General features: G+C 41.0%; 4 protein-coding genes and 4 long non-coding RNA genes across 28 annotated transcripts in view; 3 read left to right on the top strand and 5 right to left on the bottom strand.

Annotated features, from left to right (window-relative positions):
• Window positions 1–2290, bottom strand: part of si:ch211-216l23.2 (uncharacterized protein LOC565061 homolog) — a 5875-nt gene extending 3585 nt beyond the window's left edge. For 2 of the 4 annotated variants that reach the window (XM_049723961.1, XM_049723962.1), the window contains exons 1-4: window positions 2064–2290; window positions 1793–1879; window positions 1104–1177; window positions 807–927 (exon numbers count right to left, since the gene is read on the bottom strand). In XM_049723961.1, the coding sequence (XP_049579918.1) occupies window positions 807–927; window positions 1104–1177; window positions 1793–1879; window positions 2064–2125 (344 nt within the window). In that variant the 5' untranslated portion in view covers window positions 2126–2290. The remainder of the gene's footprint in view (window positions 1–806; window positions 928–1103; window positions 1178–1792; window positions 1880–2063) is intronic. The other 2 variants (XM_049723959.1, XM_049723960.1) reach the window with 1 other exon arrangement.
• Window positions 2291–2791: 501 nt separating this feature from the next.
• Window positions 2792–49032, bottom strand: LOC125971063 (cGMP-inhibited 3',5'-cyclic phosphodiesterase 3A). 2 transcript variants are annotated; one of them, XM_049723937.2, is made up of 14 exons: window positions 47469–49032; window positions 20599–20649; window positions 15178–15438; window positions 13628–13785; window positions 9990–10063; window positions 9670–9818; window positions 9429–9566; window positions 8693–8804; window positions 8387–8500; window positions 7416–7615; window positions 7099–7302; window positions 6312–6473; window positions 5979–6234; window positions 2792–5899 (listed from the first exon to the last, which is right to left on the bottom strand). In XM_049723937.2, the coding sequence occupies exons 1-14, from the start codon at window positions 48330–48332 to the stop codon at window positions 5610–5612; spliced, it is 3033 nt and encodes a 1010-aa protein (XP_049579894.1). In that variant the 5' UTR covers window positions 48333–49032; the 3' UTR covers window positions 2792–5609. The 2 variants fall into 2 exon arrangements, with proteins under 2 accessions (XP_049579894.1, XP_049579893.1); XM_049723936.2 differs by having other exon boundaries at window positions 9670–9821; window positions 47469–49031.
• On the top strand, window positions 37221–38902 carry LOC137840381 (uncharacterized). Its single transcript, XR_011086999.1, has 2 exons — window positions 37221–37458; window positions 37540–38902. It is a non-coding gene; the product is annotated as an uncharacterized lncRNA (long non-coding RNA).
• A 17461-nt stretch (window positions 49033–66493) lies between the features above and the next one.
• Window positions 66494–73207, bottom strand: LOC125970889 (uncharacterized). Its single transcript, XR_007482286.1, has 3 exons — window positions 70220–73207; window positions 69572–69703; window positions 66494–67911 (listed from the first exon to the last, which is right to left on the bottom strand). It is a non-coding gene; the product is annotated as an uncharacterized lncRNA (long non-coding RNA).
• Window positions 69196–73331, top strand: LOC125970886 (uncharacterized). Its single transcript, XR_007482284.1, has 3 exons — window positions 69196–69449; window positions 69578–69757; window positions 73197–73331. It is a non-coding gene; the product is annotated as an uncharacterized lncRNA (long non-coding RNA).
• A 3022-nt stretch (window positions 73332–76353) lies between these two features.
• LOC125970875 (zinc finger protein aebp2) lies at window positions 76354–88626 on the bottom strand. Its single transcript, XM_049723604.2, has 9 exons — window positions 88022–88626; window positions 86852–87062; window positions 86562–86669; window positions 86272–86455; window positions 85986–86110; window positions 82103–82170; window positions 79494–79607; window positions 78642–78671; window positions 76354–77915 (listed from the first exon to the last, which is right to left on the bottom strand). The coding sequence occupies exons 1-9, from the start codon at window positions 88549–88551 to the stop codon at window positions 77903–77905; spliced, it is 1383 nt and encodes a 460-aa protein (XP_049579561.1). The 5' UTR covers window positions 88552–88626; the 3' UTR covers window positions 76354–77902.
• A 1119-nt stretch (window positions 88627–89745) lies between these two features.
• Window positions 89746–141414, bottom strand: LOC125970873 (pleckstrin homology domain-containing family A member 5). 17 transcript variants are annotated; one of them, XM_049723588.2, is made up of 30 exons: window positions 141271–141414; window positions 141088–141164; window positions 140366–140423; window positions 113170–113253; window positions 111292–111330; window positions 107717–107837; window positions 107515–107619; window positions 106200–106272; window positions 104624–104724; window positions 103706–103821; window positions 101711–102199; window positions 100326–100821; window positions 99264–99347; window positions 98618–98737; window positions 97948–98001; window positions 97334–97414; window positions 96598–96654; window positions 96425–96505; window positions 95800–95949; window positions 95611–95712; window positions 95133–95285; window positions 94559–94705; window positions 94001–94115; window positions 93708–93823; window positions 92458–92673; window positions 92210–92371; window positions 91983–92116; window positions 91726–91865; window positions 90537–90636; window positions 89746–90371 (listed from the first exon to the last, which is right to left on the bottom strand). In XM_049723588.2, the coding sequence occupies exons 1-29, from the start codon at window positions 141360–141362 to the stop codon at window positions 90545–90547; spliced, it is 3855 nt and encodes a 1284-aa protein (XP_049579545.1). In that variant the 5' UTR covers window positions 141363–141414; the 3' UTR covers window positions 89746–90371; window positions 90537–90544. The 17 variants fall into 17 exon arrangements, 16 of the variants coding, with proteins under 16 accessions (XP_049579545.1, XP_049579543.1, XP_049579549.1 ...); XM_049723586.2 differs by having other exon boundaries at window positions 90555–90636; XM_049723592.2 differs by lacking the exon at window positions 90537–90636.
• Window positions 141295–143803, top strand: LOC125970884 (uncharacterized). Its single transcript, XR_007482282.1, has 2 exons — window positions 141295–141443; window positions 141531–143803. It is a non-coding gene; the product is annotated as an uncharacterized lncRNA (long non-coding RNA).
• The last annotated feature ends 376 nt before the right edge of the window (window positions 143804–144179 follow it).

Raw genomic sequence — 144179 nt, 5'->3', positions numbered from 1 at the left:
TTTGAATATTAAATGTACACACGTCATACAGTAAATTAAGGATTGTGATACTTTAGGGAAATGTTTGCAGTTGAACACTTTCAATGTAACTTGAGTGGTAAACAAAAACATTTTTTATGTGTTACTATGGTAACTAAAGAAGCATGAAAGAGCAGTGTTTGTGTAGGGTTCTACCACCATACTTAACATATGCATGACTGTAGAAAGTTCACATTGTGAGAAAACATTTTAGACTAATATAGTGGTCAATTATAAAAGTAAAAATTGAAACATTTCTGCTCGGAGTGACGTCCGACTTATGATTTTGTGGTCATCAGCAATATGGAAGTGGACGATGACATGTTGCAAATGTTCTTTTTTTTTTGTACAAGCAATCAGACTTCTCGTCTGAAATGTGTGCTGTGATCAAAGTCTTTGTTTTTTTTTTCTGTCAGATTCTGTGTTTCAGACCTTATACTGTTGAACAACAACAATTAACGATTAAAGTTAAGCACACTACAAACAAAGCGTTAATGCTGCTTTGTTGTTTCAATTACATTGAGCCTATTCATGGGATTTACTTTAAGGTGTAAAAATACATAAAAGGATGCATGTGGTTGTTGAAACAAAAGAGCTCTTATTGTGTTAACTATAAAGAGATTATTTGCCAGGACAGATAGAGTATATTACATTTTAAATAAAATTAAGAAAAAACTTCTGAGGGAGGCTTGTGAAACCTTCCAGCTTTGTAACTATATAAGCCCTTGACCAAAAGTGCTGGGAAAAAAATTCTGCGGGATATTAGCATATTTGAAATTTGTACTTACAGACACTGGTTGGCCACTGATATGATCACACAGTCAGCAGCTGTGTGATCGTCTTGCACTTGCCTGTAGAATTTCTGATACAAGGTTTTCCGTCTGTCTGCGGAAGTGTTCTCGGGCTTAGCTGGAGCACCCAAAAAACAAGAGGGTTGATGAGCAATCGAGAGGGAACGTCCAAGTGGACAAAAACACAAATTTTGCTTGCGATAATGACAAATTACAAGTGAACACTCGGATAGTAGTTGGTCTACATTTGCAGATTTTTGGGGAACCTCCATTATAACTTTAGGGAATTCTCACCATTGGGTTGATGCTTTGCACCATCATACTTGACACTGCCAGTGTAGTGTTGCTTCTGTTCCAATTCTTTGTAACTGAAAGCGAGGCAGTAAACGTAAAAAAAAAAAAAAAAAAAGTAGTATTTGATTAGTATGTGCACAATATAACAAAAATCAAAATTGCAATATTGTTGTTTAGTTTTTGTTTTAAACAATACCAAATAAACAAGCAGTTCACAAACTGTAAGAGGGGGGGGGGGGGGGCAATACACTTTAAAGCAAAGTAATAATGTATTCGTGAGTGAGTGAGTGAGTGAGTGAGTGAGTGAGTGAGTGAGTGAGTGAGTGAGTGAGAGAAAGAGAAAGAGAAAGAGAAAGAGAAAGAGAAAGAGAAAGAGAAAAAGAGAAAGAGAGAGAGAGAGAGAGAGAGAGATTGTAGAACTGTTCCAGCAAAGAGCCAGGAACTTTCAGACTGAACTGGATGTGGCCCTGTGGTGTTTTTTTTATTTTTTTCTTCTTCTTCCCACTCCTTATTTGTTAACAAACATCGCACAATGAGCATATGGTAACATGAACAAAAGTATCCATTTTAGCACGGTGGCACCCATTGTTCAAAATGCAACCCTTAGTACTGTGTCCGCCGCCTCTGATTTTGTTGATTTTACACTACATTCCCGAAAATAAAATGTAGTTGAATTAAATTTTACACACCTTTCCAGGGCATCCTTGAGATCTTCGTTCCTCTCTTCCCTGCTTGGGTACGGCGCACTTCTCCGGAACAATCTCAAAGGCTGAACGCTGCACCACGAAACAAAAACGGATTAAACAAAAAAAAAAAAAAAAACGTTTAATGGATAACATTGTATGGGGAATACAGAGGCGCGAGCATGCATTATCGTTGCTATGTCTTTTATATGACTATTCTCCTGAATAGCATGCTAATGCTAGAATAAAGGCAAAGACGGCAATGTGAGTGACTGACCTCCCATTTGGGTTACCCTGCTGCCGCCGGGAAACATTGCAAGCAGTTGGCCAAGAAGACATTTTACCCGAGCCCCAAAAACCCAAAGCAAGGAGCTCAATTGCCGGTTGAGGTGACAAATGTGTCTATTTTGTGTCTTCACACGCTTAGCAAAAAACTAGCTCAGAGTAGGTGATGCTAACACGGCTGACAAACTAATCGTCAATTCTTCTTTTATGGTTAGATTCGTGGACGTTTGAGAGTTGTTAAAGAAGTGCGCCATGTTTCAACTTATTTATATACAGTGGCTAAACATTGGTACTGCAAGCAAGGTTTGCCTGCCAGTTGTGTGCAAAAAATACACTAAAAGTGTGCAATTTGTATTATTTCGCCACATTGTAAGTATGCATCATAGATGCACCATATGGATTTAGATTAAAGACAATAATATTTTCTCAGCCAACCATTACAAAGTTATGTTAATGAAAACAAACCTTCGGTGAGATAATAAAAATAATAATAACAATAAATTGAAGTGTTAATCTTTTTCTGTAAAAGTTTGTGTCACAAGCACAGCAAATAACATAGAATGTATGCATATTGTAGTTGATTCTTCCAAATTGACCATTTGTATGAAGCAATTTTAATTTGTATTTCTCCATACTTTCAAATGATAAAAACATGTTCTATCAAGAAATCATTTCATCATTTGTTTTCACTATTAGTAAAGAGAAACACAGGGATACCACAAATTTCTGTCTTATAACTGAATGTATTCACATTACAACAACAAATTAGGTCAGTTTGTGACAATTTCTAATAATCTTCAAATATATTCATGTATTATACATACCAATAGGCACTTCCAGTAAGTCTGGCAATTATGAAGCCACAGTATAGTGTCTAAATTACAAAATGGTGAAAATAAATAATGTGTTTCTAGAAGTTTTTGGTAGTTTTAAAATGTCTTTACTTTACAGCATATATTCATATTGTACAAAATGGAGCATTAACCTGCAAGGGAAATCTTTAATGTTCACAAATCCTGTGTATTTAGACAAAACACTGCATTTAAGTACACATGGTGAGTGCAGTCAACTGGTGAGAGGAAACAAATTTGTCATAATAATTTGCATGTTCTATAAAAATACTTAGCAATTTCGCTTATGTTATTTTAAAGCTGGTTTCGCTCTCATGATTACAATTACCCTACAAATGTGGGACAGTCAAATGACAGGAACAAAGACAAAACAACATAACATATTGACTGAAATGATATATGTTCTCCACCCCATAACAGTTTAATGGTCTTTGTGATGTGACAAATCGGTGATGAATGTTAAAAATGTCAATCGTTGCCATTGAACATGGCTACAAAGCAGTTTCTAGGTCAAAGTGGAAGCACAAGGAGAAATACTGTATGCACACAGGATCTTTGGAGAGCGACTATGGAATGCATCAAAATTTACTAAGTGTACTAGTTGCCATACAGCCGCGTTTGAAACAAGACAGCATTGGACCTAGAAACAGGGTTTCCAATTAGACGCTTACAAAATTGAACTCCTCTTAAGTTCAGAGTAATATACCGCACATTCACAAAGCGGTCACATCCCTTTCCTGACTCCTCTTGTACAGTGGGAGTATCCACTGTGGGAAACATTGAAATGGAAAAAAAGTCGATTAAATATCTGCCAATATAAATGTAAAGGAACAATCTTACATGAAATCCCCAGATTCACATCTTTCAAATTCCATGCAGCGACACATTCTTCACTCATATGACTTGGATTTAACTCAATTGTCATGTTTTTTTCTTCTTCTCATCCTAACAAAATGGGCTGTTCATTCACTTGGGAGTCTTCTGGGCTCAAAATAAGCATTATTGTCATTATAGTTCGGGATGAATAATTCTAATGTCATGTTTTGTTACACAATTTAAATTTTTATTTGAGTGTACTCATACACTGTCAGAAAAAAAAAAGGTACCTTGGGGATCTATTTTTTTTTTAAGGTGTGATTAACTGTGTCCACAATTGAATCCCTGTGTGCATGTGTGTGTGTGTGTGTGTGTGTGTGTGTGTGTGTCTATATATATATATATATATATATATATATATATATATATCTATCTATATATATATATATATATATATATATATATATATATATATATATATATATATATATATATACATACATATATATATACGTATATCTATATCTATATATCCCCTGTTTCAGTGGTATAATAGTTGTTCCAGCCATTGGACCCTGAAAGTGACAAATTCAGCACATTTTTTTCCTGACAGTGTTTGAAAGCAAAGTCATGAGAGCCTGTGATTACGACTCAAAAAGGGAATCGCACTGCTCAGACTTATTATGCATTTCGTCAGAAATCAAACAAAGATGTCAGAAAAGCACTACATGACTTGTGATGTGGCAAACATTTTTGAATTCAACTTTCTGAAGTGTCAACCTACAGTATACATCATTTCAGTCCGGTCTCCAGTTGATGCATATGGTTGTTCTTAAATTTGCTACCTGATTTCATACTTCCTGTGCTTCAATGTGTATTGTGGACATCATCTAAAAGTAGCTTGCAATAATATCCCTGCACATCTTTACTGTCCTAGTAGAGCTTTTGTTGAATCTCAACAGTTGAAGATTTCCTGAGGGTTTAAGGTTCACATATGGAGGAATGGACACACAGAAAATGCAGAATTGAAGAAATAAAAGTAGAGAAAAAGAAGGGCATGAATGTAATATTCCCTTTATAGTCTATCTCATCTCATGGATTTATGACTTCTGAGATTCCAAATGTCAAACTTGGTTTGGTTTATTCCCTTTTTTCTAATGATCATATGAATCAGTCCATAAAAACATCGCTGCTGCAAGTTCCCATTTTGGCGTAACCGCAACATGGAGAACCTTGTTTATATTTTAGGCAGGGGAATCTTTCACTTGGACACAAAGTTAAACTTGCGATGAGGATGAAACATCTGCATTTAAAACATACATGGCGATACGGTGCATAAAATTAGCTTTCATAAATATTTATTGTGTGAGAGACTCATGTTGGCCGAGGTTCAAGGAATGACATTTACACCAATGTTCTTCATTTGATGGCCCATTTGTGACCTCCACTCAAAAACTCCTGCTTAACTTAAAGCACAAGTACAAGTAATGGGGGATGTCCATGTCATTGCATTCAGAAAATTAGGTATAAATTGGCAGCAAATTTCATCAGTCCCATATTACCACATTGTGGTTAAGGTCTGTGTTGCCAGTCTGCCTTTTTCCCTTGACAGTAACAAAAGAGTCTGTATTCCAAAGAACATGCATAATCTCATATTGCAAGACAAAAAGCTCCTTTAAAATAGTTGGTGAACTCAAATATTTAGACAAAAACGTGTAAAGCACAAAATTTCCCACCCTGTTTTTATTCTTAGGCACACATTTCCCAATCTACAGTGTTGTGTCTAAAGTGATGTGCTGGCAAAAACAGGATTCAGTAAATAGTATAGAAGAAAAAAAAACACTAATCGTGAAAGAGGCCGGATGTTGCCTTCACTGCCGGTCTTCATCCACTTGCTGCGTTGACGCAGACCACTCGGGTTCCTCGACTCCTTCCTCGGGATCCTCCCCTTCAAGCGGCTCTTCTCTGCTGCCCGGCTCCTCTTCTTCTTGGTGAGTGGCCAAAACGGGCTCCGCTACACTGTTCACGTGAACCGACTCTGCTCCTTGGCCCTGCTTCTGGTCCTCCTCCTCCTCGATCACCTTTTTCCACATCTCGTGGTTCTCCATCAGGTGATGAGTGATCTCACAGAACACTTTCCGCCTCTTCTTGGCTGTTTTCTCTGGCATACCAAACATGTGATTATTACACTTCAAATGCAAGGACGATCACATGGATTGATAATATACACTTTGTCTTACGTGATGACTCTGAGCTGGTGGACGTGTCTTCCTCCGCCGTGTCCTCCTCATCCTCCTCGTTCTCTGTGCTTTCAGGCTCCTCAGCATCCATCTTGCGTTCCACCCAACGTCCCGGCATGAGGCAGGCCGAGTCGTAGGAATTGCACAAGGGTCCCACGATGTGTGTGATGAATGACTCCTGGAGTTTGGCCAACTGCGGTGCGGCTCGGTCCATGAAAGGGCTGACTGGGAGACCCAGATTGGACTCTTCATCACCCTACACGCGGCATGACCTTCATTAGCACAAGGTTACGGCCAGAAATGCGAAGCAGTGATGAAGGAGAGGTGGCCAACCTGTTCATAGAACTCATTGACAATCCCCTCTGTCCACTGTAGATGCAGGTCCTTACACTTTAGTGGCCCGTTGATGTCTGCCAACTTTATGCACATCTGGCAAACCAGCAACCTGTCATTCTCATTGGACCAATCAATGCCTGAAGATGGATCATCCCCTACCTAGAGAATCAATCGAACAATAGATCAAATTAAACATTGTTTTCACGTTTTAGCTTTTACCCCCAAAATACATAATTAATCCACAGGTGTCAAACTCAAGGCTCAGGGGCCAGATATGGCCTGCCACATCATTTTATGTGGCTGGCAAAGATAAATTGTACATCGACTTAATGTGTCAATATTAAAATTGCAAATTGTCTTCACTTTTAAAAGTAGAAATATTGTTAGCAAATTTTGTTACCAGTCTTCTTTTTAAAATATTTGAACAGCCTTTGATTTCAAAACTTCATCAATTTGTTGTGTGGCCTATACTGTATCTGATATGAGGCATTCAAATATTTTCTATGCAGGTCAATGTCAGTCATAATGGCCTCCTGAAGGAAACTATGACTAGTTTGACAACCCTGTCTTAAGCTCTTCCTCTATGGAACATAGTGATTTGCATGTTCCCCCCATGGTTTGTGCGACTTTTCTCTATTCCAGCTTCCTGCCACATTCCGAAAACATGCATATCAGCTTCTAAACTACCCATCAGTGTGAATAAATGTATGCCTGTAAGTGCCCTGTGATGTACTGGGTGGGTTATCCAAATCATTATATCTAAAAACATCCAAATCACAAATACCTTTGCATTAAATTCTGCGAGAAAATCAAAGTGCTTCTTCAAATCTGTAGCCAATATGGCCTCAATGACCAGGAAACGGAATCGCTTGAACTCCCTGTGGTCCAAGTTGAGGAGGAAGTTATACTCCGGTCGGGACAACAAGAGGTTCCAGGCCGAGGCAGCGTGGTGGTTTTCCAGAACCGAACGATCATTGTAGAGCACCGCCTGCACAGACCCAAAAGACATTTAGTACAGTTGCAAACATTTGTTTGTCTCTTAGCTCAGCTTCAGGAACTTTGTCCAACCATCCATGTTGATGATTTCAATTTGAACTTCACCTGTGGGGCGCTGGTAGCCACCAGGAAGGCGTTGGTCCGCCCGGGGTGGTCATAGTCGTGCATGGCGGCAGCCACGTAGAGAGCCATAAGCTCCAGAGCTGGTATGAGGCCGGACAAGCAGCCATAACCGTCCTCTGACACAGTGTACGTCTTTGACATCAGGAAGCCCATATGACTGTGAGTTATTCCACTATCGGAGTCTGGCCACAAGGGAAGCAGACAATGGGAGTAAGGTGAACAACAACAGGCTGCCACACAAACACACACATATTGTGCTTGAAGGGTGCAAAATTTTAAAAACACACATCTAAGCGTTCAAATGCACACAGAGACTTTTTGGAAGCCTCAAATCCTCTTGTGCATGGATCAAAGAGAAGCCTTTAGTCAGGCATACAAATGAGGGGATGAAAATATGCTTGTGAGGAAATTCTAATCTGCCTGTAATTTCATGCTCTTCAGAACTTCAAATAGTTTTGCAATGTGAATGGAAGCACTTTTTCTCAAAACCATTAATGAGTCAGACACTAGGTAGGAAAAAAAACACAAAATAACAATATACAGGACTGTCTCAGAAAATTAGAATATTGTGACAAAGTTCTTTATTTTCTGTAATGCATTTAAAAAAACAAAAATTAAATTAATAAAAGGCTTGCAATATTTCAGCTGATTTGTAATGGATCCAGAATGTATGACATTTTTGTTTTTTTAATTGCATTACAGAAAATAAAAGAACTTTATCACAATATTATTTTTTTCTGAGACAGTCCTGTATATTTAAGTGCTTCTTGAGCTAGTAGCAAATTCATCACATGAGTAATGTGAACAGACCCCTTTTAGAACATCAGTTTATCAGATTAATCAATGAACTTGATTTGAAAAAAATCAGAGGGAGGACATCTTGAGAACAAGAACTATAAATCGTGATTCCAAAGGACAACAAATGAACTTGACAACATGTGCGCTGGACCCACCTGAGTCACTAGCAGAGCTGTGGTCAGCCATGAGGCTGGGCAGACCCGGAACCGGCTGTGTGGTGAGGTACCAGACTGCATGGAGCACATCCGTGGCATGCACTCGATTGTGATCTGAATCAGGGAACAGCGGAGTCAGTTTATCACCACTAGAAGGCAGCGTTGAGCTAATTATCTCATTTTATAAAGCCTCAGTTAAACCCAATTAAATAAAACAAACAATAAAATTTTCCTCTCGTGGATGATTTGGTATTAAGTCTAGGCAAAGGTCCTGAATGTAAGCGGACAGGATTTGTACAAGCTTACATGGTATGTTTCTGTAACCATTCTCAAGGGCATGGAAGTAGTTCATGAATTCTTGGATGGGAATCTTGAAGGTCTGAAACAATCCAGTGTCCTCAAAAAGCCTGTATGAGACCTGAGAGGGGAAAAACAGAACATAATGGCACCACCATTCATCCAATTTCGTTACTGCTTGTCCTCATCGGGTCACTGGTGAGCTGGAGTTTATCCCAGCTGACTCAAGGCAAGAAGCAGGATACACTGCAGAGAGACAACCAAATATTCACACCTATTGACGGTTTTAGAAATGTAACAGTCTGGGTTTTAGAATGGGGGTGGGAGGGTGGTTCACACTTGCGGAGGGGGGCTAAAAAGTTTCCAAACGTTTCCCAAAGTCAAATTCAAGCACTTTCATTGGCAAAATAATCGAGTTTATCACAACATGAAAAAGTTCAATTACTGCCAGTTTAAATGACATGTAATGCAATTCTACATCTTAGATGAAAATTATCCAGCCAAATACAAGTTAAGATTACTCTTATCTGAAATCTAAAATAAGTATTTTGAAGCAGATTCTACTGACTGAATTGTGAATGGACTGATGGTTAGCGCCTCATGGTTGGAATTGTAGCGCCCTATATCCAGTGTCGAGTTAGCCCGTTCTCCCTCGTGCTTGCGTGGCTTTTCATCGGGTTCTCGTGCTTCCTTTCACATTTCTAAAACACGCGTCAGGTTTAGTGAAGACTACTGACTTCCTCACCTGACTGAGGATCCGTCCACATTTTCCATTTGTCTTCTCCATCAAGCTGAAGATGGGAAAGTTCCAATTGTTTAGCTGATTCATCATCGGCTCTAAATCTTCCATTAATAGCGGCTCCGGGGCCAGGATAGGTTTGTCCTGTATGATGAAAAGGGAGAGTTTTTTCATTATAGAAACATCATGCTGGCTCCTCATGTCCCTGAGGGCCATTTAAAGGGTCTTTATGGTCTTTGTGTCTTACCTCAGGAGGTATTAGCGGGTGGAGGATGACATTCTGGGAGGAGTTTTTTCCTTCTTCTGTGTCCTCCTCTGTGTGTGCTACATCACTGCTGTCACTATGGTTGGCTTCGTGGGTGCTGTCATAGTCTGACGATGCAACCACTTGATCCTCTGCTGTTGAAAGAGGCAATAATAAGTCAGTGAATGTTCATTGTTAGAATTTTTTCTTTTTTTCTTGGACCTTCTTGAAGTTATAGCGATTGTAAAATAAATACATTTTGTCTTACGCTGAGATTGCAAGCATTGTGCATCAGATTTGAATAAAAAGTGAAACCTGCGTACCTGAACGTGGTACTCGGTCTCCCCTGTCTATCGAGCCCTCTCCGTGGCTCAGCTTGATGTATGGTCTTCCACAACTGTAGACAAGAGGGATTTGATGTTGAACTATTTTTGGGGAAAAATATATATGCAGTGCATGTTGTCGACACAGTGCTTGGAGGAACCAATTAAAATCCAACTAAAGCCTCCGAACAAGCTGAGCACATTCCACTGAAATGCACTGGGGGGGAGGCAGACCGAGAATAGTACATAAATGTGTTTGCTTGTACTTTGTAAAAAAAAAAAAAAAAAAAATGCGTACAGGCCTTTCCTGTCAGCAGCTGCGCTGAAATATTGGGATGGATTCCATTCAATGTATCTGTCTTGGATGTCAAAGCACTTGGAAGATGTTGACAGTAAAAACTTAATGACGGATCCCTTTAAGTATTTTTTTTTCCCGCCATTGCTTGAACAAACACTGCAGCTGTTTCGACAGACAAAAAAAGATTAGTGAATATAATGGATGACCACACAAATAAATTAGAAATGACAGGCAGCATTCTCTCATCTTGGTGCTGCTCGGAATGACACAAATAATTATGAGGCTGTTCTTGATTCTGACGTAAATCACCACGGGGAGCCTCTCAATCAGTTCTCGTGTTTCCCCCATTGTAGTTATTGTCAGGATGCGGGGTGTTTCCAATTAAACTATATTTCCTCAAAAGTTGGAGAAATTACTTGAAGCACAAAAGAATGCGGTGGAGAAATTGTTTGGTGCCCATGGACCCTAGACTAACGGTTCCGAGGCCCCAACAAAGAGTCGTGTTGTGTCTGCGGGGCCAGTTCGGAGCGTTGCACGTAATGTCTCGCAGGTGTGGAATATAAAATAGTTTGATAGTTTGGCGGGCGAACAGCTAGTGCATTATTGTCAGGGGAAGGGTATGCGCAAGGCAGGCTTGGCTTGTAAAAGCTTTGACTTTTAATGAAAGTTGAAAAACTGGCAGCCATGCTTCCTATTCTGCTAATGCAGCAGAATAAACTCAGCGAGTGACATTGAGGCCTCGGCGCAGAATGAAAATAAGAAAGGTGGACGTGTTCGGTTTACATGCGGTCAGATATTAGGTGACTTTGCTTCCATCATAAGAACGTCCTGAGTCTGCACAGGATCCGTATAGTAGCTTGTGTCTATGAATCGACACACAGCTTCATGATTATAAAGTCACAAGGAGTCAATTAATTTTCTCAAACTGCTTTTCCACAGGTGCAGCTCAGAAAATCCAGAAAATCAATTCCAAAACCATTCACACCAACAAATCGATGTCAGTCTTCCATTAACTTAGGCATGTTTTTGGAATGTGGGAGGTGCCCAGAAAAAACTACAAGTGAAAAAAAAAAAAAAAAGTTACTAACTGGCAGGTAAAAGACAATTTTAATGATAAATTGTCTTTCAATGCTGTTTAATATTTTTGGAACATTTCAGCTGGCTTCTGCTCGCTCTCTTCACTCTTTGCTGGATATTTTTTTTGTCTAACCAATCACAACACACTGACAAACTGTTCCTTCTGCTTCCAGTAATCTATTCACTCGTTGAGCCAGATGACGCGAAGGAGCTTTGACGGTGATGCTATTGCTAATTCTAACTCTAAAGAGTGAATCTAAAACTATGGGAATATTGAGCGGGCAAGAAAATAGGCCTAAATGATTAAGATAGTAAAGATGAGATGATAAATCAGAGTAGCCATGTGTTTATTTTTCTTCCCACAATGGCTCAATTAATTTATAGTCCTGATCACCGGTGCCGAGCATCAAATGGTCCAGATTACTTCATCTCATTAACATAATCGAATTGAGAAAGTGAAATGAGTTGAAGAAAAAGAAAACATTAAAGTTCAATCTGAAGTTTAAAACTGCAAGTTTCTTTTTACAGCTGCTCAAATGAAATAAATAAGACGAGAGTAAAAGTAAACCCAGTCCAATCCTGTGTTTGTTTTCCACAAAATGCACTCGTGACGGTGTATCCAATGTGTGTAAATGTAATAATTGTAGGGTTCTGGTGACAGAGGAGAGGCCCTGGTGTTTGTTTATACTCACACCACCTTAAGTGGTCATAGCTGGAGCCTGCCTGCTACAGTTGAGCTGAGCAGAGCAGTTAAAGTGGGCCCCTGTGTACAAGAGCGGCTCAGTGTGCTTACATTTACACAATGTGCTCATGTAACGCACGGTTATTGTGTAAATACACGCGCCAAGCAAGCCGTCGACAGACTTATTAGCCCTTCCGCATGTCCTAAACTGACTCCATACATAAAGACATTAAAATGATCTAAGAAGAATACAAATCAATTTCTTAAATTTGAGTGGAAAATGTCATCGGAACTGTTGAAAATGAACTGTACTCCAATTTCCCCGACTGATGTCAACAAGCGACATAAGTCTCTAGCATGAAAGTACTTTTTCCGAAGAAGGACTATAAAAAGCACTGCTTTTCATCAGATTTATTTCAATCAGATTATGGCCAACTGTGAGAATCATTTAAGAGGCTATATTTATGTGCATGTGGAAATTCACTGCCCCCAGCAGTCTTCTTGAAATGTGATGTTGACATTACCATTTATTTCTTGTTTTGAATTGCGGAAATGTTGCGCTATGAAAATAACTACAATAATAATTTTTAATATTAACATTTCCAAAGTAAAGTTCACCAAGGCTTGAAGCAATTGCAAAATGATTGGCTGCTGGAGTATTGTTTGCATATTCAAAGAAGAATATTTTAAACTCTACACTATGTCCCGTAGATCACATTTAAAGCACATACACACACACCTACACAGCTGGGATACTTGGAAATGACTTTTGACTGTGCAATACTTGTAAAGTGATTCAAAACACGCTCAGCTGTCCTGGATTCATCCAAACATAATAGCACGATCACCACAAACACACTTTAAAGAATGCCATTTCTGGACTGATCACAACAAAGAAGATTTATATTTATGGCCGTAACTTGCAAGAAAAGTGGCAGACACAAGCAGGCCAGCCGTCTTGACTTGTTTTGCATTTCTTTCCAAACAAAATGAAGTAGTCAAAAAGTCTTTGAAGTGCAAACCACACCACATCGATTAATAGCCTCAACATGATTGCATCTAAGCTAGCTTCCAAAGCTTATACAAAGCCAGCACAGCAAACCACACATTATACACACGACAGTCGCTGGGGCCCATTCATGGACTCGGCTCTCGTGCTAGTATCTTCAGCGCTAATGTGCCGAGAGTTTATATGCGTGTCTTAGTTATTCGGGTTAATGCCTTTTGCCTGTGGGCCTTCTTTCCATTCTGGCTCCGGCTGCACACACACACACACACACACACACACACACACACACACACACACACACACACACACACACACACACAACTGTGCCATGACTGTGCAGTCACGCCGATGCGTTTGGCAAAACTACAGCCACACCACTGGGACTAAACCTAATAACTTTGACGTAATGTCAGAACGTAAAAACCATTATGAGAGGTCTTGCTTTGCAGTTTCGTACAACTATGTGGACAAGGTATGATCTAATGAAGCATGTGATTCTGGAACTAGAACGAGCAAAGGGATGGCTAAAAGCCGGGCTCGGTGGATACGTGAGACGTGTAGCGGTCAACTACCTGCACATAAGTGTTTCGTGGTAGGGTTTGATGCTGGCGCTGCGGTCCCTCCGCACAGGCCCTGGCTCAATTGTGGGCAGGCCTGTGGCGGAGGTGGTGGTGGTCCACGTGGAGGAGATCTTCCTCAGAAGACCCGGATGGAGACTCCGCCTCAGACGCTGCATGCAGAGAGGAAGGTAAACATGCTTAAAAGGTCAAGAAGAAATCAAACTGACATTGTTTTAAAAAGCGCTTGAATGCTTTCTTTGGTGAAATGTATGAACATTTTTTTACACTGTACTGTTTGCCCATGTGTGATGCTTCCATCTGCTCCATGCCACGCAGCAGCTTGGCAAAGAAGCACAAAACATGGCAACGTCTCTCCCTCGCTCGCTTGCGCAGTCTGATGACCCAATAAATATTGGCTTGCAATCATGAATGAGCCCATTCAAAGCAAAGTGTCTCAAACAAACACTTTTCTGCTGCCCCTTTGCTCAACGGCACTGTCATTAGCATTTACATTAAATCACTGACATCAAACTCAAGGCCCGGGGGCAAGATACGGCCCGCCACATTATTTTATGTGGCCCGCAACGTCAAATTGTGCGTTAAATTCATTACAATTACAAATTATCTTCACATTAAAAATAGAGACATTGCTAGCAATTTTTATTCCATATTTTTGTAAGATATTTGAACAGTGTGAACGCAAGTGGTCACACCAGCCAACTTTAACATCATCTGCAATTGGAAGTCTTCCAGTACATGCTGTAGGCTGCAGAGAAATCATGGACAAAGATGGATCCTGTGTTTGAAACAGAAATGTCAAAGCAGTACGTCTGCTTGGCTTTATTGTAAATTAAAAAGAAAGTGTTTGAAAAGCCAACATCCTGCTATTACTCAGAAGCAAATGATAACAGACTTTTTTTTTCCATTGCTAAATAACTTCCCTCCTGTGATTCTCCTCCAACACAGATCTGGATGGACATTGTCTTTCTGGGGAATCCTAATAAGTGCGGACCCATTGGTCACTCCTACAAGGCCAGACAATGTGATTAGTTTTATCGAAGGACCGCCAGGATGGGCGTTGCCTTCAAAAACATACCAAAAGATATCAACAACACACTTTTTAACCTTTTTGAGAGGTGCATACGTCACGTTGCCCTTCTTTCTTAAACACACACAACACACACACACAACACACACACACAGTATGACTTTTGCACATCTGTCATGTTGACACAGCTGTGGCTATGAAAGGGAGAAGCGAGCTCCAAGCAGTAGACGCGCTCTATTTTTCTTCACTCAACTCTATGAAAACATACTCCTTCATTTGATGCTAAAAGGTCTGAGAGGCAGCAGCAGCCATTAGCGGGAAGACGGGCTCAAAGATTAACATGTGTGTGGAGCGATTTGTGCCCTTTAAATCATTTGGGCCGTAATACGGCGGACCGCAGTTCCATCTAAGGGTAATTGCACATACTTCCCAAAGACAACTGTACATTTGAATGTTTGGACCCAAGTCTCTCAGTGTGATTTGCACCACATGTCGCCCCCACGAATTTCCTTACCTTATGGATGGACGTCTTCTCACCCTTCTCGGGTCCCTCCTCGGAGTCGGAGCAGACGTAGGCGTCCGAGGGGTTAAGAAGGGGGGCGGGGCGGGGCCGATGCAAGGGCTGGAAGGTGAGCTGGGTGGTGAGCAGGCTGCTGACAGCTCGCAGTGAGGTGCAGGTGTTGGAGGGCAGAGAGGGGTCAGCCAGGAGGTCTGTGATCAGCCCATGTGCTTCTCCCATCACTGCAATGTCCACCATGATGCTGGTACCTGATGACTAGAATGGAGAAATGAAGTGAAAAAATATTCAGACTGCTCGAATTGTGACAAAGGAGGTTTGGGCAGCACAGGAAATACGAACAGTAGTCTGGCTGGACTTTATACCAAACAGAATCCGTCTGAGGCGTGTCCAGCCAACCACATCTGTGCGATGTCGCTTAATGAATGAGCTCATTAGCAACATCCAAGCCAAACAACATGGCTTCATCTCTTTTCGAGTCATCTGGTAACTTTCACATCTTCCCGAGCCGGGTCCAGTCTTAATTAACCGTTGGTGAATAGCTCCACCAGACTTCTCATTTTGCATAGACAATGTTATCAGATTTTTCTCGCCCCCTTAATGTCCCATTCCCTTTTACACCAGCTGCTAGACAACCCTAAAAAAAAAAATACTGTATGTTTATGCTGGCTTCAATATCCTGGCGCTGGCTTGAACACAACACGCGTGTGTCTGAGTACTCACCATTCAGCCTCAACATGTGGGAACATTTCACGTTATTTTCCTTCCTCATATCTGATAGGTCGGAGTACATATGAATGTTCCCTCCTAGTCTGCAGTAGTTGCAGCTTTGGGTTTGTCCAGTACAAAAAGCCATGTTTGTCAATGAGGTTATTCTTAATCCGCAACTTCTGCATCACCTCTTCTGTATTAAATGCTGTCCACTCTAAATGTAAACAAGTGTCTCTTGGGCTGCATAACATCTGGTCGGGAAAAATAAAAACAATGACCCCCTAGCGGGTCTCATATCTTCACACACTCTTGCACGCACAGAGACCATCTGGATCATCAACAAATAAATAAAGCGGAACCTTCCCATTAAGCGGTACAATTTGCAGGTCAAGCAAAATGAAAAATATGCCTCAAATGACACAAATTCCACTATCGTATAAAATGTCAGCAAATTTTCCAAGATTCAACGTATCTATTTTTCGTCTATGGCTTGCGTACAAAATTTTCATTGTACTTAAATATTGTATGAGTGTACAGGTCCAAATAAGGATTGCGTGGCTGTACGCTACTGAGTTCCTTTCTATAATAAATAAAACATGACTTTATATACAGCATATTGCTTGGATGAACTCTCAAACTGGACCTCAGTTTCTATAAATGTGCTGTTGGGTTTGAATTTTTTTTAGTGCCAGTGCCATAAAAGATTTAAATCTGAGATTTTCTGAGCTTTGGGACGCTGTGTAGATAAACATATAGAATAAAATATGTATTTATAAACACGGCATCGCAAAACACAAGTAGAACTGTCTCGCTCTGACCATGGGTATAAAAATTAATCAGCTAAGTTAAAGTCACAATTTTTTTTTTAAACCCTCCTGCTCGTTTCTTCGATAAGAAATATACATAATAAAAGTAAGTAGACACAAAACTATACAAAACACAGCATAATAAATAGCATGTAGTAGCTGAAAGCTTCAAGCTGCCAGCCTGCTACAACCGCCATTTGTTTAGATAATTCTAACGTTCTCATACAGTTAGTGAAATCTGGGTCAAATTCTTTCAAAAAAAAAAAAAAGAAAACATTTGAAAGATGTGTCTTTTTTTTTATTTTCTGCCCAAACAACACTATTGTTTTATTTTTACTGGATATCCTGTATATCAACTTAATGTTTGTGTTTAACGTTTCTGAACAGGTTATGAACCGCATGTGACTGACTGCTGTTTTCTAGAAAAACACTTTCTCAATGCAAAATATTTGGATTGATATGATGAAGCAGTGGACAGAAAAATACTCTTCAAGTGTGATCGAGTCGAACGCTATGTAGTTCACAAATAGAGTGTGATGTATTTTAAATGAAGTTTTCAAAAGTAGAATAAACCATTATCATTTTAACTGCTTTGTGCTACATCAAGATTTGCAACTTTGACTGATGTTAGCTGCCAAAAAGCTTGTGATAATTCTCCTAACCTGGATGCCTGTGCCAGAACTGAAATAAATGATGAATGCGCAAGGTTTTGTTAACATGTAACATTTAAACCACGGACAAGTACCAATAAACACTTTTTTTATGATCAGCTAACAGCCAAGTCAAACATGAGCCGAGGCGTGAACATTCTGTTGTGACACGGATGAGCGATGACGGCCTGCGCAGTGAAGCATTTTTCACTGGCCGTGTGAACTCGCTGTGGAAAAGCGTGTAAGTAGGCGTACGGCGGAGCAACGCCCGGCCGACGGCCCGTCCGCGCACGAGAGCCAGGGCTGGTCAAAACAAATCAGCAGTCGCTTCTGAAGTCTTGTTTGTGTGCACTTGGCTTTTGCTCACTCGTGTCGGCACAGTCACATCTTGTGCACGCAACCGAAAAAAGTATTTTTTTCCCCTAATCTTTGATGTTAATTTTATCAAGTTTGTAAAAAAGAATAAAATAAAAATATCAGGGATTGAAGTAAACTTTCCTTGATGATTTTCTTAATGGAATCCACAAAAAGGTCACATATTTGCGATCTGGTGCTCATTTGGCTGCATCATCTATACAGGCCATCCATGCAGTTTGCAGTAAACGGAAAGCGACGTGTGAGATTTGTTGAAATTGTGCAATAGTGAGAAAATAATGCGTCCCGCGAGGGAACTAAACGCTGGGACAAATGGCCTCAAGGGCCTGCTGGAAAGAAAGTGAAGTGTTTGATCTTCTAAGTAAACACATTCAAATCCTATAAGAAAATATTAGTCCTCACAAGGACGAGGCTACGCACGCGACGTCAATGTCTGCTTTCTTGTAATCTTGCGGACAATGTCAAAATGCTGACGTGGTATGTTTATTTTTCGTTTTGTATTTCCCCTTTGACGGCCAATCCATATAATGGCCCTGAACGGATTATCTGAAGCGCTCACCACTTAGAATAACAAAGCAGTGATACACGTAGTGTGAATCATAGCACAAAGATCCCTCCGGATTCTCCTCGTTCCCAGCCAGGCTCGTCGAGCCAAAACTACACCCAGCACTCAGCTTCCAACTTCCCAAACAAGCCCCGAGCCCAAATCCCTTTACGAGCTCTTTAGAAGCAAGCAAATTGCTCAGACTGAACCCGGTTCCGCCGCCGCAGCCTAGCCGCAACATGTTGTTATTGCATGTTTTATTCAAACAAAGGACATGTAAGGGGTTGTGGGGCAATCAAATAAAAATCAATATCATATAAAGGAGGTCACAGTTGTTTTAATTGAGGCGTCTTTTTCATGTGGTACATTTTAGTGGCTGGGCACTATGATGTCCCCTACGAGTCTAAGTGTGGCCATTCTCATTAATATTGTGCTTGTTGAATATGAATTAATCAGAAAAATGCACCTGTTTGCATCCACTTGAGGGGGGGCTGCCATTTTGCCACTTAGCGTCGACTGAAAATGACATAATGAATAATCACAGCTCACCTGTTTTCTGATTTTGCTTGTGTGATTCTGCTCATTTGCAATTTTTTTTTTTCCTGCAAATCGCTACTATTGGTCCATTCCCACTTTTGTAGTTTTTGCTCAATATCAACTAATTCAAAATGGTTAAAATAGTTTAAAAAAAAAAGAAATTGATCACTTCATTTCTTTGTTGCAGAAAGACCTTTAAATATTAATAGCAGCTAAATACACAGAGTTAGTCGCCATATTGTTTTAGTTGTGGCACTGCTAATGTCTAAAGACCTTCAAAAAACTAATTTATTAAAATGATTTGGGACAGATGATTTTTTTTTTAAGCCTATAACATTTGTGATGTATGCGTTTCATTATGTGGTACAAGATGGTCTGTAGCTTGGCTATCAATGCAGCAGGCATTTCATAATATAAGTGGACTCTAAACGTTACAAGAGTCTTTCATTTTTGTTTTTTTTATAGAATGATTTAATAAGAAGGGACATGAAGTGATTTTTTGGGCTGTGTTTTGATTGCCTGCAATCTATTACAATATAGACCTTTTTCCATACGTACTGTAATTTTAATGTAAATTCCACAGCTAACATCCATGAAAGCGTTGGCTCGCGAGGGAAAATAATAGATGCGGTTTGGAAAGTGAGTCCGCTAATGTGCCGCGTGCTGGCGAATACGTCGCGATGCAAATCAATCAAGCTCGCGTGCGAGCAGCTCAAGAGGTGGCTGTGTGATGCAAGCATCTGACGAGGTGTCACGCTTGCACTGTGAAAGCCAAGCAGCCTCCGTTGGAAGAGAGCAGAGCCAAGGGACAACAGCCTGCACATGGAGATGCTTGCCAGAAAAAAAAAAACTCTCACACATCTTGTCACTCGATTGACAGACACCAGCTTTGCAAAATCACCAATCATTGAAGAGGACACATCACTCAAACATGGCCAGAGGGAGAGATCATACTGTCTCACAGTTAGAGTCTAAGCAGGAAATTAGACACACATTGATTGATTACAAGTCATGGCAGAGTTATGATCGCACATCATTAAAGAATAATTAATGCCCCCTTCCCACAACAACTTTGCAGGATTTATTGGCGCTATCTAATCTCACGCTGTCGTCACCTCTATTCATTTTAGCCTATCCTGCTGATAGCGGGTGCCACACGTGTACACACACGCGCGGCAAAGTGCCGTACCAACGTCCAACGGTGCCCTGTGGCTCAATGGCGGCTCGATACAATGATGATGCCCAAATATTAGGCATGTGTGTTTTTGTCCTCTAAAAGCATGTGTCTCATTGACCTTTAATGTCCCCAAAGTGACCAAATCATTCAACTCGGTCCTTCAAGCCAGCACAATACAAGAGGGAGTTCAAAAGGGCATCACCTTAAAAGTTTAAGGATGAGTACCAATAACAGGTATTGGGCCGATCAAGGTATCGAGTACCACAAAGGGTGCCGATACCAGTGGCTGGTGCCCCATTGTGTTCATTCCACTATCAGGGAGTAATGGGAGAAAAAAATAGGAAGTCATCAGCTCAAGTCTACGTTTATCCTGTTGAATGTTGTACTGACATGTGACCTATGACATTATGTTTCAAAATGAAACTTGGATTTGGGTGTATACTTGACTTATTTTCGGCGATGAAGATCATCTTCGGTGACTTCATTCAGTAATTTTACACATGACAAATGTTTGAAGCATTCGTGTGTGTGTGTGTGTGTCACTCGTGTGCGTGCGTGCGTGCGTGCGTGCGTGCGTGCGTGCGTGTGTGTGTGTGTGCGTGGCGTCGGCCAACACACCTGCGATCCTCGGGAGCCTCTTTTGTGTTCCCAGTCTGAGCGGGCGAGTATCTGCAAAACAACAAAGAAGTAAACGATTGAGAAAAATTAAAAAATTGTAAAGTACAAACAGCAGCGGCATTTATAAACATATTGCATTTTTTTTGGGGGGGGCGGTTCTCTGAGAATGTCAATTAAAATGGAGCTTCATCATCTGACAAGGTGTTGTTTGATAGCGATTACATCATAGTGCACATTTGTGAAAATTTTGAGAAACCGTGCAATTGATAATGAGTTTGCCTCCACCCCTTCCCCTCTTCCCACTGAGCACAGGCATCTAATGCAATTTCACAGTCAGGTTTGGTTTACTTTCGTTCGTACTGGCTGCCTGAAGGTCTGGTGGAGGCGGAGGATCTGATTACCAGCCAATGTGTCCCCCTCAGGCCTTACCCCCCTTTTTTTTTTTCACTTTCTCCAGAGTCATGCATGATAGCAATGACGCGTACTCTGGAAATTCGGGACAGCCAAGTCACGACTAAAGACTCGTTGAATGTATCTCAGCTCTCCAGTCCATAGAGGCCTTGACAAAGCTGACATGTCACTTTGACAAATCATTGTGCCACACTCACCAAAGGCAAGCGTCTCTGTGTTGGCGCCAAACAGATAATTCAGGTGTAATTGAATGTGTCACTCAGGCTTATTGAGTTGTGTCATGCTGTGGGCTAAAAGAGAGGCTTGTACTGACACCAGTGTGATTCGTGTGGTCCTGTAATGCTGCTTGACTCCAAGCAAGACACAAACAGGATTGTTGTTCTTATTGGCTTGGATAAAAAAAAAAAAAAAAATCCAAAAATAAAATTAAAAAAAAAACACAACCAACAAGAATTTTTAACAGCCAGGAATCACTAGGCTCTTTTGCCTGCTGGACAAAAAAGAAGGACCAACAAAAAATGTGACAAAATACTACTTTCTTGTAAATAATAGTGTTTGGTGAATAAACAATACAGGAATGGCTTTTTGGAATGAGCACCGAGTTAAATAAATGCATTTAATTAAAAATGCCTTATGAATCAAATCTGTAAAACAATTTCAATACCTCCCCAAAGAAACTAAAGTAAAATGCTGTAGTGGAAATAAAATTAATATTATAACCTAATGAGTAAAATGATTTTGTGTTTTCCCTAGATGATTTTCAATAAACACTATATTAAATAAAAAGCTTGATTCAATTAGAATGAGAATTTGTCACTTGGCTCATCAAGTTGGATACTGAAGTTGGAGGTAGCGCTTCATCCACACAGTAAAAGGTTCATTTATTAAATTCACTGTAAACGGCCTCCAATTAACCGCTTCATTAAAGCTTTGACAACAGTCGAGGTATCCGGGAATGGCGAACCTGAGCAAGGTCTTATGATCATCTCCAAGTGTACACAAACAGTCTTATGTAAGGCCGCTTTTCATGTGTGTGACCTGAAACACAGCCTCGTGACACGCAAGGCTACATGACGGGCCAAAACCTTACCTCGAATCAAATCAGAGCTGGCTAGTAAATAAGAAAAGTACAAGGTAGATAGATGTGTGACCCAGAGACCTTCCAAAGACTGTGGTTTGGGTCTGAACACTAATACATATGGATGAAGTACACATCATACACACAAATAATACAGTGACTAATGGTTTGCTTTCAGGGCCTGAAATGTGAGCTGTAATCTCGATACAACATATACAATGAGCGAGGCAGATTTTTAACATTTCAATTATGTGTCTTCATTAGTATGTCTGGTTTTACTGTCTTTGGGGTATTGCTCTGTCTTTCTTCTTGACTTAAGTCATGTCTCATCCATCCTGGACTGGCTAGTTGCAGTTTTTGGGACAGCCTGAGTATGAACGGAAAATGCAAGCATGGGAAAAATATGTAAAGTCCACAAGGAAAGGCTAGACATTTGAACCCGAAAGTTCAAAACCACAAGGGAGACGTGCTAATTGTCAGGTCACTTGTCCTTCCTATTGTCAATTTTTAATTAATTTTTAACAAAAATAGTAGTAGCAATGATAAAGTGGAATTGAATGCCGCAAGTACACCAGTTCACCGGAAAGGTTATGAAATTCCTACGCGTGACTTCCTACTGCTTTTCCACTCCAGTCCTGCAGGTGTCGATAATGCACATTACAAAGGGACAATCAGCCACACATTGACACGACACAACACGCGATAAAAACGGGTAACACCCAACTGCCAGTATTTTGTCTAAAGAGGTAAAAGTGCAGATGAATGCACTTGAACCTCCAGGCAACAAAACTCAGTCTGCCAGAGAAGTAAAACTTCCAAAGAGATGTGTTATCGCTCTGAAACTCCAGAGTGCCAACACAAGAACGTCATGCCCTTTATTTCACCGGATAACTTCAGTGAGCTGCCCTCTCAGCATAAAGCACAGCCCATCCATGGCTTTTCATCATACACTGATTTATAATAGACTGCAACCAATCCCTTGGAAGAATAAATGATTGAAAAGGGAAGAAGACCCTTCAATCAAGATGCGAACACCAATGATGATTTAATGTACATGACTTAGAGGGGCAACAAAGTATGTACTTTAGTTGTTTGATAAGACTTTAATGTGTGGGTATTATTATATAAAAACAAATCACAGACTAGGCAAAGGAAGGATTTATTGGACTCTTTGTGATCCAGTTTTATGGTTTATAGCTAGCCAAATGGCAGATGACTGCAAGCTAAATTATTTCTAGCCGGCCATTAAGAAATTAAACCCAAGAAGGTCACTGAAATAATTTGAATGTGAAAACACAAATTTCCTGCAAATTAACACATGAAAAGCAACTCAACTCAATTACTTTAAAAAACAAACATGATGTGAATAGAAACTAAAACTTTTCAGCACAACCTTTGGAATGACAATTTGACACTCAGGTTTGAGGGACCTCTAGGCAATATTGAATTCTCTCGAGAATAAGCTGTTGTTTTGTTTTCACTCATTGCTGGGTGTTAACACATTTTGCTTCAGAATGCCTTGACAATTCTCGTGGCTGGTGATCGCATGTCTGTCAGTATTGACACGGTTAAAGTACTCAGCAAACCTTTGTCTTAATGAAGACACAAAGTACTTGTAAAGGGCATCGAACAATCGCCCTGGATGTTAAAAGCCAACGACAATGCATCCACCCACTCTTTGTCCTCACTTGGTAGACCTTGCAGATGCTTAATGAATTATTCCTACAGGAGCTTGAGACTTATCCTTCACTGCTTGTTTCTTTATGCATAATTATTTTAACCAACAGTAAACGACTGCTCCTTACAATTTGATCATTCAAAATAAAAATTGAAATAATGACACTTCCATCCACTGCGTGGAATGAAGGTGAAAGCTGACATCTGAACGAGACCCAACGAGCCCCTCCTGACCAAGTCTACTGCAAACACAGGCGAGTAAATAAGAGGTGCACTTAGCCTTAAACATGTGGTAGGAAAGCAAACAGGTGCTTAGAGAGGTAGATGAGGCAGACCGACACTGCACTGACCAGATAGAAACTTTTGTTTTTTTTCCTCTTCCAATCGGAGCGAAGTAGTTCCAATGGCAGCCATACCTTGACCGAGAATTGAGTCGACGCCCCATTATTTATGGGCTCGACTGTTCATAAGAATGCAAAAGTCTGCATACATCGTACCTCCCGACAGTTTTCATATTGCTACGATAACATATTACCAGATTTATTTATAGGGGTCACAACAAGGATAGGCGCCTTCAAAAAAATGTTTGACAGATTGAAAATAGTAGCAGGGAGATAAACTTGCAGACCTCCTCCCTGTTAGAGTGTTGGGGGGGCAGCAGAGTGGGTGTCAGCCTCTCCACCACCATGGCCCCGAGCCACAGCCCACAGCAAGCCTCCATCTCTGAGGTACCTAGCACAAACAAACTAGACAAAAATGTCGCTGTTTTCCTTGCTCTGGCCAATACCAACCTAAGAGCCACTTCCTACTGGGTGTCAAGTGTTGTGCTTTGGAGCTCCAGCCTCCATCGCCAGGTCCCACCGAGAGGTCTTGGAATGAGCCGAAAAGACTGTCATCAACTCGCTGCGGAGTCATTTTTTAAAAAGTGTCTTGAAAATGAGCCGGAAACGACCTCATCCCAAATATAGCTTAGTGCCAGATACAGTAGGCGCACGTGTTTCCTAATCACTCATTCACGGTCAGCGCTTCATTAGCCCTCGCTGTTCATCTCATCGCGTCCTACTTTGTTCTACATTGCAGCCTTTACACATTGATGTGTGTCTAGTCTGTGGCCTGAATTGACTGAGACTCCACTTGAGTATTCAGTGAGGACAATTAAAGGGAAAGGGAGAGGGGAACAGAGTGCTGAGTTTACATTTGGGTTAAATAAAATCAGCAGGCAGGATTTAGTAGCTTTAACTAAGGGATAGTGCGGAAACCTCTGCACTGTCCAATTAAATTCGAAGCGTTCTTTCTCACCAAGTCTATGAACTCAAATCATTCAACATACATCTATTTACTTAAGACTACACCTTGCTGACCTTCTATTCAACCCTGCCAACCTCGAGTAGACAAAACCCCTTCATTTTCCGACATTGTTCTTCTATCAGCACGCCGCGTCGGAGATGAGCTGGCGTCTGCGGCGCTCTTTGACATCTCTTGCTCCGCTACCAAAAACTAGGTCACATCCTGCAAAGTCTCTGACAATGAGATGAGCTTTTTGGATATTACAGCAGTTTAGTCATAAGTCATCCGAGCAAGAACACAAGAGCCCACTTTTCATGGGTGTCAGGCCCAAAGTAAATACATGACAGGTGTACAGTATTTTGAAAAATCTTGACTTACTGCAATTTGTCATTTGACTGTGAATAATTAAAAATAAACAAAATAAAAATAAGTTAAAAACATTTAAAAATTAAATTATAATTATTAATATATCTAAAACATTAATGTATAACTGTAGAAAACATAATATAACACAATGATTACATCATTATTTTGATTTATTATTTCAATTGCCGAGGCACTTGTCCTCATTAGAGTCCCTGCTGAATTTGGCAAGTGGCAAGTGGACCAGCCAATTGCAGGGCACATAAAAGCCATTCGCACTCACTTTCACACTTATGGATGATTAAATCTTCAATAAACCTGAAGTCATAAAAATACATTTTTGACGGTAAAAAAAAAGCATAAAAAAGTAATTATTTAATTAATTAATATAATTAATTAGATGTTAAAAAAAAAAAAAATGAATACGTCACATGGTGTCTGCTTGTACCATGTTAATATTGTGTGTACACCCTCCCACATCCACTCGTAGTCATTCACCGGGGAGGAGACTTTATAAATCTCTTTTCGTCCACCCGCTGATGGGAGAGTATGGAGAGCGAGAGTCATTGCAATTCAAGCTGGCTAATGTTTTACAGGTTTTAGCGAGGGGGGGCTAGTCATCACGGGTCATTTGCGTCATCACTGGAGGGAACTATTAAGGTGGGCTGCCAAAGCAGAGGGGCCGTGTGCAGGAAACAAGGAACACACTTGTGTCTATGCAAAGTTTAACACGCCGCAACCTCTCTTGGCATGTGCTGTGCGCTCACCGTGAACTTAATGGCCATTAAAATGCTCACATGCGCTAATATTATTCATGATGCGTTTTAAACTTTATGTGGACCACCTAATCTCCCCTTCACGCTTTCTTACTTGGATTCTGCTTATTGTTGACTAATGTGTGACTAATGAGCTTGATCATCCTTAGCTTACCCAGGGATGGGCTTAGCTTCAGTCGAGAGCAATTCTCACCACATGAGTCACTAAAGGCCACAGTGATGCTACATGACCAACACGGATCTGACAGTAAATCGTTAACCTTATTCTAAATTCTTGGATTAAAGATCCCAAAGATGGACGACTATTTCTCTGCAATATTACTGGGGGCACATGCTCATTTGCCTTGCTCACAACCTCAGATTGGCTCAAGGAATGAGGTTCTCGGCTCTATGCGTTTAGGGGATCTGGTGGGCTAAGACAGCCCCCCCTCAAAGGAGCATGCCAAAGCCATTAGAGTATAATGCTCCAGTCAGGATTACTGCTGGGGCCTTGCGAGGCGAAGGAGGGAACACAGCGTTCACTTGTTTGTTTGTTTTACAAGCCTCCGCTCTGTTCCGTTTGCAAGGTGCCAGTTTGCTTTGGGTGTTTTAAATCGCAATCGATTCAATGCAGGGGACAGAGTGTTTATGGCTGCTGATGACCAGTTCATGCTAGAGTCACAGGAAGAGCGTACAAAACACATTATGACGCTCAAGTGGATGTTGGCTCTGGACGTACATGGGTCATGCTAGAGAAAACTTTCCCCGTACTAAAAATGCATATCCAAATTTGAAAGCAATGTATATGCTACCAGATTAGCTTTGTGAATTTCAGCCAATCAGTAGCTTGAAAAAAGTTATATCCAGAAAAAGGCATGAAAATGACTACAATGGCACACAGAATAACTCTAACGATGCTTGTTTGACTCCACTTAGCTCCTGTAGGCTGATTCACTGCTCTACTCGTCTCTAATGCAAAAAGCCAGACACCAGAACAAAAACTGTCAAGCAGGAAGCATAATGCTTGGCAGTATTAACAAGGACAAATCATGGAAAAATAATAAGCATGAAAAAAAGTTGCTTCCTCACATTTACAAGCAAATTGTTTGTACTGACTTGCTCATCACAAAATGACTGCAAGAGGCATCTGTTTGTGTTTTTTCACTTGCCTTGGATCACTAAAATTGGTGAGATAAAGCGAGCTTTAGAAGTACTTAAATAAATGTGTGAGACTTCATAAAAGATCCCCAACATTTGTCTCGCATACATATGTGAAGCATCACATGAATCTAAATGTTAGGCAGATCCAGTTTTCTCAGTTTTGATGACTATGGAGTGTATTAAAGCGATTAGATTTGTGCAAGCCGTGCAAAGGGTTGGGTGCAGTTCCACTGTAAAATGTTTTTATGAAGCCATAAGTCTGACTGCTTTAGGCGACAATATTTATCTTGGACAGCCGCATCTACGTCAAGAGCAACTTAATGACCAGTTGAACAGCATGACGATTTGACCTTGAAATGGGAGCTTTGGAGTACAAGCGGGTGGTAATTTCAATAACATAAAGCTTTTTTTCCTTGTTCAAGGGAGTATTAAAGCACCACTTGGCAACCAAAAACGACGGAGTTGAGACGATGGCGGCAGAATGTGATCGTGCGATGCGGCCTGCGTCGCATTTATTATTTCATCTTTTATTCACACGTTTGACTCAGCAAGGTCTGTGCGCTGTCTACGGTCATCAGAGAGGACGGGACAAACACTCCATGCTTGAAGAACATTTACAATTCCATCGAGTTTCCCACAGGACTGCAGCAAAGACACAAGCCAATGACAGCCCACTAAAGTATGCTCTTTTAAATGACACCCTTTATAACTCACTGATAAAGTACGAAAGAATAAAGTACGAGTACCAACTAATCCCTGGCCTCTAATAAACCTGTGTACATGTAGAAGGACATAAATCTTTACTTCCTCTTTTTATATGAAGGTGGAAAAAGTTCCATTGGAGCATTAAGAGAGAGGCTAACATAAGGCCCGTGGGTAGGTTTCCACCATTAGCTTGTAAAGCGAAAGAGTTGTCCGTGACATTCCCAGAGGGCCTCAGTAGCAGGAATGCACGAATCTGCAAGAACCGTGAAGGTACAAAGACAGATTTTCCTGACCGACTGCGCAGGGCTTCTCAAAGGACATGCTGGCGTGACAATAGAGCTTGAAGCTGCTACTATAGGGGGGGAAAAAAAGCCAAACGCATGAGAAGCTTGATGTCCTCTGGGAAAATAAATGAGACACAGCCATGTTTTTTGAGCGCCGCCTCACAATGCCCAAAAGATACATACGTCAGTCATTCTTCCACTGATGTGGTTGTCGCTGGACTTTAAAAATATCTTTCAGACACTGCAGAGATAACAGTGTTGGTAACAGTTTGAATGATAACTAAATATTAAAATTGCCCCAAAGAAATATTCTCTGCACTCTTGACACTGTGGTCAGTCTCCACTGGACTAATCTCCATTTTTGATGTTTGAGCCATATCTGCTTATAGCCTCCAGTGACTAGAAGATATCCCACGATTTACACACTGTGCCAGCAAAGGCCATGATAGCCTAAAGGCCACATGCTTACACTCAGACTAAAAAAATAAATAAAAATACATATCTATCTATATATATCTATATGTATATATAGATATATATAGCGAGAGAGAGAGAGAGAGAGAGAGAGAGAGAGAGAGAGAGAGAGATGTATTTTATTTTTTAGTCTGAGTGTAAGCATATATATATATAGAGATATAGATATATAGATATATACACATACACACACACACACACACACACACACACACACGCACACACACACGCACACGCACACACACACACACACACACACACACACACACACACACACACACACACACACACACACACACACACACATAACTAGCTAGCTAATTGCATGTTGCAAATGGGCCTCATAAGCATTGATGCAGATGGCGGCACTCAATTTCTCAAATACTGTGGGAGGTCTGGGATGGGGACTCATCATAGGTGAGGAGTTAGCCAGTCTCCATTAGCATATCACTTTATTTATATAGCACATTTAAAACAACAAAGTTAAAAAGTTACCAAAGTGTTCGGTCTGACCACAAGCTGGACAAACATTGGTGACAACTTTTAAATCTGACATTTAAACATGGAAGGAATCCTTACAAAAATATACAAAGCACTTGTTATTCTTTTAACAACAACACGGAAGGCTACATGATTTTGGTCACAGCCACGAGTGCTACCACATACATGCATGCACAAAACCACGCTAGCAGTGTTTACCAAGCCATGTGACTGGAGATGCGATGCATGCGGTGACGTCAGTGTGCATTCCACGCATTCATCGGGCTCGGTTCTCACCGATAGCGTGTCGAAAGCTGCGGCGAGGTTGGAGTGGAGATCACGCGTTTGCTGGGCCTGTGTTACACTTACTGAACTTCTCCCAATCAAATAAATAAACAAGCTGTTTTGTCTTGGCCATCTGCATGCTCACGAAACCAAGAGCACAACTGTGAACCGCTATGTGTATTAAAGTACACAACATGAATAAATAATAGCACAGCTGATGTCAAGATGAAGGCCAGCAACTGTAAAAAAACAAAACAAAAAAATACCACACTCACATTCAAGCCATCACTGAATGGGAACAGAATGCATCAGCATCAGCTCAATGCGTGAGTCAAATCACAACAATATAGCTCAAATGTGACAAAGTCTCCGATATCCAAACCGAATGAATTAAAGGCTGGAATATTCAGACGTCACAATGGCTTCAATTGTGAACACAACAGTGGCAACAGAAGCCTTTGACATCACAATCCCAAGACAGCAAACACGATGCTCATGATGCAACTATTTCAAATTTGTTGTTCTCATAATTAGCCACTTAGATATGATGGCAGGGCTAAATCAAATGGGGCTGTGAGCTCATGTCCAGCTGAGAATCACATGTCCAAAAAAGGAGGTCTGCCGCCTGAAGCTGCAGTGACTTATCACGTATAAATTAGAGCAACTTTGATTGCACTTTTCGTAAAGCAAGCAAAAACAAATAACATGTTGCAACTCTGGTTAAATGACGCTCATCAGCTTGGATTGTTTACACAATTGTGTGTAAAAAAAAAAAAACAGGCCCAGTGGAAGAGTTAACTGGCGTAATGGGAAGTACTTCCATTAATTAGAATAGGGCTACCATAAACAGGAGTCATAAACAGCTTGATGGGGCTAAGTTGTGTGTGACATACAAGCGAGGAATGCTAAGAGCCATTATGGCTTCATACAGAATAATGTATTTGCTCTGCATGTATGCAAATGGAGATCAACTTTTTATATCCTCCTGAGACCCAGAGATTTTTTTTAACACCACACATATGTTAGGGATGGAAAATATATTACTACAGTAAAAAAATGTCAAAATAATGGCTCCATACAGTCCAATGCATTTGCATTTGCACTGCATGCATGCAAATGGAGATCAACTTTTTATATCCTCCGGAAACCCAGAGGACAAAAAAAAAGTTTTTGGAATTACTTTTCTTTACACCACATGGTTCTTAGGGGTGGAAGAAAAACATTATAACAGTAAAAAAAAAAAGGCAAAAAATGTGTTCATTTATTTTATACAATATGACATTTTGAGAGGACATTGGGACTTGGTTATAGCATATGTGAAGAGCCTAGGATGTCCTCTGTAAGGGCCAACAGGAAATAACACATATGGCTTCAGCGATACAGATAAAAAAAATCCAAAAACTTACATCCTCTACACTGGACAAAAATGAATTGCTGGGTCTCAGGAGGCTATCGCTGATCTCAAAGTTGCCGACACACCAATAATAAATAGCCAATGTTACAGTGAACAGGTTGGGGTGTGTGGGGGAGCTAACAAAGCATTTTGCACATAACAGTTCATTTCATCCATAACAAACCGGTCTTAATGGACAGCAAACAAGCTAGCAGCATTGAGTGCATCGCAAATGACTGCAGAAAAAAAAAATAGTTGCATGTTGCGTATCCTCTGTGCAATTGTGGGGTCACAGCTGATGACTTTGCCCTTTGCCAGGTTCGATCCATCTGCTGAGATGGCACTTTGGCTCAAAACTCTGTGTCTGTGTGGGGGTGGTGGGGTGGAGGTGCATTCAGCAGTGCCTGTGTTGGCAGAGCAGTCTGCCTGTGGCAATAAAGTCCTCAAATGCACCTCATTAGATTAGAGCTCCATACAGCTGCCAGTGTCAAAACTCCAGTCACATGGACCAGCACACTAATGTACTTTAGTGCGTGTGTGCGCGTGCATGTGTGTGTTTATGAGTAACAAAGGAAAGCCATGCCAGCAAGATTTTTTTTTTTTTTTGTGCGGTGGGCTACTGGTTAGCATGTTTGACTAGGGTGCAGCTATCAGGAGGTGATTGTAATGAATTTTGATCTATAATTTGCAATAAAAAAATGGATTTGACATGGGAATGTCACATTGTCTGAAGGTGAGTGTTTGGCCTCTTGCCCAAAGCAAGCTGAGTTAGGCTCCAAATCAAAACGTATCATTTTAAATACAAATATTTTGGGAAGGCCTTGAACACACCACAACTAGTCAGACTCTAGTTGATTAGACTGTGTTTATTAGTTCATTTCGTTAGTCGAGCGTCATTGAGCCAGTATTAACTTTTGCCCTTTTTAACATTGACTTTTTCATGAAAGCAAGGAAATGGGTGTTTCCTCCCTAAGCAATGACAGCAGACATAACACAGACGGATTATGTCCGTTTTATGTTCGTCCGTCAGTGTGTCACTGTGTCAAAGGGATTTGTCCAGGCTAGCCTGATTAATTCCACCATCACCACTGAACAGAATTAGAATCAGCATAAATCGAGAGTTGATGTCATTAGTTTTTTTTTTTAAATCTTGTGGAAATGTGAGTAATGTTGCAGTGATGCTTCGTCAAGCATATGTGGTACGCTTATTCTTTGTATTTTTCGTAAGTTTAGATACACTTTGGTGTCATGCCGCCACTTGCAGGCAGGTCAGTCTTGGAACTGCAATAAACATTTAGTTTGGGGGAGGAGACTCGGAAGTGCTACGTTACACGTTAGTTATTTTTACTACATTGTTTTTGTCTCCATAGGTTTACCTTTCTTTTTAATTAATTCCCTGTTTTTTTCTGTGCAGCCTGAAAGTTAAAAAAAAAAAAAGCTGTCGTTCCATCTTTGAATTTGGCGATGCCTCCAATTTTCTGCATTCAATACATTCAATTTTGACACGGGACATTTCTGTCAAAGCAAGCAAATTAAAAAACATTGAAAGTGGAAAGTGAACTGGAGGCCTGGTGGTTAGTTGGAAGGCAACGGTGCATACGGTAAGCCAGGAGACATGTCTGGTGTGGAACACGAAGAGAGGGATCGGCAGGAATTGGAGAGTTAAGAGAGGAGAAGAAAGGCCCAGTAAGTGTCAAAATGTAGGTCTCGTCATAGAAAAAGCTGGAAGGCAGGAAGATGACTACAATAAGGAGAAGGGAGGAGTGGACCAAAGTGAGAGTGGAAGAGGTAGAAGAGGATGAGGAGGGAATAAAGACAAGATAGAAGACTACAAAGTGTGGGATTACATATTACAAGAGCGCATTGGGAAACTATGGATTGGAACTTGGAGGGCGGTGGGTTGTTAACTCAAGTCATCCTGTATCCATCCAGGACGCATACGACAAGATGTTCGGGGTGGGGGGGGGGGGGGAATGAACACACCTCCTCAGATTGGGAAGCACTGTGTTGCCATGGAAACGGCTCTGACGTCAGAACAGGCATTATGTGATTACTCATAGTCTGTTCAGGAGCAGACCAATAAAACAGGGGCCATTACTCACACACGGGGAGATGGCCAGATCTCAGGTTACACACATGCTGGAATATGCACGTGCACACACACACACACACACACACGCACACACACACACACACACACACACACACACACACACACACGCACACACACAAACACATACACACACGGAAAGGGTGTATGGACACACATGGGACGCCACACTCAAAGAATTCATTTTTAATGCATAAATGTAAACAGGATGGATTAGCGGCTTGAAAAAAAATCTCGTAGCCACAAATCCACACATTGTGAAATCTGAACGGAATTTATTTTGGCAATAAAATGCTGCCATTTGTTACAATCAACCGGCAAAAATTCTTACGACTTTTATAAAAAGAAAACAGCCTATATTAACACAGCAGAATTCATTCAAGAACCTTACAACTGAAACTATATTTAATATTTAAATAAATTAAAAGGTAATCAAGCCTTTTTTCACTGTTAAAATCAAATCCAAAAGCAATATACCCTCCCACCCAATTGTACACGGGCACCCATGTTTGCCAATGCACATCAAACATGTACATTGACACGTCCACTATTGTGTGGCACACATATACACATTCCGCTGACTTCCTCTTAGCGTCTCCCACACATTCTCCACTGGGAGTTAAAACACTGTTAGAGCTGATAAGGATCCTAGCAAACAGTGAAGATAAACAGTCCGTCTGGTAATTAAGAGCAAGCTGCCAATCAGAGAAGAGGACGTCCAGACAAGCATGCCATACAGACGCCGTTACCCATCCATTGTATGTTCCCACCCTAAAGATCATTAGTCTAGACATAGGGCAAGTGTCACCGGCTAAAAATTAGGAACACCCCACACCAGCTACACAATCACATACAGTATTTCTATCATTTAAATAAAAATTAAAAAAAGTATTTTATTTTTTAGTAAAATTCTAAAGAAAATCGTAAAAAGGGGAATTATAGTTGAACCTTGAAGTTTGACCACAATTCAATTTGAACTTTGTCCGCTTTCTAAATTTCCCATCTATCTGTCTGTGCCTGCCAAAGAGTATACCGTTTGTTTTGTTTTTTAAAAAAAAGGTCAGTCCAAGTTCACTCTAAACGGTATTTGTGGCTTTCAAAATTCATTTGAGATATTCAGTCAAATATTAAAATCAGTACCTAAATGATCACATCTTCATGCAGTCGATAAGATGTTTGAACATGAAATTCAAAATGGAATTTGTCCCAGATCTTCGACCTTTTCACAGGGAGGACAATGTACTCGAGTTCCACTTCTCTCCTGACATGTTATCTTAACAGGGAATCTGTCATCCTTAACCAAATAAACCTTTCCATAGTCAATGTTGGTAAAAATGCTATCTACTATTTTTAACTCAAGTCGACAATGACGGATGACGGTGACCCGAGGACACCGTGGTGCCGAGTGACTCCGAAATATCCACACACACAATAACTTTCACTGTGACCTCACTTTGTTTTTGTACGCTGCGTCACATCGCGCGAACGTCATCCAGCATCTATTCCACTGCGCTCAATGTGAACCAAGTCCAGTTATTACATTTGGGACAAGTGTTCGGTGTCACTTCTCTGCCACAAATGTGAGTGAGCGCCTGCCAAACCTAATCTAGCGCACACTGCATCACAGACTAATTTGGTTTCGATGATAGTGTATCTGAGCTGATCTCATTAAAGGCTTACGATCCCAACAGTACACCATCCGTCCATCTGTCCCCGTGAACAGCTTTCGTTGGAGCACCTCACACCGGGACAGCCAACTTAATGAGTGTGAATATATGAAAAAAACGAAATATGCACCTCATTCAAGAAAAATCATTGTCAGTTTAGTACCAAATATCTAATTAACTGGGACCAGTTTAAGCTAAGATGATGTCAGTTGATTCACACTCACTTTAATTGTAATTGACAGAGAAATGTATTGTGATTTGTTATTGGTTTGACCAACAGTGCTTAAACTGTGATGGAAAACTGCGAAGGTTCAATCAGCTTGCCCGCCAGATTTTCCATATAAAATTGCAGAAACAAGACCTGAACGCGAACGATATCCTCGTTGGGCCCTGTACAATCCAATTTTACTCAAAACATATTAAACCACGCAAACATTTTCAAATTCAATGACAGAAAAGAAAACTACCATTCACAATCAGAGATAATTCCAAATTAATGCCGACTGTACAAGTGAGGTTTCCTGCTCAGAAGACTTAAATAAACCATGTTGCAACATTAATGTGATGTTAATTAAGCCACAGATCAGTTTCTCAGTGTCAAATGCAGACAATACAGTTGAGCAGCCATTTTTTTTTCCTGCTTCTGGAAACTCCAACGCGATTATTTCGACCCACTAATACATTGTGAGGCAGTCATGTTCCACCCATTACACATGTGAGAGGAATGTTGTTCTGCGGTGGCCTTAAAAGTCAAATAAAATACAAGAGCTAAAGCGTGTTTGCCCAGTAGAACACATCCTGGTCTGGTCTGGCCTGACTCCATACTTGGTCCAGTCCACTCAGAGATACAAATACAAATACGCTAACAAATTGCAGCTGCGGGGCTCCAACTCACGGCCTTTTCTTTACTTTCCATCTTTAAAACGTGGGCACAACACCAACGCTGCTCCTTAAGTCTTCCCTCTCACTAACATACAGTAAGTGACAGCTGAACCATTCCTACAAATCTTACAGTTTTGCTCCCCGTAATGGAGTGGCTACTTCTCAAAGTTGCACTTTTGTATACTTCTTGTTTACTTTGTGCAAAAGTGGTCGGAGCTCATTCCCGGCTCCATCTTGCAATGTGAGTCTTGTCCAACATGCTCTCAAATGTAAACTCTTACTTTCACATCCTCTCTACAGCTCAGCACCATATGTCAGTGGCCCGCGCAGAGTCCCTGTCTGTCTAATGGACTGCACAGATGCCACTTTTCCTGGAAGGATTCTTCTTCTCCTCAGCCGAGCGTGTGTGCGCAAACAGTCCAACACGTCTCCCTCAATATGTTTCACTGCTGTCTGGAAACAATAAAAACGGTGCACGGCAAGGCGTGATGAGGGGTGTGGAGAGGAGGGGAAAAAAAAAAAGTGCAAATTGGCACAGGGAGAATGTGGAAACATAACGGGAAGGTTAGGCTGCTGTTTGGATGAGCCATGTTAAAAGAGGAAGAGGGAAAGGCAACAGAGGTCATTCGTACCAATGGCCAGACGAGTGTGGGCAGATTATTGACTTGATGACATAATCAAGCCTATCAGGGGCTAAAAGCTTTTGTTTCTGAATTCGGACCTGGCTAGCAGAGATGACTGAAACGAGCCTTTGGATGGTTCTTAATGTTCAGCCCTAGTGCAGACATGAATGAGTGCTCCTTGCAGCGTCGCAACAGAATCATTTCCTGTTGCCTTTGTCGGCGTGTCGGGTGACCTCCAAAAATGCACTACAGCGACCAGGGAGCTGAATGAGCATCCATCAAGCGTAACCTTTACAGGCATGTAATGTTGTCAAGCCACCAACCCTCAGTATCAGAAAGTATCACGCTGACCGGCCAGGGTGTGACCAAGTGTTAAGACTTTAGTTACAGTAAATTAAGTTGTTCCTTTGAAGGACACCGATCTTGATTACAGCTGACATTTCCAACTCATAATAAAAACAACAGTCTTGAAAGAAAAAAAAAAAAAAAAACACCTCCAGAACCTGTAACTTGACATTTGTCTCCCTTCATGAATAAATAGAAAAACAAACCAGAGTTCAGCAACAGTAGGATTTTATAACTGGCGGCAAAGACAAAGCGCTTTACGAGAACATAAAATAACAATTCAACACAAAATATCACATAAAACATTGGCAATATTACAAAGACAATGCCAGAACACAAACCAATCTGTTAATAGTAAAAATTCTAACCTCCCAGAGAGGACACAGCCTCCATATGCTGCCTGGATACAAAAAAAAAAGGATATTCTTACAAGTTATCAAGAAGTGTGCCTCAGACGAGGTGTTTACATGGGGAATTAGTCAAGCCAGTGACGCTTGTATGCAAACCACAGGAACTCTCAGATCGCTGGCTGAACTGCCAAGCTCCAATAAAATGACAACAAAGGGTCTGGGAGCTGAAGGGTGGTCCATTCATCTATTTTACGGAAAAATAAAATCAAATAAAAGGCAGAGGGGATGAAGCCTTGTCATGCGAGTCTTTGGGAAGGAGAACGAGGACAGTTTCCTATAAAAGACGATGTGTGTTGTTGCTTTCACACTTGTAGTTTGCTTTCTCTGGCTTGAATTAGCTGATGGGTTTGTAAACTGGATTTTTCTATCTGTTTTGGTTTCTTTTCACAAAGTAGAATACAACTGAACAACAAGAGGTCACTATGGGGTTGTAAGAGTCGAACCCGGGAGAATGGACATCCTCGTACTGGGTAACTTATCTTTTTTGGAACTAGATGGTCGTTCTGCCACTTCAGAGTTAAACGTGATTGTTGTCTTTATTTGTCTTTCAGAATGGATCATGGTTGTGTTGCGTGCAGTTTCTTTCCAACACTAACACTGAGGGGTTGCTTGACTTTGTCCGCTCTCACGCTCAATTACGTAGTTCATACCGAAGGAAACAAATCACAACAAAGGAGAAGATAAGCTCGCGTTTGATTAAAACAGACTCAAGGATCCGAGTGTGAACGCAGAATCGGAAACAAAGGGAAAGAAGAGCTCAGTGGGATGTCTGTGAAGTCAATGTTCTCCCGGGGTCAACCTCTCCAACCGTGTTCGCCTGATAGAACATGAGCATTGTCGCCGAGAGACGTTTTGTAGCTGCTGCTTCAACCTTGAACCGACCCTCGGGGGAACAGTTTCGAAAAAAAATCAAGACAGATTTTTTTTTCTTCTCTTCTGTCAGCGCTCAAGATGAAGACCACGTCACTTCACGCCTGTACGCGCGCAAAGAGATCCGGCGAACGTTCCAACATTCACTTTCTGTGTTTTTCGAAAAATGAAAAACGAAGGCTGTGTGTAAAGTTGGACGCACGCATGTGTGATGAGAGCGCGCTCATACATGTGGGCTCATCTGTGCGACATCTGCTCGAGCCGCCCAAGGCTCCTCGCTACTTGAGAAGCGCGTCACGTTTCCCGGTGATGTCAAAAGAGCCTCCTGCATTTCCACTCGGTGGACCGTGTACAAAAACCACCACGTCAATCCTCATTCTTACAATGGAGGAAGTGTCTGACCGATCAGCTGTCAAAGCACTCACTCCTCTTACTTCATTTCAATGCTCAAGTGCAGCAAGACAAATTGCTGAGGGCGATTATCTCCAAGACAATACGGTATAAAATGTCAATGGGATGAAAGGGAGGTAATGACAGAGTAATAAGACAACGCTGCAAGCAAAATAATTCAGGTCTTAGATCACATCTGTGATGTTCAGAATGTGTGAGCAGCTGACAATTTGACAAACTGTTCAAAAGTACAAAGAAGAGTTTGACCTATAAAAACCTTGCGCAATTCGGATTTGACCATGCATTGATGTTTATTGCGTTTCAGAAAGAAAGAAAAAAAGACACGACAAACTATTTTCTGAAAATACACTAATTCATGCCTGACATACAAAGTTTTGTGCTTTTGTCTGTAGCACTCCAAGATGCCACCCAAATAACTTGCTCTTCATGTTAGCCAAACATTAGCTAGCACAAGATGGTAGCCAGATGGCCTGACTGACTGACTACTTCAATCGTCTGTACTGCAGTGTATAAAATATGCAAGAAATCATCAGACTAATTTTTCATTTCCCACCTCACATGCTCCATTTTTTGGCAGTACTATTTTCAGATGAAATGATGGCTGATGACATAAACAAAGGCTACTATAATAAAGTTGTAGTCGTGTTTTTTTTTTTTTTTTTTTCATGTAAATAGTGTCCCCAAGCGATGAAACAAGCAAATTGACCGATGGGACATTTTTGACAAGTGAGTAAAACATGGCATTGAGCAGTGAGAGGAACAGCAGAAGCCTTGTTGGCTGCAGGGCCAGACAAGATGCATGGCCAGCCAGTGAGGCAGCGGCAGGCAGAGGTTACAATAACACATTAGCTTGCATCACGCCAGCAGGAGACGCAGACACACATGTCAAATATCTTACAAGTTTCACCACACTCAAGCGACAGTAAAGAATAATTGGTTTTACTTGCTATCAAGCACCCGCCCAGTAAAAACACTGTAAATCGCTAAAATGTAACATTAGCACAGATGCTACAGCTAACACAATTTAAGGCACTTTATTTTCTTGACCGGCAATTCCACTGATGTGTGCAGATTGGTGGATCTGCGAGAGGGTGGGCTCCGCCGCTGTGGGAGTAGTCACAGCCAAGTTCAATCGTGGCTAGTCAAAGTGGAAAATGATCTAATTTCACTTATTTGGTCTGAAAAAGATCACTTATTTACTACAAACAATGCATCTTGGTTTGTCTATAGTGAAAGGTGAAACAATCAAAAATGCTTCCACTCAATTTAGAGTGATCATGCTAATGAGAACGATGCTTCTTCACTTCTTACAAGCCTGCGTCAATTTTGAATCTTGTAACAATATCAAACGGGGGTCCAAAAAGAATTCTAAAATTCTAAAATATGAATTTTTGAATACATGTCAAAGGTGAACTAAATTAATTAGTCAAGTCAAGTCAAGTTTATTTGTATAGCCCTAAATCACAAACAGTCTCAAAGGGCTTCACATAGCCAAAAATTGACAATTATTCTCAAAGCATCCCCTGATCTTAAGCTCCCAAAAGGGCAAGGAAAAACTCAAAACCCCTGCCAGGGGAAAATGAGAAACCTTGGGAAGGGACCACAGATGGAAGGATCCCCCTTTCAGGATCACCAGGTTGTAATGGATGCAGAGAGGGCACAAGTAATACATATTATGAAAATCAATGAAAAAATGGATGTCGGAGGTGCCCTCGATTGTCCTGGCAGTGTCTTCAAGGAGGTTGAGCTGCAGTTTCTTCATCTTGAATTGGTCCCCGAGAATCCAGCTAGCTGCTATCAGCTTTTGCGCCACCTAACCCCCTCCCCAGCCTGGGAGGGGGTGGGCAGAGAGAACAAAACAAACTCCGGCCGAATCGGCCACTACAAGTTACTTAAAGGCCATCTCATAGAAATGTGTCTTCAAACGTGTTTTAAATGTTTCTACTGAGGTAGTACTTCTAATATCCATTGGTAGGGCATTCCAAAGCTCTGGAGCCCAAATGGAGAATGCTCTAGAACCTGCAGACATTTTCTTGGCCCTCGGTGTAACTAAAAGACTAGTGTTTTGCGAACAAAGGTTACGAGACGGAACATAAAGAACGACTAGATCGACGAGATATGAAGGCGCTAAGCCATGCAGTGATTTATAGGTTAGTAGAAGAACCTTGAAGTCACATCTTAAATGGACCGGGAGCCAATGTAAGTTGGCTAATATTGGGGTAATAATGTGATCAAATTTTCTTGACCGTGAGAGCAGCCTCGCAGCGGCATTTTGTACTAACTGTAGACTTTTGATACTGGACTCAGGAAGACCAGAGAATAATACATTACAGTAGTCCAGGCGCGACGTGACGAACGCATGTATAATAGTTTCCGCATCCCCGGTCGAGAGGATCGGACGAATCTTAGCAATATTACGAAGGTGAAAAAACGCAATCCTGGTTATATTCTTAATGTGTTTTTGAAAGGAGAGCGTTTGGTCAAATATCACCCCGAGATTAGTTACAGTATCACTCTGAGTGATAGTACGGTTATCTATAGTTATAGTGGTTTCCTTAAATAAGTGTTGATAACGAGCAGGACCAATTATCAACATCTCAGTTTTATCTGGGTTAAGACGAAGGAAGTTGAGAGACATCCATTGCTTGATCTCCGCAAGGCACGCCTCGAGATTACAACAGTCCCGCGGATCTGTCATCGATAACGGCATATATAATTGGGTGTCATCCGCGTAGCATTGAAAACTAATATTATATTTACGTATTATGTCCCCAAGCGGAATCATATAAATATTAAATAAAATCGGTCCGAGTACCGATCCCTGCGGGACACCACACGTAACATTATAGAGCTCAGAGGACGTATTGCCATGGACCACTCGGTGAGTCCTGTCTGATAGATAGGAATAGAACCAGCTTAGTGCTGACCCTGAGATACCAACACAACTTTTAAGACACCCTAATAAAATATCGAAGTTTACAGTGTCAAAGGCAGCTCTAATTAAAAAGGCTTCGTATAAAAATCAACAGCTTCATTCATCAAAATTCCCAAAAATGAATGCAGATTTTACAACTGATTACAGTGCAGGAACTGTTTCCCTCGAATCTTGAATATTAAATATTTATGGCTAAAAATATTTTTTCCTCAAAAATATGCATCTTTATCCATCACAGAACACAATACTGCCAACATACTACCAAAAAAAAATGAATAAGTAAATAAAAATTGCGTATGCTGCTGTAGCAACGATACCAACAAGAGCGCACATTTTATATTCACCATTACAACCGCAGTGCGATTTTTCTTTTTTTTTGACATTGCAGCCCCAGTTGTGCTATACGTCACACTAAGAGAGAGGGAATTTGCTTTGTGCGCACTCCAGCAACTGCAGCAGCAGTTACACAACTCCCTCCTCCCTCTTCCACATACAAATAGTGTTCACACACAGTGGAGCACCGGCTTCCTGCGGGCACATGAGTGTGTCCATTGATTGAGCACAATTAGCGACATCCTTGGATGCTGCTGTTGGCTGAGTGTGCAGGGGATGACTTTGCCGAACCGGCCCACAGGTGGACCTTCGGGGGGGGGGGCACTACAGCTTTGTATTGCAGTTTATTTAATGCCAGCTAAGAAATGTCCCTCATATAGAGGGTCAGTGTGTAAGAGGTGGCCTCCTTGTGTCCTTCGCTAGCATGCACACCAACAAAAAAATAAATAAATAATACTAATACTAATAAGTGATGTGCTGCTCTACCGGATTTCAACTGGCAACTGTGTTGAGAATCACTGTAATAGACAAATTCAGAGCAGAACTTGGAAAAGTATAACCTGCGGGCAACATCCGGCCCATCCTCAGTCGCTTACGAGACCACCGTAAAGCGGATTAAAGCAATTTTTGTGGTGGTGGGGGGGGGTCATAATACTCAAACAAAACTAATTTTTCAAAGAAGTCTATAAACAATAGATGCAGAGATGTCAATGATAAATTTGACGAAACACTGACAATCTTGAGCCATTATGTTTCCAAAACAAGGAAAATACATCCACATGAGTTCATGATCACTTTCAGGACAATTGTGTGAATGCCAGGAGAGCGAACAGCTGCTTGCCTCATATGCGTGCTGGAATTTTGAAATTCACTTAAGTCCAAATAATAATAATAATAATAATATAGAAGTATAATAAATCCACTTTTATTTGACGATTACTGTGTGGAATACTCGCATCTTCCCAGACTGCGTGCGTTTGCCTTTTAAAAAGCCCTGCCAACCTCGTGTCCCCGGATGACTCCTTTCAAGCAACTCTTACTGTTGTTTAAAAGGAGTAACATTGGTCAGGCCTGTTTGTGGTTAGCTATAATTGATGCCCCCAATTAACCCCCATGACAACACAAAGGAAAAAAAGCCTTCTGGACCATGGAGGATGGCAGCTTTGTTCCGTTCGATACATGAAACATTATTCTGTAATGGTCCAACATAACATAACAAACATATTTCCAACAATACAAATAGTTTTTAAGGCAAGCGCTTACAGGCACATATGTAAATGCATTCAGACACACACGCACACACACAAACACGCACAAAAGCACACATTGTTCGCATACACACTTTGCTTCCAGGAACATTCTGTTCACCTCAACTCGATTCTCTTATGCTAACTGATAATTGTTTTTGTCTTGAGCAGAAAGCAGAAGAAACCACCACATGTAACTGGATCTCTTTGAGAAAAATCCTGGATTACGTTCAGTTTTTTGATTGTGTTCTAACGCTCAGTATTTCATAAGCTCCCGAGGTGTTAATACGCCAGTCAAGACAGGAGGCCCGTCGAGCACTTCCAGCTGCGTTGGGGTTTAGTCTGTGGTTTGAGGCTCAGCGTGGTTGTTGGGGGCGAATTCAACCTTGCGGCCTGCAGCAGATGGCAGCCATCAAGCTGCTGGCAACACACACACTTGCTTACACACACTCACCCCTTCTGTAGTTTCCATAGTAAACGGTAGGAAGGCAGATGAGCTTCATTGTCATGAGTTGTGGAGAAAAGGCCACGACTCGCTTCTGGAGCTGTGATATGTTACGATTAAAACCAGCTACTGAAAGTGACGCAAATGAGAGTACCGCAGTCACAATTCAATATAAATAAATAATATATGTACCGTTAATATTCTTACGATATGCCGCTACGTTGACGTCAAAAGAGAATCAAAGATTAAACAATGCCCTACAACAAACGTTTAAGACGAAAGCAGAAGGCACACGATGATGAGTGGCTCGGAAAGGATGAAATGAGTGAAGTACTTGTGTTTTGTAGAGTTGCACGCAATTGTCCAAGTTGTTGCTGTTCCTCTAGAATCCGATCAATGTCCGATCAACAGGAAGGAGATGTTACCACCTTGAGAAAGCTGACAATTAAGCTTTTCCTTTGCTTAACCATGTGTGCCTTTGTATTATAACTCAAAAGCTTGCTTCACACCACAAAGAAACTCATATATGTAGACAATTAATTAACACGTCAAAGAAACTGGTATATGAGATTGAGGGGAAACTAGTTTCGACTGGGTAAGATCACGGTCGCTGTGCGACTTGGAGTTTGGGGGATTTGAGAGCAAACCAATTGTTCCTCGTATCCCTCTAATTCTTCCTCGTATCCCTCTGAGCATGCAACAATTTGAAATGTCAAAGTCCATCTTCAGTCACAAGTCTGTATTTTGTCATCTTGCAACATAAAGAAAGAAAGAAATCGACTTCTATAGAAACACAATTGCCAATGTCTACGTTAGGGGCTTTTACTTAATTTGGACCAATCAGCACCAGTGATTGTGCTCGTTATCTGAGGTTGTGCTTTCTTAAAACTAACAATGATCAACTTCATTCTTGTTCGATAAAATCAATTCAAGCAGAGCAGCCGTATATAAATTCCTGACCAGGTTTGCTAGTAGAGTGTCTATCAACTGTTTAAAACCAACCGACACGTCCTACCGTTGTAGGTGCTGCCGTATTGGACTTTGATGTCAAATTATATAGTCCCTCCATTGCAGTGACAGATGCGACACAATAAATGGTATGAAACATCTAAGGCGACTGAATGATCAAAGGAATAGCAAAGCGATGGCAAGAAGAGTTTTTTTTTTTCTAGAACCAGACAAAGTGTTGTGTGCCTTTATGCTGTGTGCAGCAAAACATGGAGAAGGTAACGAGCACAAATGAGAACAGAAGCAGAGGCATGATAAAAGTCAGGACAGACTATGGTGAACTTACTCTTCCACAATTTGGGGGAGTAAGAGCACGCTTGCTGTTTTGCCTGGCTACCAAACAAAACCTCCATTGACCTACTTTCATTCTCCTCCACCGCTCGCCTCCTCGCACATGCACAGCTAATAAACTGGGACTGCGTGTGCCCCGGGAGCGAGAATGACATCTTCCAATCATGAGACACACGACCCCGTGTTGGTTTCAGCTTCTGTTCACCTCACATCCATTGTGCAAGCACTTTAAAAATGAAACTGCTGAACAAAAAAGTCTAAACTGAGGCAGTTGAGTTCCCAACTAGGATGCTTTTTCATATGTGTTAAATCAGGCTTCCCCCCTCTGACCCAAAACAATTGACTGCTAGTGGGTGCATCAAAACCAGTGGAACAGGAAACATCTACTACAGCAGCAGTAATTGTGTTTGGATCTCATTCCACAGGAAGTCATTACCCACTACATAGATTTCAAGAATATCTTGATCATCCAAGTTATGAAAAAACGTCCTCCTCTGGCTATGAAAATATTTGTGTTGGTGTCAGAGGGAAGACTAAGAGCAGAGCCTGCCGTCAAAATGGGAAGTGTATTTTACAACAAGCGTTGTCAAGTCCCACGCCTGATCACTTTCTTTATGGCCTATTTTTTGGGGGGCAACATGACCCCCAGCCAACTTGACAACATACTTTAGACATCATTGTGGAGGAGTAAACTTGAATAGCTTGTACAAACCCTACCAGAAATGGTATACAGTAGTAAAGCGAGAACATAAACAACAAACTCAAGTATTCATAGCATCACATGTAGCAGAGGCCGCAATCCATGGAAAGCTTCAGAGGAAGACAACAATTACAAATTCCTCATTGCTTCATTTATTTTCTAAGTAAACTGTTTTAGATGGAAACCATCAATCTGTGAGCCCTTTTCAAAAGGTCTATGAAAGAAAGAAACAAAAAAGCCATCCGCATTATTCTTCAGCACTCGCCAACAAAGTGAACGATATCCTACTGCAAAAAGTCTCGACTTTATTAAACACCTCTGAGAGGAAACACACACACACACACACACGCACGCACACACACACACACACACACACGCACACACACGTTTGGTTTTGACACTTGACACACCTCTCGCCATGTGCTAGTCCCATTGTAACCTCACGTTGCGCTTCTGAGCCCCTGCGTGAGCAAGGCGATGACGGACTCGGGTCACTATGGGCTTGTTTACACATTACAGACCACACGGACAAGAGACGCTTACGACGGCATGTGTCGACCATGTGTGTCTCAATTACAGGCAGGTCGTGACTGGTCAACTGGCGAGGCCTGAGATGAGAGGCCCCCGGGTGCGCGGGGGACGGGACGCTTCATCCATCAGGGCTGCTGGGAGGGAAAACGGATTCATCATCTTAACTAGATTGTGAGACAAAATGCGGCGTGTGATTGCTGTGCAGATGATGCCGCTTGTTCCATCACGCTCTGGTTTAGCTTTGCAACGTCTCATCCGGGGTAAAATGCTTCATTTGTGTTCATTACATCAAGCAATATCTTTTTTTGTTTCAGGGTTATTTGGACTGGTATAGGAAAGTGACTTCTGCATTATGTGCTTTAAAAGCATTGACAGAACAAATTACTGTACATATTTTTTTGGTGGGGTTTAATTCATGTGGCTATGGGTAGAGACCACAGGTTTGTGCTCTGTCAATAAATGAGTATATTCCACAAGATATTTCTGGGAATTCCCCAGTTTAACCACGCTTAAAAACATGAGGATGTAGAATAATCAGCCATGTGTACACCTGCTTAGATATGTGACATTTTTTTGCAAGTGGATTGGAACCTTCTAACACGAAACTGCAGCTGAGATGTATGTACAGAAAATAATACTGTTAAAATTGAAATAATTTTAGTAAAAATACGAAAAGTGTGCGTGCGTGTTTGTATGTGTGACCACGAAGAAAACAAACAGGACCACTAAAGTGCGACTAGTACAGTTAGAGCACCTCTAAGTGGGCCGACTGACAGCCCAGCAGTACACACACATGCGCGCGCGCACACACACACACACACACACACACACACGTATACACACACGCAAAAACACGTACACACATGTACACACACACGCACACACCTACACAACTTTGATCACACTTAAAAAGTCCCCCATTCACACATTCAGCACAGTCATTGATGCTCCACACACAGGAGCTGAAAGGAGTGTGAACGGGGCCGCATGCGGCGCATGGTCATTCCTCTTCTTTGAGGACAGAATAACTTAAAATTGTGAGGAAGTTATAATTATGCCTCCTTTTAATGTTATTAATTAGCAAATGAGGGAAATCATCCATTTCCATCACTATCGGAAAAGCACTGCTTCAAAATGAGAATTTGAGACATTTGACACACAAGTTGTGCTACAGCTTAATACACATCTATTCATAAATATGAAATATATGGATGTACCTAAAGCATACACTGTTGAGAATATATATATATATATATATATATATATATATATATATATATATATATATATATATATATATATATATATATATATATATATATATATACATACATACATACATATACATATATATACATATATATATAATATATGTATATATATATTAAATTCAATACAATTCAATTATTTATAAGAATTTAATGTATCAATTTAATGGAGGGGCACATATTCAGGTGAAAAATGCAAACAAAACAAAGCCTACAAAGTGAACCTGACAGTAAAAAAAAAAAGAAAAAAGAAAAAAGTGAATTGCCTCTTGAAAACTCATGTTCAACAATGTCACAAACTGGTCCAAAAACAGATCAAGTAGTAGAAAATATATGAATTGTTTGCACCAACAATTGCGTCCGCATGATTCTTCATAAAGCCTTCGCAAAATCTGGACACAGTAAAGAGTGTGCACTTTGGTGAGCGTGGGGGGATCCTACCTGGTCCCGCTGGATGCATGGCAAAGAGGTCCTGCGATGTGACTTGCTGTTGGACTGACTGTGTGCCATGTCTGTGGATATCACCGAACTGGACCTCCTGCGCCTTTTAAATGTGGGGACGTCTTCCTTGGCTCCAGTCACAGGGGTGCAGCCCTCCTCGAGTGTCCCTTGACCTGCAAGGAGCCTGTCAGCATACCTCGCCAGGAGGATGCCCACGACCCCCAGCAGGTACACCACGTATGGCCTCCAAGCGGGTCGAACTTTGTGCAGCGACAAGAGCGAGACGGCGCGCACGACGCTGACGACCACGACCACTGACGAGCCCCGGTCCAGGCGCGCTAGCATCAGTGCGCCGCCGGCCACGCACGCGAGCACCAGCGCGGCCGCTACTTCATGCGGACCGTCCAGGAGGCTCCACGCCGCAGCTTCGGCCAAGTGGAACACGGTGAGGAGCAAAAGAGCTGTTTGGAGCAGCACGCCGCAGTGGGTCAGGTAGACGCCGAGCCAAAAGAAGGCACACAGGACGCTGAGGAAAGGCGAGAGCGCAGTCCAGCAAGCGAGCAGCAACTCCGCAAGACAGCCTGCGAGCGAGTGAAGACGAGAGCACGACTGCAGCTGCGGGAGTGCGCTTAACTCACAGCTCCACTGTGCGCACCTCAACAATGCGGCCAGCACGAGCGCACACGCTGCGCAGCCCACTCCGCCGCAAGTCCACGCGTGGGCCCACGCCAGCCTCTCCCACGACGACGCGCGCTGTACGTCGCGGTTCAGTGGGACGACACGCGTTTGCGCGTAACCGTTGCGGCTCGGCGCGCAGGCAGAGCCTTTTTCTGCAGCGTGCGTCCGCTCCAAATGTGCAGGCATGGCCACAGGAAATGAGGGCGAGCCTGTGGTGCATCTGCGGCGCTGTGTTCACGGAACACCGCTAAATAAGCACACTATTGCGGGCGCGAGGAGTGCAAGAGGGGTCTCCCGTTAGGCATTGTGACCCGCCGCCACTCCACTCTTATTTTCTTTTTTGCGCGTGGATCTGAAGCCTACCCTGCTTCTTGGCGCAAAACAGTCTCCAGTGTGTCATTGTTGTCCAAACGTTGCACCACAAAGGTCCCGCTATATCCGTCCGTTGTCACAGACACTCCCGAGCTCCGTGACTTTCGAGTGGGTGGATGCGTCCGTCACTTTCCCAGAAGTGTCCGCCAGGTCGTGTCGAGGTTCACAAAGTCCGCTTGTCAGCCTCACCCCCAAACAAATCGTGAGCTCATTTCACACCCCCGATTTCCGTCAAGGCACTGCCGTCAAAAGCTCCCCAAATCCAGTCTCAGCTCGCCCCGCAGGCGTCCTCACTATATCAGCAATGTATTGAACTATAGAGCAAAGCAAAACACCTCCTGTACGTAGATGTGAGAAATTTGAGTTTCATCTGTAAAGAATACAAACATTTTAAACAATAAAGCAAACACCCCATGGGAAAATAAACGTAATTTACTTCTAAACGTAATCTCACTTAATCTCACAGCTCGATTCAACTGGGTGAACGCCTCAAGTGTGTTTTGGGTTTTCATTTTTGTGTGCAATACCAGCACAGAAGTTCAATGATGACAGAAACGGAAGTAATTGCAATGATGCAGGTCGATGAGTGTAAATGGTAAACACCATTGGTTGGGTTGTTGGCGGAAGTGAGGATAAATTGATATGAATAATAAAAGACATTATTTATAAGACACTGTTTATATATATATATATATATATATATATATATATATATATATATATATATATATATATATATATATAAAACATCCCGGAAATAATGTCCAGTTGTTGTTTTTTTTAAACCCGTATGAATTTTAGGTCATTATTTTATTGATGTACGTAAATGTTTGGTTGTTTGTCACAAATGTTAAAAAAAGACTTGGTAACACCTGCATGGGAAAGATGCGCTCTATCGCAGCTGACTTAACATGGGCAGCAGTCAGAATGAAAGCCTGATTTGGTGTGTGCGCATTTCTCAACAGATGCATACAGATGAGTTTGGGCATGGCTATGGTGGAGGGGCAAACCACATAACTTAAGCGTCTCTTGATTGAATTTCACAACGACTTTGCAGCAGTGTGTCACCAGTTCACATTTGCACCTAAATGACAAAAAAAAACACTTTGCGTTCAAAAGGATCTTATGCGGTGATGTGAAGAGATTGGCGCAGAAGCAAAATTGCCCATTGACGTCACAAGCGCCAGATCTGTCATGCCAAGCAGAATGCGATAAATCTGCTGCAACCCCCCTTGAGCTTGACTTCATGCCCCCCACTCCTCCAGGTCATTGAAATATTCATCTTACTTTAAGTGTCACCCATGATGCGTTTTGTTACAGCCGCGGTTTCCATCAATGTTTCCGCTCATGGGTCTCGAGAGTGCACTGTGTGTTCACACAGTGCAACGCACACATCTGTACAGGACTGATTCCTTTTTTTTGGTTTTATGTGACTTACAAAGCAGATGCTGAGCAAAAGGAGGGTTGTGTATGATCCATGTCAGGTGTGATTATAGAGAAGCAAGGGAGAGGAAGAGATGCTAACAGGAGGTCTTGATCCTGTCCATCAACTAAATGCAACACAGCCTCCTCAATGCAGCGGACAGCTGCTGGCTCCACATACCAGCACGGGATTTTTATTTCCTCACCTACTGATTTGTTTTCTGAAGAATAAGGGGGAGTTAAAAACAATCCTTCTTACTGGTGTATTTCATAATGACTGAAACAGAAACAAAGTAATGATAAGAGCAAGAAACCAAGATAACATTGGAGAAAAGAGTATGTGTGTGTATATAGCTGAATGTTCACATGGTGACGCTTGGATCCTTGAAGAGGGAGATTCATCATAATGCTGACAGGTTTTTCCGTGTGTGTGTGTGTGTGTGTGTGTGTGTGTGTGTGTGTGTGTGCGTGTGTGTGTGTGTGTGTGTGTGTGTGTGTGTGTGTGTGTGTGGTAGTAATGCACTAGGCAATCTTGAGATGTATTTTTTTTAGATGAAAAGGTAGGACATTTTCCTCCATGACAAGTAATTTAGTTAAATACTCAGATAGGATATTGTGAAATGGACATTTTTATTTAATGGCTTGCAAACATACTTTAGTTAGAGCAGTGTTTCCCAGTCTATACTGAAGCAAGACACTAATTTCACAATAGAAAAACTCATTTAAAAAAAATAATTTATTGTCTTTCTTTTTTTCCTCCACATGTTGGACACTCGCAAGTCAAAGATGCATGTTTGCTTGTTCCAATCCTCAGCACTACCCTTGTCACCATGGTAACAAGGTCTGTATTCGGAGCAGCATATGGACACAATGTCCAGTCATTTACTTGTAATAGGGTAATATAAGCATTAACATTCACACAGTGTATTGTCGGATTGTAAAAAAGACGAATCTTCTATGCCATGTACCGTATCTGCTTTGGACATTTCATTGATCAATGGGGAGGGGGGGGGGGGGGGAAGTCGTGTTTGACACTTGTGCAGAAAGTGAGAGCCATCCAGCATGTTTACCAGCCCAAATTGGCACACGGTCAGCTCGAGGCTAAGTTTCCAGGTACTGAGGTGATTTGAACATCCATCTACACACACTCACGCTCACACACACTATGTATCTGCACAAGAGTGCGCACGCACACACAATGACAGAAGCTGCCACATGGCAATTTGCTCGCATGCAGAGCGTGAAATAAAAACAAGCATCTTTTCTATTTAGGCCTGTCGCCAACTCCACAACACAGCCAAACTCAACTGTACGAAACAATCACAACAGTATTTATAACCAACTTAAACCCGCAAGCCAAGATTAATCCTCACACATTGCAATGGACAAATTGCAACCCCTTGTTTTCTTATGGTGAAACAACGAGTTCCACATATTGTTTCATTGGACCACAAAGATTGATTCATTGGTGACAGAGACTCTCCATGCTTCACTTTGTAGACATAAGTATGTTGGAAATTACAGCTAAAGAAACAATACTGTATATACAAGACTGAATTGGTGCGGACTGGTGGCAGCCGGCTGAAATTAAAATGAAAAGGTATTTCCAATTGCCCTCCACATCCGATGTGACAGCCAAATAAAAAAGATTCTGCAAAACAAATGTTTGCACAACATACTGTCTCTCTTCTTTATTCTTGTTTCCATCTTGACAATCACACCACGTTTTGTTGGTTTAATAAAAAAATAAGTCTCCCTGAAGTAGCCATAAGAAGCCAAAGAAAAAGCCGAATGAGCTCTCGAGAAGAATGCTGACATTTCATGTTGATGGTTAGACTTTTTGTGCAAATCACAGCAAAGCATAGCAATCCCCTGATGCAAAGATAATGCGCCCCCTAGTGGCACTCCTCTATATCGTGATTCCTAAATCCTCTCACCATTCACATAAAAAACAAAACTCACAATAGCACATTATACTAAGGTAAAAAAAAAAAAAAAGCATTCTGTGTTTTTTAGCATGCAAATACAGAAAGAAGATGAGCGCCGCTTCATTGCCGCAGAATGATGGGGCAGAATATTGAAATGGAATTAGAACTTTATTCAATGGTGTGGATGGCACTGGCAGTGCTGCAGGCACAGGGAGAGGGAATCTTGAAACACTCCCTCAGATGAATAATGTAATTCCGTGCTTTGTGGGAAGGAGAAAGGAGCTACTCATTTATTGCTTATATATCCAGGAGTCAAAAAAGTTGTCAAGAAGTTTTAAATATTTCATGCTAAAAGTTTTCAAAGGAGCGCACTCCGATCACGCAGGAGTTAGTTGATGCTGCTAGACAACAAATATCCACTCGAGATGAACGTTAATCGTCAGGAGCGCGCCTTCTACGGAGGGTAGACATACTTGCCGTTTCATCCTGAATAATGTAAAAGCAAATTGCTGCTCAATGTTTGACACAGCAGGCGGCACGTCCTAATGGCTCTGTGTTTGGACAAGCGCGGGCGCCAGGAAAAACACCAGCGTCCGCCGTGTACGCCGTTTGGCCGGCGCACAAAAGTCAGCTTTCATACGGGGCCTATGGGCCAGACGTGACGGGCTGAGAGAACCGGCGACCCACTTCGAGCTGTTTTCGACATCAGTTTACATGTTTTTGTAAACATGAGGGGATACCATAGTGAGGTGTAGGCCCAGAAACACATTCTTAGGCGTCATTCACTTGCCAGGGAAACACAAGCTCATGGGCAAAATGCTTCACACCAACTTTCCAGAAAGTAAAAAAAAAAAATGTGTAAGCTTGTTCATCTTTTCTGTTGGTCTAATTGCAAACACTGGTTATGTTGATTATGACGACAGCGTTTGCCCGCTAAAGATCGCAGTTCATTGATTATTGCATCACTGAGTTCTAGTGGAAATGAATTTAAGTTTAAGAGTTTAAGATAACCCGTGACCCTTGTGAGGTCAACCATTTCAGATAAGGAATGAATGGAATGTGTTAAAGTCGTAGTTTTTTAAAGTTTTAGCATTACTGTCACATCGAGCGGCAATTTTCGTTAGCCCATCTAAGTTGTTTTGCATGATGATGAAATAATTCTACCATATTTGGGGAGACTCAAATATATTCACATTCCGGCCACGCAGTTGTATTACCAAGTTGGATGTCATGAACACAGACACCCCACTAGTAATAAAAGTCATTTTTCAAACTAGAATGTGTAAATAGAGATGGACCTGATTTATTGCTACGCAATGATCATTTTGTAAGTCTTGTCAAATTGGATTGGATACATTTGCATTAGCTGTGCTGTATTGTCAGCATCGAAGTAATAAGTGTAATGGATTTGACGAAGGCCCGAGGAACAATCAGTCAATATGCTCCGATTATATTTCCCCCTTAAACAGGCTGCAATACAAATCAAACGCCTACCTTTTTCATCTATTCATTAGTCTCAGAAAGTAGGGTGGATACTTTATAATTATTAATGTTGGTGTGTGCAGTTTCGTGCGAGGAGCTTCAAGCTCCTCCACTTGTCTTAAAATGGAGACTTTTTTTCAATGAATTATTAGAACGGAACGTCTTCTTGAAATAAGGATGTCATCAAGGGTATGTCAGTGTTATATCACGGAAACTTTGCATCTCAATGGAGCAATCCATACATTCATGCATGATCCAGGAAGTAGCTCGCTAACAAACTAACAGACAGAAGGACCGCCAAATACAAAAGAAGATCCTATTCAACCACATGACAATTGCGAAGATCATGCTGAGAGGGAATTCACACTCTGCCAGTTCTACATAAAGAAGCAAACTATTTGCCCAACCCAAGCATCCATTTTAGATGGATCTGGGTGAGAGATGCAGTTAATTGCATGTAAGCGACATTATGCGGTTAATTTAGCTTTGCAAAGACAACAAATGTGATGGTGCTTAAGACTTGCACACAGCACTGTGGCGTAATCACTCCTTGACATTACCAGGCTTCCTCCTGCAGGGGGGTAAATATGCTATTTAGAGAATGGGGGACTTTATAAGCAGGCGAGTCAGAGGTGCTTACTTTTGGTTCTTTACATGCCAGGCCCAAACAATCATTGAAGATGAAAAATTTGGAATCAGATGGAGAACTGTGAAGCAATCTTCCAAAACCTCAGCAGACCTTTGACTTGTCCTTCATCCCACAACAGGGCTGGGGTGTTCTAAGTTATTTGTTAAACACACTATGAAAATGTGAAGACTGATTGCAGCTTTAGGTCACCTCCCATTAAGAGAAAAAAAAAGAAGAATCCACTGAAGCAGAGCCAAAAGACTTCCTGTCCTTGAGAAAGAACTGCAGCAGACTTTGTCAAGTCTCATGAGTCCAATCAGTTAGCATTTCATCCAGCAGGCATTCAACTTTACTACTTGTCCATTTCCTTGTAAATATCATAGGGGGGGAGGCTTTTAAGCTGCCATGCTTCTCCTGATGTTTGGGATGCTTATCTGGATCGCTGTCGCAGAGCATAGCGCAGACACGTTTCAAGTCTGTTGCTGGATTAGCGAGAGAAGAAAAACGAAGCGATCCCTATGACGCAAACACAAGCGAATCGCTCTTTGATGAGAAGCACCTCGCCACACTCTACCCCAAACACAGACCCTTTAAGGCAAAGTCCTTTCTCTTAAATTGAATATATTTAAGCGGAGAGTGGCAACAGACTTGAAACCCCCTATTTAGTCTTTGGCAGTGCTTCTTTGACGTCATTTAATGGTGGAAAGGTTCTTTTAAGTAAACAGACAAAAATGAGAAACCTCTCAAACAGCTTACACTTGTCATTTGGTTAAGCCGGAACATTGTAAACAAGGAAAAAATGCACGCGCTCCCTGCTGTTCGCCAGGCACGCCACAATACAATGAGCGCTTCATCTTAAGATCTGGCAGCGCACCAAGCAGGAATCCCACCTGCCCTCTCCAACTTTTATGGATTTTGCTTTACAGTTTATTTTTTGGGTAAATCATTGTCATGATACTCTCACCCTTGTTAAAATTAAAGCTCATGATATTAAGCACAATTGTGGTTGTTGAAGCCGTTGCAATATTCTCCTTTCAGGTGGAAACCCTGCCTGTCCAAATATGGTCTGTTACATTTTTTTTTTTTTTTTTTAACAAACCAATGCTATTTAGTCTATCCCTAAATCGTTTCATATTTTTTAGTTAAAGTGTTGACAATAGCTTGAGAACAAATCTATTAACTTACAAATGTCTAAACATTGACAGTGTAGTAAATTAGCGTATTCAAATGACTCAATATGATTTTGTATATGATATATCATATGATGTATATCCTGACAAATATAATGGCAGTATCAGATAAATGTTTGATGCAATATTTAGTAACTCGAGTAAAATGGTGGTCAAATAAACAGTAGTCATTTAAAGATGTGACGATTCTGTCCAAATGCAATGTTTTTCAAACTTATGTTTCGGGACAATTTGAGTATGACTTGATCAACAAAATTATTTAGCTCAATTTGCCCGAAAAGGTAGTGTTTATGGTAAACATCCTGGTTACACTGAACATTACCAGTAGTGTCGGCATTGTTTATAAGAGCCTGGTACAGACACAGACACACTGTACCTGCACATCAGTATCTGTGTTAGTCTTTAATGACAAAGCAGTACTATGACAAATGTTCTTGTTGAAATAATGATTGAAAGACAAGAGTTGGCTATGTTTTGGGACAATCAAACCCGAGGGCAGTAATAACGTTTCAAACATTAAAAAAGAAATCCTCCTCATGCACATTTGGTATGAAATACATTGCGTCACACTCAGTAAGTCTTTTTGTAGGAATCAGAAGGTCTAAGGTGAAGAGAAGGACATCAGGACCACCTGGACTCTCTAATCTGCACCGACATGTTCTCTAATCAATGGGATTCACTCCACTCGGGGCCCCATTTAATGAATCAGTAAGCTTTACGTTGAGGAGGTCATCCTCTGGATTAATTTATCTTTGCGCTGTAACATTCTTGCTCACTTGAGCGCTGTCATGCAACAACCGTCTCGTTGTATTAGCTTAAAACTGCATACAGTTGAGTCCAAATCTACTCTACATTTCTCCAGGGTTGCATTATGTTATTCACGCCTCAACGGGAGCGTTCAATAATTCAATTGCAAAAATGGCAACTGTTTAAAAATTGAAACAGCAGCCTTTTTTCGTGGACTGGCTCATTGCTGTTCATCACACTACGATGCTTAAAGAGGGCGGAACTGTCAGGACTCGTCCCCGATCGTGTCATAGTTCTGTTCGTGTGTCTGTGTGCTCGCCCCTCCCCTCCTGTGTGCCCATGATCAGTGTAATTATTCCCACCTGCCTCTCGTTACCTGTCGTGTATATAAGTCCTGTCTGCCCCTCACTCCCTGTCGGATCGCCCATGTCGTCCCGTTTGCTGTCCTTGTGGTTCCTGTCTGTTTCGAGTCTGTTTCTGTTTGCAATACCTGTCGGTCAGTCTCTCATGTTATTAGTTTGCCAGTTCTCGTCTGTTTCCCTCGATGCCTCGTTCCACTTCCCTTTTCCCTCAATAAACCCTGGTCCAAGCTGCACTTGGTCGCCCTGCTCCATGTTCCATCCGATCCGTGACAGGAACCAAATAAATATCCATCCATTTACTATGTTACTTATGCTCGTTAGCGGTATGGCTAAGTGGTGGCGGTGAAAACAAGGAGTGCACCATCTTGAATCTAAGCATTGTTAAAATATTACTGCAAACATCTGTGATGGACCCTCTTACTGACGTACATTCCCGACTGACCCAGAACAGGATAAGCAGTAAACAAAGTGAATGGACTGAGAATGTATAGTTTGTTAGCCACATTGGAAAGTCATTCAAATCAAACTAAGTACAACAGGACAAAAAACACACAGACTGGAAAGAGTTCATAATGCCCATGATGGCGGTGGGAGCTGCTGAAGTGTACCCCTGCGCTATCAGATGGCGGCTCTAATGACTTCCAAAGGCTTAGATCATTTCCTGTCTGCACATCCTGGTGTTTCAGACGAGTGTTCGTTGGAGCCCGACTTTCCCCGTAGTAGCGGGCTCCCAAAGGAGAAAAGGGCCTCCATGCGGAGCAAGCGGTAGAAGCTCGCGGCTTTCTCAAAGTGCTCTCACAGACCAAACCATCTGACCAAGGACTTGATTTAATCTGTGTTGGGCAAAGAAATGTCCACCAGGGATTGTTATTACTAGGGTGTGCTAGGAAAGAGCTCCTTCCTACAGCACATGGACTCTAATTTTGTCCTCATCAGCCTGATAAGCCTGCAGACTGACTGACCGCTCAGGAATCCTGAGATAGTGTGTGAGCGTATATAACCAAGGCTGAGTGTGCATGTCACTCTTACAATGTACTGTACACAATTCAGGGAACACAGACATTCTTGCTGACTGTTTTCATGGATCCATTGGGGAACACTTATTGTGTAGAAGTTATGGACATTAAGAGGAATAGGATCCAAATGCAAAGTCGGTTCCAGAAAACTATTTAACGGCAACAAGTCCAGGTCCAAAATGTAGGAGGTTCGAAGCGCTACAAGAACGTGAACACAATGACGATGAGACAGACATGAGGAAATTGGGGATAACAAGGCACGAGTGAGGAGGGCGCAATCAGGAGCAAGTGAGCACAAGACACAAAGATGCGGCAGAGGGGTATTAACTATCTTCCATCCGTCCATTCCTTTCCGCGACCTATAACTAGCAACTATGACTTTTTAAATAATTCAGAATTGCCCTACTTCAGTTGGCATGCATTCTTCCACGCCGCAGTGAGTTGTTATCTATATTCTTTATTGATTTATTTACTTATGTATTATTATTATTATTTATTTATGTATTTTTGTCTGTTTGTTGGTTTATATTTTGTTTGTTTGTTGTATGGACTTATATGTGGCACTTTAGAGTGTGATTTGTTTTGTTTTTTTCTTTTTTGTTTTGGATGTTCGAAATAAAGATATCAATCAATCATATCAATCATATATCATCCCTCCCTCTATGTCCTCAGTTCACCCTGTGCTGATTGCAGTTGACTTGCATTTTTTTTTTTCTCATTGCATTTACAAACTTGCCGTTGACTGTATCAAGTAAGAAAAGTACTCATTCTTTTCAGGTTACATGGCATGAGTCATTGTGGTTATTGGTTACTCAAAAGCATCATCACAAAACACCACGTCGTATCCTATTTTCCATCCCACATTTCGGAAATAGGATTGGGTTTAGCAATCTGCTCTGAGCCTCGTTAATGGAAATAATTGCAAGACTTACCGCGGCAGTAAATGATGAGGTCGCTCGGTCTTTCCTGATGGGGAAATGTCATAACCACATTATTTATGTGCAAAAACCCCTATTCAAAAATGACCATCTTATATCACAGTTTTGGACAACTGGTCCATTTTTAACCGTTTCCAGTAAAAAGAGGTGATCTGCATGCAGATGCTTGGCACTCTTTTGTTTTGACTTTAAATTCCTAGAAACTGCACCGTAAATCATTTCATTCATATTTTAAATGCTATTCGCTCACTATGTATCACTTTAAATTTCAGCTTCAACATAAGCATATGTAAGAATAATGATATTTATCAGCGGAAGGTAAATTCCAACAGCTACAAAACATTGGAGCACATATCAGCCAGTTTGTTACTCCACTTCCCGTAGCAGAGAAGCAGCTGCTGCTGAATTTGAAGAGCAAAGTGTGTCTTCAGCATGAATGAGCACTACTTGGGACAAGGGCAGGCACTGCAGAGCATGGAAGCACTAACAGGTCACTATGTAAACAATTTACAGAGTAGTAGTGCATCTATTTGCTGACATACAGGCCAGTGATTGTGTCAAACAATAGAAATGGTGAGCATTGATGATCTTGGTGGTGTAGTTGTTCACTGCATCAAAATTACATTTCCCTGAACACACCTGGTGCGGTATTGCGGGCATCTTCCCAACCGAGAAAAATTAAACTTGTAAATCATGTATTTCCCTCTCAGATTAAGGCCAAATCTTGGATTGTAAAACCTTTTTGACCATTTAAATGCCAAGTTGTTTTCACAGCAAAGGGAGTTATTTAAAATTATTCTGGTTTAATTATAAGTAATATCTTTGAACTAGCGGTATAAATCACAGTAACATGGCTACATGGCGAATGGCGAGCCCTGTGGTGTGTTGACATCCACAGACAAGGTCTTTGCATGGAGGCTACAGGGACTTTGACAGGCTCCATTAGCCAACACTTGACTGTGACATTGAGGAGTGAACGCAGGCTAGAATCCCCAGCCCTCCTCACCTCACCCCTGGGTCCTGTTTACCTCAGCAGACCACACCAGACGATAGCCCGAGTGACAGGGAAGAATGTAGGAGATACCGTCATGCCAACACAGCCAGATACACAGTTCAAGTATTTAACAAGAACATCACAGAAAGAATAGCAAAGATGATAGAGGAGTGGTCACTTGAAAGATTCAATATACATCTGCGCTGCTAGCAATGTGTTTTGATATTTTTTGGAATGTTTGAAGCAAAAAGATGGTAGGCTACCATTAAGTAGTCGACCTCGTTCTCGCTTGAGGGCCAAAAAAGTTGAGGGAAACTTTCCAGCTGGTCTGCGTGACTTTGCAGTAATCAAGAGAGGAATCTGTTTGGTTAGCGATGTACAATGAGCTGGTTTGAGCCTGGCTTTATCGCTGGGGGAGGACCCTAATGTAATTGGAAAGAATTAAAGCCAACGATAAAAAGGACTTGCCAATTTTCCGAAGACCATCTTACCGATTACAACCTTTATTCCCAAACAAACCCGGACACTGTGTAAACGGAAAGGTAAATACAATCGGAATGAAATGGCTTAAATCACTGTCAACTGGCAGGATAGCCAAACAAATAAAACACAAAGACTAGAACAGCACTCAGAGGAGTCAAGACCTGAAAAGTGATAAATTCTCATTTGGAGAAGCCCAGTTGGTGACTCCATTGATATATCAAATCATGCATTTGCTGGACTTTGGTATTGATTTCATTGACTGCCATGGATGCTAATAGTCGTCAACTAGAATTGATATTGATAACGATGGGGAAAAAATGTTAATATAGATTGGATAGGACTTCAACAATATGTGGCACTTATGCTAATGCTGATTTGACTGAATTCCAAGAAGCTATCACAGATGACAGATCCTGTCGGTCACACGTCTTTTCCATCATTTATCATAACCTAATCAATGTCTACGAACCCTACACAGTGCGGCTCCTTACAGGAAGCCAATGGAATTTTCCAGCGTTTGTTTTCAATCCAAAGCAGAAACCCATGTTGAGGCTTTACAGGAGAAGAATGTCAAGAGCATTGTAACCTGATGAAGTATACACCTTTGATTAGTTTGCAAAACACAACAAGTTCCCTCAGCACTTTGTCACCAATTAGATCCCGTGTGTAAATCTATGCTAGGCATGATACACTCTAATCTAGCACTGTAGGGGGCATGAAGGGGATTGGTCTCTTTTGAAATTGCGTGTGTTCAGCCCCTCACAGAGGTGCAGTCTCCACAGCCTAATTAGGCGCTCCACTAACTTCTGTCAGCAGCACCATTGAAGCTTTCAAAGCAATGGCTCAAGCTTGTGATCCGTCTAAATTTTTCTTGCCCGAAGCCGCTTTCATAGCGAGGCGGTTATCACAAAATGGGTCAGCAGGAATGAAGATGAGATGCTGGATGTGGTCGGAGGAGCCGAGCGAAAGCATTTGAAGCTCTTGTGTATGCCCTGAGCAGAGCCAAGCGGACTTTTGTGATGCAGAAAAAATGTGCTTTCATCACATCACTGTATGTTGCCACTCTATCATATATTGTGAGCAAGATAAAACTATAGCATGATGATTTTATTTTTTGTACTGTCAACTAAAATCTGTTTTGTACGACTATGATGAAAAGTAGTCCAATCTTGGATCTTTAGACATTTCCCATTTGCCGTTTTTATCTGTTTGATAACACATGCAGCAATTCAGGTATGTGCGAAAGAAGGTAACTTCATTTGGCAGCAATTACAATAGTACAAGAAAAATCAGAATAATTTGCTGCACTCGATTTTCAGTTGAGATGGAAAAAGCACAGTGCCATCTGGGGGGAAAGGATGCCTGTTAGAAGTTAAAAAAAACACACACAAAAAAACCCATATATGATTTGTGGCTTGATTTTTACGCAAGTTTGGTCACAAAACATTAAATTCTATCTTCAGTAGGCTACCATTGACCATAAAGCTTTATGCCGCATATAAAGTTCACTTAATTCGAATATGTGGAAAAAAAATGGCATACATGACAAAGAAGAACTTGTGGTTGGACCATCCAAGTATCAAAACCATCCACATTTGGCAGGGAAGAATTAGCCTACATTACTGGAGCCGAGACTGGAAAGATTCTCGAGACTTCTCCAGACATTCTTGGAGCGTTACTGTCGAAATGAGTGCCTGACCATGGGTCCGCATACTGACAGACACTCATCTGCATGTGGACCCCCAGGCACGCTTGTGGTTCCGTGTCTCTCGAGAAAGAGACGTCTGCAGTTGGTTAAAGGTTACATAAGACGCCACTTGGAGGTGATGCGGAGCTTAAAAGAACCGCGGCAACGGCTGTGACGGCATGCCGTGGTTGCGGCGAGGGCCGAACACATACCAGCTCAGTATCTAGCTACTGCAAATGAAATCATGTATGTTACATTGGCGTGAAAAGCCAAAGACAACTGAGATGGAAAGAAATTATATAACAGTTGTGTTTAAAGCCTTGGACCTCACGTCAAGTGTTCCTCGTAGGCTTGTGTATAAGATATGATGACATGAACATAAGCAGTACGCAAATGGATGGATGCGTATGGGAAAATCTCTTAGAGATTCATGTATGCAGAGAATATGCACGTTAAACCTCATGGTGCCTCTTTTATTGCCTTATCCTTTCTCTTCACACTGAGTGCTGCTTTATGTAACTCACTGTGTGGCCATGTTGGCCAGAACTCCAACCTGACCACCCTGCTATAAAGTAATGGTACACTTCCCCTCAAACAAAATCTCCATAACAATAAGGCATGTGATCACACTCGGCTCCAAATCTTGCAAGAGAGGCAAAACACTCAGAAACCACAATATGTTGGAATTTCCCACCCTTCCCAAAAAATATATCAAACATCAAATAAGTAGGCTATAGAAAATTGTCATAAAAATTCCCAATTTCAACAATGTTACTTGTTTTTTTTGTGTTTTTTTACACTATAAAGTGCTCAGTTTTAACTTCGGTTTAATCAATCACAATAAAACCTTTTGTTTTGAAAAGGAACATCGTATTCTGAAAAACTTTCATTAGCATGTTTACAATGAACGTTGCTCGAATTTATATGTGAAATTTAGATCAGCCGGAGAGAAACACAGGTGAAAGGAAGTTGGAAGAACAAATAAGAGCAAAAATAGGGCAACAACAGACCACAGTGCCATAAAACTCTCCAGCAAGTCCAACAGCACATTTTTTCCCAGACTCCATATCAACAACATGTTATCTACAGCCTGACTGCACACTTCCTCTTAGACATCCATAAATAAAGTGAACTTTCTTAAGTCTACTTTCACAGATTGTGAGTTTAAACATTGTATTTTCTTTCAAAGAAACACCTCCTACTACTTACTAATTAAGACCATTCAAAATGTAAAACATAAAGATGTAATGTTATTGTAATATAAGTTGTTAGATGCTAATTTTGTATAACACTAAACTTTGTGCGTGTGTTGCAACAGTGAGACGTGGAAAACATGCAGGACACCGTTCCTCAAGGACTGAACTTGCCTACCCATGGTCGAGTGCACATGTGTTAAACTCAAGGCCCGGGGGCCAGTTATGGCCCGCCATATCATTTTATGTGGCCCGCAAAGACAAATTGGGAATGGACTACTGTCAGTACTAAAATTACAAATTGTATTCACTTTGAAAAAAAATTGAAATTGCTAGCAATTTGTATTACTATTCATCTTTTTAATTGTTTTACTAGTCTATGATTTCAAAACTTGTTATTTGTCAATTTGGTGTGTAGCCTATACTGTATATAATATAAGGTGTTGTCGTAATGGCCCTCCGAAAAAAACTGTGTCTATAATGCGGCCCGCGACAAAAATGAGTTTGACACCCTTGGTCTAGTGCAGGTATGGGCAAACTACGGCCCGCGGGCCACATCCGGCCCGCGGGACCGTTTAATCCGGCCCGCCAACCCTAAATAAATTGTATTATTAAACTTTTTTTTTTTCGGTCATTCTGCCTGCAATGACTGCGTTTCCCCAGTAGATGGGGAACCACTCGCCTGCGCATTTACTACCGGAAGCCGTGTCAGAAAGCTCGGTGCACACTCACAAGTGCGTGTACGTACTCAGTAGTACGGAAATGGCGCACTCGCGCTCTATTTGTAGCAGTGCCGAATTTAGAGCGTGGGCTGTGACGACAGCATTCTTGTAATTTGCGCGCCGAGTTTTCGGATACAGTTTTACACTAAAGCCACCCACAAACCTTCCCCTGGAATCCTTCCATTAAAATGAGTCGCCCAAGGAAAAGCAAGGTGGACACTGAGTGCCGAGTGTTTAAAAAGAGTGGCCAATTTGGCTCGACGTACGCGACGTGACGTTCAGCCACATGAACATCAACATCAAATGAACACTGAGAATGAAGGGGAGGCTTTCAAGTTTGTTGTAAAAAAATGCATTTTGAATATGATCTGTACAAATAGCAGGGATTGAAACTAGCGATCATTCTCATTTTCAAACAATGCAGGATGCTCAAGGACATTGATGCACCACCTGTTTGTGACTAATCTTAACCTTTAAAGTTCTTAAGGATTACTTTAAGGAAGTGTTTTCCGTTTCCTCACTTCTGTTACCAGGTGTTTGTGAGTTAAAACTCTGCTCTGATTTTCAGATACCCCTCACCGTGTTGCCGTTTTGATTACTTTATTTGGATGTATGCTTTCACCGATTCTTCAAGATGATATATTTGGTCAAAATGTTTGCCGTTTGATGTGATCTCATAAGATAAACATACATCTTTCATTAATCTGACCTGCAGGCACTGAAGTGATGGAGACTGTTATTCATAATAACAGTGTCATATTTTATGAGAATCACTGATAGCAGTTTTTTAGGGATGTTTTTTTTTTTTTTTAATGCTGTTAATAAATGCATTTGTTTTCCAAAAACTTTTTTTGAATATCCATGCTTTACTACCTACTAAAGGCCAAAACATTTTATGCAATGACCTTTACAGGTCGTTTATATTACTTCACACAAACACTACATCCATCTGCTCCTGGTTCGGCCCCCCGGTCAAAATTTAGAACCCAATTCGGCCCGCAAGTCAAAGAGTTTGCCCACCCCTGGTCTAGTGTGTTCTGTGCACTGTTCCAAATTGCTTCTCGTGCTTTACCAGCATGAGATGGTCCAAATAGAGCCATCACAAAGTCCATCAGGAGGCATCAAGGCTAGAACTGTCAGATAGGAAAAGTGTGTGTGGCATGTTAAAAGGCACTCATCATTGTCCTGCAGCCCTGAGAATGAAGGATCTTCGCTGTTAACTCAAGCTAATAAATCAACTGAGAAGCCACTTTTATACAAAGCCTCACACTATTTGCCTTTATCTTCGCTCTTTAACTACGTATAGTCTGACAGAGGCTGGTAGTAAAGCGGAAAAGGACTGACACACAAATGTGGTCTCCCACTGCAGCGACCTAAAGTGGCCTTCATCTGTCATGAGATGATCTACCCATGACAGAAAAGAATCCTGAGCACACAATTTGGTTTGCAAGACTGGAAGTGAAGCAGGCAAGAAATGAATTGAAATGAACTAAGCAACATATTGCAGGGATATCAAGAGGATGCACCAAGAGACCAAAAAAAAAAAAAAATGGCTCTCATTGAAAGATTGAACTAGGTCAGACTTTGAGCTTCAGCGATCCATCCCCATGAAATACAACAATGTAGTAACGACCGCAAGGTTAAACTATATATAATTCTCTTGCGTGTACAACATTTGCTCAGAGTTTTGGGGTAGCAGAGTAACCATCTTTATAGTGACAACCATTTTGATTGAACTGGCTCAGGGTATAAGTCATCTGTCGAAAGTAAACTGAAGACATGATTATCTGTCTCCCATTTCAACTTCCCCGCTAATCTCCTTCATGTTACATTCGCAGACAGAACATTCTTTTGATGCCAACAGAAGGAAGACATTGTTTCCATGCACTGTCTCCATCTCCATTGGCGCTTCGGAGCATGCTTGGCGGCTTGGAGCTGAAGAGAATCGAGAAAAAGCAACTCCCTTTTGCTATTTCTCTTTTCTACTCAACGGTCAAGAATAAAAAGGTCCATTTTCTGTTTGTTTTTGCCGTCTTTCTACAATAAATGACACTGCTACAGTCTGTAGATGTACGACCCCGTCCTCAGCAGTTAAAGCGGGCTAAAAAAACCTCATCTACTCAATGTCTTCATATGAATCCTTCAGTCACTGGTATGACAGAAAATGTGAATGCATGACAGTTATTTAAATGTACATCACGCTTTGCACTCATCGTTTTTCAATAACTGCATGCTATGCTACACCTAATCCAATGTGACAGCACAATTGGATGCCATAAAATCTTAAAATTACCATTTAGCTCCTCGGATTAGACCGGGGCACTTTCAATTCCCAAAAATTATTACGATTGGCACCTAATTCGGTGGGAATTCCTGAATCCATTCAGATAGAGCTGAACCACATGTGGTTTGAATTCTTAGATGAAGAACTATTTGAATCAAAGAAAGTGCATCCATTAATCTATTTCTAATGTCACTATATTATTTTGGTTTCTTCTAATTTAATGAACAAATTATGATCGACATTACTAAAACTGTCTAAGTTAGAGTTAGAGCTGAAGAAAAGCAGCATCATAGAAAGTATGGTGTTCTCTTGGTTTGCACTAAAATGCCTTTTGGAATCATAGCCAAAAAGTGCAGCCTTGGTTTCATTGGACCCCAAGACATTGAAATATTTCCCCAAGTATGTTGGGCAGATTTCGTTAATGTCCGATCTCCTGAAAGTAAAACGATGGCACAAAATCAGTGACTGGCTTCAAAAATAGATCTTGGCCGCCTGTCACAGCTTTACGATTCTGTTTAATGATTTGATTGGCTCGGCCAGAATTGTCCAATTACATTCCACTTTTCCTTTTAGCTGTCTGGCTTTTTCCAAACAGTTCCTACATTCTCGCTATTGTGAAACAAACCATCTGGCGCCTCAGGTTTATGTGGACCATCTCAGTATATAGCATACACGGTAAATGAAAAGAAGATCTTTCAGTATTGTCTGATAAATGTACATAACCCTGCACCCATAACACCACTATTACTATTATTAAGGAAAAAGATCTTAAGACTACTTTAGAAATGCTTTTTTTCCAGGATCACTACAAGAACGTAGTTTACTGTAAAATACAAATCATTGACATTTATGGCAACAGTCAGCACGACAGAGAAAACAAGTTTCTGAGTTGTTTTTAATTCTAAGTTGGGGGACAATACAAGGGACAAGTAGTACATGAACGGGTTCTTAGGAACAACTTACGACAGTCTGCCTTCGGTACAATGGAAGAGTAAAAATTGGTTTCTTTAACAGGGTAGCGCAGATATACCGGATGATTGGAGCAATTTTGAGAACTATCCAGTAGGAGTGGAACCACCGTTTCTCCATGTTGGGGAGTGGCTGAGGCACCGATTTCAAAAAAATTTCCAGGACAACTCCCTGGTGTTTTGTGTAAAATACCGTTCAACATCTCAAAGGTTGGGATGAAAATTGAGACCAGTAGATTCTGAAAACAAAAAGATCTCTGGCAGCCCTCGAAGCTGTCCCGGGAACGGGAAATTTGTGTATCCTAGCTTAAAACCGTTTCCCCAGTGACCAGGATAAAATTGAAGCGAATGAATGGATGGATGATTTCCATTTGAGTCACTGCTCCATCACACAGATTGTGTTAAATATGTAGTCGTATTTGTGTTTACTTTCCTTCGTCCATAATTAAACGTGCAGATAAAAAAATAGGATGACAACTTGTCAAAGACTGACATTTATTCATCTACGCAGTGTTTTATGTCTGGCTAGGTACTCCAAATTAGCTCAGTGTCCCTACGGAACAAGAATGCCGTGGTCTCAGCGCCTGTAAATGTCACATGGCACCATCGCACAGATTTGATGCGTGTTCCGCTGCACCATTGTAGTTTATGGAAGCCATGTTGCATCATGACTGGCTGACGTAAGATGGGCAGAACAAAAGGAAAAGGCTCCTTCCATTTCAGCTCACTGCAGCACTACGCTCTTGGCTAATGTCATTACTTTGCTCACTCTATGTCCCTTGACAAATGCAGAATCCAACTGGCCTAATTCTCATTTGACCACAGACACATTTAGCTGTATGTATTAGCAACATGAATCACAAGAAGCTCTTGAGTAATTGCCGAGGAATTAAAGCAATGTTGAGAATCAAATAAACCGTCTTTGAGGGGATTGTAGTGCAATCTTGCGCAAGTCTGTTGAAAACATCCATAAATCAAAATAAGGAGCAGCAGGATGCGAATCCAGGAACGTGGTGGGTGGTGGTGTTCCTTAGCTTTGGATGAACTGTTGGATCCAGAAGTCTGCTGCTGCCACTATCAGCCTTGCCAGATTCTGGGATACATCTAGGAGCTGGCGCCGTGTCATGATTTGAATTCAGCATGATGAAAAAAGCGGGGAATCAAACTCATATGACTCTCAACCAAACTCACTTTCATTCATTGCCATATTTGCCACGTCAAATGTACTTCATCTTTTTATCTTGATTTGCATCATGCGTTACAGTCAAAATCAATTTGGCGTTAGGGGATGTTTGTTCTCTCTCTCTTCCTGAGAGTTCTCTGCGGGGTTGGTGTACTTTTGACAGCACCTTGGGGAGAGAAGGTATCACATCAACTACAAACATAAGCACTATCCTGAGTCAATGAGCCATGTTAAACTAGACAGGACAGAAGGGACTGACTGCATGTTGAGCTTGAACTATTTATGCTTTAGTAACTTGTGAAAGACAAATAACGATCAAGTACCGTATTTTCCGCACTATAAGGCACACCTAAAAACCTCCAATTTTCTCAAAAGCCGACAATACGCCTTATAATCAGGTGCGCCTTATATATGGGCCGATATTGAGCCACTACAGCAGGCGTGTCCAAAGTCCGGCCCACGGGCCAAATGTATATATCTTATATATGGACAGAGTTTTAAAATGAGCCATTCATCGAAGGTGTGCCTTATAATCCGGTGCGCCTTATTGTGCGGAAAATACGGTATGTTTGACAGACAGCTGTGCAAGGGTTTGCGTCAGTCAGAATTGTGTATACTTCTTTCAAATGTCCATCGATCCATTCTCGCGCCTGTCCGAGTTGCACCACAGGGCACGTATAGGCAAACTGGCATTCATCGCCAAATTCATACCACAGGCCGATTCAATGCCGTGACCTTAATGAAAATAAGCACAATACTGTAGAAGATGAATTGCCCTAAATTAGGGGAGGACTTCAGACTGAAGTTCTAATTTCCTGTTTCCAGGCCAGTGTGATAAAACTAATACGCAGAGGAGTGGTAAAATAGAGGAGGCCTGCGTGGATGTGGCTTAAGCTCTTCATCTATAGACGTTGGCGGAGATAGGATTTCTTTTTTAGTTTGAGGTGCTGAGATAACTCTGGAGGGCGTCCGCAAGACAGAACTTTTTTTTATTATTATTACAAACCCCTAAGTACTCTTTAGAAAACGCTGATAAAGATTCAATAAATGGTCTTTTCAGACGATAGGTGGGGATATTAGGGAAAAAATCTCAGATAAAAATAATCGGAAAATACCCAAAAGTCAATTACCTAGTCTGGCAGCTGGGGGGTCCAAGCATATTTCAGTGGGGGCCAGTGCCCTCGTGCCACCCCCCCTTCCCTCTAGCTACGTCACTGTCTTTAGACATGTGTATCAGATTTTGTGTACCGTGCATTAATCTGAGATTTTGAGGTGTTCCAGCTGCATTGTGAGTGCACATATGCCTTGTCCAGTAGAAGTGTGAGGCAGATCTGCACTCTGCAGACAGACAACTTGGAGATAACCTGGCAACGTCACAGCCTGAGTCAGGTTTGCTATCTCTCTCTGACAGCAGGGCCGTGCGTCACGTCTTACACGCTGCAAACCGGTGAGCGAGGGAGGGGGAGAAGGTGCTCAGAGAGGGAAGCCGGACAGGACGAGAGTTGAGGCTCCTGCAGGATGCCACGGATTATTTAGTGGAGGCGAGTGGGACCCGTGCCAGGGTGACTCGAAAGTGGGAGGAGTTTTAAATATGAAAAGGAAACTTTCCCCTCGAGTATGGAAAACTGAATTACATGAAGGCCATGAGGATGCATATAAATGTATGTGAAGATGAAAAATAAACAGAGACAAGTGCAGGAAGAGGTAAGTTCACAGTTCACTGTACAATGATGCAAGAAAATGTGATTCAAAGAATGTGGCGCAAGGATCATCAAGATACTCAAGTGCACCTCTGCTAATTATAGACATTGTTGTGTGATAATTACATTCAGGCCCATCTCTTTTGAAGAACACATCTTATCCCAGAGGACTTCTCCCCCTCGATGTTGCTCCAAATCAGCAGACAACCGCAAACATGCTTCTCATTACCGAGGGGAAAGCAGGCTGTGAGAGTGCGGCTAAGGAAAATACAAGAAAATATGTGAAATAGGAGTCCTGTGAAAGAAAAACTGGTAATTACTCTTTATATCGGTGACATATCATTTCCGCAGAAATCTCAGTGTTTGTGCAACTCAAATATGTGTGATGTCATAGCAGGGAGCAGGGTGAAACCACTACACAAACTTGACCCAAAAAAGTGAAGACGAGGATGTGCTTGATAGAGTAAAATATGCTCTTATGCGAAATATAATGCAGATAGATGGCAGGAGCTCTGCTGATGCTGGTGGATGAGTGAACCGCAAAAGCTCACCATCTTTAAATTAGGCAAGTCAAAATCAATGGGGGGGCGGAGTCTTCAGTGTCAACCACCAAGCTAGCACCGTAATCATCATTAAGTGTTGAAGCAGCAATCTTATAAGCAAGATGACACTTGATAGAAGAATCATTGTTGCACACTGAAAAGAAAGCTAAATGGAAGAAGGACCTGAATCGTTCATCAATACACAAGAAATGATCTGAATGGAAACAGATACCTTTTTTAGGCCGTAGGACAAACAGGAGGGAATTGGGAAACCTTCATCTAGTTTCTCAGACCAAAGGCCGAGGAACAGGTTTACGGCTGAGGACAGTGCCGCCATTTGTTGCCTTTTTGAGTCAGCGAACTTGCACGGGATTGTGCGTCATCACAACAGCTCAGCGTGTTTACAGTCAACTTGTGCGTCAGTGAATAGGCAGGCGCATGTGAAACCTGCATGGCTAAAATATGAAGTCGAAATGTGCTGCTGCAGCACGACAGAATATCAATTATAATTTACCTACACCGAATTAATGAGCTTATGTTGCCATCTGTCACCAAGCAGAAAATCAAAATCGTATGTATAAGAAGGAAGTGTTGACATGTTTCAACATCAATAAACGACCCTGAACGCTCTGGCAAACAAATCAGCCACTCAGTAATCAGACAAGTTGAGTGTGATGTATCAACAATTTAAACAAGTGGCGGTTATTCCCCTCTGAGATGTCAGTAATCGTGAGGTGAGGAATGCGTCATTAATTCCTTAGCACGTGCTAGAGCCTGGCCACTTTTTAGCGTTATGATACTACTGAGTGCTATTTTAGTGAAGGTACTCCAAATGTAAGAACATGTAAAAAATTTGAATACACAAAAAGGAGCAGTAAAAGGGTCATATTATAAGCCAATTAACTCCGGTAAATTGGATGCATGTGAGTGATTAACAAATATAGATTACTCGTGGGTTTCAAAATCAAAAAGCATTCCCGTCTGAATGGAAAACTGTTTAATGAGTCATAGGGAGGGAGGGGGGTATGCTTTTAAGACGCTGTACAGCAATGCATGTTGAATGAATCCTGACACTCCATTAAGGCTGTTTTCATTCAGAGAACTTAAGAGGTATTGTCCCTATTCAATGAAATATTCATATCCGTAATTTGCATTTTCTTACAAATTAATTCATGCATGAGGACCGCGGTGGCTATTTTAACACCTGAAAATTGTGTTTTAGCTCTTGCGCATACTGTGTAGCAAAGATGCATTGGAGCATGAAGGCAGTTGCTCGAGACTGTTGGCTGGATGATCAAACACAGCTGAAGAATCATCATGATCGGGTGACGAGCGAAAAAAATGAGCTGAGACAGCATCTAAGGAGGAGGCCTAAAGGGAGGAGGAGGAGAATATGTGAAAAATGGCTGTTTATGAGAGGATGGGTGATTACGAGCGGACAAGGTGGAGTGGACATTATGGGGAGAGGGAAAATTGAAAGGACGCGAGGAGTGCCAGAAAAAGGGGGAAAACAAAAAAGAGCCCAATGTGTCCGTTTGCTTTTAAGAACATCTGGGAGCCATCAGGAGGGAAAACGCTGGACTCAGCTGAAAGCTCTCCTGCATGTCCAGCTCACACCTTCCCCCTAAAGACACGAGGAGGAGGAGGGAGGGTGGCTACGGCGCCTTTTACACACACTACTTCCAGAACACTACTTAAAATCCACCCAGCTGTCCTTCCCTTTGTCAACGAAACAATAAGAAGGCTCAAAAACAAACAGGGAATCGGTGATGGGGAGATGATTAAAAATTGGTCGTTTACGAATAATGGAAGCAGTGGCACTCAACACTTGGCTGCATTTTGGTTTTAGTTGAACAATGTTAATGCTAGCTCAAATTAACAGTAGCAAAAGTGTTGCAAAAGCAATAACGCCTTGATACATTAGCACCAGCTACGAGGGGCACACAAGAAGAATTTCAGAGAACCTCCATAGATGGTCATGCACAACTCCTCTACCTCTTTCAGTGGAAAACACAAACAGACGTGGAGTTTCCTGTGTGGTCGCAGCGGTGCGAGCACACGGTGGCAGTCGTCCATGGTTTCACGAAAATGGCACGGCTCATGCGATGGCATTAGCGGAAATGTCAGTCACTCGGTCCCAGTGGTTGTGTAAAGGGCAGAGTTTATTTCTCGATGGGAGCGCTAACTGCTATCCAAAGCCCATGAGTTCCCATAACTGCTCTCCATTTCATTGTAAAACGGGCAGATGGACACGCATGGGTGAACTTTATGTGTTTAGTTCAAAGAAACATCTTTGAAGTCTGATTTTAAACAGATTTGTGGTGTTTACTTTCTGAGGAAAATCAGTTCAGAAGGTTCAAGGGTAGTTGGAAGATAGATTTATAACAGACATATGATGTGAGAAAATACTTTTTTTTGGGGGGGGGGGATAAAAATGAATTAATGACTTACGGTCAATGATAGCACCCAAATATTATCATCAATAGTCATGTTATTCATTTTTGTGAGGTTTACAAAACATGATCAGCAACTGGACGTCAGTAATCATGTCAGGGGCAGAAACCAGTTTTTCTTCATGGCTCATTTGTAGAATGTTACTTTCCAATTTCTGTTTCTAATCAATCTTAGAGGAAACATATTGATATTCAAATTGGTGTCCCTCAATGGAAGAATGGTTCTTAAAAAGGAAAAACAAAGCTAAACAGTGTTAAAATTAATCAAGTAACACGTGACTTAATGGCAATAAGGTTAATTTTCCAAAGTTGTATTCTGCCTTTTAAGAACCATTTAACCATTTACGCACCGATTCTACACAAATTTCCTAAAACTGTGTTGCAAACGTTACAAAATATAAGATGTATCATATTTTCAACTTGCCATTTGCACATTGTCATAAATTATGTAAATATGGCCTACATTCTCGCTCTTTCCACAATGCAACGGAGACCACTCTCCTCTCTGTACAGCATCATCACCAAGCTGCAATGTCGCTTCCTACATGACAGTCGTCAACAAACATTTTTTCTTTTTACCATGTTATCAACGGTTTGACACCACAATAGAGTATTTCTGTTACAGAAAACATCAGAACATCATTAAGTGCCCCTCCCACCACAGCAAATAATCTTTCCACATCATTCCAAGCTGAAGTCTTTGTACTTGAACTAAAGCACTGACCCCGCCTCTCATGAAGACGCTCCTTCCTTTAGCCTCTTTACCAAAAGAGCAATGGCCAAAATGACGACAAGAGGACCGGGAAGAAACTCGGACCACATCCTCATCGTTGTCATCATCAACCAGATGAGGAAAGTCAAACTTGAGTCGTGTCTGTCCCCATCAGGCTGGCTGACAGTCACAAATGCGTCTCTTACTCACTCTGCTCATCAATTATACACAGGCCAAAGGAGCCCTGAGAGGCAGGAGGCTACAAAAGGGCCCACCGCACGCGTCTCCCCCGCCTCGCCACGCATCGCGGCACTCTGCGCTCAGCCCTCATCATCGGTGCTCTCCTGTATTGCTTCAGAGATCAAGAAGCAGCTTGTCATCCTGCCTTTAGCCAACGCAGATATGTGCGCAACATATCACGGTGAGCTGAAGGTTATATAACCTGCTCAGCAATTACACCATTTTGGAACGGCGTACATCTGTGGACTGCTTGGTCATACTCAAAACATGCCATGTTTTATGTAAATGGAAGATGTAATCCTATTGGCTGCTTATTTCCGAAACAACGTCGACACTTGACGTGATTCTCGTGTTACTAACAATACAACACGGGGAGATTTGAATGTGCAAGTTAAATGAAGGACAGCATACAACTGCTGCTTATGACGAAGACAAAGCGAAAGCACTATTACATGATGATACATTATGATGCTAATCCTGACAAGCACAGCTGCTGCGCATCCATTCATGACTGATCCGGACCACAAGTCTTTTCCATATCTGGAAATGCAGCTGGCTTTAGGAGAGCCCATTCAAAGACATGGCTGAAGGAGGAAGCATCCATGCCAGAGTTAGCGTGACATGTCATGTGTGTGTGCGCGTGCGTGAGCGAGCTGGACAGACAACAACCACTACCTTAGGTAATCTGACCTGAGCAGACAGCCAAACACAAACCCGCTGAGTCAGCCGGATCCATCAAGCTTAGGCTAACAGCTTCATTCGCACAAACATGGAGCCTGACAATATTAGTTCTTGTACTTTGCTCATCTCATTTAGGTTTCTATGATTTCATGTCTGTATAGTACTCGACATTTGGATTAGTTTAGTCAGCAGTGAGACAAAACGATGACATCACTGGCCTGTAGGCAGGGGAAACTGGGCAAACATGCAGTATACGAAAATAATTTCCAGTTTCATCAAAAGTGGTACAATACCATTTTAACAATCTGTTTAGTTTGAGCTACTGCAATTTTGCAAAATCAGCAAGATAATTTGGGGAAAGCTTCAGCTCCTGTATCGATGCTAATTAGCTTATGCAAGAGTCAATTACAACAATTGTGCATCAAGTACAGCAATATAACGTGTCTCTGCCAAATGATATTCCAAGACAATAAGTGAAATGGGAGGAGAAAACGTCACAGGGAAGAGAGAACATGCAGCAATTCTTAGAAACCGCTCAAGTGTAAAAAAATGGGAGGGGGAGGGGGGAGCATGAGCAAAGTACACCAGGCCAATCATATTTCAAGGGCAAATGTGTTTAATCATCTGAGAAAGGGTTGCCCACTTCAGATAGCAACGAGATGGCCACAAATGCTCCGTTACTACCACGCAGTGATGCGGGCCTACAAATGAAGAATTGTAAAAGTCAATGTTGCGTCTTTTTCGACCTGCATTGCGGGATTTAGCTTCTTCTTTGACAATCGTGCCATGTTTTGGTGGTTCAATTAACATTGTGCAGCTTACGGGATGTCTATTGCTTGGTGTGTGTATATATATATATATATATTTTTTTTTTTTAATTAATTACTTATTTATTTTTGCCACGTTCCACATTTGCTTTCAGTCATGTCACCCATGCCTTGCTGTACACGTTCCACATTACAGGAATAACAGATTCAAGCCCATTTTAGTTGTCCCGAGGCTCTAAAGTCCTTAAACATTCTCAAAAGGCAACCTCGATCGTTCAGAGAAAAATGCATCTGTACTGTTTTCACAGAGGCTAGTGGAAACATTGACGCTAATATGCCTTTGCTAATTGGGGCTCCCGAGGGCATGAGTTCGGAACGTACAACCAGACATAAAAAAAAAATGCACGGGCTAAGTGTTTAATAAACAAGGAATGGAAATAGAGTACAAATATTTTTGCATAATCTCTGAACATTGAATGGAATTGTGAGTTAGTGGGAAAAGCAAAATCATGAGCTCATTTAGTGTTGCTCTTGCATTTTCTTTTGCCCGTACAACGCTGATGACACAATATGAATATGATGAAGCATCGTCTATAAATAACAGCTACTGCAATTGTTCAGCTGATGGAAAAGCAGCGAAAGGGAAAGTATGCTGGCTAAATGGCCAAAGGGGCCATCCCGCACACAGAGGCACAGAATCTGCCTGCTGAAATGAGTCTCGGGCAAAACACAATAGCAAAGCTGGACATGAGCTCATTAAAAGAGGCTGCCCCATTGCTTAATGTCAATTTATATAATCTCCATGTTAATAATTCCATGTCAATCAAATTGTACTAAGGAACTGCCATATTGGTTCGATTTGTAAGACATATTGATGGTACATGTTCAACATAACCGAGCTGACCACAATTGTTTTATAATCTATGGTAGAAAAGAATGTCGTCATTTAGTCGTATACTGCAAAACTAAAACTGCCACAGCATGTGTAAGGCACAAGAACGATGAGCCAAGCTGTGGATGCTTTCCAAGTTTTGATAGTTGAACAAGAGAAGCAATGGATCCCTCATTCCCCAAATCCCTCTCATCCTTTCATCTTGTGGTAGTGCAATGTACCCTCCAGAGAGTTTAGGCTTTAACAGGGAGTCCACCAGTCAAATCCTTCCTTAATCAGGTTGGAAGTGTTTCTCGTTGGAAGAAAAGAGAGCACCCCGTCAATCATGGTGATCATGATTTGGAAGCAGAATGACAATTGATCGTCTCAAAGCCTTCTCGCTATCATTTTGGTGACTCCAGTTCAAGTATGGCAAAGTTTCAGAAACAATGTGGTTTTGTTTCATTTGCAAAATGTAATTCTCTTCATCTAGACATAGTAGACTGATTTAAAATGAAAAATAAATAAATACATAAATAAATAAATAAATTAATTAATTAATAAACAAATAAATAAACAAATAAGTAAATAAATAAGTAAATAAATAAGTAAATAAACAAATAAACACACCCACACACGGAGAAAATTCAACCTTTTATGGACTGCAGGGAACAGAGATTTTCAGCACAGATGCAGAATATTTCACAACGGCGGTATAGAGCACTAAATTAGGAGATTTATTACCAGTAAAATTATGCATGATCACGAGCAAGAACGCGTAACAAACCTTTATGCAAATCAGAATAGCACTTTGTCACACACAGATGGTAATTAATTAGCTGAAATTGTGAATGGTGCCACTCACAGCTTCACAAACCTGCAAATGGATTGCAAATGTAAATTGCGTGTAGCACACGTGTGACGTAGCTAATTAAAGATTATCTAAAAATGTCATGCTATAAAAAAAAAAAGGAATCTCCTGAAAGAGATGCACACAAATAAGCTGTATTGTAGCTTTTGATTATGATTAATGACAGGAGCATTTTTTTTTAATTTGTGAAAATGAAAATACCATTTTATTTGGTTTGTGTTTAGGTTTTTTTAATATATTTGTTTTAAATAGTAAAATATCAACTGATCATTGTTTCACAGAATTGTGACAGATTGAAAACAATATTTGTAGCCATTTATGATTTTCTATACTGTATTGTACATTATCAATACACGCACGCACACATTCTGTTCATTTACAAAAAAAGAAAAAATTTTTAAAAATTACATGCGAGCGCTTCACTCCACCCACCTTAAACCAAACACTCGAATGTGTCATTATCAACTCCATTAGTGCTTAAGTGAAATGAAGTCCATATGTGAGAAGCTAGTAAAGAGCAGCAGACCTCAGCCTGAACTCAGTTTTCACCCAAGTCCAACAAAGATCTGCCTGCTGACCAAGTTGACTCACAAATAATGCAAACCAGAAGCATTGCTTCTCTCTGGCACTTCCACACCCTCATTGATAAATACAAGCCATATTTGTCAACTCTTGTCATGGCTCTAGTTTTATTAAAAACACAATACTCCACCGAAACAGGACAACAGACAGTAGAAAACAAGCAGTTCAGATGGAATTGAGTTTTGAAACAGGTGATATGTTAGAAGATATTTATATATAGAATACAGTATAAACTGCAAAAGGGGGAAGTGAAAGAAGTGAGGTGCAATTTGGCGTGCCGGATCTTATCGAGTCTTATTGATAATGTTGGGCATCCAGTTATTGCTTACAAAAGGTATATATGTATGTATCATTCCGCCGGGTTAGTATAGTCGGTCAAAAAAACTGAGTTACATGGTAATACTGCTCAAGACGATAACAACACTTCAAGTGTCCCTCGTGCTGACGTTTAAAATAGCTTATCACAGTAAATACGGTGCCATCGCTCACACTAATTCACAACCATGATCATTTTGTTTACGTTATAAAAATATAAGTTACAAATTTGCATACATAATTTATACAAAACATTAAACCGTTGTTACAACATTGGCTATGAGGGCACACTGTATTTTGAGATTTTCTTTTTTAGAGGGCAAAAAAGAAGACATTTTCTTCTGCATTCTTGATGAAGACAAATTGTTCATATTGTTCCACGTCCCATTCCAGAGAAGGGCGACGACGAGCGTCCCATCCCAATTAGAAATCACCGCTAAGACCAAGAAATAAAAAGTGATGACTCCTTACAGGCTAAGTGAATTGTGAGAGATGTTTTTAGTGAGGGATGAGTGATTACAATTATATGAGACATAAAACATGAGCTATCTTGGTAGATGCCTTGATTTAGTATACACAATGTAGCGTATTGACAATTTTGACATGAATTTGTGCATTCGGTGCTGAACTGCTAATCAATATAAAAAGAATTATTAAGGTTGGTTGGCTTTCCTAAAGACTTTTTAAGAAGAATCTTTTGGCATATTAAGTCCATGAATGACCATTAATACTAACGATTAGTATGTGGGGCAAATCAACAAATTGATATAAATAATAATAATATGTAAATATATTTATATAAATACATATAAATATATTGATATAAATCCATGCTCCAATGTATGAGTCTGATTGACTTTAAAAAAATAAATATTTTTAAGTGGGTTGGTGACCATTAAATGCATTTTGAAACCCTCCAAATTCTTCAAACAAAAAAAATAACCAACCACAAATAGTATTTCAAAATATACAGGGTCGGGGGAATTTAGGAATATGAGTGAGTATCCGGGGTCAAATTGATTTGGTCATTGTTTTGAATAACTGTTTTTAAAATACATTTTGAAATGATTTTGTGATACGATATGTCAAACATTTTATGAGCAAACCATGAGGATTATTGACTGATTAGATGATAGGAATTATACAAGTTGGTAAAACTTACCACTGCTTTAGTCGCTTCTGTGGAAGTGCTCTGGAAAGACACGGAAAATATTGTGTTTAAAGACAAAGTACACAAGGTGAATGGGATTGGATAAGAATCACTTTATACAGTATTGTGTTTGCATTTTGTTACGTTATTAGTTTACTTCATAACTAAACATTCCCACAATGAGAAATCAAATGTGGCCTCTAATGGCACCCCTGCACACATTTACGGATTAAACAAAATGGGAACTATCTTCTACTTCACTGATGATCTCACCGACACGTTTTCTTTCAGACACATTAACAACCCAATTTGTTTGTGGATGTTAATGCACTTAAACAACCTTGAAATAATCTTACTGAGGCGTGACAATTGTAATGAACCGTGAAACCGAAGTCCAGTAGAAGTGACTGAAGCTGCTACATATTCAGGTCCAGCCCTTTGTGACTGCTTTTGATGCATCCTTTAGTCATTATGAATATTTTAGGTGAATTGTTCCCCTTTGAGAAATCACTTTTAGCTTCTTTGTCATTTTTAAAAAAAAACCTGTTCCTCACCTTGTTGAGGGTTTTGCAGAGCTGCAGAAAAAGCAATCATATATAATTGGATAGGTAGTTACAGCCTTCATAAAGTTGTGCTATGGACGATGGTTGAGAAACTAAAGCAGTTGCTGATAACAGGAACTGGTGCCCCCAAGTGGTTTTGAATGCATAATTAACTCCAAAATACATGTATGGAAACCCTTCTCATGTCATGAAGCCGTGTTATTACAAGGAAATCATGTTTGCTGGTTGGCTAAGGATGGCGCTGGTCTCCAGGTATCAGCATGTACAACCATGACACTAAGTGGCACACGCGGATTCCCACCTGTATATGTTTGGGTCTAGCAGCATGGCGGTTTCCTGCGGCAACTGGGATAAGTGTACCACTTTGGTCTTCAGCTGAGATCGCTCCGTTTCATTCACCCACACGTCAGGCAGGCTGTTAGGGAACACATCCATAGAACACGTGGTTAGGCCAAAAAGAAGGTAAACAAAAGAAGGGATGGAGAGGGGCAGTTGTGATGGAGTGAAACGGACAAAGCGGCCCTTTTAATCCAGAGGACGCCATCACCTTTCTCTGCATGGGAATACTTTGACTAGACTTTGACCTATGTGAACACAAAACTATCAAAAGTAGGAATAAGGCGCGGAATAAACTCTTTCATATCTGGTGGGAGAGGATGACAATCTCACGCACATGCTGCGTTGCAGTGCTCAGCTGCATCTTACTGTACCCACGTCAGCACGCTCCCCTTAAAAGAAAGGGAGTGTGCGAGTTTTGGCGTGGCAAGTCAGCTTGCACAAGACGGAAACAAAGAGTTTAGCGAGTCGGCTGTGCCTCTCCCTCCCTCCCTCCTAGCTCTCCCCCGTCTCCGCCCCCAGCATTCCCCTCGTCACTATGTGCGTCATCACTGGAGCCCCCTGAGACAGACAAACGGACACGCACACGAAGCAAAGCAGGGAGCCAGCCGGCCCAAATCGCTTATTCACATGCTTAAGCAGTCAGTTTACTGAGATGGCGTGAAGGTAGTTCACATGAAGGGCATTCGGGCTGCGGAGGAAGAATGCAAAAAAAAAAAAAAAAATAGATATATGTAAGGTCAGGAAAAGGACTTAAATATAAATCTAGTGCATTTCCTGTATTGCACAAATTATTTGCCAACCTCCTCCACGTCGTTTGGCTTGGTCCTGAGTTAGTGTCCACGTATAAAGCAAACTTTGAACTCACAAAACGCTCACGTGCGTCACGTCACAGTGCCGTGGCACGACCGAAGCAAACAGTTAGCCAATCCGCTGCACACATACAGTATGCACACGCAAACTCGTTGAGAGACTCCGATTATTCAGTCAAGCATAGCAAGTGAAATCAAATAGATGTGTTTTCTTTTCCGGAGAATGATATTTGTCTTGGTTATGCCAGCTCGGGAGAAGCCCATACTTACAACGCGGATTGATTGCTGCTGCCAAATGGAGATGGTCGGCGAGATGACAGAAGCAATAAGTTCAACACAAAGCAGCAGCGTATATTCAATTGCTAGCATATTAAGAGGCTTTATATGGGACTCAGCAGAATGACTGCGAGATTCAAATGTCATTTTAAATAGGGGAGGATGGCAGGCCACAATAGAGGGAGCACATTTTGATGCAGCCAAATAAAAGTAATGTAATTTCACATGAAATAATCATTTGTCAGTCATTTTTGCTTGATATTGATATCTAATATCAGATGTTTGTAACTATTTAAGGAATTTTCAGCAATTGTTATTTCAGACAGTGTTTTACGATTGACATTACAAAAAAAAAATGTTTTTTCAAGTTTGATCAATAAAAACAAATAAACAAAAAAGGGCACATTTTTAAGACTTGAACTAAAATATTTGCTTACAGTCAAGCAATTGCTGCGCAACTGTTGCTTGTACTATAGAAGGATCTTATCCAGAGTCAATGCATGCAGCCAAAGCAAACAATATACTGCTGAATGCAAAGAAATTGGATATTCTTCGGTGGCGTGCACTAAAATCTTGGCAAAACATCTCAAGGTCAGGCACATAGTAGAACTTCACATCCAAGTCAAAAAGATCACCTACTCATTCAAAAAAAACAAAATCGCTGAAACACACCGAGGTTGACCTCATAGTACACTTTTAAAATGAATGTTCACTGGAATCACATTTGATTCTGTATGACTAATGTTATTTTTTTCCTGTCCAAAAGTTGCATTGCTGTTAAAACAATTATAAAAAAAAAAAAAGTTTTTCTTTGGTTGCTAGTTTGTACAACTCTTAACTTATGAAACTACTGAATCTTACTTTCCCTTCTAAAATTGAAAGAAGACTGACATGGCTCTCACTTCCATCTACCACATTTTGGAGGTAGCTAAAGGAGGAGCATAGCTGGATGAAGAATTAGAAGTTTGGCTGCAGAATATTAAGCAGAAGCTCTCAATGACTTGATGATGCATCATCCAGTCTCCAAGGCTCCCTGCCATTATTGTCCTTGTTCCCACAGTACTCACCCTGCTCCCTTTTACCTTTCTCTTTTCCTCATCTCCCTTTACTGCTTGATTCCACACTTTTCCTCCAGCTCACATCTCTTCATTCTCTGATCATCTTCAGAGGCTTAATAGGAGTGCAGTGTTGGATGTTTCCCTCAAGCAACAATAAAAATAGACATGGCCGGATTCTCACTAAGAATGAGATGAGCACCATTCATAAGCATGGCGCTAACCTTGCTCGGCCTTCTTTAATTGGTTAATGAGCAAGCGCCAAGGTTGCCCTACGCTGAGCTGCAACCTGATGTCCATGTTTTTGGAATAAGGGAGAAAGAGATGAAATTTGGAAGGATACAAATTCCACCCAATGATACGCATTCTGATAATCAGCATTTTGTTTTCCAATTTTCTAATTATCAGCCAATGGAAGACGTTTTACTCACATGTCCTCGGGTGTCCAGTGTAAGAGAACTTTGACTTTTCCTGAGCCCTCCTTCCTTTTGGCTAGCACCTACACAGCAATAAATTGACATAAAACAAATATTAGGGTACTGCCTGTACAAATAATTGTTTTGTTAAAGCTATTTGCAAAACAATCATGGTCATCATCATTATCTGCAACGTTAATGAAAAATGCTGAAAAAAAAAAACAGCAGCAGCCGACAGTTGAACCAACAACAGATAACGATAAAAATTCAAAGCAAGATGCGATCCAACAAGCACGATGGAATCATTCTCTTTTGTGCGTCGAGAAACGGCTTCAAAGACATGTTCCCCTCCCAGGAATAATGAGCCTTCATAATTCAAACATCTTACCCACTGATACAGAAGCTTGATCATTAACCACGAGCAGCAACGTAAGGCCGCTTAATAATGCATGCTCAAGTGAAGATGGATTTCTATTTTCAACGAAAACTGTCCTCTGTTACCGTTCAGCAGACAAGGAACAGGTGGGAAAACATTCCCCTGATAAAAAAAAAAATTGAACAAGAAATTATTGATTTCTTGTAATACTTTTATGTCAGTTCCACATTGCAACCAAACAGGACATGGCTTGATTACAACAAAGACATTTTGTTCAAGAGCAGAAAAAAAAAAGGGGGGGGGGGGGGGGGCTTAGCTTATTATCTTCTGGAACCAAACTCATTGTAATTTTATTATTCTTTTTTTCATTTTTTATTTGTAGACATCATCTCTACAGCAATAAAGATGTCACAAAATTCAATTAGCCGACTCTCTCTGTCTGCAATTAAGACACGTGTCACATTTATGGCTGAATATTTTGGTTGACTTTTGTTCAGACAGGAAGACGCCGAGTCAAGCACGATTTACCTGCTTTAACTCTGCCCCCAAACCAATCACAGCATGACTGCCCGTAATTCCCAACCTTCCACATGTAAAAATAGAGTTGTGACCAAAAAAAAAAAGTGTTTGTCAGGCTCAATGGCCGTTACTTACTGCATGACATTCCGCCTATCATGCTGTGTCAGTTTACAGTAAAACTGACCTGGAATTCACAAAAATATTGTTGATAGGAAGCGAGAGAACTGGAAAAATAACCAGCAGCCTCAAAAATAGCCACCGATAGAACCTCTTACGTCAATTGGCTCTTTTAAGTTAGGAATGTCTATTTTTAGGATGGCAAATGAGCTCACAGAGAAAAAGTTCTCTTACGCACATGAATATCTGAAATTATTTTGGTTACCCCTGAGACTGACTATGGGAGGGATGGAAACTAGTTTGAGGGGAAGATGGAGGACACTGCACTACCTAAAAAAAAAAAAAAAAGTCAGACCAAGACTTTCTAGACAAGAAGAGTATCTCTTAACTTGCCAGTTTTCGCTCCAGAACATATTTTGTTTTTTTGACAGGATACTTTTCATACATACAGTCGCGGTGTTGAGGTGTACATTACACAAAAATATTTAGCTGGGCAAAACTGACACCCAAGTAGGAATTTGTTTCAGGTTTCTGGAACAAGGTGGCAGGGTGAAAATGAATGAAAGAATGAGTATCCTGTACTTTGGAAATATTTGACTGTCTGTACACTGAATGTTTGGTGATAATGGCACAAATATTTTAATCCAAACATAATAAAAGACGAGCAGTGTTCGGCAACAGATTGTAGTGGTTGCACGGTATTTTGAATTTCTAAATAAATATACGTATATATCCAGAAAAACTAAATCCTAACAAGGGATGAGACATTTCTGAGGTCAAAGGAAGGACTTGTTAAATTGACAGCTGCTTTAATTTACAAAAAACAGAAGTTAGTCCATGATCACCGACCACAGATTTAACACAATGGTATGTAAAGGCGGAAGATAAATGCGCTGGCCCATGTTGGCGCTGTATGAAGTGATTTGTGAAGTGCCTGCTTTAATGAAGCTGCATCAGCTCTTGAAGCAGGAAGGGAGGAGGTAAAGAAAAGGGGAGGATGAGCAGTGAGAAGTACGCAGGCAGTAAAAATGGAAAACCAAAGGCAGCGTGTGTGTGTGTGTGTGTGTGTGTGCGTGTGTGTGTGTGCGTGTGTGTGCGTGTGTGTGCGTGTGTGTGTGTGTGTGTGTGTGTGTGTGTGTGTGTGTGTGTGTGTGTGTGTGTGTGTGTGTGTGTGTGTGTGTGTGTGTGGAGTAAGCCCGGTTCTAATAGGGTGCTTGCCTCCTGTCAGCGGGTCAAGCACTGAATGACGCAGATGGGTGCAATAACAAATATATCCTATCATAAACATGGCTGACTTGCTCTGGCGTGTCAGCAGGCTCTCTGGCCAAACACCACAGAACCCCAATCCCACCCCACAGTCTCTGGCCTAGAGAAGTCCGCCGGGGCAGGCCTTCTTGCCCACAAATCTCCAGGGCTGGAGGGCTGGAAAACATGCATTCATCTGGTTAGATCTTCTTCCGATTCCCTGACCCGGACGTTCACCTCATCCCCTTTAGTCTCCCACTACACAAGTGTCCTCCTTCCGACCTTGTAACCAAAATCGCTCGGATTTCTCTTCAGCTCTTCCCAAGCTTCAGCTTTTCCATTTCCCAGTAGATCTTTTCATGTCACTCGATATGGCCTGAAAACGGATCTATTTAAATGCTTGTGTTGAACACACTTGTGCTTTATGCATACCTGACCTATGAAAGGCGACAATTGAAAAGCTCAATTAGCACTCATCATAATGATCCTCCCCATCGGGTTCGCCCTAATAATGACACACATGCATATTACAGTAAAAACAGTTGCTTCATGCATGTGAATTGGTGCATTTGCCACACGGGACCAACAAATGAAAGGAGAAAAGAAACAATCTTTTCTTATTTTCTACTTCATCTCTCCAGCTCCATAAAATGCATTAGTGGAGTGTGAGATCAAAAAGATCTCAGACAATTGTTGCCATTTTTTCCTTGGAGGATAAACATGCTTTTTACATCTAAGGAACACACACTATTTTTTTCTGCAAGGTTAGCTACTCGTAGCGAGCTATGTTGGCACAGCACAATCAAAATGCACTATTGGAGTCAAAACTCATTATCAAGCAGTTACATCGGAAGAAGCATTGCCTTTTTGGAAAAGCTTTTTGAATGAACTGGTGGTTGAAAATATGCTTTCTTGGTGAGGCTTCGAACGGCTGATTAGTATTATATATCACTCGTGTTTAGAATGACACAGGCACCCTACACACAAACAATTCAATTGTCTTTGCTGTGAAGTCGGATTCAAAGAAAAACAACCCAAGCCTTGAGGCAAAAAGAGGTTCACTTAAAGTGCACAGACAGAAAAAAAAATCAACAGCACAATGCAGTGGTGGCTTCTCCAAAAATGAAACTACTACCCCCCCTGGTGAGCAAAAGTAAAATACAAGATTCGAGTATAGAAAGATTCGCAACATAAAAACCCATTGGACAGACTGATGTGAATTCTTGAACGAATAATAAATTGCTAAAAAATATAAGTAAGCTAAATAACCGGTTAAATAATTTGTCTTTCTTATTATAAAATGTTTACTGTATAATTAATTGTTCATATGAGGCAGGATTTGTTACTTCAGCAATGGCAGTCATGTTAAAATTTTTAGTCACTAAACATACAGTATTCTAAATGTAAGTAGTTCACTTGATGAGTTTAACCAATTACACCAGGCCTGGTTTGCCCAAATCCTGTACGTACAGGAAGTTCTCGGTTTATGATGACAGTTTCGAAAAAGCTCGCAATGAACTTGTTTGAATACATAGTCATTTGTAAACATGGGGGAAGGAATATATTCAAACACGTTTTAATTCTTTTTTAAATAGATACACAAGGTCGTCTAAACAACAACGGAAAAGCAGAGAGACTCACCGTGCTGCTAAAGACCACACTGTGGCCGTTGCCCACACTTTCAATATGAGTGGAGAGGTTGAGACAGACGGCTCGGTGACGGATGGCGTCCATGGTTTGAGCGTCAAAGAAATCATGGGGCCTCGCTGGTACGGTAGCGGGACAGTGGAGGCAGACAAAAAAAACATCTGATTATCATTCAAAGTCAGACGTGTTTTTGTTTTTTTAGGTTAAATAAGAACCTCAATGAGTTGCTTCTGTGCTTGTGTCTATTGGGTAGCGTCAGCGTGCCTCTTAGTTTACGTACGTAGGGAGCACCTGCGTTTATTCTTGGGCTTCTTCCTCTTGAGGCCAGCCTTGGACGGCGACTCCTCCTTGAGTTTCCCCTGGCTAGACATTTTGGAAGAGCTTTGCTGGCTGAAGTGGCTGGGGACATGGCGAGCCAGCCCCCCCTGAGAGGCGAAACTTGCGGTGCAGCCACCAACGACGCACTGAGAGAAATTAAACACTTCTAAATACAAGCTGGAGCTTAACTATGGTGACAATATTGTATGTGTTGAATCATTCTACTTGAAGGATGACGCTGACAGGTTTTACCTTGAAGGGCTTATCACCGCTGTGGGTCAGCATGTGTCTCTGGAGCCAACTCTGACTAGTGGAAGGAGTGTTGTACACCTTGCAACCTTTCCATAGACAAACAAACACCTAAAGAGCAAGGTGAACAAAAGAGAAACATTTTAAAAGTGTGTCATTGTGGATGAAAGACTTCAAAACGAATGAACGACAATGATTCTTTTCAGAAATATACACCATTTGGAGGTTGAACAGTTGAAATCCGTAAAACAAAAAGCTCAATAAGCAAGATGGTTTCGTTCGAATATACTGACCCCTCCTCGTTGTCCGTCCACATGGACACCCCTGATATGTTCGGCAAGATCAGGGCTGGAGTTGAAGTACTGAAGGCAAAGGTCCCAGCAACAGGAGTAGGCCACGGTCTTAACAGTAGAGGAGCTGGCACTGCTTTGTCCGTTCATCATAGCCGGAGTGGAGCGCCCACTTGACACTGTGCTCTCCATCTCCAGCAGTGTGCTGCTAATGCTGAAGGAGAGAGCAGGAGTGAAAAGTTATTGCAAAAAAAATGACGCATCCTGATTTTGACTATCAGTGACATACTGATAAGAACAATTAAATGCTCGATTGCGAGAGAGCAGAACCTACACAATTAACCTGTGTGTCCACTTCTGGTGACATTTTGGTTAATTGAAGAATCATTTGTGCTGTACAATATGGATTTAAAATATCTAGTTTTACATTTTGTTTTTTAAATGATGGACTTCATCAGGGGCGGCTCGGTGGCGCACTAGGTAGCACGTCCGCCTCACAGTTAGGAGGGTGCGGGTTCGATTCCACCTCCGGCCCTCCCTGTGTGGAGTTTGCATGTTCTCCCCGGGCCCGCGTGGGTTTTCTCCGGGCACTCCGGTTTCCTCCCACATTCCAAAAACATGCTTGGTAGGCCGATTGAAGACTCCAAATTGTCCCTAGGTGTGAGTGTGAGTGCGATTGGTTGTCTGTCTCTGTGTGCCCTGCGATTGGCTGGCAACCAATTCAGGGTGTCCCCCGCCTACTGCCCGATGACGGCTGGGATAGGCTCCAGCACGCCCGCGACCCCTGTGGGGACTAAGCGGTTCAGAAAATGGATGGATGGATGGACTTCATCAGTTACAGTAGCAACAACAGTACTGCTTTGGTACCATCTAGTGGCATCTTGCTGCCATTGAAATAATTTAAAGTGAATTGAAATCATCACTTGAACAAACAGAGCTTTGCCCCCCTTTGGTGGCATCTTCTGCCATACAACCCATTTTGAGTGTGGAAAATATGTGTAATGTATTCTTTCTATGCACCAATATATTGTTTAAAACATTTAGTGGGAGTGCGAATAGGTGAATCCGCCGGTGCACAACGCGAGAATGCGGGGTTCCACTTTTGTTTATTTATTTGTAATCACCCTGTTGCGTCCCTGGGGACAAGTGACAGCGCAATCCAAACTTTCTTACCTGTCTTCAGAGTCCATGCGGCTCAGCGGTTCACCGTCAGAGGAGGACATCTCCACGCTCGGCTGCCTCTTGTCACCCAGCGCCGTGTCTCCGCCGCTCAGTTTATCGCCATCCTCGCAAGTCGGTTTCTTATCGCCCTCCTCTATGCCAGAACACCGGCTCTCTTCCCCGGACTCCCCTTTAGCATCTTTCTCCGTGACACATCCGACGCGATCGCCATTGTCATCCGCAAAGTCTTGCGGCGGCTCGGATGGCATCTCCTCGGATGGAAGCTCCATATTTCGAAGAGCGGGTGTGGTCTCCAGGTTGACCGCTTCTGGATCGTCAATCAGCGGCGCCTCGCTAGCGGCCTGCTCTGCTACCTCGCCGGCCTCCGCCTTCAGCCCCTCCATTTTCGTCTCCCTGCAGCTGGCTGGTTGCACTGATTTTGCTTCGGTTTTGCCGTCCTCATCTGTTTGAGTTTCATCCTCGCCAAGAGCGCAAATGTCGGCAATCGCTGCAGGAGTTACCTCGGAGGCAGAAGCCGCCATTTCCGCGGCAGCTTAACACGCGAAGCACTCTCGGTGTCAAAATTGGACCGTTGGTGGAAGTGGGCGGGACGTTGCTCAAGCTACTTTGTGATTGGGCAGTGCGGCCACATGCTTTTGGTATTTAAACGCACCATGTGTTACTGTCTTTCTGATTTAATTCCTCTGGAGTTGTCAACAAGCACTGACCTACATTTATAACTTAAATTGTTACATTTCTCTTGTCGACACTGCTTGCAGTAGTGTATGAGATCGTTGGATTTTTTAACACGCTGTACATCACCCCTATCAAACTCAAGGCCCGGGGGCCAGATCCATCCGCCGCATCATTTTTCGTGGCCCGCAAAAGCAAAATCATGTGTCAATTCAATGTTTCTTGTTAGAATACCAACACTCTAAATTGTCTTTCCTATTAATAGCGAGATATTGCAAATTTTTTTGTTATAATCCTAATTTCAAAATAAATTCGAAAATTTTTGAATTTTTCTGTTGCGTGTATGCGATAATATCCACCCATTCGTTTTTATTTAAGTCATTAATGACCCCACGTGGGAAACCATAACTCCAATGTGGCCCGCAACAAAAATGAGTTTGACAACCTTGCTGTACATTATTAAAGTTACAGATTTTGTCTCAGATATTCATTGATTGCATAAATAGTCATTTGGACATTATGGTAGATGAGAGTTGGTGCAAAAACACTTTTTTTAATGCGAGTGATTCAGAACAGTTCTGTCATCTGTTAAATGAAGAACCACCTTGTTGGTAGACCAAGAGACCACACGAGGGCGGCATTTCACTATTTTTAAACTGGGTGTTGAAGCTCAGAGGAGTGAATGAACCCAAATGTGATAGAAAATGGATCTATGAAAACATATTTTCCACATTTGACATTCCTGCAGGCCTGATATTGACTCCACAGCTGGATCATGTGCTTAATCTCATTAATCATGTGAGAAAAGAACAAGCAGAACAGCAAAGCTTTTTTTTTAAGAACAGAACATTTATTTCATATGATAAAAAACAGATGGCATATGAACATTTGTAAATTAAATCTCATCTGTAACCACGAGTTTGATACATGCTCCCATCTTGCTGCATGCAGCAAGATTCTATACATAGTAAGCCTCTTAATTACACTTTGTACAAGTGAGAAATATGCAACCTGCATCCACAAACTTTGGAGTTAATTATTGCTTCTTTTTTTTTTTACATGTGCTAATATCTTATTTTAATACTAGGCTTATAAAAAGTCATAAAATCCAACCAACTGCAGATTTTGTTTTTCATCTGTTTAAATATAACTCAGCAATCACAAAGAAACAAGAAGTCGAGAAAGACTTAAAACGTAACATTCATAAAACGGTTGTCAGTAATTTAACACAGACTGCCGAATGTCATTTCGAATAGTTAAAACTTTTGAAAAAAATGAATTGTATTAGTCTGCAGTACCAAAATGAGGCTTCTCTACATTGTTGTTTATATGCACACCTCAAGAAGCAAAAACATTTTCCACAGTAAATGGTTAACTATGAATGCTTAAATAATAACCAACACTTTAAAGAATACCTATTAAACTATAAATAATTTTAAAAAAGAGTAAAAACTTTTCAAGGTTAAGAACAACATAAAAGCAGTGTGGTAGTCCCAAAAGAAATTAAATGTTATTGGTGGTGGCAGCCACTTGGAGGAGTGCTTCAGATGTCACAGTGATCACACATATACACACTCATGCACACACGAGTCAGATTTCAGAGAAGCACGTGGCCGTGTCCACTGTTATTTCCTTCATGTGTATGTTTTGACTGAGGCCAGAGCTTGTGCTGAGGAGAGAAAGAAAAGCGTCAATCAAACTTGATGCGGGAGAATTTCGAAATTTCCCAGTTACTTCAAACAGACAATACGTGACTAAGGCTAAGAACAATGGCGAGGACACACACGAGTGTAATGAGTGTGAAAAAAAGACAACAGGTGATGAAGGCCCTTACTGGTGCTACTACACACACATGAAGTGAGAGCCGTCAGCGAGCTGAGGCGGCGTGTTAGGAGACGGTGGGAGGGTTGGGGAAGATGGCGGCGGACTTTTCACTGCAACAAAACACAGCAATATGTTCAAGACCACAGCACACCCCAAAAAAAGGACACAACATGCTTGAGACTAAATGGCCATGAACACTTCAGCCACACCGATTGGGCTTCTTTTACCACTTGTGTGTGTCCATCTCGGAGATCCCTTTTATTTACTGCTTTCAGCACTAATCGCAGCCCTGGGTCAGACCGCGGCTTGGAAAATTTCAGGGACAGAAAACGCCTCTTTTAGTCTTTAATGAGTGAGACGCTTTCTAGTGAGCAGCTGTGAAAGAAGCCACAAGTCGTGCGGGGTTGAAGTGCTCATTCAAGTCAAGCCAATATCTAGTGCACAGCATCATCAAATGGAAAAATCGTTTGGATACAGAAAATATCCAGAACTAGATTTGTCTACTTAGGGATACCCCCTAACATTGTAATGAAATGTTATATGCAGTACACACCAGCCACAAATTTAGGTACCACCTGCATAAAAACTAGTTATAAATATCTAGTTTTTCATTTAATACTACTCAGAGATGATTTTGTTGTATTTTGGTTTTACCTCTAGGGGCAATGTATCATGATGCAATACATTTTTTTTTTTTAACTTCAGCCTCAATAATATTTTTTTTTATTAACTTTGTTGATTGATACAAGGTTTAGCAGGTGTACATATGTATGTGTATGGTGAGTTATTAGTTTTGGACTATGTGCCAAACAACCTGATAAAACCCCCTTCCATGGCGGAGCGATGGATGATAAAAAAAATATTGCACAACAGTGTACTTGTGTTTGGATTAAACATATTTTCCAAACAGATTTACCGTCTCACTATATACATCAATAATCATGCCCAACTGAACCTGCAGTTGCCACTTTTTGTAGGCATAAAAAGCAGGATGGGAAATGATAGAGAAATTAAATGTCTTTCTAGTCTCTTCATCAAACATTAGTTTGATCTTTTCTTTTAAGTTTACAGTATTTGGAAGCTGCAATGGAGTGGGGTTTATGATAAAAATGAAAAATATGAAGATGGTCTTATGCCAACTAATCTCCACTTATAATTGAACGCCCTCCTCCTGAGGTCATCTTGTGTTTGCAGCCTACCTGCAACCAGCTTGCTACGTTTGGAGGCCTCTGCTGCTAGTTCGTAAGAGATATTAATCATCTTCTCTTTCTCTTGGATGGTAATTTCCTCTTCAGCCTCCACTGGGCTCAATGCTATGGTAGGCATCGGATTCTGCATGCTAGGGGACATGCATTTGGTCAATGTGCGACAATAAAGAAAGCAAGGAATTTTATTCAAATGAACAGAAGGTCAAAAAGTTACAGCAGAAGTCTCCAGTGATGAATTCCATGTTTACCTGTTTTTGGCTATGAGAGCTTTGATGCGGTCAACTTTCCGTTGTTTGTCAGCTTCCTGCTCTGGACTAAGTGCCTCCTCCGGGTCCGACTCCACGTAGCGTTCAGGTATCAGCACTTTGTCCGGCACAGACAACTAGCGAGAGTGACAGATGTTCATGCGTCACGCAATAATTTCCAAGCAGTTTGCTGTAATGGTTAAAAAGTAAAAAAAGGGATTGAGCCTTACTTGCCGAACCACATTAAAGCGCTCAGAGTTTGAGGCTTCTTTGAGACGTGCGATTTCCTCAGCGGGCGTCTCCTGCTCCCTGACTACCTCCTGCTGCCTGAGTGAAGCTTCTAGTTCCAAAATGTCTGTGCTCATGACGTCATCTCTCCGCCTCACTTGAGACTGTGAAATGTTTAGAAGAGAACCTACAGTATGAAAGGGTCCCAGATTGATTGGCTGACGTAAAAGCATCCGTTTCTGTACTGTACCTGGACATTACGTGAATGGTTGTCTTTTGTGAATGAATTGCTGCGAGACAGAGTGTTCTCCTCGGCGTTCCCCCGAATGCGGACACCCTTTTTCTTTTCCTTGAGGGCACCCTGCTGGTGGCGGCGAATCCTCTCCAGCTGCTCCTCCACGCTCATCCTGGGCCGACTGCTTTCTAGCGCGCACAATTGATGCTCCATGGCGCTGTGTGGACGCTCCTGTTTGTCACACAACCAGGAGAACATTGTTGAGAGCGTAAAATCGGTTTATAATTATCATAAAAACACCAACAGTCATGAACACAAAAAAAATGTGCAAAGATGGTAGAGATACCTCAAAATCACAAATCAATAAAAGGCTTGTGGTTGTAAGGTGGAAAAACGTTCAAGGAGATCGGAATACTTTTCCAAGGCTTCGTATGTAACCGAGGTGTTTCAGTACTTTTGTCCACACAATGTATTCCCTGAGCATGCAGTTCAGGTAACAGAAAATAGCCACAGTAATGGTGCTTAATGGGTCTTGGGTGTCTACTCACGCAGAAAGAAACGAGTGCTTTGGAAGCAACCTGAATGAATTGCAGCTATGCACTGACACGCTTCTACCGGCACAAACGTGTGAACCCACAGAGACTGGGCGGCCACTTAAGGCCCGAGCGTGAGAGGCTGACAATGTGACGTTGTGTGCTCGGCGCCAAGCTAGAAGTAGCTGCTAAATTTGGATTCGGTCCAGAGCTCCAAGATGCTGGAGCGACTGTCCAAGGGGATGGTACCTAAGGGCCCGAGTTGAACTCTTCAAGGAACTCTCTTACCACTGCGGGCTATATTGTTAAATAGAACAAAGCCTGGACGGAAGGCAGCAGACAAGTTGTTTGCATTTTTTATGAAAAGCCAGTCTTCATTTTTTTAAAACAGACATGTAGACATAAAGTGGGTGAGAAAGAAAAAAGGACACACCCTGCCATGTGGCACACTAAATAACACAGTTGGTATTATGTGTGGGTGGAAACTATAAATTGTGCTTCTCATTTATTTTACAAGAGGCTGTTTTGGAGTGGGCTGCTCGCACCCGGTGGTGAGTTTAAACATCCAGCTTGATGACCACAACAGGCCATTCCGAATCATCAAGTGCCACAGCTCGGCCCACAGAGGAAAAAGAAGAGCCAACATTATTCATATTTACTGTTATTTGTTTTTGTGGCTATCAAATATGTGGGAAATACCCAGAAGCAGATTGTAAACATTTTGAGACTGACCATTCTGGAGTCAGGCTTTTTACTCTTCCTTAGAGTAACATAGGAGGCGATGGAGGATGAGTCAGGCACTGGGGATTTGGTTCTAGGTGGAACAATGCCAACTGGGTAGGATGGCCCTGGTAGAGGAAGAAGAGACGAATCGTGTGAGGTCATTGTAAAGTGCCACATGTTTATGTTAAAGCAATGACAACTCTTAAAAAATTCCAGTAAGGTAGACTTTTTTTTTTTAAATGTCATCTAATTATCATATCAATCGGTTGCTGCCTTGAGATTTAAGCGTGTCAAGATGATACCTTTGTTTGCAGGATGGTCGGACGGGTGTTCAATCCTGTCTTCTCCGTTGCTCTCATCCACTTCAGCCACTGTGGTGAGCTCCGGTTCACTCTTGTACAGGCGATAGTCTGGCCCCTGTCGATGAATTAGAAATGTCTGCTTCAACACTGAGAATGCAAAGGCTTTATCAATGTGTTTTTTTTTTTTTTTTCTTCCCATGTCTTCTGAGAGAGGGGCCATTTGCCAATGATCTAAGTTTAGGCAGTCATTGAAACAGTCTTTATAGAATTGCATGTCGTATGAGATGGACAAAATAATGAAGAGCAGCCAGCAGACACATTCAACCCAGGATGGTTTGGAAGCAGCGAGATGACAACAAAAGCTGTCAATTTTAAAAAGAATGTTGCAACACTGAAAAAAAGCATATTTCCTTGGGCTTGATGGAAAAAAATGGAATTATGAAATTTAAAAAAGGGATGTTTTGCAACAAAAATATAAAAAATAGATAAATTCAAAATAAAAAGGGGGGGGGGGAGCTACACAGCAGGCAGTGATGCAGCTGCGGGCAACAAGCTTACGCTGTGTGTGCCATTCTTCTGACTTGTCTTCCTGTCCTCCATTCTGTGGAGGGATGCTGAGCGAACTCCGGCATGGGGGGGAATTGCGAGGGGGTTGGGCTCATATGACTGGGGCAGAGGTGGCCGTGGGGGTACAGAGTCCTCCTCCTGGGGGGATTATACAAGGCATGACAGGAGGCAAAGTGACACAGGACGCTGCCATGCACGCTCTGAGTGACCTCCATCTGGTCCTGGCTTCTTTCATTATCTGACCACAAGGACACACTCCGTTGTTGTGAACGACGCCGTCGTACACACCGAGGTTGCCCATCTGAGGTGGCCTTGCTATTTTAGGTTTTCAAGGATTGTTCAAATATAAATGTATAATTACAAAACAAATACATTAATAAAAAATATATGGAGTTGAAATTCATTACCGTAAAAGTAAAAAAATCGATTAGTGCTGTTGTATTATGATATTACAATACAGTTGACCCGTGCACACTCGAGATTCGGAAACCGTGGATTTTTTTCATCTTTTTTTAGTTTTTCTCATGTTTTTTTTTCCACTTGCTTTCAAGTGTTCCTTTCATACCTCTGTTTTCTGCATGCTGAAGTTGGGCCCATACAAGGCCATAGAACCATCGGCGTTCCTCTGGTCTTTATGTTTGTTGAGGACCTCCATTACATCTTGGATCCGCCACAGCTCTTTCTGGATGTGCACATGATGCTGGCTAGGAGGTTCAGTCTGTGAAAACAGAGAGGAAAATATTAGGCCACAAATGAGCTCAGGAGAGGAGTGAAATGGGAGCAAGGATATTGATTGAAGAAAAACTGCACTCAGTTTTACAATCCGTCAATGTGACACATTGTGCGTCACGGAGCTTGATAAGGAGATGTGTTGAGGCTCCCTTTGGCCTTCAACTCCTAATTAGCAAATGAAGTGAGTCAGGTTGAGCCAAGAATAAACGTGACGAGGGAAAAGACAAAAGACTCCAGCATCACTTTGCCCGCTCATCAATTTTAGCTCCCCGAATTAATGCTCTGGTCTTTATTTTGGAGACGAATCCTACCTGCGGACTTCCCAGCGCTTCGAGCTGCTCCAGCAGGTTGCTCTTTGTCAGAATTACAGCTCCTTCTAGTTGGTCATACTCGCGCCATGACCGCTCTAATTCCTGGTTTGAAAAAGATAGATGCACAATTTTTTTTTCACACACCCCACTTGGGAAAAACACATTTGAAAGGATTTAGGATGGCCTTACAGTTGTAACCCGGGAGAGCTCTCTGCAGGTGCCGAGCAAGCCGCTCTGCAGTAAGTCTCTCTGCTGGATGACACTCTGCATGGCAGCCGGGTTGTCTGAACCCAATTCGATCTCCTGGCTGGCTGACAGCAGTGCTGTCTCCAGAGTATGCTGCAGGAAGACACAATTCATCAACATTAGCTGCCTAGTTAATGAGCAATTGGACCGTAACGGAACAAAATGTTATGAATGGTAATTATTGTACATTTCCACATACACTCACAGAGATATTAAGAACAATGTACAAAATTAGCTATTTAACAAAGCGACACCGCCTAATATGCAAAACTATGAAATATACATTTTAAACATGAAACCTGTTTAGATGCTAAGAGGGGTTTGCTGACTTATCAACACGTGTATGTTAGCATCATGTGCATTCGTCCTTAAACATCTTCACCTCTTACACGCCACACCAACCAAATAGAAAACACAACATGTCAAGGGTTTTGCATAAATTGATCATTTGAATTTTGCCAATGCTCTCTGTTCGCTATGGCTTTTAATAGTGGACAAAAAGACAGCCTTCTAAATCTTTCAATAGAATAACAAATATTTTATAATGAGTTATTGAGTGATGAGTCACCTTCTCTCTGTACAGCTGCTGAAGGTTGTCCTCGTGTGTCCTCACCACTTTGTCCTGCTCACACAATCGGCTAAGTTTGGTCTAAGGAGAAAACAACACAAAGGCGGTGACTCTCCATGCGTAGCGGCTGGACGTGGCATGTCTTAGGGTTAGTAGAATAAAATTGGGCATACGTCAATGTCCCCTTCTTCTGACATGTAGCTGTGTTCTCTGGGGTCTTCTGGATTTAGCTGTGAAGCAAAACAAAACATTAGTCAGAGTCTTCTCAAGCGGCATGCATTGTCTAAAACTCCAACAAAGTCGTCTCACTGAGTCATATCATTTCAATTCATCTCAGATTACACAAAACTAATATGACCATGACAATTTCTGTCAAGTTTTGACTTGGTTGGATCACATGACAGAAAGATAAATCAGGATGTGAGAAATTGTCCCACACAACATGCAGACTGTCACATGACGTGGCGGGTTGCGGCGTGACAAGAGTGACAAACTGCTAGCAGTTGAACAGGTGACAATGCAGCTGTTGGATGCCGACTGGGTGAGAGACGGGGGGTCGCTATTAGGCGACGGTGATCAGCCCCCCAAATCTCTTCAGACACTTGCTGAGGCTTTTTTTGTCTCCCCCTTTGCAGCAGCTTCAAAATGCAACTGTAACCAGGCCACAAATGATCTCGATTATGAGGAAGACAACATTGTACTTCTCATTTCCAAGTCATGTTTTTTTTTTGCCATGACTTCTCAACATAACAACAGTCAAAGCAATGCATGGCAGTACAACATAATACAGAGAGATCAATCTTCATGTGTCATGAGGACTTGGACACTGAAGGCAAAAAAAAAAAAAAAAAAAATTAAAAACAGCCAACGTGTGGATGAGGTTAAGCCTAAGCCTTAAATTGGCCTTACTTGCTGGTAAAGTTGAGGCCTCGGGGCCGAGTTCTCAATCAAAGTGTGAGTCATGACGATTAAAGGGTAATTTTCCTTCATCTAGTCCGGCGTGAAGACGAGGAGCAGTAGAGTCAGTTTACAACAGTGCTTCAGTGGATTCAAGTGGATTCAAACACAACACTTGCAAAATGCTTGACAGACGAATATACACGCATTTGCATTTTGAATTAAAGCAGACAAAGAAAATAGTGATGGATACAGCACCACAAAGTGAAGCTTACTAACAAGAAGAGATTGTTCCAAATGCACAAGTGCAGCGGACAATGAGGAACATCAAGGCTACAAAATCCTTCTATATGTAACAATTATTGTCTGGAAATTATACATTTCCACTTATCAGGATTTTGACTGAAGAACAAACAACCACTAAATTCTGCTTTATTGTGCCATGTTCAGAACAGTTTTTAAAGTCAACTGAAGTATTTATAATAAATTATTTTACCACCACTATGTAGCTGACCAAACTCCACAATAAAACGCAAACATTGTTATTCATATATAACAACAGGTTTGTGGCAAAAATAAAAAATAAAAAAATAAAGCAAGGGCCATGCAACCATGAATCACCCCACCTGATTGTCCAAATACTTTAGAGTCCTTTGGAGATGCTGGGACAGTACATCGTTCTAGTGTCATGGCAGCAAGAAAAAAAAAGAAGATTGATACCAAATGAAGGACATTTTATATTCCTTTTTTTGTCACACGTTCAAGAATGTACACGGGTGGGACGACTTAATAAAACAGGAGGAAAAGAACAGTTGAGGAGAAGAAAGTTGAGACATAGGTAAAGCTGACTTCACACCACATCTGGGAGTGGATCGAACAATTCGTCAGGAGTAATGGCAGACTCTCATCCCGCACCCTGCTGACCTAAAACATACACATTTCTAGTCTAACATCTTAAAGTAGACTTAGAAATGCGGGGGATCCTGATTTAACGACGCCGTGTGGCAATTGCCAAAACCACTTTAAGCTTGCCCATGGCTTTGAGTTTGCTTCGCTGTTAACATCTGTCCAGACTCTTTAGAGAAGTGAAAAAACTTAATCGCTTGCCTGGTAAAATGAATTGAATGTTTGATTAGATTTTGAAGCAGAGGAGCTTATGTACCCCCCCCATCAGTAAAAACAGGCACACCAGGGTGGATAGCTGAGGTGGGAGATGAATGGCATACACACGTCACAATAAGTAACATGCCTGGTGAGGAATATTTTTGGGATGGTGGTTATAGGGGGGAGGCTGACCTTTGGGTTGTCGCCATCCATGTTAGGTTGCGTAAGCTGTGCTAGAGTATGTTCCCGGGCAGTGCTTAGCTCTGCCTGCTGCCGACGCAGCTTTATCAGAAGCAAAGTCAGTTCCTCGGGCTGCAAAGGAGGTGAGGTTGCGGGATGCCATTATCAAGCAGGGACATCGGAGGCAAAAAGGAGAAAACACACCAGGATAGGAGATGCATCAATGCTCCCAGGTAGTGAATGCAGAGCATGCAGATAACAACAATGAGATTAGCCAAAAGTGTTGGCAGCATGCAAATTCCCGACAGTGGAGCCTTTCAACACTGAGAGCAGAAAGTACTTCTCACGCTAGCGCCAGTGACTTTGACATACTCCTGAGCTGGCTTAAAAAGTTGAGACTGACAGCGCTTTTAAATCTCTGCTGGCGCGAATCGACTCTTGACTAAAGTCGGCATAGACTTAATCTGACTGCTTGGAGAAAGAACTGTCTGATTTTCTTCTTGGGAAGTTTGTCACAAGGTCATCTTGGATAGAAGTCACATAAATTGTTTGGACCCAAAAAAAATACAAATAAGCCAGCACTAACAGAAACACGGCAGCATAATGATGCATGTTGACAAGTTAGTCATATGTAGCTAATAGACCAATGATGACTTACACTTTTGCCTTGGAGAGACTGGGCGGTGATGGCCTGGACTGGGATTCCTACAGGCATTGACCTCCTATCAGGAGGGTAGGCATACTGAAAGAGACACGCAAGGGCATTCACTCTCTGTTAAACTTTTCATGTAGGAGGTGAATTTATTCAAATCATATAATAGTGTGAAAATTTGCCGTCATGTCAAACAACAAGAACATGTAGATACATATTCTAGTAATCACCGATACCAAGTATCGATACCACTCGAGTGACCACAAGATGGCGGCCGATACAGGTATTGCGAGTACTGATATTTTGAACTATGGCTTACCGATACTGACTGGTGCGCGCCCATTCCTAACAAAAACACTTCCTAAATTGTAAATGAATACTTAAGTCATGGGCGGCTCGGTGGCGCACTGGGTAGCACGTCCGCCTCACAGTTAGGAGGGTGCGGGTTCGATTCCACCTCCGGCCCTCCCTGTGTGGAGTTTGCATGTTCTCCCCGGGCCCGCGTGGGTTTTCTCCGGGCACTCCGGTTTCCTCCCACATTCCAAAAACATGCTTGGTAGGCTGATTGAAGACTCCAAATTGTCCCTAGGTGTGAGTGTGAGTGCGATTGGTTGTCTGTCTCTGTGTGCCTTGCGATTGGCTGGCAACCAGTTCAGGGTGTCCCCCGCCGACTGCCCGATGACGGCTGGGATAGGCTCCAGCACGCCCGCGACCCCCGTGGGGACTAAGCGGTTCAGAAAATGGATGGATGGATGGATACTTAAGTCATCATTATGAAGAAATATCAATGAAAATATTAGATTTTTTTTTTAATAAAAGAGAATATTTTATAATTTTGATTTTGAGGTACATTCTATGTAACAGCTTTGCACATTTCTCCGTCAGCATTATGATGTGGAATGATTTTAAATTCACAGCTGTGCATTAGCAAGATTAAGAGCAAAAATATCTTGACCTCTGAATGTGTTTGGGACCATTTCAATTTGAGAGGTTTCCATACTTTTGAAAAAAAATGGTCATTCAAAATTTTGCTAAACAGGTGAACACCTCATTCAGAACTTGACTCACCATAGGGATTTGGTGCCTTTGCCGCCTCTCCATGCTCAAGTCTCTTTGGTAGATGGGAGAAGCCATCTCGGAGCGGGCGCTGCTCATATTGTACGATCGCGGCTGCTGAGAATAGCCGCCATACATTGACAGGGAACCGTGAGAAGGCGAGGGTGGGATGGAGTAGGTGGGCGCCGCATGCTCCGAAAGGTTGATCATGGTTTTGGGGCTGGCCATATGGCCGGCCATATGGCCGCACATCGGCGGCGCTCTGGTGTGGGCCTGTCGTTGCTGCCACTCATACAGCTGCCACATGGTGTCAGAGCGCACTGAGCGGCGCTTGTCAGCCATCGGGAGACCCGAGGATTGGTCGTATAACGACGGCGACATGCTGCAAATGCTGTCCCTCTGCGTCATGCTATTTCTGGGCATGCTGCGGTAACCGTCGCCATAATGAGGCACATGGGGCATTCGATGGTTTGGCATGTTCCGAGGGAGTGTCTGGTACGATGTGATGCTGCAGAAGGAAAAGAAGTGGGCACATCATGGACAGAGATGATTCAAACATAAATCAAAACAAATGGAGATGCTTTTGTTTGGGGATAAATATCCAGGTTCCAACAGTAAAAATATGAAACACGTTACCCCGGTACTAAACAAAACACGCTGTGGTTTCTTAGAACAGAGCTACAGTCGCCATAGCAAAATGGCTTCCCAGAATATTAGACGACTAAAATGACTCATTCAAAGCAAAATAAATAAATACTATCCGGTTATTTACTGTAATTATCCATGAAAGAAGGCAAACGGACAAGCACATATTGTCTCTTTGACCATCTGATGTCTGTCACTGAAATCTGTTTGGACCCTTCCTATCGAGAGATAGCGACAATATTCACTGACAATGATTCATGTTGGTCAGAGAGCCTGTTGCCGATTATTATCGCAAACCAAATATACGGCCGGTGACAAAACCCCTTCATTTTGGATACGACTGTCTCACGTTTATGGAATTTGATAAACGCTAACCCAACAATGTTTTGTCTTTCAATGTGTAGTCAGTAAACAGAAACCCAGAAGAACACCACTGGACATTCGACACCTTTTCCAGAGAACAAAAACATTGCTTCACTTGGGTTCAAAAACAGTACAGCTGGCAACGAGAACGTTTCCATTCCAACTTCCTGTCAGACCTTGGCGTTATTGCATACTGGTCTGCAACGCTTAGTGAGATTAAAGAAGGCAGAGGCGGCTTTGAAACTATTCAATGTTCCAATGTTTTCAAGTAAAATATGGTCAAACGCACTGAAATGCAGAAAATGGGAAGCTGTATCGTGAAGACCTCCTTACTTGCTTGTTAAAATTCTCAGAAACGACTTACATGAATGCTACTTAACCAAACCAACCTTCTGGTGTCATCATCCTGGGTGCGTCCTCTCTGCGTGCGAACCCACTGCTCCAGTTGCTGCATGGAGCTTGTCCGACTCAAAGTCCGTTCCGGCTCGTAGTTTGAACTTTGCTGAGGGGGAGCTCCGGCGTTGTCAACCGGACCGGGTTCACCGCCGCCATTGACTTGGGGGGTCTGGTGTGAGCCATCAATCTCTGTCGGGGTCCGTGGCATGGCGAGCTTGACCGTGACCGCCGCCGCTGTTTGGGCTGGCTGCATTTTGATACTGTTGATCTTGGTGAGGGGGCGATCGGGGTTGGCACCTTCTTTCTGGAAGCCGTAGCGCTCGGCGTCTCGCCGCTTCTTGTCCTCTTCCGCTATATGCTCGCGGTCCGCCTCCCGGTTGCGCTCGTTGTTCTCGATTTCGGGCTGTGTCAATGGAGGCTTGTGATTGTCCATGTGATTAACCTCTTGAGGGCCACACTGTTCCACTTTTAGCTTGTCCAACCTGACAATAGCAGGCAAAAGAAGAAATATAATTATATATACAAATACAATGATGACATTGATAACACACTGAATTATTTTTGAATATATTTTTAAAAACAAGCGATGACTTATTTTGTTGTTTGATTGGCAACAGTCCAATAATTATTAACTGTAGTACGGCATCCTGGGTGGAAATTAGTGATAGATTTTTATTTATTTTTTTACTGCTATGCCACCAATATACTCTGCTTTTGCTTTAAAACAAAGACAAGGAGGGGCAGAATGTTTCCTTCAGCTGCCAGAGAAAACTGGGTGTGTAAAATGATATCTCCAGTTAAAAAAAAAAAAAAAAAAAGGAAAAAAACAAGAGATAGCCCCTGCCAGGGCATGTCTGAAAAGTGCTGCTCAACAGCTAGAAATCCATTTGCCGCTCTCTACAAATCTGTGCTTCTTTGGGAGGTTTCTGAAGGTAATTGACACCGCTGCTCCTTGGCCTTAGACTGACTCAAGGTCAACGCTTCAAAGATCAGCACATTCCTCTTATCAGACGGGTTTACTGGGCCGGCAACAAGGGAGCATTCCTTCAGAGATTGTGCTTGAACCCAGTGAAACAATTGCATAACGTCTCGTGGAGTCTACCTGAAACCACGTGAAACCCATAAAAAAAAAACAAAAAAAACTAAAAAGTACAGAAATACCACGCTTATTACACAGCCGTGTCGCAACGCTCAATTGCCTTTTAGCAGGCTCGCACTTTTTGCAGTGCCATTCAGTTGATTTTAGTCGGTGCAGCACTGCATAGCTACAAAGCACTTGATCATTACGCCTCTGCTCACCAATGCTTAAAGGGCAATCGAGGCAGGCTGCTAAATAACATTTCACACAAAATGGCAAAGACTATCATCTCGACTGATGCGTTAGCAAAAGTGTGGCCAGCATTATATGTAGCGCACACTGTGATGAGATGCCTAAAGCACACGTTGGTTTCTTTCCCTCAAATGAAATTGCCCATATGCTGGAGGTAAATGACTTAGACTTAGACTCAACTTTATTAATCCCTTGGGAATACTCCTTCAGGGAAATTCAGGCCCCAGCAGTATCCATACCACAGAGCGGGTTTACAAAAGACACACAGATGGCATGAGCGCAACTCAATAGGCCCTCATAAGGCTGCCATACAACGGCGCCACAAAGAAAGCCAGAAAGTGCGAAAGATAAAAGCCATCAAAGCAAAGCAAAGCAAAGCAAAAAGACAAAAGAAAAAAGTAACAGTGCCCAACCAGCACCCCTCAATATCAGAAAACACCCCAAAACACACAAAATAGCCTCCACGGGGTCCACAGACAGGTGTAAGGGTAGTCCAGTTCAACGGCACCCAATGGACCGTGGTCGTGAATCGCCTCTGTTTTGAACCTTTGCCAACCATCTTACAATGAGAATTCAGCACAATTGTGTTACACTAAATAGGAATGCTCCAACGTAGCATATTAGTATGTATAAGCGTAATGATTGAAGATGTAGAAACCTTTTGACGGGGTCGGAATGCACAAGTGCGGCATCCGTCATCACTTTCATCCAGGATTCCATCTCTTTGGCTGTGTCGGTGCAAAAGTAGTACGTCCGCATATTGGGGTGTGTCGCCTGCATGATAAGGTTTTCTGAAAGGCAACATGAGAATTTGAAAATGGTACACTTGATCTAAGCCGCTGACTTAGCGGGGAAAAAAAAGAAAGACAAATGGCAATGAGCGTATCAGTACAAGGCATTTTCCCAGATTAGAGTAGCAGATCCACCAAAGTGAAATCATACTCACCAGGTTGTGAATGTTACTGCGGGCATGTTGCTGCATGGTTCAAATGATGCCTCCCCAGCCAGCAAAGCAACACATTCAATTGTGACAGAGAAAAACAATGGTTATTTATGAGACAACCTCAATATCCTGTTTACCAGTTTCCAAAGAAGAAAAATACTAATTATCGAAAACATGATGCAAAATATTGAGGGACAAGCAACATCCGCCTCCTCTTAGAGCTACCTCATGACCTCTACTGCACCTCGTAAAGCATGTGACAAGTTTGGAAAAGAAGTGGGCTGTGTGGTTGAAGCCCTTTGACAGACTCCCCGGTGTCTGTGCTTAGATTGGCTTGGCAGGAGAACTTGTTGACTTTCAGGGTTTAGGAAGGACCCAAAATCAAAAGTAGTGGGAACCCAGTTAATGTTTCCCATATATCTGAATAATGTTTTGGCTTGCAACAGACATTGCATTACTGCTCTTTAAGAGTCAATTACTAGGAAAGTGTTTCCGTATCCCTGCAATCTCAGCAAAGTTTGTTTGGTTATTTATTTATTTAAATTTTATTTCATTTTATTTTTTGCTTCACTTCAGAATTATTGTTTGTTTTTGTTAGTCACTCTATCGCTGTTTGATGGCGAAAGCACTGACCTTGAAGGCATACTTTCTGGTGATATGATCATCAACAGACAACATGGATACGTGGAAGCTTGGTAAGAGGATGCTGCCAAGAATCCCCTCCTCTTTTTCATCTACAAAGCAAAATAGGTGTATTTAAATGGCTGCTTTGATCACCTCAAGGCGTTATGCACATTTTTCAAATGTGCACGTCGCAGTTACATTCTGCAGTTGGCGGAAAAGATGAGCATTGATTCAAAGTTCCACACAGGTCTAATCCTCATTAAGTTTGCAGCCGTGGCTCCATATTGACAATAGAGCGCTCTCCACAGAGGGGGGATTACATTGAGCTCTGCGTTTTAAGCAAGAACCTCACCTCCCATCTTGATACTTAATAGCTTTGCACACAGCAGAAAGTGTGCAGGGAAACAAAACATCAGCACATCTAAGTCGCCGCTTACTTGGCCTGTTTCATAAATCACCTCAAGTGACCAGGGAAATCTATTTGCCTAATTGTGCTGTTTTTAAGCTAATCAATTGTAACAAAAATAACCATCCTAAATTGTGAATATTTTTTTTGCAAAACTGATCTATTTGGTTTCTGGTACATATTTGACAACATTGGGAGAACATTTTTGTATCAAACGTGTTTACAGGATATAAGATGATACTGTGCAAGATCCAGAGTCAAGTTTAATTGGCTGCTAAATACGACAGCGAGCGGTTGTTTTTGGCTAGTTTAGAGGAGAGCTCATGACCACACTAATTACCCACTCTCTGCTGATGGATGGAATTGCTCAACATGCCTATCTATGTAAATCCTTTGGGATCGGCGCTTCTGCCTATGCCTTTTGTCAGTCAGTGGGCGGAAAGAAGGCAGCGGCACCGTCAGACAGCAGAAAAAACACAGACTTGATGTCATGCTGATTAGCAGAATGAGTGGGTCGGCATTAATTGAGCAAGCGGAATCAGCATTGCTGGAATAAAAGTTTCCGCGTGTCTGCTGCATGATAGGAATCCTACAACACACAATCTGCAATGAGGGCCATCTGACAGAAGAACTAATTCCAACAACAGGGCTGAACGATTTAACATTTTGCAATACACACATACACATATATACACATATATATATATACACACTCACATATATATTATATATATATATATATATATATATATATATATGCGTGTGTATATACACACATATATACACACATAGATAGTACACACACACACACACACACACACACACACACACACGTTGAATTGTGGAATAACAAGGGCGTCTGAAGATGTCGTCAGGAAAAATAGAAGATTTATGGGAACCACAATGTGAGCGGAGCTTGCCCGATTCCTGGAAACTTCACTTCACAACTCTAAATCAGTGTAAAGCCCATTTTCCAGCTCAGCTTCTTTGGACAAAACCATTTTTAGACGGCATAATCCGAGCCGTGTTTCTCACATCCCCCCCCCTTTTGACTCTTTGGGTCTTGTATAGATGCCAAGGGCATGGCTTGAGGCTAGACAGCCTTGTTGAGAGCCTTGCTAAGAGCACCGTTGTCAGAAGCAGTGGCATTGAATGATGCTTTTAGTCACAATGACTCACCTCTGTAATAGAAGAGACACAAATCTGACAGCACAAACCACCTCTTTTTCCACAGCTTCATCCCTGAGCTGTCCTGCAAAAACACCAGAACAATAGGATATGCCGTTAGCTACAAAAAAAAAAAAAATTTTTCAACTAAACAGAACAATTAAGGTTCTTAATTTGTTCTGCATTTGACCACATTTTCTTGATTAATACTGCGGAAAATTAATTAAAGGTTTTTAAATTGATTTTCATAATGAGAATGTGTTTGCTATTAACGTTGAGCAGAGAAATACAGCCTGTAGGGTTGCCAAATTATTTCTCTGTTTGCTGTAGCTTTTATACAAGCTTTTTATTGGTCGTTGAGTGCTTAAGAGGTATATGATACAAAGTATTCAAAAGAAATGACAAACTGTTAGCCAAAGTTTTGTCAAAACAGTTGACACTATGCTCTGTGGAGTTCTTCTTGGAATGTTCTAGCTAGCAAAAGCATTACTTTAATGAGACCGAATTGAAAAACAAGCATTTCACTTTGCCTTCACAGAGGCATTCAGATGACCCCAATGGATGCGCTGAAGGGTTTCTCTTTTTCTTCCTAAGAGGCAAGGGAAGTGAAAATCCAGCTTTTATCAGGGTAGCAGAATTGTGAAAGAAACAGCAGCTGCCAGCTGGACCAAAAGAAGCCTTGGTGTAGTAAAAGGACGATGCCGGGAGGCTGCAATCAAAACTAAATGAGCTTGCCACTTAGGACGCCTGAGAGTCCTGTCAGGCAAACGAGCGCCTCAAGCATCCCCCCCTTTTCACCCCGCTGCTGCGAGCGGGAGCATTGATGAAGGACTGCTATTCAAACAGCGGGTGTGCTGACCCAACAGCAAAAGTGGACTAAGAAATCAGATCCTGGATGGCATCAACATCTTATGCATATAAATGCATGGTGAACATGAAAAGGTCTACACACCCCTGCTCAAATTTAAGTTTTTTAGAAATTATTTCTATATTATTTATGTGATTGATAACCTGCCTTACCCAATTAAATTAAATAAAAAGAGGGAAAGTAAAAAAATAAACAATTGACTATGTGGTTGCACAGAATGTAAACTCATTCATCCATGTCAAATAGAAGTCAGCATACACTCATCAGTTTAAAAACATTTAAAAACTTGAATGTGTAGTCTCTCGCTGGCCACAGTAATTCCAAAAGGGAATACTGGTTTTGTTTTGTTTTTTCCAACACTGATCTATTGAGAAATAAAAAACAAAACCCAGAGGCCATCCTGGTGCAGAATTTGCCTACAGAAATTATAACAAATATTGTCAGAAGTGCTTTGTTTACCTGCTTATAGAGCCAGTTCCTCTTTATGACTGGAGCACTGGGATTCCTCCTGATAGAATTTGATCTCTTTCCAAAATTATGAAGCTTTTTGGGAGGTCTCGATGCCTATAGATAGAACATGAACGCCAGTTATTGTTTCCTTCCGAAACGCTACTTTTTGTTAGTTTGTTGCAAACTGGAACTATTACTTTATGTAACTCACCCTTGCTGCAGCACTGGATTGGTTAGCGGCAGAGTCAGAGCTGCTCGTGTTGTTGGACGCCTCACTCATGGTGCTTTTTGGCTGTTCCTTCTTTTCATTCACCGGCACTTTGGCGGCAGATCTAAACAAGCCAAACAAGAGCACTTGAAATCCAAAATTGCAGATTAGGGTGAAGAACGGAAGCAGGCAGCCTCTAATGACCTATCATTCCACTTGAGTTCAAACTTTTGCCACAACATCTCATCTTGGAACAAAGAGTCGAGCCAATGACACCCGCAGTCACTTGAGAAAACATTTCCAGTTGTTTGAGAATGCTGACGAACTGAAATACAGCCATACGACAGCAGTTATATGAATCTTACTACACGTTCAGGAAAGCTGTCATCGGGTTGAGCACCGTGTAAATCAAGTTTTGTCTGGCCCACGGGGATGTCCTACATTCTTTAGGTGGGGAACGACGTTGTAATCCAGTTGGAAACATGACACCACAGAAGCACTGCGCCGTCTTTTGGGTCACTGACTGAGCACGCAACAAACTCCATTTCACTCGGCAAACTTGCTCATTTGATGCCCGTGACCCCAAAATCCTCAGATTACATGGTGTCGTGCTTCTTTTACATTCATTCCGTCTGTCATTCCTTGTTACATACGAGCCCGAAACGATTGGAGCAGCAAAGACACTCGGATTCCATGCTGTCATTATCAGGGTGCACATACGAGAAACCATAATATGGAATGACTTGGTCTCAGTTTAAAAAAAATATTAAAAAAAAAAAGGGGGGGATGCAGGCACCACTCACATGATACTTGATCTCATGCAGCATGTTTAACACAGATTGCTTACCTGTATCTTGAGTCGAAGTTAGGCTGTTTGGCTTTGTTAGTAACAAGCTGCAGCAACATTTTTTTCCATTCAAAATATTAGATAACTACCGTATTTTCCGCACTATAAGGCGCACCTAAAAACCTCCAATTTTCTCAAAAGCCGACAGTGCGCCTTATAATCAGGTGCGCCTTATATATGGACCAATATTGAGCCACTACAGCAGGCATGTCCAAAGTCAGGCCCACGGGCCAAATGTATATATCTTATATATGGACAAAGTTTTAAAATGGGCCATTCATTGAAGGTGCGCCTTAAAATCCGGTGCGCCTTATATATGGACAAAGTTTTAAAATGGGCCATTCGTTGAAGGTGCGCCTTATAATCTGGTGCGCCTTATAGTGCGGAAAATACGGTACTAATGACCACCCATGAGGTTTATTCTTTCATTATTAAAAGATTGCCATGTCAGCAAACTGAATAATTCATTGACACTGGACAAGCAGCTGACTCATGCTGCTTTGAATCAAAGTGGACAAAATTTTTAACCCCATAATAGTTTCCTGTGGAAAGTGATGACTGGCCGCTGAGATTTGCTTCCTCCGGTTAATGAGCACCAAAGATTTGCTGCAGTTGCAGTGAAAAGTCAAAACTTGAGTGAACCACAATCAATGATGTGTCAAATGACCATTAAAACACTGCAACAGCCATCAAGGGAAGAGACAATCTGTCGTGAAGGCACTGTGAAATTTGTAATCTTTAAAGAAAACAATAGGGAAAATTGCTAATTGCTTTAGTCATTCTAATAACTCACCGTGCGGTGAAATTAAAATCTATTGTATTGTACAAGTGCTAGCAGAATAAGATAATTCGTTAACATCCCTCACAGGAGTTCTAAATGTTTTTATTACGGTGGGCTGAGGACAAATTAATGGAGGAACCTCCAAAGTAAATAATTGACCTCAATTTCCATTGGAAGTGAAGAACGTTATAAAGTTAGTCAAAAACTTGTCAGATATGTCACAACAGAGAGGCCTTGATGTTCCACTCTAACGCAAATGACGAAATATTTTTCACAATCATAATGAAAGCTACAAAGTTGTTTTCAACAATACTTTTTCCCGCACAATCACGAATACACAAGATTTGTCCCATACTGAAGTCTCAGGCCATTTTGTACAACATGTTATTCTGACTGCCTTTCAACTTTTAAAGTGCTATTTGGGGAGTTAGGTTGGAGATCCTCTCCCTCCGATTCAATTTTGTAGTGGTTATGATTATGACTTTGGAAGACAGTAATAGTCGGAGCAAAATAACAAAACTACACAACAGCTATGTTTTGGACCGCACTGTCATTCCTGAGCATTTTCTTCATCTAAAAAATGAAGTATGTGGCAGTACACAGACACACACACACAAGCATGCCCATCTCAAAGGCAAAATAAAAAGATGGCTGACTCCTGCACAAGTCACTTAGTATTACGGCATTCATAATTCCTGAATATGATAATTACATTCGGACTACTCTCTCTACCGCCTGGCACTCAACTTTCCACTTCCTGTTCCAAAAAACATCCACACATTACTAGACTAAGTAAGTTGTATGTCAAAATCAAATCCATCTTAATGTCTTGAATCATAAATTAATTAAGTCTAGTCATTTGCTAATAACAGGAAATGAAATAAGCAGAGTTTGCAGTAGTATGATTTTAAATTTTGCAGGAGGCTGTAAGGAGAGAAGACCAAATGAAAATATGATTATAAGCAGATTGCTCAACTGAAAGCGTGTGGTTTGAAACTGCTCTGCTGCTGTGTGGCCTGTCATTAACAAGGCAAAATATTACTTATGCACATGAGGCTTGATGCTTTAGATCACTGGGCACAGCATGTATGTGTGTGTGTGTGTGTGTGTGTGTGTGTGTGTGTGTGTGTGTGTGTGTGTGTGTGTGTGTGTGTGTGTGCGTGTGTGTGTGTGTGCGTGTGTGTGTGTGTGTGTGTGTGTGTGTGTGTGTGTGTATGTGTGTCGTGCACGTGTCTATTAGGGTCCGAAGAGCCAACAGTGTCAACGTGTACAGTGATGTGTGTGTGTGTGTGTGGGTGTGGGCAACTGAATTGAAACTGGCTGAGGGTGCATTTTAAAATGACCACACAGCGTTTCTAAAGAAAGAACTAACACCTTTGTTTGATAATGGACCAAACCTTTTTCTCTTTCTTTTGGCTGTACAAAAGACCTGGGATCAGAATAGACTGTAGAGCTGAGCAGTGGAGTACAATTTACAGATATTTGGAGAGCTCAACCAGCCTTATCGCATGAATGCGCCTCTGTTCTGTCCAAGTAAGCGACGAGGTGAGCTTATGCTTATAGCAACACGTTTCTTTACAATGTGTCATCCGACTGGTTTGTTATCATGCAACCTTTGCAGAGTCAGAGTAGATTTGGTGGAAATCAGTACACGGTCAACACAAGGTGGAGATACCAGAGATTTACCCAGCAGCTTTTTTTTTTTTTTTTTTTTAATAAAGGTGATACAGCTTCGCTTTTTGTCTCCGGTTTCTGTGTTATGTTAGCTGTTGGCTAAGATTTGGTCAAACACAAGAGATTGGACTTTGGAATGTAAATGCATAACAGGTTCTCAGGCAAGGCAAGCATTCAAATATGTGTTAGTGCGCATCAACAAGGCTTCTCATCACACTGACACGCTCAAGTGCTTTACAGAGACACAAATGCTCGTAGCCAACAGTGCTTTTTTACCTGCGACACGCTGGGTGAAACATTTTGCCACAATACACACTACAAAACAAAGGGAAGAAAACTCTGGATGTTATGTCAGGTGAGATTTTTGCATAAAAAACTCACAATGGAACCTTTGAAGACTCGAACACTGGAATAATGTCAACTTTGAGAACAAAACAAAACTTTTATGGAACATTTTAACATTAACTGTGAAAGAAGGATAACATTAGCTGACCTCCACCATTTAGTAAAAGGTAAAAAAAAAAAAAAAAAAATACAAATCACAATGGCTGAAACATTCTTAATTTAACCACTGAATTGATGCTGTGTTTTCTTTTTCATATTTGCCAGACAAGCCCAAAAATCCCAAAGATGACAAAATATTATTTTAACATTTTTGTTTTAAGAGTTCAATTCCACACTGTATGAACTCACACATGTTCGACTTTCGAGGTTCCATTGTAATTAAATATTGTCGACAATACCAATGTTGAAATTAATCTAACCCAATAGCAATCTGTCTTAAAAATAAATAAATAAATAAATATGAATAAATAGTTGATACTCTAAACTATATTCACAAAATGTTGCATTTGTATACATGGCGAAGGTCAGGTTTTGGTAAACATGTCTCATGTGACCTGTCCAAATATTTGCTGTCATCATGCGCATAAACATGGGGATGACTAAAAATAGCTTGAAACATGCACAGCAAAGACAAAATGGTAAGGCGTCCTTTCTTTAGACCTCAATATGAGCAGCAAAGCAGGAAACTTGAATAAGAAGTGAAAGACTTGTGTGACACTCAAAGGAACAGAAAATGGCATCAGACTAAAAACTGAAACAGAAATCACGTAAGTAGTGACCAAGTTAATCAGGAGAACGGCCTGCCCTGAACACTTGAGAGAAACGAACGATAAAGCAGTTGTGATGTCGCATCACTTTTATTTATTTTTTTTGTACTTGACCACATTCGTCTCTGATGGCCTCAAAGTTATCTTTGGGAACATTGCAATGCCAAATTTGAGTGCAGTCAGAGGAACATTTCCATATGGCCTCTTTATCTGTGAGGCAGATAAAATGGTCTCTTTTCTGCTTGTTTAGAAGCTTTTTCACAGAAAAGCAGCCAAATGTTTGACATTTTCCATTCTCTTATTTTTTCTAACTCAGAATCAAATATATGGTATTTACTTTTTTTTTTTGCTTATTTCCAATTTAGATGTCATCTTGCACCAGCACGTTGTGCCTATTTATGTGAAAAGCAGCAGAGAAGTGAGAGAAACGCAGCGAGGGTAGGAATGTGTCGAGAGTGTGCGGTGTGATGCTTCTCGCGCGACACGAAGCCGCATAAGCGTTTGTTCCCATTTCTGATAAAACGAAATGAAACTTGGGAATTTGGAACAGATGAGCACTGTAGATTTAAACTGAAGGTCTACGATGTACTGTAAATTGTAGTACGTACAAGTTATTCTTGGTTTAAAATATGTTGTTCCCTTTCAGGTTCCCTACTTTTAAGTCTCACCGTTCAATTCTGATCACCGATGGGGAACAATACTATCACCGAGTGGTTAAGCTGTAGATGTTTTGCTGAACTCAGCTGATGGACATAACATTGAAAGGGGGAACTTACAAGAACGGTCACAAACTTGAACTGCGTGTGAGTGATCACATTCCAACCAGCTGATGCACACTTGATACAAAGGCCGTTTGAGTTTCTGCCTCCATCTTACAAATAATTGGCAAGGGCACTTAGAACAGCCTTTGACTGATGGGGGCAGAGATGCAATTAGAGTCAGAGGCTGGGAAGGCATCGGAAGTTTCAACAGCATGTCGCCGTGCTGGAAACGCAAGCCAGTGACATTCTGGTGGAAAAAAAAGAAAAAACACAGGACTTACTGTTCGTTGATGACAAAGATGCAGTTGTCTTGAGAAGGCGAGCCTGAGACGGGATGCTTGCAAGTCACCTTTCGCTCATTATGGCTATGAAAAAGAGCAGAAGGGAGGGAGAAAAGTGGTGAGAACGTGTCAGCTAGACTGGACAGAACCTTTATTTTTTTTTTTTAAAACATCCATCCATCCATCCATTTTCTGAACCGCTTAGTCCCCACGGGGGTCGCGGGCGTGCTGGAGCCTATCCCAGCCGTCATCGGGCAGTAGGCGGGGGACACCCTGAACTGGTTGCCAGCCAATCGCAGGGCACACAGAGACAGACAACCAATCGCACTCACACTCACACCTAGGGACAATTTGGAGTCTTTAATCGGCCTACCAAGCATGTTTTTGGAATGTGGGAGGAAACCGGAGTGCCCGGAGAAAATCCACGCGGGCCCGGGGAGAACATGCAAACTCCACACAGAGAGGGCTAGAGGTAGAATCGAACCCGCACCCTCCTAACTGTGAGGCGGACGTGCTACCCAGTGCGCCACCGAGCCACCTTTTTTAAAACATTCAAAATAAAAGTATAAAAGAATAAAGTAAGAAATGTTTTTGAATTGGGGCCGGCCGATTAATCAGCCGGTCGATTTTCATGATTTTTTATTATATTATTATATGATAACACATATAAATATTTTTAAAAAATAGTCTGTACTGTAGATAATAGTAAAAATGATACTGGATTTGGTTCATGTAAAATAATGCAAATAATATCATACAGCTCAGCTCTGACAGTTTAGATAAAAACAGAATCCAAATAAAAAAGGCCCGAACTGTTCCAAACACTGTCGGAAAAAAAAAAACATTCAAATATTTATTCATGAAATATCAAAAGCTCCTCATTCCCCCCCCAAAAATATACATATATCTTAAGTTGTTTGAAGTTCAGTGTGTAAGATAGCGAAAGACATACTTTCCCTCGCTCAAGGGCAGTACTGAATGATTTAGACGTAAAAGTTGAATCTTGCAAAACGATTCCATTCCTTTATTAATAATAACAAATCTCACCGCAATCTACGATATGAACTGAGGTTAACTCTTTTGCGGTCCTGCCTGCTTTGCCACATCCATACTTAAACCAATTTATCCCAACACGATTAGGATTCCAATCTCACCGATTGGTCGCAGCTTTCCAAGTTGCGTGGTCAGCCTTTTTGTGTCTCATCGATGGTCAAAGAAAAACAACTAGCATCTACTGTCACTCATAAATCACGTGTTTAAGAGTCGGGATTTAGAACTGTGACAAGTAGGCATAATTGATTCAACACAGAGCCTGGGCTCATCATACCACACGCGTGGCATTATACTATGTTGCATTTCCGTGATGGTTTCGTAACTCCCGACGGCTGTCAATATAAAGCAAAGCCCCAAGTTGAACGAGTGCAGGGGCAATTAAAGACGACTTTCCATCACATATGTGAAGAGAAGCAATGTCAACAATCTTTGGGGCCGTCCACGTGCTTTTACATTTCGATTCGCCTTCAACACAAGGGAGTCAAACTGCAGCCCAAAAATAACACAGCCTTTAAAGACACGTTTCTCGTGTGCTGAAAAGAGCAAATACCGAGAGGGGAAATAGGAGGGTTTGGTTTCAGTTTAGTGTGGTGGGGAATAGTCTCCACAGTTCACGTCCATAATTACAGACTGTTGGAAGCAGAACAACATGGACACATGGCACCGTAATTCACACGTAACCTCTTGAAAGAATATAATAAATTGGTTTAAACAGCACGAGTTAATGCATTTAGCCGAGAAATGGAACAAGGGTGAGTTTATTTCCATCAAAATGTATCATGACCACTTCAAAAGTCTTTCTTGAGCGTTTGCATTCGCTTTAAACTTGATAATTGATTCACAAGGCCTTGTGGTTTAGACCTGATGACCACAGAGGATATTACAGTATGTGCTAATAATATGTGCTATTGACCTCATGGAAAGAAAAAAAGAGGGATAGAAAAGCAGTATAAAATACAGAAATACACAAAAAAAAATTCTTCCTCCGGTTCAGGCTTGAACCGCGTGACCACATGGCTGCGTCTCTATAGTTACGACAAATACTTGAATTTGATATAGCGATGTGGTATTGGCCAAAAATTGCAATGACCTTGATATAAATGAGTTGGCCAAGTCTGTGGCTTTCTTATTGCTGAAGTGTCCACTTTCAAGAACACCGACTGGAACATTTGAAGTCGATTTGTCATGTTTAATCGCACAAGAAGGGCAATGTTCAATCCCAAACAAAACTGTGCACTTCTGCCCTCTTATCTAAAGATGTGAATTAAAATAAAAATATGTCAGCAAGATCATTTTATAAATTAGTTTCATGTCTCATTTTCCATTAGCTTAACCTTTCCAACTTGCAACTAGGGCTATAAAAGTTTGGGGGTTTTCATACTATTTAGCTTTTTATTTCATAAGTCTTGGTTTGGGAAGATTTGGTTGGTTTGAATTGGTTTTCAGAACCAGTTTGTAAGTTTGATCTTGTTCCAAAAATGCTTTTACACTTGTAGGAGAGTTAAGAATTGTATCTTACTTACGTTACTCTTTAACACAAAGAATACGTATTTTAATTTGTGGCATTTTCTATTAAAAAAGAAAAAAAAAAACTTAAAATTGTCTACCAGCGTAGATGTCTCGAATTGTGGCTTCTTTGTCACATAGGGCAGGCCTGACATTGACCAGTCCTACAAACAGTAAACAAATAAAGCACGGCTAATATTAGGCCATTTGTGACAGAAGCTATCATTACAAAAAAAAGATAATAAATATATTTTATCAAAACACATCGAGTGACTAAACTTAGCAATAACGTCGCTCAAAATGGTTGCACATGTTATGAGGGATGTGGTCTGTGGTCGCAACAGTCGGCAGTAAGTTAGGAGTTATTTCAAGGCAACATATGGTAACATTTTTTTGCGCTTCACAAAGAGGGCAAAACATGGTATTCACTTTTCGTTATTTATTGTTGTTTTCGAGAGGGAGAAATTGGTTTAAGAGGTGGATCGGGACAAAGGACACGTCTTGGCTTTAGATGTCAAGAGGTGGAGAACTTGGCCATGCGAGCATGATGAGGTGATTGCCTCACAGTGGGAAGGGCGGGGCAGCCTCCTGCGGTCTGAACCGTCTTGTCCATAATAATGAGCAGTGAACAGTAGAAGTGGGGAGCTTGAGGTCAGCACCTCCCAGGCTTAGTTTTTATTGAGCTGGGGGGGGGGGTCTTTGATCCTGAACTCATCTACTACTACTAGGTCAAGCACTAACAACTAAAGGCCTGCCACATTGCAAGTTTCCTAACATTAGATCAGATTATTTTAACAACAGGGGTTGGTAGCTTTGTGGAATTATTTGATATGAAAATCAAATAAAAGCTGGAATTAAATGCTTATTTGAGAAGTGAGGGAGAATTTCTAAAGCTTGAGCTGAAATGGAAAAATGAGATCAGCAACCACTTGGAGAATTTGAACTGATCAATGATCCCATTTGAAGTGTTATGCTAACGTTAGCGGCAACGCAAAAATGAATGCCGCTTCGAGGAAACTTCTGTGAAGAGGTCAGGCCATCCAGCATCGTTTTCCCTCACTACATAGATTGGTTGCTTTAATCACCACTTCACAAGTGCCAAGTAGGATGGCATCCTTCCTCTGGTAGTGCTGCGGCGGTCAAATTTTATGACCCTATTAAATAAGTCCACGCGATAGACAATTCCGACTCCTGCACCATAACCTTATTTCCTATCAGAACAAGACACACTCAGCTAGCTCTCTTTTCACACGAGGTGTTTATCACCTAATCACACTGTTGGTGTGGACCTAAATCAAAGTGCCTCAGTATCATTATAAAAATTTCAGAACACTTTTTCTTTTGAAATAGCATTTTATACATTTTCCCCCCCATAGGAAATAATGGCTATACAAATCAGAAACACTGACTTCAAAGTATGGCAAATCGTTTGATGCTTGCATATTAGAGGTCCCCTGAGATTTTGTGAGGTCGTTCAGGATATTTTGACATTATTTTGGTATTATGCATGGCAATTGTTAGAGTACTGAGAGTACTGACTAAGAAGCTGACAGGTGGAAGGTCTCAGCCGGTTCATTGTCTTTCATTGGTAACACATTTGAATAAATAAAAAAATCCTGTAAATCTGAGTTTATTAAATGCAAAGGGACAGGAGATGCGCCGTAGCATTAGGTGACTGTCCTCAACTACAAGTGAAAAGACTTGAACTACAGAGGAACTCCTCAATACCACATGAGGTATGAATGGCCCTCCTCACAAAAGCCGGTATGAATAAGCAGAATAGGCAGTTTGGATGAGTGCATGTGGGGGGCAACAGAAGAAAAGACCAAAAAGACAAAACAGACCCCCTTCGCAACAGCCCCCCCCCCCCCCCCCCCCCCCTCCTGAGGGAGGCCACCAAAAATGTGGCAAGTACTGCTACAAAATCAGCCAAGCCATTTACACTAATGTATTTATGAGAATCTTGAAAACGTGGGGAAATCCGCCGAGAGTTTAACTTTGACTTCCACCTTTCAACCTTTCCATTTAACCATAGCAAACAGCTGCTCATTCAGGCAACAAATCAATTTTTTTTTGTCCAAATAATTCAATTATTCACCCCCCCTAAGGCAAATTGTGACTGTGATAAAACGGTGTCAAGGTGACACAGCTGAACAGATGATTTGAGCGCCATGGTGATAAAATGACTTATAAAACAAAATATGGGGAAAAAAATCATTCAACTTCACCGTAGATGCAGTCGAGTGAAAACAAAACAATGAATTGCTCATGTAACATATTTAAACATCAGGCTACTGTAAAGACAAAGTAAAATGTGTCATGAGTGACCCAAAATAATCAAGGTCGGCTTCTTAAAGAAACGGATGAAGACCTCAGGCTGGGATAATAAGACTATTTAGAAGTGCTTTACAGTAACAGTGGAGTAAATAAGGTCATAGGAAGACTTCAACTTGACAAAGAGATGATTGGGTGAAATTGAGCTGGCGCTGTTTATCCTCCCATGACTCAAAGCCTAAAATCAAATCAGACGCTTCCCCCCGCTGTGATTGATGTGTTGGGTCCAGAGAGCTGGTCAAGCAATTAGGAGTGCAACCGGCCTGTACATCCGCATTGCTGCTAATCCGCTGGTTAATGAGGCCGCAGACGCAAGTTTAATTCATTTGACTTCTCCATCTAAACAGCTCAATTTCCTCAATGGAGACGTTGGTTGATTTTATGGCCCAATCTTCAAAGACAAAGTGCCCTGCCCCCCAAGCTCCCACACAGACCAGCATCAATGTTTCCAACATTGACAAGTACACTCAACTCAGATTACTTTTTTTTTTGGGCCTTTAATAACCAGTAATTCGTTTTTTTTCCTTTGACAATGTATCCAGAGACATCTGCTTGGCCATGCATACTCGACACATTGGAGCCACAGACAAAATATAGCCTGTAGTCACTTTTTACTGCTTGGACACAAACTTACACGAGTCTCTGCTGGGACGAAACAAACTGATAACATCGTGTATGCAAACATTGGAACAGTGAACAACCAGGTCAATTGATTTTTAAAAGAATTCATGCTTAAAAGCAAACAGTGTCTCACTGACAACACTTGATAACATGGTCGTGTAGATGCGGTTTGGGTGGTTTGTAGAGAGCAGGCCATTTAGTTGCAGAGTAACAACCCGTAATTACCTGCTAAAAACTCCAAAGAGTCAGCAATACAACCAGAAGTAACGATCACATTTACATGCAAGTGTCCTGTGTGCAAACTATGGCTTATACTGACTGCTTGGAGTTTCGAAGAAGAACCACAAATAGGATGTGCATGTACATAATGCAAGCTCAAAATGTGAAGCTTGAGACCACAGGTGTCAAACTCAAGGCCCGGGGGCCAGATACGGCCCGCCACATCATTTTATGTGGCCCGCGAAGACAAATTGTGCATCAAATTCGTGTCATTACTAGAATTACAAATTGTCTTCACTTTTATTATATGTTTTTTTAAATATTTTACCAGTTTTTACTCGCCTGATTTGAAAACGAGTTATTTGTCACTTTGTTTTGTAGCTTTTACTGTATATAATATGAGGTGCTCATACATTTATTTGGGTTGACAGTCATAATGGCCCCCCGAAAGAAGCAATGCGGTCGGCGAAAAAAATGAGTTTGACACCCCTGCCTAAGACCATCCATCCATGCATCCTGCACAGCACTTATTCTAGTGCCGATCACAACTGACTTTGGGAGCATACGGTCGTTAACTTCAAAGAAGACTTGATTTAAATAAAACAATAAGGGCAACCCTGCAGAAAAACATTATCTGCCACCACATGCAGAGTCCCCTCGCTGCACAATTCTTATCACAAAGTGCGACTTTTTAAATATTGAACTGTTTTTACTTACAGTTTCCTGCAAAGCCTCCGTAACGTCCACGCAGGTAACAGGAAAAAAAATAATGGTGAAAAAAAGTCGAGAAATGAGGAGCTCTTTTATCCAGTGGGGGGGGGGGGGGGAGCTAGTAGTTAGTTTCTAGTTGTTATTTACAAATAATCGTGCTGGTGCTTCTCCGCCTTGCGATCGAGACGTCCTCCTCGAGCTGACTGACGAGCGACGCGCGCCAGGACTGCAGGCACACACACAAGCTCGTGCACGCGTGCGCGCGCACGCAAAAACACTGGAGTGAAACCCGAGAGATGGTGACGTCACAGCCCGGATATGAAGCAAAGTGCAGGTTACATACTCGGGAAAACATGGACTAGGATGGGTCACACAGCATGACAAACCATTTATTGTAGTTGTGTAGGTTGTGCAAATGAATGGAAACTATGACGTCATGTAATGTGCATACTTTTCATTAACAGTTTCGAATTTATGAAATCTAGGCTAATTTTTTCCTTGACTTCAACAATAGCTTCATGATAAAATTATATTAAAAATCTGAGACCACATGTAATATAGTGGAGAATTAATTTTTTGCACGTATTAGGTAAGGTGCAAAAAAATAAACTGCCTTACAAAGTAGCCACACACCGAGCCCATAAACAAATAAAGTGCAGCTCCGCTACTGGCTGCGTGACGTCATCGTCTCTTGATATGGACGTGGCAGAACATCAAGCACGTTTGCTCATTTAAAAGTGCATCATGTAAATGTGAAATGGAATAAATGCATGATGATTTTGTGGTGAACCAAATCATGATCTTAAAACTATTCTTTGTCATGAAATTAAACCTTGTGTCCATTATGAATTTCAACACCTTGAAAATAGCTTACATAAAGTTATCAATAACGACTCAATCTACGGAATTTTTTGGAGGTTCCTCCGCAAATTCACAGTTTACACTAAGCAAGCCTGTTTTTTGTTTTTTTTTCCAAGATGTGTTCTCTTGCCAGAGAGCATAGCACCTCCGTTGGCGCATTCTTCAGCAAGCCTTGACAAAGGTGACCTGTTGAGAAAACAAATATGGCTGCACTGATCTGTTAATAACTCATCCTAAAACTATTTGACTCCCCTCTGATGAAGTGTTTGTGAATGCTATGCACACAGTTCATGGAACCTCCCAGATAGAACCACCCAGAATATCTGAGAGAGGGAGAAATTAAAAATTCATTCTGGTTTTGAAGTTGTTTTTTTTTTTTTTACTGGAGTGTGTTGAACCCGCTTGCGTTGACTGCCTTTGTATCACAACTAATTAGAGCTGTATCAAATGTAGTGGCTTGCAGTCTTGTTTATAAATACTGGCGATACACTGACCGGTAAGTGAGAGATGGAACTAAAGATCAGGTTTCTCATAAGAGGCCTGCATCATAAGAGGCCTGCAGCCATTGAAGAGATGAAAGCCCTAACAATGACCTTGTGACCCTGCCCAGTAGTCAAACAGCTCTTCCGCTCATCAACCTGCTATTTGTGTAGTCAATGAGGCACAAAGACATCCCCAGCCAATCAGATCACTCTTAAAGTCTGCTTTTCGCCCACATTTACCATCTTTTGCCGTTTAAATATTCCAACATGAATTTATATATGCGACCATTAACGCCATCAGGAATAAGTGAACCACCTTGACCAGCTTTGCAACATCAATAATGCACCACGTATCCATTACAAAGTCAGTCCTTCAGCTATCATTGCTTCTCCAGGGAGGATCTCTCTTCAGAGACGTGGGATGTAGCTACCACTTGGGACACACAACGGACACTTTATCTGGAGGATATACGGTATGATATTTAGCGTCCGGATCCACCAAAGAAGTATCGGAACGTGTATTCCAAAGCACACAGAAAAAGTGTCAGAGGGGAAAGTCAAAGCAAGCTGTTCAACCATCTGTGTAAGTACTCGTCTTGCCTCGAGAGAGACTATCTTTCTATACGAGATAGCGCTGAAATCAAACAAGTCTTCTACTTTTTCCCCTCCCCCATTTACGAGCCCTTTGTGTTGCAACAGGAAACAACTTGACAATTACGAAATCCCAATGCATTCATGGGCCAAACACTCGTAATAAAAGATCTGATATGGTGGGAATGCAATGGTATGACAACAACTGATCAATTATTTAAAGGTAACGAACTGAAGTCCTTGTCACAGTATATGTATACAATACACAGTATACACAGTATACAATATATGTATACACACACACACACACACACACACACACGCACACACACACACACACACACACGCACGCACACACACACATGAAAACATGCCACCAACAACACCCAGGCTTCATATTTCAGGCTAAAACAATGATAATGATGAAGTCATTTGTGTCAATAGGCACAAACGAAATACTCAACCATGAGGATTGGATGCATCGGTTACATAAACTATGTAATTTCATACCGCCGCAACTGTGAAACCAAGGGACCAAACAAAGAGAAACACAACACGTTTAACATTAACAACAATGGATGTCATCCAGTATTCCGTCTCATATTTTCTTGGTATGTGACTACACGCTTTATGTGACAAGTAAGAAAGATTATTTTTGGAAAAAAAAGCACATTTGTGTCCATTCTGTTCCCGCTGTTACTCATAACTGACATAATCGTAATTTACACAACTATTATTAGTCGACAAAAAGTGTCTTAAACATACATCTTTATTTTCATAGCATCACTGTAGTATTTGTACACTTAGTGTCAGGCGACTTGTCGGAAATATAATTGTCAAGAGGGCCCTACAATGTCGCCATGTAATGATAATTTCCCATGACAAAGAAGTGCTCCAGGCTCAAATTTGAGCATTTACTTTCCTCCTAGCTTGTACTGACGATTGGCAAGGTAAAACAACAAGCTTCCACAAGTTCATAATATTTTTGCTAAGTTAACAGCTAATTTATTCAACTCATTTTGGAGCTCATTCATCAACCAATAAATTCGGTAAAAAAAAAAAAAGGAGGCCGAAGCCATGCCTAAAAAAAAAGTAATGCTTTGGCGCTTGCACAATAATGCATCTCATTTGTCTTCAACAGTTATGTAGCAATTTTCAACACTCAGAGGCATTCTGAAAATGCAAATATTTGTCAGAGGAGGAGCAGGTCTTCTATGCTCTGAGGCAATTATCAATGAGCAATAGTTGCTTTTCAAGCTGCATTTGCAGTTCCAGCCGGTTATCAGTGACAGATGTGCTCGGAGAAGCTTTCAGACTCATTACTAACTACCCACACAAGCTTAGAAAAGGGACTTGCCGTGTTCTCACGTTTATCTCCTCTCAAAGGATCTTTCCTACCTACTCGCCTGTTCTGGACGCTGGCTCTTATGTACCTCATCCACCTACACTCCCACGCGCTCTTCTTTGTCAGTGAGGAGTTATTAGCCGCTGTTGTTGGGAAGAACAGCCACGCACAGCAGAAGCGTCACTATGAAGCCAACAGCATGAATTAATCGGAATTAGCATTGGCCGGCAGCAATCTGCAGCGGCCTCTGTTGCTATTGAGAAAACAAAAGATAAGTCTGATTCCATTATTAGCTCATCATCAAGAAGCCAGAGACGAGATGGACGAATGAGATCAGCCTCTGGTTGTGTTGGTGGAAAGGAAAAAAAAAATGCTCCTGTAATTAGATGTTTGTGGTGTCATCTGTCACATCCAGAGGGGAGAGAAGCTTAAAAATCATTGAGGAGGAAAAACAAAACATTGCCTTCATAATTAAACCAAGAGGGTCACCTTATACCATAAAATTTCAAACTAATTGTCACTCAACCGGCGGAGAGACGACAACAACACGCTGGTCTCGTTGGGTGGCTTTGGCTTAGTAGTTCAACTAAACAAGCCCAAAACAATGAGCTTTTCAAAAATAACTGTTATCCCTCTCCAGAAATACACACACGAGTGGCTACTCTCTACTTCCAACAGCTTCCAGCCAATAAAATTGTCAAATAGCCAACCTGAACTTCACTTTCCATTTTTGTTGTGCTGCCTCCAATGTGGAAAGCCCACACAGCACAAACACCATCACACTCGCATCCATTTGTTTTTTAGGGAGGATTTAACGTCAGGAAAATATGTCCACTGACAAGTTAATTAAAAGATGAAAAATGATGCAGCATATCTTGCTCGAGCCAACAAAATGGACCACTCAATGAGGAAGTCCGACTCTAACGTGCCCCTGGCTAATCGGACTTTCGAACAAGCCCAACACCCCGCTGACAATAATTACATGCTCTGGCTAAAAGTCCCACAGCTAATGACTCTTTGAAAATCAATGGCCTGTATCCGTATCATACTGAGGCACAATAGAAGTGCAGAAAAATGAGACGTAAGCAAAGGAAATATGCAGTGGTGTTAAAAGTTAACGCAGGAAAGACACGATCACTTATCAGCCAGTTGTTTTCAAGCACACTCGTCCAAGTGAGTGACATGGCCAGAGGTCATCAAGAGGACAACGTGTTAGACAGCCTCACTTCATGGCCGAGGCTGAATTTTAAGCTTCACTAATAGTCAGAAATTGGAAATTCCGCACGCCAAACAGCACCACAGATTCACTTCAGCATCAGACTTTTCGATCGTAGCCTCCGGCTAACATCTTAGTCAACGCGTGAATGTGTGCTGATCAGACGCGCTTTCATCTTTTCCCATAAAGCTGCAAACATTACAAGGACTGCAAAACCAACATATTTGAGAAATAGGTATTGACGTTCTTAAAGAAATACTGAGGCATGGAGCTGACAGTGTAATGTTTACATGGCTGAAGCACCCCGCTCACAAAAAAAGTTATTTTAACATATCAAATATGATTAAATGTAAAATCACGATGTAAACAACATCTGTCTGCAACTCTAAGATTTTTTAAAGAAGTATAAAAACAATTTTCAAGCAAAGGATCATCTTTTCAGAGATACAACATATAACTCAAGTCTGCATTTGTTCATCCCAAGCTGGCCTCATGACCCAAATCCAGAGATTGGTTTCAAATGTGGGCTGTGTTCGATTATGATTTGACGCAGCCAGAATAAAAACAAAAATTAAAAGAAGATACATTAAGTGGTTTATCTTCAGTTGGATTTGTTTTCGATTTTTCTTTCTGTGAATTGTATAGCTAGGAAGTTAGCACTTTAAGGCCCGACCTTAAAGTAGTAGAGTGAAACACGTTTTATAGCTGACAACTGTAATAAGATAACATTTGCTCTGTTTGTGACTAGACCATTTGTGCGCAGTCCCAACAACCAACATAATCTCTTTGGCAGCCTTGATTATTTTTTGAAAATACAATTTACAGACTAAGGCAGGGTTCAAATCTCAGATAAAATGTTTCTGCTAACAGTTGGCAAGATTTTTTTACAGACACTTTTAATTTTTTGGTCTAAATTTTGTTTAAACATCTGATTTGTTTTGAAGACAAAAACAAACACATGACTCACAAATTCTTTTCAGAGATTTGCTTTGTTTGCGTAAAACTATATTTACTCTCTGTAAAATGTATGTTTTGTAAATATTTTTGAGTTCTATGCAACAATTAATTGACTTTACATTACTATCTACAGTAAATGTTTTATTTTTTTTCATCAGTTTTAACAATGGATTAATCACAATTTTTTTCATCAGACTTAATAATGGATTAATCACAAATAAAGAGCGTCAATGTTCCTTTTGTTGTGTTTGTGTCTATGAGTTGGTTTTTGATTAGCAACCAATAATAATACCGTAATTTCCGGACTATAAACCGCGACTTTTTTCCAAAATTTTGAACCCTGCGGCTTATAGTCAGGTGCGGCTTATATAAGATTTTTTTCGTGATTTTTGTGATGACTAGATCACTTTTATACACTCGTAAAAAGGCTGTGGACCACTGTTGTGCGGTATCTTGAAGAAAAAAACAACAACAAAAATACTATTTTGAAACACTGCTTATTCTGGCTGTGTTGCTTGTGACTATTATGAGCTTTAGTAGGAATGCACGCTCGGTGACCTGCATCAAAGGGCTCTTAACCCTTTCTCATACTCTGCCATGTGACTCAGAGTTTACACAAAGGAGTGGCACTGTTTGTACCATCTGCATTGTATTAAAACCCAATCAATCAGCATTTAAATTCAAATCTTCTGACATTTTGCTCAATAAAAACAAGTTGTAATGAATGTGAACTTTTAATGCTATTTATTCAGAAGGTTACTTTGAACCCTGAGGCTTAAATGGCGACGCGGCGTATTTATGGATTTTTACGGCTTTCTATGTACTGTCTTTCTTTGTAAAAAACTCATGTGCACGTGCGGCTTATAGTCTGGTGCGTCTTATGTAAGAAGAAAACTAAAATATCCCTGAATTTTAGCTGGTGCGGCTTATAGTCCGGTGCGGTTTATAGTCCGGAAATTACGGTAATCTGAGCAATCGCTTGTTGGCTTTATTATTAGAACTCTGACTTCAAGCTATATGACCTTGTATGTACCTTATGACCTTGTAGTTTCCAGGACTGTACTTTACTCATCAGGGGTTTGAAAATTCAGACTCTGCAATTTCCTGTAATACAACATAATTATCGGTGGGGAATTTACACCCTGGCTATTATGACTTTTAAATAGGAACAAACGTCTATTTTTTTACTATACAAGGAAATGCTCATTGGTAGTATTGTCTCAACTTTCACATCCACCTACTTATATAAACACACTTCCTCTTGTTAAAGCCAGACATCGGTCATTTCAGTCACTCCACAGATGACACACAATCAGGTGCTCTCCCGGCCCAATGACTCATCATGTCTTATTTTCCCCCCGTTAATGAGTTTGTTGTAGGCTACGTGACTGATATAATAAGGGCAAACCCTGCCATGAACCCTGCAATGGTGCAGCTACAAAAATGATGACTGCAGGCAGCGACGGAGAAGCAGAACTGTGTTGAAAAAAAAAAAACCATCAAATATAACAGTCTTGGCATTCCTTTAGATTCAGTCTGATTATGAAGACTTTGAAATGCAGAGTCAGCTTTTGGTAATGTCTTTCCACAGAAGAGAAGTCAAACGTTCATCCCTAATATTGATCTTTCAGCGAAATCATCACAGATTGCCATTCTTCCACCCTCACAGCCTTACAAGACTACTTCCTCAATTACCAAGTTTCGCAAATCTATTCATCTCAACATTCCCAACATTTCAAACATCCCTCAGTAAAAAGCTTTACAACACCCATTTATTTGCACAACAATCTTGTCTTAGTCCATATGAATGAGAACAAAGATACGGACTTGCAAGCTACAGATGTCAAGTCAAACTGCCAGAACTCAGGAAATGCTTGAGCAGGTGCACATATTTGACCCGTGTAACAGAGGACAGAGAAGGAGAGAGCTAAGAAGAATTGGTGGCATTTTTGGGATGTTTGTACACACACGAGAGTGAGAAAGCTGACACGGTGAAAATAAAGATAATAATATACGGAGAGCTGGAAATGTCATTATTTGAAATCCCAAAGCCCCAAAGTACATAAATAGATGAGGTGCATGAAAGGCATAGGAAGTACAAACATTGAAAAGAAAAAAAAAAAAAATAGCGGTCTACATGGTCAATTTATTCTCACACTTGTGTCAGACAGTTTACGTGAGGAAAAAAACAATAGGCCAATAAATTTTATCCTGAGTTTAAAAAAAGCATCTCAAACCAATCAGGACTCCAACTTGAATTCCAGCTCTATCACATCTTGTGATTATGTGGTATCAAAAAAATGCTTTAAAAACCAAATGGATGGAAAACAAACCCAGCGCTGGCGGTGGACCATCCGCTTTATGTAAAATTGACGTGCAAAAAAAGATTTTCAGACTGCCGCAGCATACTATTTACTTACTTGCAACATATTTTATGAACTAAGCATTTTTTTCCTTGAGGAAAACTTAAAAAAAAAATTGCTTTAACATAGAGGAATGAGTGATTTTGATTCGACTAGTCTTTGGCAGTTATGATCGTGCTCAGTCACCATGCCAGAGGACTCGGGTCCTGCTTTGGCCTACTTCTCAGAAACACATAATGTCATGGAAACTGCCTTTATGGTTTGTGCATGTGTGTGTGTGGCCTCAATCGAGAAGCACTCCACAACTGCATCAACCACAACTCCAAATATTTCCTCGCCTGGTGAATGACGCCACTGATCCATCCATGTATTTGCAGTACTCATAACAAGCTAAGCTGCAGGCAGACTGGTTGACGAAAAAGCAAAACAAACTTCTCTCAAGACGTAAGAAGCACTGTCAGCTCTTTTAAGCTCGAGTTCCTCGAGGCCTTGCTAGTTAGTGAACGTTGTGACAGGCCACTGTTGCACACATTGAGTCAATTGAGAAAAAGATGACCAACAGAAATGGGTCAACCATAAATAGGACATGCTGAGATATGCTACGCTAACAAAGAGGTCAAGGAAGTGTGTCAAAATGAGAGAGAACCAACTCACTAAGAAAACAAGAATCGACTTTTCAGCACTCAGGTTACGAGCGGTTTGGCTTTTGTAGCGTGAATTTAGAGTCATGAAAAAGTTATTTGACCACTCTTGTTACTTACTTTTTTTTTAACTTTTTTTTTTTAATTTGTTTTGAACAAATATAACAATGACAACAAGAAATTGCTCATATGCTTCAACAAAATAAAATTTGTGAACATGCTAAAAAAAAATTACATTTTTGGAAAAATAGCAAATTTCCATTAAGCATTAAGTGCCATGAATTATTTTTTTTTCCACACATCATGATTTGATATAGTGTTAATCCATATTTGAAACGGGGGCAATCAATGCCACGCTACAACAAGCGCTCAGGGCTGATGGAGGAATGCACAGCTGACAAATTGAGGGCAGCTTTCCGAGCTGGCCAGAGAGCAATTCAAGCCAGTGTGGGAGCCACAGTGGCACATTCTTCTATCTTTTGTTGTGACATCTGCCTCTACGTTTTTTTTTTTCCACATTTAGATCAATTTTGACGTATTGTAACACTAAGACGACTACTGAAAAGCGGCAGCCAAAAGTAGGCTCTCTATTTTAACGCTTCATTGGAGCACAAAGCCCACATTAAGTTAGTTTTCCAGGGAGTGTCCACTCTTAGATTGCCCGCTGCTGTTTTTGTAGTTTGTAGCTACATTGCTTGAGAAATAGAAAAACACTTTTATTTTATTTGTTTTATGATCAACTCGCCTGCAGCTTAGGACACGCCTACTCCCAGAACTGAAATCCATCTTTTTCATGACACAGATGGGAGATGCTATTGCCCCATGTAAACAAGCTGAATGTTCTGTTATGAATTTCAAGGTTACTGCCCTTTGAAAGATTGCGGCATATGTTAGGTGTCGAGATATATTTTAGGAGTGGTCACAGAAGCAATATAGCACCAGAAACAACATCTTATCACAAGGACACTTCCCAATCACGCTGCTTGCGTTTCAAAACCAAATTTCACACAACTTGTTGTTATAATTAAGCTCACGCATGTCTGAATTTATGCAAGAGGCAGGGTACACCCTGAATTAAAGCTCCATTAACACTCACATGTACAGCTATGGGCTATTTAGAGTCGTCCACTAACCTAACATTCCTGTTTTTGGAATGTGGGAGGAAGTTAGAGAACATGCAGACTCCTCGCAGGATTGTCAGAGCAGAGATAAGAACCAGAGACTTCTCAATTTGTGAGTCAGATGTGTATTTAGTTCTGCTTTAATATTAATGTTATGTTTTTGTTGCTTTAACTATAAATTTGAGCCAGGGGAGATACATGATTTAAGTTCTATTTGTAGATATTCCTTAATCACTTTTTCTTTTAATCCATATACTCACTGAGCCGAGATGTACTGTACGTCCGAAAAGCTGATGTCTTCTGTGACATCACACATGTTGAATGGGACCATTATATTTTTTAGTTCTATGGAAGGCATCAAAATTCCTCCACTAGAGCTCACATGTAATTAATTCACAATAAAAAAAATGAACAGGGAAAAGGTAGGAAGGAAGATGTCTTATTTGTTGGATAGCCACACCTCTGTGGACATACCAAGGCGGAATATAAAAAAAGTTTTTTTTAATCATCCAATTGATCTGAGTATAAAATGCACTTGGGTAGAGTTTATCTGGTGCAATAATGAAACAAACAAAAGGGTGGGTGAAGCAGGGAGGGAGTGATTGTGGTAAGAAGTGACATTAGAAAGGTATGCCTATAAACTGAAGAATTAATTTGAAAGCAGAACATTTATTTAATGGACTCTCTTCCATGCTTTTCGTCGATTCAAATGTTTGGCCACGTTACAATACTGCCCTCCTACGGCATTTGTGAGGCATTACAGTTACAACCTACATCGAGATGAACAAATAACTGACATGTAGTAACTATAATTTCAAAACAGCCGACTAAAAAACAAGCTTTAAATTTAATGATGAAAAAAATATTCATGCATTGGCAACGTTTCAATATTTCACTGCTATTAAACAACACTGACTTAAAACAAATTTGTAATGCTATTTATACTTTCTGATTTTTGGATGAAGTATGTTTGGTGTTTGTTACAACACTGAATTAAATTTAGCACACATAGAAGTATGTATTTCATGATTGATAGAAGAGCACGCTGAAAATGTTGAAATGCTGCCCTCTGTTGACTTAGATAGCAATTACATCTTGTTAGGAAACAATGAACTTATCTGGTTTTAATGGTTTTAATAAGATTGCCAAATTGTAATTTCCACTCGTAAATTCAGCCAACTATTGTGACCATAAGATTTCCTGAAGAAAATCTTAATTGATATAAAATAGTCATAACAGTAACAGCTACTATTGATCAACCTATAAACACCAGTTTCTCCCTCCTGCAGATGTTCATAATATTATATACAAAACCCTGTCATTTAGCTGATTGAAGGAATCTTTGAGCTGAGACATTTTTGCTTTCTAAGTGTAGGTACATAAAGTCCCCGCCTTTTAAAGTTTGTCAATGAGCAACCTTCTTCTTGGCAAAGAGCAAACATCTTGTGTACATATTAGCACTGCCTCTGTGAATGACTCACGAGGTTTGCTCCTCCATAAATAAACAATAAAAACACTCAAGTAAAGTGGCAAGGAAAAGCCTCTTTTTCCACAGCCTGCTAAGGCCAAGAGATGCATCCGCCCTCAATAAAATCAACTGTCCGTCCGTCCATCCGTCCTCATCCATCCATCCATCCATCCATCCATCCATCCATCCATCCATCCATCCATCCATCCATCCATCCATCCATGCAAACACACACACACACACACACACACACACACACACACACACACACACACACACGCACGCACACACACACACACACACACACACACACACGCACACACACATCTTCCATACAAAAAACAACACTGTGTGTTAGTATGTTTCACTGATGCACTCACCTATAAAAATAAATAGATTGTCCGGTAGTAATAAATCTGCCTAAATTCGATGGAGCACAGAGGAGCAATGTATAGCAATCACGTCAAATTTGAGGGTGCATTTATTAGAAGCACCAGCAGGAGTCTTATAAAGAGTGGGTTCTTTCGCATCAAGAGGAGCGATGTCTGCCTGCACACAGTGATTTGTGAAGAGCAGCACAGGGGTGAGAATACGTTTTCTTCTTGTGGCAGCACTTCTAATAATCGGCTTCTTGATATATGCGTGTGTGCAGATTCTAGCTCGATTTAAAAGCACACTGACATCAATTTGTGTGTGTGTGTGTTTTTTTTTTTTTTTAAACAACCACACAGCTTTTGCCTTAGAAAATCCATTTAGCTTAATGCTAACAATGCAAAACGCCATAGGCTACAACGGCTAACAAATAACGTTGGTGTCATGGCATTACGACTGTTTAGGCAGCGGCTATTTGAGCACAGAGTATCACATGTAAACAGATAATATAACAATACTCACAGGCATATATTCTTTATCCTCAGCCTCAGGGCGCCAGTGCATAATAGAAAAGAAAGAATAAACAAACGCCATACCTAATGAATGAGGCACAAGGTAACATCATCATGAGTGGAGATGGTTTTGGAGTAATTGTTGTTACAATTCTTCAAAAAGGTGCTGGATACGTTTCTGAGGTTTTAAACGATCAACATAGGCAGTTATGTCCACTATTCGCAACAGGTCGTGTGAATGGCAATGGCTGTGTATTTCGTTTAAGGGTTGACAGCACAAAAATAAAGGAGGCAATCAGGATGGCAACGTGCATCTTCAGGGATCAGAACCAACTCGGATGCTCGTTGTTTCAAATCTTACCCTGTGGCAGGTGGTTCAGGACAATAAAAGCTAGAAAGTGTTTTTATGCAAGCGTTGTAATTGCACTGGCAAAATGCCATAACCTATTTTATGTTTACAAGGAATTGCTTTGAATGTTTTTCATATCTGCACTCTGAGACTATTTCCAACGCGGGTCTTCTATTTACTCTATGATGGCATTTTAAGAGACTGCACCTTCAATTTTGTCGTACCTTTTACAATAAAGATAAAAAGCATTCTTGTGTTTCTAGTTTTCTTATCACGCAACTTATTTTTCTTTTAAATTCCACTGCAAGTTATTTATTAATTAAAAGCAGTCATCACAGAGGGTAGATCACTGCCAAACATTTGCAACAGACGCTAAATATTAATTCAGTATCTTAAAATAAGTAGACATATAAAAATGAGCAGTTGCATAATATACTTTCTTGTTCCATTAAAAAAAAAAAAAATCACAAGTGTATGCAAAGACTTCAAGTGCCTTAAAATAAGTGGGGGAAAACTAGTAAACAATTTAACTAAATAAATGTCAAATTGCAATAAAGGTATAAGAGGCTGAAGAAGTAGGTGGCTGACAGACAGGGAAAATCAACAAGTATCCAACTTAGGAGAGAATCAGTGCTAAAAGAAATCGCAGAAAGGAGAATGTCACAGTCCAAATGATGCACATTTCTTTTCATTACTAATGGCATTGATTCTCAAGGAGTTCAATTCTCTTTAAACGCATTATTTTCGTAACTGCTGGTGATGCCACTACGAGAAACAAAAGCACAATATCAATCACAGGCCCATATACATTATTCAGTAAGAACACTAGCAAGCAGCGTTCAAATATTTGTTTGGCCAGGGACTTCCAGAGCTGAGGACAGAGCGTGGGGGACGACACGGAGCAGAAATGTAGCCCACAGCTGGGCAATAAACGCAATAACATATCACACGGAATGCCTCCCTATCGCCCATAAACACAATTAAATCCCTCACCAATTTTGTCACTGTGCACGTTGAATCGTCTCCTCATTTATTACCGTGAGCTGTTGGTTTCTAATGTCACTGCAGCTGTAAAACCAGAACCCTAAACCCCTCTCAGAAATTAATATTCCAGGCATATACTCTGTCAGATCAGTTAAGCCCTTCACTGACTCATCGAAACTGTAAAAAGTGCATGTTCAAATGTGGATCAAGACAAACACAATGTAAATAGCTGAATTTGTAACAATTTGTTTCAGGAAACAGTTGACCGCTCCAAAGAACTCATTTCACCACAGTGTTCCAAGAGCTCCCAGCTGCCGAGTGTTTGGGCAAAGTGACAGCATCCAAAAGCTGCCTAATCAACGCACACCATCTGGAAAACAACCAGGCGGTGTGCACTGTCCACTGGACGGAGGCAAACATGGAAGAGAAACAAAGAAGGAATAAAAGAGGAAGTGAAAACATGCCTGGTTGTCGAGGCAAAATAGGACAGCTGTGTTAAGGTCCAGACACATTCATTACTAAGATGACAAGGCAGATGAAGGAAGAAAAAAAAACAACCACTCCATTTCATTAACAGCCGAATGAAGCAGCCAGATCTGTGAATGATTATGTGACCAAAGTGGACAGCAAAAAAAAATTTGATCCATCCATCCATCTTTATTTATTTATGTATGTATGTATGTATGTATGTATGTATGTATGTATGTATGTATGTATGTATGTATGTATGTATGTATGTATGTATGTATGTATGTATGTATGTATTTATTTATTTATTTATTTATTTATTTATTTATTTATTTATTTATTTATTTCCATCCTAATATCTCTCTGGTCTTCTTCACCTAACACACACTATGACGAAGAAAAAAAAGTCACCCGAAGAATGCAGCACACCGTCTTCAGGCCGCAAAACTACTCTTGAGGAATAACATGATTGGAGCTAAGTTGATCAGGTTTTTTATGACTAGAAATTCCAGAGGGACTGCCAGTCTAGCGACAGCAAGAACCCCATGACGGAAGCTGTCCCTCAATTCAACCTGGCACCACATCAGCAAAGGGCAGCTCATTGCAGATTACTATGGGCATTACTTGATGCTCTCTCAGCATTAAATACAAGATAGTACAAATCTAAGAGGCTTTGGAGATGAAGCATTACAGTAGGCTAAATGCTTCTAAATCTCAGAGGTGGGCCTGCCATCGATTGACATATTCATAGTAAAGATTATACACTCATGTTCATTCATAATGCATACGCATATGAACGGAAGCATTTTGCTGCGGTGACAATGCTTTGTGGAATTCTAATGCTTGAATCTTAGCACTACTTATCCAGTTTGAAGTCATGAGGTGGAGACTATACCATCTGATTTTGGGTGAAGTTTGGACTACACCCCGAATCGGTCGCAGGGTACACGAGAGAACCAATTGACTCGACATTGAATACTTTTCAGCAATTGATGTAAAACCCAAGGCCCGGGGGCCAGATACGGCCCGCCACGTCATTTTACGTGGCCCCCGAAGACAAATTGTGCATCAAATTCAATCAATACTAAAATTACAATTTGTCTTCACTTTAAAAAAAATACAGATAATGTTTGTTACCATTGATGTTTTAAAAATATTTGAACAGTTTTTACTAGTCTCTAGTTTCAAACTTGGTTTGTTGACAGTCATAATGGAAGGAGACTATGACTACAATGCAGCCCGTGACAAAAATTAGTTTGACACCTCTGCTTTACAGCATACTCTCGCCAAAAGTTAACACTGAGGCCGAGGTGGTTGCCTTTATACATCCATAATGACCTGAATGGTGTCTGTTCGCTGGCACTGGCATCAACTGCTCTCTGAGACATATGTTCGCACACACACAAGCCAAACAATTAGACTGTTTATCTCCCAGTGCAGGCAGATGGCAGATAGAGAAGAACCTTGTCGCTGTGTATTTGGCTCTCCAGTTTCACAAGGCAGCAGACACTGATGTCACAATGACATTTCAAATAAAATGATCATTAGCCTCTCGTTACTTTATCCTTTTTTGATACATCTCGATGTCCAGTAAACATTCCTTTTGCAAGATGGACTATTTTATGAATGAGGAATTTGGTGTCAATTTCATTATTTCTAACGCTATCAACTCTCAATTGTGACTGTATATTATGCTCTGAATAGATGAAGCAATTTGCAATACCCACACTGTAAAATTCCAGTAATTGCACTAGAGCTGCATCACACGGAAAGGTCGACTGCATAAATATTTGTAACTGCAGCTGCAATGGTGTTTTGAGAAAACAGACTCTATCCGAGTGCAATAGAAATAAACATTTGTGAGTGATCACATTTTATTATTTTTTTCTTGGAGTGGGAAGCACTCAGTCTGATGATAGGGTGCCTCTAAAAATGCTCAGTCAATATTTCATTTGGGCTCACTAAATATTAAAGCCAACTCGATTTGCAAGGTTATAGCATCAAATTTACGAAGGAGTCCCAACATCGAGTCATAAATGTGCCCTTGGAGTAAATTATAGTGGAGCATCATATATATATGTAAAAGGCTACTGTTTATCCTCTTAGTAATCATATACTGTATATTGCCAGTATTTTATGTTTCTCCATCTACCTCATCCATTTTCTATATCGCCTATACTAGTTGACTGTGCAAGACTTTCCAATGATATCATCATTAAATGTTAGTGGGAATAAGAATTTTTGATATTCATTTATGTGAAGATACCAATTGTGTTATTGATTTTGCACACTCACGAGGAAACGGATCAAAATGAATACAGAGCATTTTATTTCTTTAAATATGTGACATTGTCAAATGCTCATTCTTCACAATTTCTCACACTGATGAGCTATTTTAAGAAAATATTAATATTTTTTTCTTTTTTTTTTGGTGCAGGCTACGGTCGCACCAATATGCAGTTCACTACATTCACATAAAAAAAGTTGTGAATAAAAAAAGTGTTATATTTGAGTGAGTCGGGTCATATTCAAGCAGAGTTTGTGCTTTCATCACCATTAATAAGACATTAGCAGATATCCAAACTTGGAATTAGCAAGTACTGTTGAATAACTTAACATTTGTGATGAAGACCGCTGTAGAGGTGAATATATGCAGATGTGACTTCAGATCTTGAAAAAATTCTTGAAGATAAATTAAAACTTTTTCCATTGAAGAAAAAAAAAGGGTTCTTTGCTACTCTCGTGATTTACTGGGAGAATGTCTTTCATTAGTAATGAAGATATTTTACTGACATTATTTAACAATGAAACAGGCTCTTAAATTTGGAAAATTAATCCATTCTTCATGTTTGAAACGATGCTTAATTTCAGCGATGGCTTCCAGTGTCAGTGAAGTGTAGACAAGAATGATGAAGACAAATACAAAGAAAATTGTCATTGCAGTGAAACTAATTTTGTGTCTTTTGTTATCTCAATGGATGAGGCTGTATTTTGTTCATGGCATCTAAAAAATTTACCTTGTTACTTTTTCTGACAATGTAGTGTAATTTGTAGTTATTTATTTTAAAGTCAATGGCCACCCGCCTCAGTGAAGAATTGCACTTAGTACATCCAATCAAGGGTAAAAAAAAGAAATAATCAAGAGTAATCATCAGTTTCTTCTACCTACATAACCTTGATTGCACAATTGATCTGGAAGCTGAATAGCGATTTTTGTAATTGGCCAAAGTTCAATTAGTTCTTTCTTTCTCAGCTCTGCTTGATGAATAATACAACAGAACAAGAGAGCAGCTTTATGAAAGCAGGGACTGCAGAGTACAGTATAACAATATTTCAGATTTTATGTCGCGTTTCATGTTGATGCTGCGGGAAATTGCTCACAAAGGACACTGACAAAAATACCCTTGAATGAGACATAAAGAATGGAATATAATTCAACTCAGCTGGCCTAAAGCGTTACTAGACTCTGCAGTTCCTCATTAGACTTTTGAGGGTTTTTTTTTTTTTTTTTTTTTTTTTTTAATGAAAGCACCAAAGCACAATTAGCTCCATTTCGAATATTTTTTTTTTTTAAGGACATTGTTAGTGACCAAAGTGTGGAAGTTTTTTGCATTGTGCTAACTATGGTTTCATTTTCTTCTGCCAGCCAATAAATAAAACCAAAACAAATAAGAAATAATCACAAAATGCTCACATAAAGTCAGCAGTTCTTATTTTCTGTGAATGAGGTCTGTTTGGTTTACTAAATCTCCTAAACACAGATAAAGTTTTGGCTGTAAGAAAAGCTGAATTTAAAATTTCTAAAACGTAACTGTTGTAACCTTTCTCCTCTAATGACTGAAGTGTTCCAATTGTAGACGTGCCAAAATCGCTTCCTACTTGGACGGCTTTCTGCATTCTGATTGATCACAACGAGAACAGAGCCAGAAGCCACTGGACTTAAAAACTTGAATACGTTAGCGCTAATGGCTACGTGGCTATTATTGACCCCATTCCTCTCAACTCAATGAGCTATAGTAAATTGAAAAATAAAGAGACCGTCAATACTACAAATTTGGCATTGTGCTTTTCTAAAGTGACACACATTGGGTCGGCCACTTTAACAATCATTAAGTTGAAATAAAATAAAGTAGTTTGTTTTGGCTAGCTGCGAGTTGCGCCATGAATTAGTGCTATGTTTTGAAACAAAGCCAGGATATTTCTGTGCAGATTTGCTGCATAAATTTTATTTTATAATCCAGTTTGCTCACAAAATAAACCTAGAAAATCTAGTTTGGAGTTTCATAGAGTAAATGTTGCCCAGTTACAAAAATTATATTAAAGTAAAAGGTGTTTGTTTGCTTAAACATGCAGCTAACTTTCCAGTGAACAAGAAAAAGTTTACCACAATGTTTTAATGGTCCCTCTGGTGCATTTTGTGTGATACGTATGCAGACGTTAGTTTTTTTTTTTTTATTGTAGACATTGCCGTTGCAATCCACTTTGAGCTTCCATTTTTGTGCCACGTTTACCTTCTCACAGAGCAGTGACACCTTCTAAATTATTGCTAGGCCAAATGCCAACAGCCTGTTAACCGATAAGACGTATCACAAACTCACAGTGTCACATCAATAAAATAGTCATAATATTAAACGCTACGTTCACGCCATCACAACAATGACCTAGCTGCCCCCTTCCCTTCACTTGAGAGGACAGCTGACGTCAGCACAATCTGCTCCTCGATGCTCACACTGTGTAACCTGATGACGACAGCTAAGCCAGATCCTTTCCCAGCATCAAAAAAGATCTAAGATAACTGAATAATGTAGAATAAAAACAAGGTGGCTGTTTGATCCTAACTTACTATCAACACAAAAATCCTTCGAATGTAAGAGCAGAATAATAAAATCTTTAGTACAGGATGTTCCCAGGCATCGGACTCACGGTTCACTTCTGAATCTTTTCCCACCCACATGACACCATCTCAAGTTGTGTACTTTCTCAGGTAATTATCACATTTGTAATCTGTCAGCAAATAGTCATAGTGAGTTAGCTAAAGTAGCAAAACGGCTAGACAACCTGTCCGAGGGAAGACTGCTAACACAGACAGGCCTCTGCCCGTCATCGCGTAATATCAACAAGGACCTTATCTCAAGTCTCATCATGAACACAAGTGCCAACACTGTCAACAGGCTGCAGAAGAGCACACGGCAAGAAAATGAAGAGAAAGACCAGGTGCTTCTTGTGTTGAAGAGCAGCTGTGGGTTTTAAGGACACTTTGAGCCATTTCAAGCAGAGCGAGCACAGCCGCTACATACTGAAGCAGAAGGTTGCCTGCAAATCGGAAAATACGCAGATACACAACTACAGGGCATTACATCAGTCCTCATAAATTGTGCTACTCAAATAATCAATAACCGGCCTCTTACAGTTAAAGATGATACATTAAAAAAAATCATTCGCTAATTAAATTGAGGTCAACTTTTCAACAGTTCTTAATGACTGGGGGAAATAGTGTGGTCACAATTGTGCTAGCGTCTTTGTTTCCAACTACATAAGAGCTGCGGTGTGGAGATCCGGGTTGCACTGAAAGTGATAAAACGCCCGAGCTATGAGGTGACTGACTGACTTTCAGTTTGACTGCTTGACAGCCTGCCACACGGAGCTGCACAAATTCATGAAGAACTCAACGTGGGAGAGTGAATTCATGGTGACACAACACTCCTCCATCCTCTGCAATGCAAACTCATCCTTCAGGGTCCTACCTCAGTTTCGCAAATATACAGAGAAATGTGCCCAAATATTTGAATATCACAATTTTATTTTGGGGGGTTTTCTGATGATGGCCTTTTTTGATGAGTCGTATGGAAATATTTTATACATTCTACTAGACAGCAGCGAAGGGATGATACTCGTTTCAGAATTCAAAATTTGAGATATGAAAATTTGAAGACGTGTTGACATTCAAATGTCAGGCGTGGATTCATTTACAATTGTCTTCAACTTCTCTCTGGTGGAGGCTGAATAGCACCTTACATAGTTGAGGCCAATTAGCGTGCCACATTCTGCCTCAGTTTGCTCAAGGAATGACTCATCAACAATATCAATTTAAATGGGGCTGTTAATGTGAAATTATAATCGTCTATTCCATTGATTATTCCACTGATTAATTGAACCAGATGATCAGATAATCAGATGACGTTTTTATTTGAATTAAAGTGCACTCCAAACTCATTTCCCCCCTATTAGTGGTTTGGTCACGGCTAATCAAAGAAGACTTCTTTAATTTATCGATTGAGTATTACTATATGTCCATCCCTGATGCAAACCGTTGAGGAAAACGATTTCACTTGTATGCACTCTTGAAACTGCTGGGCCGAAAACAACGTCATCTGTTAAATAGTTAACCTATCAAAATATTTTTTGAACAAAACAACGGCCCAACAATGTTTTTTGTTTTCAAAACAACCCAAAGAACAAAAAGAACGAATGCAACACCTGTGAATTTGCATTGCCGTATGCTGATTTTCCCAAAATGAATTGAAGATTAGTGAACCGTTTGGATGGAAACCTGACTACCGCCAGCAAGTGCAATAATTTATGTATATCCAATTCTAGGAGCCGAGCAAACTGAACATGAAGCTCCTCAAATTGCTGTAATGCTGCAGGCTGACACCAACCTGGGAAATGTTTTTCATCTATTTAAGACAAGTCGCATTTTAAAGTGTGAGCAGATCATATACGCTCAAACAGGAGAAGGAAAACAGACCTGATTACACGGCTCAAACTCTTTAAATGGACTCGGGGTAAGACTGAATCAATAAAATCCGCTCATAAAGACAACAACCACACTTTGTCCATGTCTGCCATGTACTTGCGCAATGTTTCTAGGTCTAATCATTAACTTCTGACAGGTTGCTTGTGTACAGATACGAAGAGCAGTTGTTCCCATTTTACATACTAGAAATGACAATGTAGATATCTATAAAATAAACAATGCTGTTATTGGACAGCCGCAATTATGACTTGGTTGCGTCACTCACTTGATGAAGCATCGCGCACCCTCAAATGTATATCCTTCTTCCCATCCAGTGGGTAGATCTGTGAAAGACGGACAGATGAGTTTCCCCTCACTAAACAATAATTGAGTTCTCTTCAAGTCATTCTTGAAGAGTTAAGAAAACAAACAACAAGATCTATCTATTCATTATCTGTAACACTTACCTTCAAGAAGGCCCAGAAAATACTCTAAAGTTAAAAACAACAAAACTGCACTTGATTAAAACAATGTTTAACGTTTGCACACATTTAATCTGGGAGACTGACTTTGAGAGTCACAATTACAATGAGGAACATTTTAAACATGACAAATTGCTTTTCACATGTTTAGGTATCCAAATCATCGGATCATCAATGCAATGTGCAAAGTAATCAATAAAAATAAAAGGAAAATGCAACACTGCAGGAGTACAAGTCGCTTCAGAAGCATTCATCAGAAATCACACCAACAAAATAGCAACGATAAATCAGTGATGTATGTTTAGGACAACTAGTTTTGTATTTAAAGTGAAATTAATTATATGGCCAAGGCAAAATTCGTTTTGTTAGCCACTCAGGAAGAAGTGTCAGCACTCGCTGAAAGGTAGGAGCTCCCACTTTGACACAGACACGCAGTGCGATGTCACCGCCGCTGTGCGCAAGAACGAACCATGACGACGCATGTAACATGCGAGAGAGAGGCCAGCGGTGCAAAGTAACGCCTCACCTGGAGTTTTTCTGTGTCCGGTTACGACCGCCTCGCCACTCAGGGGATGCAGCCAGGTTGTACTCTTGGCTTCTTCGCTGAGGCGAGACGCATTACGTTAGCACTCGCCGAGGGCGCGTGCAACGGCGTCCTTTCGTTAGTCTTTTTTTTTTTTTTTTTTTTTAAATCAAACCTCACACTTACTTGACGAAGAAGATGCGTCCGTCACGAGTAAGTCCATAACTCCAGGAAGAAGGCAGATCGCAAATCCACTCGGGCTGGAGGTCCGCCGCCATGTCTGCCAATGGAGAGAGACGCGCGCGCAGGCACGCAGCGCGTACACGGAAACCTTGGCAACGGCGGATGGCAGCCGTCAGGTATGCTTCACGAGTTGCCCACTCGTTGACGTGTCATGTTTGAAAGTTGTCCGGAATCACTTTGACAATCCCGTTCCTCTCCGCCAGACGCGGTTGTCGTTGCCACAGCCGGCCAGCAGAGCGCGTGAAGGACCAAAGGGGCAGGGCCGCATGATCCAACCGTGACGCCCGAGAGAAGTATTGATCGGTCACTTTGAATTGACAGTCAGATCTGTCAAATGGTAAATACAAAGGGTCACTCATCGCACCTGAGATTGCTCAAGCGGTAACATTTTTGGATGCAGGCTGGTTGCTTTGCTTTCAAAATGGAAGTCAACTCCAAAATGTCTTCAACATTTGGAGTTAAACAAAAAAAAAATCATGTCAACTTGCAATGTCAAATTCTGAGAAGAGAAATTAATTTATTCCAGCAATTTCAAAAAATGCCAAGTGCTCTCCATCAATTAAAAATTCATTCCGTCCATCTGCACAGTGTAACAGACTAAGTTTTCTCAGCAGTGTCGTTTTTTTTTTTTAATTTATTTATTTTACACAGAGGAAATGAGAACTCAAAATGAAATCTATTTTTTGTCCCTCTTGATCCCTGTCAAAAACAGAAAATGAGATTTTGATCATGTATTCACATTTCTTGAATATCCCTCCCTTTCCCCAGATCCAATTTAAGATTATAAAAAGCTCTTGCTTTCTATCCCGACTGAGCTGGCTATCACAATATGCCATTGATACACGAGTATGACTCACTCAAGATTTGAGTTGCGTTGATCACTGATCTACTTCAACATCAAAAGCACTTTTTGTTTTGTTTTGTCCAAAAGCAGAATAAATTACAACATAGTCATTTGTGACCATTCCCACAACGTACCAATATCTAAACTGCCTCTGTGCAGAGTACACCGTACAAGATTTATGCCGTCACGATACATTCCATTCACAAACTTCACAGACACATTTTCATCACTGAGCTGTGAAAGTGCTGCATCAGCCTTTCACACCAAACAAAAACAAGTCATCCAACACCCGCTGGCCCTCGCCTGTTTGTTCCTATTGTTTGTCAAACACATGGTACCTCACTGTTGTAAGGGAAAGGGGTGTTGGGTGATGGGAAGGGGATCTACCAAATGCTACAGTCATCTGCTTTAAAGAATTAAGTAGAGGGCAACTGGGGCATTGTCTCATCAGAAGAGAAAACGCAATGAGCCAACTGATTGTGTATACAAAATACCTCTTTGTTTTGCCTCGGGTCAGTAAAGCAATAGTGTGTGACATCACAATTTTCTCACAAATGTCCCTCTAATTAACCTTATATTGATCAGAGTTGCAGAGGCTGGTGTTGTATACTGAATTAGCAAACTTTTAATTGTCGGCCCAAACTTGTAGTAGAGTTTCACAAAATATACAGTCAAAACTTTCAGTTCAGTTCACCTTTTAAATGCAGCCAAAACATTTTTCCTTGCCCATATAAATGATGTCATTAACCCATGTTGTGTTCTAATTGTAACAAATATCAGTCAAAAACATTCCTACTGAATCAACGCAACAAAAACACAACATAATATTGCATAAGGTATATTCTTACATAATTGTCTTCGTGCTCAGCTCATCCACGCATCTCTGCTCAGTCAGTTACACAGAGCAGACATGCACCATCAGAATGTATTGAATTGTGCATCATCAAGCATCTGCTTTGTTTTGATGCCAGCCCAGAAGTACTAACCATGTGCATGTCTGCATTTTACAAGAGGACACACTCACCGTTTTAAACCGGGGAGTGACTTGGCATGGTTGCAGTTCTCATCTGCTTGGCTTTAAAGATGTTATGGACAGAGACATTAACCGGCTCTGTGAATCGAGAGCATTTATGATTGTAAAAGGGAGCTATCAAACTGATCCCGTGAGATTGTTGCAATTATGTGATTACCTAAACACAACAGAAGTATCCGATCACAGAAAGCGAGTGTATAGGTGACTAAACCCGATACGATTTTATGATACTAGTGTTCAGCAAATACATTGCAGACTGCGTCGTATGAGGTCATCTACGCTCCGATTTCAACTGATTGTATTGTTTGACTAACATGAAAAAGCTACAGGCTAATTGGTAGGAGGAATGCAGGAAGCTAAAATAAGTAGTGTAGGTCACTAAATGTTTGTCAAAAGGGCTCTAATTGTTCACGCTCAACATGGCAGCCTGTTGCTCGTCAAAACCCGACAACCCTTAAAACGGGCCCTCGAGGTCCGACTCACCGACCACAGTGATGACATCATCTTTTTTTTTTTTTCACGAGATTTCTACAACTGATATGTGTCATTATGTCTGAATGCGCCAGTACTTGTGTAATTAAAGGATGGTTTGTGTGTTGTATGAGTCAGTTGATTATAACATAAAAATCCTGTGCAGCTGTTCGGTGGCCATGACAAACACTAAACTATGCACCATCCACTCCTTTGTTGTGGTTCGTCAAACAAAGCGTTTACTGACACTCTCTGGTTTATTTATATTTCAAAACAAAGTGCCACCTAGAAAATAATGGAATCACTCCAGTTCAGTCAAACTGTTTATAGGCATCGTAAAATTTCAGAAATCCTATCCTAGAAAAAATATGTAAGTTACATATGCATGTGGTTGTGCCGTTCCCCCCCCAAAAAAAAACCAACAAGAAATTGTTCACAAATCGGCAAAATTCTTCCAAAAATTCTGATACAAATTCACTAAATGCTCTATACGTAGGATGATTG

Source organism: Syngnathus scovelli, chromosome 6 (genome assembly GCF_024217435.2).
Source record: "Syngnathus scovelli strain Florida chromosome 6, RoL_Ssco_1.2, whole genome shotgun sequence".
NCBI lineage: Eukaryota > Metazoa > Chordata > Actinopteri > Syngnathiformes > Syngnathidae > Syngnathus > Syngnathus scovelli.
Note: the sequence above shows the minus strand (reverse complement) of the source record. Positions and strands in the feature narration are given on the sequence as shown.

What these genes read in the sequence shown, in the direction of transcription:
- LOC125971063 (XM_049723936.2), bottom strand. Translation starts at nt 48,332, where the DNA reads ATGCCTGCACATTTGGAGCGGACGCACGCTGCAGAAAAAGGCTCTGCC. An exon ending in CATGCATCCAGCGGGACCAG is followed by an intron (nt 20,650 to 47,468) that starts GTAGGATCCCCC and finishes GTTGTTTTGCAG; the next exon opens with ATACTCGCCCGCTCAGACTG. An exon ending in AGAAGACGTCCATCCATAAG is followed by an intron (nt 13,786 to 15,177) that starts GTAAGGAAATTC and finishes CTCTGCATGCAG; the next exon opens with CGTCTGAGGCGGAGTCTCCA.
- LOC125970875 (XM_049723604.2), bottom strand. Translation starts at nt 88,551, where the DNA reads ATGGCGGCTTCTGCCTCCGAGGTAACTCCTGCAGCGATTGCCGACATT. An exon ending in CGCATGGACTCTGAAGACAG is followed by an intron (nt 87,063 to 88,021) that starts GTAAGAAAGTTT and finishes TCTCTCCTTCAG; the next exon opens with CATTAGCAGCACACTGCTGG. An exon ending in TAAACGCAGGTGCTCCCTAC is followed by an intron (nt 86,111 to 86,271) that starts GTACGTAAACTA and finishes CTACCGTACCAG; the next exon opens with CGAGGCCCCATGATTTCTTT.
- LOC125970873 (XM_049723586.2), bottom strand. Translation starts at nt 141,362, where the DNA reads ATGGCGGCGGACCTCCAGCCCGAGTGGATTTGCGATCTGCCTTCTTCC. An exon ending in AGAAGAATGGCACACACAGC is followed by an intron (nt 94,116 to 94,558) that starts GTAAGCTTGTTG and finishes ATTCATCGACAG; the next exon opens with GGGCCAGACTATCGCCTGTA. An exon ending in GCTCTCATAGCCAAAAACAG is followed by an intron (nt 91,866 to 91,982) that starts GTAAACATGGAA and finishes CATGTCCCCTAG; the next exon opens with CATGCAGAATCCGATGCCTA.